Source organism: Lissotriton vulgaris, chromosome 3_1 (assembly GCF_964263255.1).
Source record: "Lissotriton vulgaris chromosome 3_1, aLisVul1.2, whole genome shotgun sequence".
NCBI classification, from domain to species: Eukaryota; Metazoa; Chordata; class Amphibia; order Caudata; family Salamandridae; genus Lissotriton; species Lissotriton vulgaris.
This window is the reverse complement of record NC_141689.1, coordinates 144952314-145096492: the sequence shown is the minus strand read 5'-3', so window position 1 is coordinate 145096492 and position 144179 is coordinate 144952314. Positions and strand designations below refer to the sequence as shown.

General features: G+C 45.9%; 1 protein-coding gene across 1 annotated transcript; it reads left to right on the top strand.

Moving 5' to 3' along the window:
- Positions 1-36049: 36049 nt before the first annotated feature.
- Positions 36050-106023, top strand: LOC147726112 (vomeronasal type-2 receptor 26-like). The gene is made up of 2 exons (XM_086963423.1): positions 36050-36113; positions 105134-106023. Exon 2 carries the CDS (start codon positions 105136-105138, stop codon positions 106021-106023), a length of 888 nt encoding a protein of 295 aa, XP_086819549.1. The 5' UTR covers positions 36050-36113; positions 105134-105135.
- The last annotated feature ends 38156 nt before the right edge of the window (positions 106024-144179 follow it).

Sequence of the window (144179 nt, the reverse complement as noted above, 5' to 3'; positions counted from 1 at the left end):
GTTCAGAGCGAATCTCTGTCCTCATTGAGTATTCCATTGTACCAAGGCTTAGAATCTCTTATAGAGGCTCTCTTTAATTGGAGAGGTGCGACCTCATTTATTAGCGAGGTCATGGCAGAGAGGTAATGATTGGTGAGATCATGTACTTCGGAAGACCCTGCAGGGGATCAAAGTAGGTTATGACTGGAGGATGGCAAAGTGTTAGTGATTAATTTTTTCAGGTCTCTTTTCCAAACTTTTGGTCTTGTGGATTGAACCGAATTCAGTTTCACAATTTCCTTGAAGAAGAAGGTAATAATGTGATGGTCTGACCAGTCATAAGGTTGGATCGACTCTAGCTGAATGGAATCTCTTTTAGTGATTATTAAATGCAGGATTGAACCTTTATCATGTGTGGGATGTCTCAGATTTGGGTTAGGTCTAGGTCATCTAGGACGTTTTTGAGACTGTTGACCACTGTATCATTGTGATCGTCCCAATGGAGATTGAAGTCTCCAAGGAATATTTGGGTATTTTGGCACCAAGTGTTCGTTGATACCATATCCATGAAGTGTTCGGAGAAGGCGAGGTTCTTGCCTGGTAGAGGATAGATGGTGTGTAAAGAGCATAATGGCTTGCCATTGCTGGTGATGTCTAGGCATAGGTATTCGTAAGAAGGAAATACTGGGGATATGGCTCTGTTTACTGAGATATTGCTACAGTGTATACAGGAGATACCTCCCCCAGTCTTATCAGTTCTGTCCAATCTCATGATGTCGTAGTTAGGTGGTACTAATATGTCAAGTCAATGATTGATGTGGAGGATTCCTTTAACCAGGTCTCAGTTAACATTATCAGATCCGGTTCTTGTGTGAGAGTGAGGTCAGCTATGTCAGCTGCGTGTCTAGAGGCCGATCTACAGTTTAGGAGTATGCATTTAAGTCGTAGCGTGATGAGGAATGAAGTAGGTTCCTGAGTGAGGGGGACTCTTCTAAGGTTGTTGTCGATGATGCCTCTAGTGTTGAGTTTAGTGGTCCAATTAGGGTTGGGGGGATAGTAGGGATCATCAATGAGGCGCGAGTGAGCGGCTTCATGGGGGCAGAATCATATGAGTGCAACAGAGAGAGTAAATTGCTCTCTGAGAGAGGATTGGTGCTTCTGATTGGTCGGGATGATTTATTACAGGAGGGGTCTGAATTCCAGCTGGAAGGATCAAGCTTCGAGTTGGTTCGGAGGCCAGCTAGATTTGGTCTGTCTTGTAGCTCTAGTTACCCACGGTTGTATAGATATCAATTCATTGAGTGCTGGGAGTTCTTCTTTGATTTGATTAAATGAGATCATGATCTCATCAAGTCAGGGGTTTTGTGTGGATATGAGTAGGGTATGGGGCTATGTTATGGGTGTAGATACCTGCAGTGTTGTCAGGTCGGGTTTGTGGTCTGAGGCAGGAGTGAATGGGGTTGGGTGGAGTGCTTCAGGTGTGGGTGGGTGTGTTGTAGTTGAGGATGGGTGGGCTGTGATGGTGGATGGCTGGAATGTGGGTGTAGGAAGTGTTGTAGATGTGAGTGGGTTGGCTGAGGCGGTGAATGGCTGGGAATTGGGTATAGGAAGTGTACTTGGGTACAAAGTGTTATCGAAGGGCAGTATGTCTTCTATGTGGTAATGGGGTGTCTTATTATGTCCAAAAATCTGAAGTGGGGGTGGTAGTCTAGAATAGGGGGAATGCTTGCTAGGAGTGTCAGTGTTCAACAAGGTTGAGGTAGCATGAGTGTTAGTAATGGGAGGGATGGTGTTAACCTAAGGGGCATCTGTGATTGTAATTTAGAGGTATTCATTATTTATTGGGGTTGCGTAGGTAACTGCAGCTGTATCAGGTAGGTGAATTATGTGTGTGTCGGGCGGCGTGGTAGTGGAATGTGTCTCCATTGTGAAAATTGGTCTGTGTGGTGGAGAAACAGGGTTGTCAGGAGGGTTTGGTGAAGTGATTTAAAGTGTGTTGGTGTAGGGGGTAGTCTGGGAGGGAGTAGAATATGGTTCAGATGCAGGTAATGGTCAGAATGGGGTGTGGTTGTCCGAAGGGGTAAGCAATGGAATATGTTGTGTATTGGTGGAGGGAGTAGCCTGTGTGGCCGTTTGGGGTTTAGACACTTGCTCTTTGATAATTGGGAAGGTATTATCCAGGAGGTTTAAACTACGATCAGTGGATTGCATGAAGCTGGTTCCGTTATTGTAGATGGAGAGGGTTGCAGTCGCATGGAAAAGCTGAGAGGGTGAGGTATAAATAACTAGGCCATGAGCAGTTTTCCTAGTGGAGGAGACCGTAAATAAGTTTAGGAAAGCGTTCCCCCATTGCGCTCTTTGTTTCGTGTGGAAAATTATATCATTAGTTGTGTGTCTGTTGTGTATTGAGAAGTAGGGATCAGTGATGGGTGTTTCAGCGTGAGGTTTTATAAAATTGTGTTTAAATCATTTGGCTGAGTTTCTTGAGAGTTTGGGGTGGTAAATGATGGTGTAGGTATATGTGCCTGTGAGCTCCATAATATGATCACTATAGTTGGTGAGGCGTTAAGGAGTACGAGATGTGTGTGGGGCTCGAATAGAGGTCTGCACTAAATGGTGTGGGGGTGGGCTTAAGGAGGTGGGTGGGTACGGGGGAGGTATCAACTGTAGTGGTGGCAAGGTTATAGTCTGTATGGGGAAGAGGGATTAGTTCAAGAATCCAATAGATTGTACTATTGGGGTCTCGTGCGGGGTAAGATGAGGGACAGGCTAGACAAAGGGCAGAGAGGTATAGTAGTGGATTATAAAGTAAGAGAAAGTAAGTGTTTGCTGAGTGATTGTGCTTTGGGAAGCATGCATGCTAGTGGGGTACTGGCATTCAGGTTTTCAGGTTTGTTGTGGTGTGTGGTGCATAGTGGGGGTGTTGGAGGTGATTTTGGTGCTTGTGTGGCATGTGTTTTTGGAGGGGGTGTTGAGGGCACTGTTAGTATTTGCGTGGCTGTGTGTGGCTGCTGGAGAACTGACTGTGGTTGCAGTTGAAAGCTCCTACCATGGTGTGAGGCAGGGCGAAAGGGGTGCATAATCATGTTCTTTACAGTGGAATTGAGTAGTTATATTTGTGACCTCAACTGGCATGTGCACATTATGCAAGGTATATGCTTATCATTGCCAGGCTGTTTACCTTCGTCGGTAGACATTGGGGATACCTTGTCTGGGTCTAATGGCTTAAGGAGTGCTACAGAAAACTGCAAAATATTGCTGGATGGTAATCAGACCAGGGTTCCTGGCACTGGGTGTGGGCTGGTGCTGACAGGCTTGCTAGTGGCGTGCCCATTGCACATCTGTTTTTCAGCAGCCATTAAGTAGGTCCTTTGACGGGGGAGGAGTGCAGGGTGCCATGATGTAATTTTCTGTGCTGATGGTGCATAGAAAATGAAGTCCTCTTGCTTGGCTTTTTCTATTAAGGATGACATTGGGGGGAAACCAGTAATGTCACTTTATGTCTAGATGGATGATGGCAGATTCGTGATGTCACTTCCTGTGCAGATGGATAGAAGGAAATCCAGTGATGTCCCTTCATGTGTTCATGGGTGCTAGCAACAAAACATAACCAGGTGATAAGAAAGGGTAAATGAAAAAAGTAGCTATCATACTATTTTGTGTGGTGTTGAATTTGGCTTCCTAAACATTCATAGGTACAGTCTGAGCAAACTGTGCATTCCCATTACATTTCGGACAGATACTGCAGCATAGAACATTACACAAGCTCATTACAGATATTACATCCAATGTGTTTCTGTTAGTGTGTATGACTGTGTGCAGCATGCCTGTACTTTTTTTAGTATGTTCCACTATGTTCGATGCCATTGGGTAGTTGACTATGCAAAAATGAACAGCCTTTTGATGGCCATGAATGTTAAAAAAACAAAAGAGGTCCTTTTCAGATTTTTCATTCAGCTCAGAATTTTGCACTATTACTATAAATAAAATATTTGTCAGTTACGCCTTTCAACCATTCTAACATTAGTGATTCTATTTTATGGGCTCTTGATTTTTGCAAATTGCTATGAATCGTTGTTTTCTCACATTTATTGTTATAATGTTCATATTGTTAATGCTATGTTTGATCAGACTTAAACTCCATCTCTTAGCTTGCCGGAAATGTATAAGACAATTTGCAATCTACAATATTTTACCATTTAGAAGAATCTTTCATGATATCTGGTTTCATCCAACTAGATTGGAATTTTGTACTATTTCAGGCCCAAAGCATGAAAAAGGAGGGCAATTCTCTGGCTGATCCAACTACAGGCAGTCTGGGCACCAAAGAGAGCTTTGCACCTGCCTGCTCCATCCTGTGGTGCAACTATTGCATGGCAAATACTCTGAATGCTTTTAAAAATGCTTAGTGAATGTTAGTGTATTATTTTAACTTTCCGTACATATAACATGAATGAATGTTAAATGTCTTACTTTGTGAAAGGTAGTGACCATGGAAATGTAACTTATGTTTTTGGGTGTCATTCCTCTTTTTATCAGCTGAACAGATTCTTACAGAAGATACATTTTAAGACACCCTCTGGAGATGATTTTGCATTTGATGATGCTAATGAAGTCCCAGCTGTATATGATATACTAAATTTAGTAATCGATGGGTATGGAACCAGCAAGCAATTCCATGTTGGTTCATTTGACCCCTCAGCGAACCCAAATCATCAACTTGTCATCAACCAAAGCGCGGCCCTCTGGCATTCCATGGAGGCCGCTAACCAGGTCAGTTTGTAAAGTGTCTTTCATAAACACGTGCACAACCTGTGCAACAGTTTCAGAAGATCTTCTTTCAAATAATTGAACTTTACTTCAACACATTTTGTTGCAACATATTGTAGTTAAAGAGATTTTATTAGTTTATGCTGCGTTTCATTAGGCTGTGTCCTTAGTACAGTCTTTCAGATGGTGGCTTCAAAGTTTACATGTTAACACGTCTGATGTTTCAAAGGTTATAGTATAACTTATTGGTGGAGAATTTGGTGGGCCCTGGGAAGATATGGTGGCTGCCCATGTAATCTGCCCAAACCTTTCACTTTTTGGTCATCTTTTTATTTTTACTGTGGGTGAGTTTCATTACTTGTCTCTCCCAAAGTAATCCCATGGTAATTGGACTGCTCATGTTTACTGCAAGGGCCCACCTTTTGAGATAAGACGTGTGTGCACTTGTGTGCGGGCTGCGCATGTGAGACTACCATTCTGTGTATCCCGGAAATGATGTATATGTAGCCTGACACAGAAGGGACTCAGCAGGGATAGATGGTGAACTAGGGTAGGCCTCATGGTATTTATAGCTAAGGTCAGTAAGGTTTTTTGGTCTATCTGCAGGGTCACTGTATTATAGATATAGGGGGAAATTTGCCTTAAATTGTTTTCCTTAGGCCTACAATGTCCAGTGAAGAATCAAATAGCGGCAATAGATGTACAGTAGGTTCAAATATGCTGGTCCCAAGAACCTACATGTAGAGACCTGCCCCATAAAGGGCTGTGCTTACTCCTTTTACTTTAATGGACACCATTTTGTTAATTGGTTGATTCCCTAGTTTGACGGAGAATTTAAAAATCCCTTGAGTAGCACTACTCATTTTAGCCCTAGTATTTAAAATACGTTGAGACCATAAGCCCTTTCCCGAAAATAAAATACCAAGGTAGCAAAAGGAATTCACTGTATGAATTGGAGTAGTGTTAATATTTTTTTTTGCAGGATCTGGGTTTAGGCCCACAGACCATAGTGAATGTTTTCGCTTCATTGATTACCACTTTCCTTTGAGTCATTAAATCTAAAAAAGTGTCCATCAGTCTCTCGAGGCCAACTGGGGTACGTGCTAATAGCACTGCATTGCCCACATATAAAAGTACAGGTTTAGGACAACCAGCCGACCGAGGGGCATCAGCCTGTATTGTTTATAAGTGGTTATCTATCCCATTAATAAAAAGGGAAAACAAAATTGGCGCAAGCACACACCCTTGCCGTATACCCCGCCTGACTACTTTGAATTTGGATGAGTATTCCTCCAGAGGGCCAAAGTGGACTTGACTGGTAAACTTCTCATACAGACGGGAGATAAACCCAATGATTGCCCGAGGTGATCCCATAGATATCAAAGTTGGTCAGAGTAAATTATGGTCGACCAGATCAAATGCACTACTTATGTCAGCAAAGCATAAGTAAAGAGTACCTGCCTTTGCTCTAGTATACTTGCCGATGAATAACTCTAAATGAATGCATTGCTCAATAGTCCCAAGTCATTTCCTGAATCCAAACTATACCGGGGTTAGGATCAAATGCTCTAGCACCCATTCCTCCTGTCTTAATAACAGAACCCTACTCATCACTTTCAAGGAGGTGTCAAGGAGCATAATATGGCGATCGTTTTTTAGGTCTGTTTTGTCCCCTTTTTTAAATATGGGTATGATGATGGATTCTCCCCATGTCTGGGGGATAGTGTCTGTTACGGCTGAATTAAACACTCTGGTTAAAATAGGTCCCCATAATTCGGGGGCAGATTTGAAGGCAACAACTGGAACACCATCCAGGCCTGGGACTTGACCCCGGGCGCTCACCTGAATAGCTTGAAGAACTTCTTCATTGGTGATATTCAGAGGATAATGCCTCCTCTCGCGCAACTCCCAATCAGACCCTTCCATACTATAAATTCCAGAGAAATGTGTCACCCATGTATCTGTGGGAACAAAAGAACAAAACTCTTGGATATCATCATTATTTAGGAAGGAAGGGTTTACTGTTTACCAGAAAAGATGATTCTGCCTGAAGTGTCTTTTTGCGGTCAGCAATAGATCTTTAGGGATTTCATAGTTGGTATATCTTGCGGGGATTCAGACAGGGCATGCTTTAGTAACTGTAGTGTTTTAGTGCAGGTAACATCAAGCCATCTCTTTTTGTGATTACCTTATGTTCCTGGGTACTTGGGTAAAAGCGATTTGATGGAAATTGTGATACAGCTGAAGTTTTCGGTCACTATATTTGGGGCGATTTCATCCTGGAGACAGTTGGTTATTTTCCTACAGTTAGACACCACTATTTTCCGCATGGTCATAAGTGGATCCACACCCGTCAACTTAATTCTTACACCGCTTTTCCTAGAGGGGTCAATGTTATTTACTAGATCAAATGCATCCCTCCTTTGGCTCCAGGAGAAAAACAATATTATAAGTAAGTTATGCTTGCTAAATGTAGAGCGAGCGCCACTAAGATTACCACACGTAAAAAATAGCAGAGGCAGACACTAACACATTGTCTATGAGAGAATACAAATTTCTCCTGGAGAAGGTTGGGACTACGTCCCCATTATTACCATTGCCCCCTCTAAGGAATTGGAGATCATATTTAAGGACCATCCGGTTTAATGCTTCCCCATAATTGTCATGGCAAAAATGATTGTTTCCCTCTCCATCATGGTAAATATGTCCACCTGCCTGGTTGGTGGATGCTTCGTATGCCTGTATATTAAAATCTCCTGTGCACAATAATACAGAATTTTCATTAATTCAAGCTTAAAAGGTTTCAAGGCCACAGTCTGGGGCTGTTGCCACATTCCTAGTGTAGAATCAAAAATTTTGTTATAGACGTTTACAACGATTAGATCTTACTCTACTTTTTCACTTAGCCACAACAATTGTGCATGGGGGCTCACTGATGCAACCTTTTCAACATTAGTAGAGATTTTATTAGAAATAAGTATCTGTAATCCCCCTTTGCTCGCCCAGCTTGTGATCCTATGGCTGCTAAAAAATGTGAGGAATATCCTTCTACATGTACAGGACTTATCCACCAGGTTTCTTGTAGACATACCATGTTGTAGTGTAGTTCCTATATTCCCAATAGGCTCTGCGCATTGGAACAATATATCCTATAGATTTGATGTAGGACTGAGGTTGACTAGGTCTCTATCGGATATACTAAACTTAATAGTGAGCGTGCTAGCTAACTCAAAGGTCACTGGAAACCTTCTCGAATACACAAGAAGGGATTAGTTTCTGACAACCACATAAACATGACAACTTTGTTTCCCAAGAATAAGAAATATATCTCTAGCGTCGCGGAAACAATAGATAAGAATTTCACTCAGTCAATCTTGCATGCTTCGTTTCTACAGAGTTGGAGAGAAATAGAGAGACAGGCATTTTCAATAAAAAGGTTTATTGAACAGTCTTTATCATGCAAGAGAAGTGAACTGCTACGATCGTTAGGCAGACTGTAAAGTATAATGCATACAGCATAAACAGTAATATGAAATAATACTGTAAGAGAATTGTGTGGTTTCTAAGCCATATAAAAATACATACATAAATACACAGACTAAAATACTCAACTGGTGCTTCTAAAATACGCCTACCCCAATGTACCTAACCTAAGTCTAGTACGCGGGAAGAAGTAAGTATTGTGCGGCATAGGTTTATTTTTCTTAGCCGAGATTCTACCAAAGGTTTCTCTAGGTTCTAATCAGCTCCATACCTTGGTTAGAATGAAAGAGGTCTGGTATCTCTGTCTCAGGACTCGATTTCCCAAAACCGATCAAGGGGAGCTTAGAAACACTGGAGCTGGATTCCAGGCTGGAGTAAGGGCAGCCTCTTGATCAGTGTGTCAGCTGGAGAGTCGGCTTCCTTCGGCATGTGCTATAGTGAGCTCCGTCGGGCAAGTGGATAGTCGAATTGCTCCAAACCACCCTAGTTTGCTATAGCAAGTAAAGGTATATTTATACCTTGAAGGTTTTTAGGAATGTCACAGTTTGACGTATAGTCGGGCATATGAACGTCATAATGAACCCCTTCGGAATAGTTGTTCATTGTAAAGTAGCTGAGTTCTTGGAGAAATCAATATTCAAGCAAGGGGAAGTCCCTGACTGCTTAAGAAAAATCGTTGTGACATTTGGTACGGGTGGAAGTAGCCATGCCTGTATTTGGGTTGCATAGTCTATGCCTAAATAAGGGTTTGATTTCTATGCCTATATTATGGCAATGTGAATTGTACCTATATAAGGACATGAATCAGAAAAATTCACTCGGAGCCTAAAACGCCACACAACACCCACTCCACTTTCTTATGTACAACATTACTAAGTTCTAAACACAATAAAACATATCTAAACATGATGTGTTAAAAACCCACCCAAAATACATAAAAATGCATGTGTATTGGTTGTACACGAAAAGAGCATTTGTGCTGTATGCTTTTAAAGCAATGTTTCATTCAAAGCATATAGCTTGACATTTGAAATGCTTATCCGAATGAATCATGAAAATATATTTATGAAAAGGCTCTTAAATACTGAAGAAAAGGTTGAGGCCATTTCATGGCAGAATAAATAAACTGGTTGAATGTGGACAAGGTCAAATATTGTCTCTTTGAAGTTTTTCAAAGAATTCTAGTTCTCTATGAATAGTTCTACTATGAGCAGATTACTTTGTGCCAAAAATTGAAAAAATACAAATTTGGAAAACAAAATTAATCATTGGAAAAAGAGTTCTAAAGTTAGAAACTTTGTTTTGAAAAATGATGGTCGAATTCAGAGTCTCTAAGAACACTGTGTGCCAACTCAAAAGTCAGTGTTATTGGAAGGAGAAAACATCAAATCTTCTAAGTCTGTAAAGAATTAATCTACCATTGTAGGTGAAAGTTGGATTACCTCGTTAAGAAAATCAATCGCACATAAATGTGAAGCATCGCCGTCAGCATAGGTTACATTAGCAATGTTCGAATCAGAAGGTAGATGTGAGTCTGTCGCTTCTTGTACCTCACCGTCAGCATTTTGCGTCTGTGAGGCCTCAATGAATGCCGTCATCAGGATTGGTAGCCGTTGGGGACAACACAGTGCATGAGCCGTTACTGGTCCAAGCAAAGTATCATCATCCGTTGGCAGGACTGATGGTTGTGTGAGACAGATGTCCACAACGCATTCTTCCACACATAGCAGGCATCGTAGAACAGGTAAGATGCAATCTTGCCATATTGGTCTAAATGACATAAAGCATGTGGTATTCAATTCTCTTAAACAAGTTAATCCCAAAATGTGGACAATGCGCTCACGACAACTCATCGCTAGAAGAGTGTTTTCCATGGTGAACTGGGTATTGCTTGTGGATTAACTTGCCATATCGGAGCAACAGGAGCACAAATAGTATCCCTGCTGCGAGTCCTAAAATGAGAGGCAATCCGCCAAACACTGAGTGCACGAAGTTTGGAAATATTCCTAGGACTGCTTCAAAGGGTGCTAACAGTCCTGAAAAAACTGTCTTAAATACATGTACAATACCACTTGTATCAGATATGTTTAAGATACGACATAACATTTCCGAGAAATGTACAGGGCAGTTTGTAGTTAAAAGGTTGTGTATCTCCGCAGAAGTCCTTGCGACTTGCAGATCATAAGTTTCTTTGGCAGAGGTCAATGGCACAATTTTTTGCAAAAGAATGGCTTTTATTCTGCTCAAAGTATCAATTCATATAGAAGAGATGTTCAGTGAAGGCCATAACGACGACTCTCGGTCTGTCTTGGTCTTTGGAAACAATACTTGCATACAGCAAGTGACTCTGGCTGACACAGTTACGAGATAGGGTAAACCTGGTAACATGCCACAGCTGCTGTGATCATTCAACATAATATAACTTCCATTAGAAAGTTGTCCAAAAAGTGGATCAATCACCGCAGCTGGAGAACCTTGCAGGTGGCAGGATAAGTTGTTGGAGGAACCATCACAGGCCCCATGTGAGTTAATACCCTGACAGAGGAGAGAACCGCTTAGTGCGTTTTCACCATTTTTACCACTAAGAAGCACTTCTTTCCCCCCACTTTAACATCTGTGTGTGTAAGGTAATTCCCAGGATGTTTTGAGGTATTCTTTACCCAACTTTTCATATACGCTTGGTGGTATACACATTAGGCAAAACTGAAAATGGAAAATTGTGACCGGCAGAGTGATTGTTCCGTGTATTGTTCATTCCATGGCTGGTCTTTCATCGACAGGTAATGGCAATCTTTCCAGTTTTTCAATGCTCAGCACCATATAGTTTTCTCCCCTCTGTGCCAGTGTGATCTGTTTATCAGTTAGATTAAATTCTGAAAACAGTGACGTGGTATTGATTAAACACCAAGGCACATAGCCTGAACGTAAGTTTTGTAGCGTCCAGCCTAATAGCATTATAGAACATAATTGCGACTGACTATGTTGCAACATGACCAGGTCCTGTTCTATGATGTCTATGTCTATGCTGTCCAAAGAATATATCCTGGATGACAGAGTCGTTCACCCATTGTTAACTACAGAGAGAGATTTCTCTAAATTAATACGATCAATTTCTCGTATTCATTCTGCAGTTTCTGCTTGCGTAATCTTCCATGCTTCATTATACATGGCATAGATACCAGTGTATATAAAATGTTTATGACATGGTGTTCTGGTCCTAGCAGGAAGTCTCTAAGATCAGGGCCATCTTTAAGCAAAGATAAGTGTTGTTTTACTTCCTTTAGTGTAGATCTGTGTGGCCACTCAAGGCACAGTTTCCCTACACTGTATGATGTTACTGTTCCTGGATGCGGTTTCTGAACATATCTTGGATCTGGCCTAGTGGATGTGAACCCATGTGTCTTTTTCAGGAATCTATCTTGACAGGTGTTTGTGTCTGAGGGCCAGATTAACCATGTTTTCCAATCTGTTCTGTTGTGAAGCAAAATAGTATGTACATCGACCACCCCCTCTGAAGTGTCATCACTATCAGGTGTAGGTTTAGGTATGGACGGTTTGTTTAATTTTTTTATCTTGGCTAACCAAGAACAGTGTCATTTAAAAACATTATTTGCTCTGAGATGATGCAGGCTCCAAATATGGCTTCTACCCCCTGCACCTGCCAATCTGTTGTGCCCCAGACAGTTTTTGCCTCAATTTTGTCCTTCCAAAAGTCAAAACCTAATGAAGACAGTTGAGCATAAAAGGCCGCAGAATAAATGTGCTTGGTATTTGTCAATATACTTTTCATGCTAGTCCTATTAACAATTTTAAAGTAAAATGATTCTGTATTTGAAATATTAAAACCTGAAAAGTACGGAAATGTGTCATGAAATGTTTTTGAGCTACCCTTTGGTGGCGTAGGACAATGTTCCCATTGGTTATAAGTTAATACATTTCTAGGATTTGCAGATTTATGCAATTAATGATAACCATAATGATATTAAAAAAATACATTCGTTCATAATCTGATGAACCTTCTAAATATTCATGATTTGTAAATTTTGCAGACATTTCTAAGTCTGACATCATATTATTAATAGTCTCGAAGTCCCAATCATCAGAAAAGGTACTAGATGAAACAAAGTCACTTAAGGAAATCTTGAATTGCTGTGGAATCTTTAACAGCTCTTACGGGTCAAAAATGTCATAATCAGTTCTGTCCCAAGCTATACCCCCAGGTATAGGAACGGCTTTGATGTTCACTGATGACAAGTCTCTTTGTTAACGATGAGATGATTTGTGTGGCTTGAGGAGTATGTTGATGTTCTTACTTGCTGTGTCCTTTTTAACATATCTTCCATTTATCAGCATTCCCAAAGTTCTCACAAGAGTCAACAAAAGTAGGAGAAAAAGTACACCCAACACAATTCAAAGTTCAATCCATGGTGAAACCAGAGAAGTCTTTTCCAGTTGATGAAAAAGGTCTGTTGCTTGTTCTTTGATAGTTCTTTTAGCTGGCCTATCACAGTTATTGAAATAGCAAGAGGCAGTTCTGTCAATTGTAGGGATTGCATCAGGATTTGTTGAAATCACTGGAACCACTTGATTACTTGTTACACTTGTATAGTCGGATGCTACTTCACTGTAGACAGGCGTTTCTTGACGAATTGGTTTTTGGGTTTCCATAGCTTTGTTGCTTAGTCCTTCTTTTCGTATTGTAGATTCTTCAAATGTGATGAGTCTCTCAGTTTGAACCTCTTGGCTAGTAGCCAGATTCGGGCGTCTGCTACATCTTTGGAGTCCACTAAGCCTACTACTTATAACTGGTCACATGATGTGGTATGACCAGGTCGATGGACACAAACCTGTTCTCCTTTTTACCAGCAAGGGGCAGCAGTAACACTGTTCTTGATCCATGGATGACTATGACAGCTACTGGTTGTCTGTAAGAAGGCCCAAATTCCTTCTTGTCTGCGATCTTTTCTCTGACTAGATCCCCAGTCTTTGGAATCCAGACAGGCCTTGTTGGGACGGTCGGTTTCTCTTCAGTGGTATTTGGCTTCAGGATTATGTCACTCTGATTATATCGTATTTTATTATTGTCCTGCAAAACAGCCAAACGATCTTTGATATCAAAGGGTTTTTGTTCCACCACTGAAGTGTGACAATCGAGGTCCTGCACAATCATTCTAGTTCCAAAAAGAATTTCATATGGAGTGATACCACCTAGAGAACTTCTTGGCAGATTGTTAAGACTACGTTGTACACTTATTAGATGTTTGACCCACCCGTCACCAGAGCCTAATACCCTAGCTTTTATAGATTGCTTTATGTCCGTGTTGTTTCTCTTCACTACCGAATTTCCCTCAGGATGGAATGGACTAGAGTATTGCAATGCAAAGCCCAGATTGGCCATGGCCTCCTTGTAAGTCTTTGAGCTAAACGCAGGACCCTGGTTGGAATGTAGCGTGCCGACTGCGTATGTGCTAGTGAAGACTCGCAAATATTTTATAACAGTTCGAGCATAAGCCGAGCGCTGAGGCCACATCCAAATAAACCTTGAACACAAATCCACTGCGACCATGATATATTTGTAGTTGCCATCCCACTGTAAGGGACCGCAGTGGTCCAGGTAAACGCAACCTAATGGTTCATCTGAAATTAACACGGCGTCTGGCCAGGACGTTTCAAAGTAGACACTTTCATCTTTTGGCAGATTTCACATTCCCAAAAATAATTTCTGGTTTGTTTCCTCATGCACGGCCACCAGTATCTCTGTTTTAATAATGACACTGTGGCGGAAACGCCTGCGTGTGCATAGGCAAGCCCTTTATGTGCTGCTAAAATTAGTCCTAATCTATGTTCCATGTTTGGAATCACTCTATCCTCCACTCCAGGGATTCGAGCAAAAGGAACAATATTTGCATCAGTTATGTATGAGTATTTGAGGGGAAAGCCTTTTGGTAATGTTTTACCACTGTCTTTGCTTGAAGCATTGACAGCGTGCATTATTTCGCTGTCTATGAATCACGTGAGCATTTTGTAGTTCTTGTCGCAACTAAAGTACTTGTTCCCAAAGCAATTTATGCTTGATTTTGCCACCTTTTGCATCTTTGAAACCGTTTTCAATCCAGTTCTGCCAGTATTCATTGTGTGATTGAACGCAGTAACAGGAATTGCACACTATGAGTGTGGGGAATTCGCGATCAGTATTTTCAAGCGCCATCTTAAATGCTTGTACTTCAGCTCTTTGAGCTGTACAATCTCCTAGAGATTGAGTTTTTCTGACCATTGGTCGGAATTTGCCATCTCGCCAGCGACCTTTAACGATCACGCACGCAGCACTGTAGCCGGTTTTCCCTCAATTGCGGGCTGTGCTGATCCGTCAGTATAAATTATACATTCATACTTTTCTAGAGGCAGAATTTCAGTAGGCAGAGGACATTCATGTTCGTATTGTAGAAATTCTTGTATTTTCAAATATGGGTCAAAAACGTATTCAACTTCTGTTGCAGCAAGAGAGTTAACCCATTGTATCCATCTCGGATATAAAGCATTAGCATTCGGAATACTTGCTTTTGTCACTGCCTCTAATGCAGGTACAGGTGTAATGACCATTATGCGTTTTCCCTGTGCTAGAGCTCTCTCTTTTGCTACTGCAGTTTGAACCGCTGTCAGAATTTTGTTCTTGTAGAAGTGAATTTCATTTCTGCTTGTATGTACAAGTGTGATTTGTAAGCTATTGGCACTTTTTCTCCTTCATTAAAGGTTAAGTACATGAATCCGCATCTTCCTGGAATGATTCGGATGACTAAGTTGCGTATGTTTACTCGTGTTTACAGATGTGTTGTTGCCAACATGTCTGTTTGGACTGAATGCAAAATTTCTGTATATTTGTGAGACCAATTAACAGTTTTGAAATCAGGTTTGATTAATTCGTAGAGAGGTTTAACCCTTTCAGCGTAATTTAGAATGTATGTTCTTCCGAAGTTCAGGAAACCTAGAATTGACCTAAAGTTTTTCAGCATCTTCGGAGGTTGGACCAGCGCACACTTTTCTAAAAAGTTGGCTAGCAGGCTTTTGCCTTCAATTGATAACTCGTATCCTAAAAACAGGACATTGAGGTGGGCAATTCTTGATTTCTTAAAATTGAATTCATACCCTTCAGAGGCGAAGCCAAGTATAATGGTATTCACTCTGTTCAAGTGCCTGTCCAATTCATCGTCTGTTAGATAGATGTCATCTACGTATGATAGAACTTCATCATCATAGGATTGTAGTAACTCTGTTACTCTGGCTGAAAATAACTCTGGGCTATTCTTGAATCCCTGGGAGAGACAACAGAAATGGCGCTTTGTCCCCATAATTGAGTACGCGGTCAAATACCTACTTTCTGGTAAAATGTTTTGACAGAAGAAACCGTTCGAAATATCCAATGTGGTTTTATATTTTTTATGCTCAATGTTATTCATTATTGCTGCACTGTGTGCACTTTGTACTGCAAAAGATTTGCAACAAGAGTTTAAGTGTCTGTAGTCCAATACTAGACAATATGTTTTGTCTGGTTTGGAGACAGGAAACAAAGGATTGTTCATAGGCGGGGTGCATGTTTCAATCGCCCCTTGGTATTCAAGTTGATCTAAGATCTACCTGACCTGTTTTTTAGCTTATTGCTTAACTGGATACTGCCTTTGTGCAGTTGGTTGAGTTTTCACTTGGATATTATGGTGAGGAGAATCCTCGTCCCATCCTACCTGATTTTTGTACAATGCAGGAGCCTGGGCAACTACCCAATTCCTGGCATAGGTGGACGCGCTTTAGGTAGTGGTGCTGCTGCATTATTTAACTCTACCCAGCGCTAGTTGCTTACACTTGTTACGCTTGCTGCTATTTTAATAATACCTATGCTTTGATGCATTTTGTTCACTTTTTGTTTTAAATGGGGAATGTATTCATTACTTACTGTATTGCTGCTCATTTGCCTACCCCCACCTCCGGCTTCTTCCCGAGTCCACCGCGGGTCTCTGTCCCGATTGAGTGGAGGGAAGCGGTTATTTCCGGTTGGTTGGCGGTCTAGTGCTCACGCTGGTTCCACCATAAATGACCCCACAAAGTGGAACACGCAGCGGGCGCGCTTGAGGTAGTGGTGCTGCTGTATTATTTAAATCTACCCAGCGCTAGTCGCTGACACTCATTACGTTAGCTGCTATTTTAATAATACTTATGCTTTAATGCATTTTGTTCACTTACTGTTTTAAACAGAGAATTTATTCATTACTCACTGTATTGCTGCTCATTTGCCTCGCCCCACCTCCGGCTTTCTTCCCCGGTCCACCACGAGTCTCTGTCCTGATTGAGTGGAGGGAAGCGGTCATTTCCGGTTGGTTGGCGGTCTAGTGCTCACACTGGTTCCACCATAAATGACCCCACAAAGGGGAGCGCACAGCAGATGTGCGCAGTGGGCGTGCCGGTGGCACGCCAGAGGCAAGCCCAACTGCGCCCGTCCGTGCCAGTGCGCCGCCACGAGCCAGGGATTCTGGTCAATTTTCTTTAAACCACAGCCCCTGTATTTTATTAAGTTATATTGACAAGAGCTTTTTAAATTTCACGTCAAGGAACTCCCTGTTTGCAAAACTGAGTCCTGGCCATGTGTAGAAGGCCCATTTTCCTGCCGTATATGTCAGTTTCAAACATCCATACCTTTCCCAGGTTGATCCATCAACCCTCTTGGGGACACCTCACAGAGGGGATGGATAAACCTGTTAAGTAAGGTTTGCTCTTTGCCTTAACACTCTATGGAGGTATGGGACCTTGTGTCCTCAGCTCAGCCGGAGTTAGGTTTCTTTATTGAAACCTGGCTGAAACCCCATTCGGTGCTGGCCATTACATTGGGTATCCCAGAAGGATAAACAATGATCAGATTGGATAGACCTATTAAAACTGGGGGTGGCATCGCTATTGTCCATAAATGGAATTAACATCTCTGTCTTAGACCAACGCCACTATGGAAGAACTAGTTTTTAGGATAGATGCCCCCTTACTACTAACTGGAAAGTCGCAGGACCTATAGCTAACTTCTCTCTACAAGTGGTTGAATTACTAGCCCCTTATATGAACACAGGTAAAAATGTTCCATTGCTAGGAGATTTTAATGTCCATAGTGATAGTAATACCAACCTAAATGCTCAGATACTTTTGGCTGATTTATCCTTACTTGGCCTAACTCAGCTTAACAAAGGGCCAACACATATAGCCGACCACACTCTGGATATTATATTCTCAAACTCTCCCAAGATCAAGTGTGAACCTCCGAAACAAATCAATTGGTCGGACCATTCAGTCATCAAATTTTATATGCAGGACCTTAGAGACCCTAAAAGCTCTAACTCGGCCACAGCTTATTTACGTAGACAATGGCAGAAAGTCTGTGTGGAGAATTTAAAAAATGTTTTTATAAAACCTCAATTTATAGAATCTGACAATATTGAGGAGGCATTACTCAAATACAATTCGGCAATTGTAAAAGCAATTGATCATATCGCGCCTGTGAAATCCTGTATGAGCTGCCCCAATCGCCAACAGACAGCTTGGTTCACGGAGGATCTGCAAATTCAAAAACAAATGTGTAGAAAGCTGGAAAGGGTCTGGCGTGCCTCACATAGTGAGGTGGACAGAAACCAGTATTTCTCCATCCTGACCAGCTATCACAAAAACATAAAAACGTCACGCAAACTGCATATAGCATTGCAGCTAACTCAGGCTGGGAACTCCTCAAAAACATTATATAAAATCCTCCAGTCTTTCATCAATTCAAAGGCATGTGAAAGCCTTTAGGCCCCTTCCCAACAGCTCTGCGATAATATTGCCTTGTAATTCTCGCAGAAGATTGAGCTCATATATGGCAAAATCATGGCAGCAGGTAACTTGCAGCAAAAATATTTGTCCCTAGATAGCATCAGACCGGGCAACCCTATGCTACTTAATAACTTCCCAGTTATTTCTGTGGCTGATGTTAAAACTCTGATCCATCAGATAAAGTCCAGATCAACCTCCGACCACATCCCTGCTGAAGTCATTCCATCTTTCCTAAACAGCTTGCACCTGTGGTTCAATCTCTCATCAACCTTTCCCTCACTGAGGGTAAAGTTCCACTTAAGTGGAAGATTGCTCAGGTCAGACCTATCCGTAAGAACTCTAAAATTCCATGGACAGATCTTTCGAACCTCCGCCCTATCTCTCTTCTTCCATTTCCGAGCAAGCTAATGGAGAAACATGTTACCAGTCATCTTTCCAACTTTGTCGAACAGACTGGGTGTTTAGACCGTTCCCAGTCTGGTTTCAGGCCTAGATTAGTGTCTTGCTCAGACGATTGGAGGAGGTGGGGCCTAGAGAATCAGCCTTAGCTTGGATGAAGAGTTTTTTGTCGGATCAGTCCCAGAGTGTTAACCTTGGCACGTATCATTTGGTCCCCATGGAGTTGACCACGGGAGTACCCCAGGTCTCTTGTTTGAGTCCAACATTATTCAACATCTATGTTGCTCCCCTGGCCAATCTCCTAAGGACATATGGAGTTATTCCCATATCATATGCCGATGATACGCAGCTCCTCTTTTCATTTAACAAACTCACAGCTGCAGTCCAGCTGGCCTTCTCAAATGGGATGAGGGCCATATCCCAATGGATGGAAAATGCAACATGGAAAAGACGGAGGTCATGCTCTTTAGAGAAGCCCCGCTGCTATGGACTCCAGACTGGTGGCCATCCAAATTGGGTTCCTATCCTGCTCCTAAGCTTATAGTTAAAAATCTGGGCATTCGTTTGGATCAGGTACTTAGCCTAAAGGAGCATGTTACTCATACCGCTGGCTCATGTTTTCATGCAATAGGCTTACTTCGCCATGTCTTCCCATTACTCCCTGATTCTACCATAGAAATCTTGTCCAGGCTCTGGTACTAAGTCGCCTGGACTATTGTAATGGTCTGCTGGTCTCGGCTAACGAAAGCTCACTCAGCAGACTACAGGTAGTTCAAAACACAGAAGCACGGCTGGTTCTGAATGCTCCCTCCAGGACTCCTTCCCATTCACTCCTTGTAAAGCTCCACTGGCTTCCCATTCGCCAACGGATCAAGTTTAAAACCTGTTGCATGATACACAAAGCACTGCAGAACTTGGGCCCTCCTATCTTTCGTAGAAATTTCTGCTCTATGCCCATTCAAGATCTCTCCATTCTAGTGGCAAACATCTCCTGGAAGTGCCTGGTATAACAAGAGCAAGACTAGGAGGGAAAGCTCTCTCCTATCTTGGCCCTTGGCTTTGGAATGAGCTCCCTCTCACCCTCAGGCAATGTTCTGAACATTTGATATTCAGAAAATTGCTCAAAACCTTCTTGTTTGGTATTTGTTAAACTGCTAAAAACCACTGCCTCGTCTCTCAGTCTGTTTAAGCGCAGAGATACCCCTCCGGGGGTCGTTTCTAGCGCTATATAAACAAATAAATAAATAGGTATATTTTAAATCAATTTGAGTGTGATTGGAGAAGGCTGGCATAATGATGGCTTCGCCATGTGGGCACTCACTGACAAATTCAGGTGGCCTGTCTTGTTCAGCTAAAAGAATGTCATAACCCTGAGAGAGCTTCTCCCAAAAGAGTGCTCTTATTTTTCTAGTCATGTCCCCCTCTTTCCGGAGTGTTACTTCATATAACTTATGTGGGACACTAACCCTGGTATCTGCACTTTCAACTTGGATGTACTCATTCAAGTCCACTGTCTCCAGTTGATCCTTCAAGTTCTTGCGAGCTATGGTGACTTCTGCTGCAACATCCAACATCGTTTGAGCCCATTTCCCGTTTTAGAGTTGTGTTATGTTATGTTATGTTAAAGTACATTTTTATAGCGCTCGGCTACTCTAAAAGAGTGTCCCGGCGCTTTCCACAGGCAACTTACAGTGTAAAATCAACATAACAAGTAAAAACAGAACCCAAAAGAGAAGGAAAAAGAAACCCACCTAAACAGAGTGATTAAAAAGCCACGTCTTCAAATTCTTCCTAAATTGAAGCAAGTTGGGGGTGCTACGAAGTGCCAATGGAAGCGAGTTCCACAGCTGGGAGGCCTTAAGGCTGAAAGAGCGCCCCCCAATGCGGGCCTTCCTCACGCGTGGAACCACAGCAGTGAAAAGGGATTCTGAACGCAGTGAGCGAGCCGGGCGATAGAAAGCTAGTCTTTTCTTCAGATATCCAGCGCCTGAGCCAAACAAAGCCTTGTGCATCAGCGTCATAGATTTGAAAACAATCCGCTTCCGGATTGGAAGCCAATGGAGCGTCTGCAGCAACACAGAAGCCCGAGCTTGTCCGCAAGATCCTCGGCATGTCTAATCTTTAGACCTGCTACTTTCTTTTTGGTGAATTGAGTTTTCTTATTTTTCTGAACGTGTTTGGACTTCACACGTTCTTCCTTGTTTTCTGACCGTCCTCTTCTTTCGGATTTGTGTGACGAAGTCTGAAAGGTATGAGAGGAACGTGTATCAGTATCTTGATATCTATCAGGTTTTCTCAAATTATCCCTATTCCTGAGGTTATACCTCCTTTTAAAGGGCTCCTTTGGAGAAGACCTACCTCTGGATTGAGAACGCTTCTCTTTAGGAGTTTGTTTAGTGTTCTCCCACTTCTTTTTAGGAAGAGTAAGAGTGTTTTTAATAAAGACCTTTTCAGGGCTTTCAGTCAGTTGGGGTTTTACTGGTTTACCACCCAAACTGTCTCTAGCTAGTTCTTCATAGGATTTTTTCATTATTCTGGCTAGTTCTTGTGGTCGCTCAGTTACATCAACTCACTTATTAACTTTTAGCAGATCGCCACGGATGCTGTGTCACCTTTAATATTAGCTAATATTATCGTTGAGACCTGTTTCAAATCTTTCAGTAATTCCATACCTACATTTAAAGCAGGCTCTGCCCCGTATTCATTTTGAATCTGTTTCAGGATGTCTGGTATGACCGCCATAGACGGTACACCCTGTGTTTTAGTGTAGATTGCAGCAAAGACTGTACCCCAAGTGTCGCAGTCCTCCAGGTGTGGTGCGATCCCCATTGGTAAACAGATTGTTAGAAGTCTGTGTTTCTCATGAGGGGTAGTGTCAGGAAATACTGCCTCGATTTGAGTATTTTTTTGAGCTATCCAGAATGGAATTTGTTCCCATTTTGCGGGTAATTTACCAATGACTTATTGTATAGTCTGTGGTGTAATTTTATTTGTGTTCCCCTGGTAAGTAATATGTTGTGGAATCCTTACCAGAAGTTGGACTGTAAAAGTCCGCATTACATATTGAACCAATTGTCTATGGATCTTGATTAGTTGTTTTAGTTGAACTAATAGTTCTGCCCCTGTCATTTCTTCAATGGCAGGATGTGGTGCATAGCTGGATAATACCGACCATGTTGCTCCTGGTCTACCTAGTGGACCGAGCCTGGTAACGTGATTTATATGTTGTAGGGCGCCTTTAAACCAGAACGCATGCTCTTGGTATGTGTTGGAAGTTGTAGAGTACTGAGGACACAGGACACAGCTGATAGAAGTACAACTCTTTATTGGTCATCCAACTCTCCTCACTGAAGAGCACCTCAACATTCCATAGTAAGCTTCACAGTGGGAGGACCCACACGGGTCAGGGAGAAGGGGTGCACGGAACGTACCAACTAGGTTCTAACATATCTCCCTTCCTCATATTGAGTTCCCACCATGCATGCCAAGGAGATACAAGTTCACAAAAACTGGTAGACTCCCCTGGGGAACAACAGTAAGTAACTGTAGAGAAAAAGGTTATGGCAGCACTTTAACAATATTGTCACAACTCCACCATTGACCATTTTCAAACTGAACAACATTTTTTAACACTTTGACAATCTTGCTGGGAGAATAGAACTTGCTGATGTCAGTTCCTAACTTAGTGTTCCTTCTGGCTTGCGCCATGTCCCCCACTTCCCACCTTTGCAACTTCACACCATGTTTCTTGTCATACCATTGTTTGTATTCAGATTGATGTTGTTTGACCTTCTCTCCTGCTTCCTCCCTGTCCACATTCCTGACCTCTCCCCCATTTAACCAACATGGGTTAAACTTGGTACTAGGCTCCCTCCCGCGTAAAGACACAAAAGGAGAGATCCCAGTTATTCTATTGGGCGAGGTGTGGTAGGCCCACAAACATTCCCTCAAACAATCTTCAACGTCATGTCCATTTATGGTGGCCAGCTGGATATTTTCTTTGATAACCCTATTTGCCCTCTCCACCATGCCATTGGCTTTAGGGCACTAGAGCGCTGTGGTCTCATGTCTGATGCCAGACATCTCCAGAAATTTCTGCATTTCCTCGGAAGTGAATTGTACCCCATTGTCTGTAACTAAAATGGAGGAGATGCCCTCTACACAAAACACCTCTTTTAGGAATTGAATCACTGCTTTGGTGTTGATATTATGCGCAAATTTTTGCTTCACCCAGTGGGAGGTATAATCTATCAGAACTAACATGAACCTCTTTTGCACCCCAAGATTTTGCATGGGTCCGATGATGTCTAATGCTAGTTTATTCCATGGCTTGGTTGGAACCTCCACTGGAGACAAAGGTGGCTTGTGTACTACTTTCGCCTTGTCGCTTCTGGCACATGCTCCACACTCTTTTACAGTTTCTTCCGTCATGTTGTCCATCTTAGGAAACCAAAAGTTCATTCTCAATCTTCCTTTCGTGGCACTGCGCCCAAGGTGACCTTCATGCGCCAGGTCTATCACTCTCTTCCGTAATCCCTTAGGCGGAATTACTCTGTTGTTGCGGTAAACCTTTCCATTGATGACACTCAATTCATTCCGTACCTCCCAGAATCCTTCCAGTTCTGCTTCAACATCTCTCTTGTTTTTAGGCCATCCTTTCTTTAACTGCTCCACTAGAACCTTAAGTTCGCTGTCTTCCTTCATATTTTCTTCCCACTCTTTCTCCGTGATGGCAGGAAAATCCATCATCATTATGGGGCTGTCCAATGCTTCCTTAGGTCCCTCCTCCTCCGGTAGTGGTGACCTCGACAGGAAATCAGCAATGATGTTTTCCTTGCCCGGTACATGCTCAATTTTGAAGTTATAATGTTCTAGTCCCAAGATCCACCTGCTAATGCGTGGGGTGTATAATATTGTATAATATTGTATAAAATGAAATAAAATGAAGATGAAGTCAAACTGGATAAGTAGAGTGGCTTTATTAAAACCTCATCCATGAACAGCCACAAGTAACTGACAAATATAGAATCCCTCAAGCAAGTACATTCTGAGAACTAAGAATGGAGAGGGGAATGACATGTCTTAAAGGGGAAGGAAAAGAATAATAAGAAAAGGAGAGAACATCACACATCCCCCTTCCTTTACAAAATGAAAAAAAAACATCACGCATCTCTCTTTCTTTATAAATAAGAGAATGAGACCAAGTTAAGCAGTATAAACAAAAGGAAAACAAGCTAAACATAATCTTTTAGGTAGTACGGAGCACTACGAATTCTTTGACTTCTTGTAGAGGGAGACGATAACCTGTCAAATGAAGAGTTAGAGGGAAGGGAAGAATTATTGCACAAACCAATATCATTATGAGTTGAGTCATCAGACAAATTAGGATTAACAACCACAACACGACTCTTATTCCAGATTCTTCCATCTTCAGTCTTAACTGCATTTCTGAAAATCTTGATAACAACTCTAACATTAGTATATTTGGACCACGGTTTACGTCCAACTGGGGTCTTTATTTTTACTAGATCACCGACTTTGACTTCTTGAAAATTTACACATTTCTTTTTGTCAAAGTAAGTCTTACGTGCGTTCTGCTTGAGCAGTTCTCTTGCCCTCCAATCACCTATGTCATTGTCCACCAGACCTTTATTTAAGCACATCCACCCAGGACACAACAAAGTATTAGGAATCCTCCCTTTGAACAGCTCAAATGGTGACCTCCCAGTAGAAGAATGAGGGACAAAACGATAGGTATTTATCCTGTCTTGGAGAGTAGTTTTCCAATTTAAACCTGAAGCACGAGCAAGTTAAATTGACTCCTTCAGCGTTTTATTGACCCTCTCTACGGCACCATTAGTCTCAGGGTGATATAGTGAACACTTTTTATGAGTAACACCACACTTTTTTAGAAAATCAACAAAAACTGTGGAACAGAACTGAGGACCATTGTCAGGCAGTAAACTATTTGGAAAACCTTCTTTACAAAACAGAGGTTCCAAGAACTTGATGATGGAATCAGAGGTAATTTCTCTGACAGCAGAAACCTCAATCCACCTTGAGTAGAGATCAAATAATACAATGAGGTAAGGAGTATCGGAAACACCAGATAAAGGACCCAGAATGTCAATGGCAACCTCATCCCAAGGATGACCAGGTAAGGCCCTCTTAACCATGGGCATTTGTTTTGTTTTGAGGATCTTATCGCTAGAACAACACTCAGGACATTCTCTGACCATTCTTTCAATTTCAAGATCCATACCTGGCCACCAAAATTGCATACGTAGAAACTCTTTGGTTTTCACAATCCCCAAATGACCACAATGGGCATGAGTCAACAACTTCCTTCTTAGAGAAGAGGGAGGAACAAGTTTAGTACCTTAAGTTAACAGACCATTATTTACAGAAAGTTCATCTGAAACCAAAGACCAAGGTTTAGATAGACGAGATTTACTCATTAACGAAAGAATTACATTAGATATTTCTTCATCTTTGCCCAACTCCATCCTCCATTCAGTTTCATCAATTGCACCATCAGTAATTTCACACACATTAGTACACTCATCAGGTTCACATAAATCATCCTGATCAGAATTCTCACTGTCAACCAATCTAGATAAACAATCAGCCGACCTGTTAGCTATCCCAGGAATATACTCAACCTCAAACTCAAATTCCTGCAGAGAAACAATCCATTTCCTGATTCTTGAGGAAATGGCATCAAGACCTTTCTTTGAAAAGACTTCTCTCAAAGGCTTATGATCAGATAACACACACACTTTCGTTCCCCAAATGAGATTCTTGAACTTTCTCAAAGCCCAGAAAATAGCAAGGGATTCCTTCTCTATGACAGAGTAATTAAACTCTGACCCTCTAAGGCAACGAGAGGAACAACAAATAAGATAATCTTTTCCATTTCTCTTCTGAACCAAAACGGCACCCAGGCCTTTATCACTAGCGTCTGTAAACATAACAGTGGGCAGTCCAGGAACAAACGCATGAAGAGAAGGAGCTTTATTCAACTCTTTCTTGATACACTCAAATTCAGCCTTACATTCACAAGACCAGTCAAACACAACATTTTTTGCAGTTAATTTTCTCAAATTATGGGTTTTGTCAGCGAAATTGGGAATGAATTTACCATAAAATTCCACCATGCCCAGGAATGAGAGAAGTTCATCTTTACAAGTTGGATCTTTAACTTTGTCAATAGATTCCACAAGTTCTTTCTTTGGAAAAACACCATCACCAGTAATACAATGACCTAAATAGTTAACTTCCTGAACCCTAAATTTGCATTTAGATCTTTTTAAGGTCATACCAGCACCATCCAATCGTTTTAATACGTCAGACACACAACCATCATGCTCAAGAACATTGCTTCCATAGATTAACAAATCATCCTGATAGCACTTAACACCTGACAAGCCTCTTAAGATCTTCGACATGATTCGTTGAAAGACGGAGGCAGCTGAGACGAGGCCAAAAGGCATTCTCTTAAATTTAAACGTACCCATAGGTGTAATAAAGGCAGTCAGGTCTTGAGAATAAGTATCTAGCTCTACCTGATGGTATGCGGAAGCTAAATCGAGAGTGGTAAAATACTTTGCACCTTCTAAAGTGCTGACTATCTCATCTATATTAGGAAGGGGAAACCTGTCAACAACTACTTCCTTGTTTAGAGCCCTTAGGTCAATGCAAAGACGAATTTCACCAGTAGGTTTCTTTGCAATAACCACTGGAGCAAGCCACTCTGTTGCCTCCACAGGTACAATAATATCATTTCTCACAAGTTTGTCAAGTTCTTCCTGAACTTTCGCTTATTCTACAAGGGGAATCCTCCTTACTTTAGCCACAACAGGAAGAGCATTGACTTTTAATTTAATATGATGTTTGTACCACTTGCAAACACCCTAATTCCTCTTTAAAAACATCTGGAAATTGTTTTGCCAATGACAAAGACAAACTTTCATCACTCTTGTTGTTACGTACAGGGTTAGATACTTCATGAATTTGGACTTGGGGAGAGGCATTTGGATCAAGTGTCACTCCTAAATAGCGTTGATGCAACCAACCTAATAGTGCATCACCTTTCTTTGACACGTAGACTTTACCAACAGTGATCCTTGAACCAAGTTCTATCTCAGCCATGGAATAACCCAGCATCACAATAGGTTTTTCACTATACCCCAAAGGAAAAATATCACATTTGAAAAGTTTTACTTTGCCCTTAAATAGCTCGTTATACAACTTTTCATCAATTATAGTTATTTTTGAGCAGGAATCAAATTTTAAATTTATCATACAGCCTTCTACACTAACTAAATGAGAAGGATGGTCGGATTTGTCATCATTAACCTCAAAACAAATTGATCTTACATGAGGTTGAGACCATCTTCTTCTTGAGTTATCACTATTATATGTTTTGCTCCTGCACAATTTTGCAAAATGACCCCTCTTATTACATAAATTACATGTAACCTTTAACGCAGGACACATAGGTGAATTAGCCAAATGATTAGTTTGACCACACCTAAAACAAGAAAATTTGTTACCGGAGGAAGAGAAAGAAGGATTAGACGACCTAACATGCTTCTCTTCATTAGTAACATTTTCTACTTTCTTTAATTGATAAACAGTCTCATCTACTTTTACTTCATCCTTAGACTCAGGAGTAGACGGCTTTTCTTTTTCTTTTTTAAGTTCACCAACACATCTCGTCATATGTTCAACTTGTTTTGCAATAGTTAAAACTTCTTCTAAAGGGGGCTCATCCTTCAGCCACAGTTCTTTTCTTATATCGTCATGTGCGCATCTTAAAACGAACTGATCACGTATCCTTTCATCAAGTGTCTGCCCAAAGTTGCATGACGAAGCAAGTTTTCTCTACTGTTTCTTCTTTTTTTTGTTCACGTAAGCCAAAATGGTACCTTTCCATGATGGTGCTAAGTCTAGGTAAAGAATGCCTGTCAAGTTGAAGAATGGCTATTTCGTATTCATTTAGGTTTCTTTGTTCTGCAGCTGATAAGTCTGGTAAATGTTCAAGAACATCTTGTCCTTCACCTCCAAGACAATGCAGAAGAAGTGAGTGTTTCCTTTCTGCACTCAAGTTAGTTCTGCAGACTCTAGCGTAATTTGCAAATATTTTTTTCCATTTTTTCCACTTTACATTAGGCTCTCCTGGACTTGTAAGGAAAAATGCAGGTTGTGTTACATTTTGCATTTTTAAGACGATAAGTACATTTTTTCTTAAGGTTTTTTTTTCTAATTGTGCCTTGTTTATTTAATAATTGTACATTTTCTTCTTTTGTGCCAATATAATAATGTGTTAGAAAGAAGAAATCAAATGCCAATTGTTCAAAGGTTCTAAATGTCAGTCTTTTTTTTTTTTAGAACAATAGAAGAAAAGAGGCAGCAAACTCGAATGTTCCACTTTTCAATGCTTGTTTGACAGGACAGAACGCGTTACAACAATGCACGTTCTATTAGAACACAGTGCAGGCTTCCTGATATGCAGAGAACAAAGGACGTTCTACTGAAACGCAGCACAGCGCTCCTGAAGCGCAGCGTTAATGAATTAAGACGTCAGACGTTCCACTGAAACGCAGCGCAGCTCTCCTGAAGCGCAGCGTTAATGAATTAAGACGTCAGGATCTGCTTTGACAGATCGTCAGCGCGTAGTGTGAGCGTCAGCTTCGACAGGTCATCAGCGCGTAGTGCATTGTTTCCGCTAGCTGGAACGCATACGTTTGAAGCGCATGACGACGTCAGCAAATTAGAAGCGGAGCGCGAGCATCAAACGAGTTCGTCTTTTACGCGCAAAGTCTCTAAATTTTAATTTTCCCAGTTCTTTATATTTATAAATAAGCACCTCCCGCTCTCCTCACCACTATGATACTTTTAAGGCTGCCGCTGGGAAGTCTTCGCTTCACTTGAAACACGGATGCACAGCCGCTGGAGGAGAAAGCAGGTCAGGAAGCTTGTTGTGTTGTTCTGTTGAGGTCGTTTCCGATCGTCGCCAGTATAATATTGTATAATATTGTATAAAATGAAATAAAATGAAGATGAAGTCAAACTGGATAAGTAGAGTGGGTTTATTAAAACCTCATCCATGAACAGCCACAAGTAACTGACAAATATAGAATCCCTCAAGCAAGTACATTCTGAGAACTAAGAATGGAGAGGGGAATGACATGTCTTAAAGGGGAAGGAAAAGAATAATAAGAAAAGGAGAGAACATCACAGGGTGCAGTTCTCTAAACCCTTCACAGAGAACAAATACATGAGGGGCTTATGATCCGTCTGTATTGTAAACCTTACACCCCATAGAAGTTGTAGAGTACTGAGGACACAGGACACAGCTGATAGAAGTACAACTCTTTAATGGTCATCCAACTCTCCTCACTGAAGAGCACCTCAACATTCCACAGTAAGCTTCACAGTGGGAGGACCCACACGGGTCAGGGAGAAGGGGTGCACGGAACGTACCAACTAGTTTCTAACAGTATGTTAGTGGAATTTCAACATCCACGAAAGGAATGTATTCTTTGTAGAAGTGAAACACATGTGTTACTGGATTTACTTCACGGAAGATAATCCATGAACAGAATTCCTCTGTCTGATGATATTCGTGTGCCTCTATCACAAAAACTACCCTACCACCTCTTACTGATAGGCCATTTTTTATACGTTTTATAGTAATGGCTTTCCTTAAGTTTTCTGGGATGGTTATAGCATCTTCATCGGCTTTGTAAAAGCCTGTTAAGTCAAAAGCTGGTCCGGTTTTAGGCCTGCAGCTCCACCTGCCCCGGAATTATCCTCGTGGGCCATTTTGTTGACTGAATGTTTGCAGTTCAAGTTTCAAGGAAACAAAGATAAAGGTAAACAATATTTTGGAACACTGTATCCTTCAACGTTGATCAAACCAAAAACGAATACATAGGATTTTCGTCCTACAAGTTATGGCGGATATTTTTTCCTTTTACCCACTCCAGACGTCTATTGGAGTATTTTACGGAAAAAAGGGGTCACTGAGAAAAGCACGACTCAGTTACTTTAGTATCTAGCGTTACATTAGTGCCTTACCAAATGTTAGGCACCATGTAGTGTAGTTCCTTTATTCCCAATAGGCTCTACGCATTGGAATAATATATACTATAGATTTGACATAGGACTGAGGTTGACTAGTTCTCTATCGGATATACCAAACTTAATAGTGAGTATGCCAGCTAGATCAGAGGTCACAAGAAACTTTCTTGAATACACAAGAAGGGATTAGTTTCTGATAACCGCATAAACATGACAACTTTGTTTCCCAAGAATAACAAATATATCTCTAGAGTCGCGGAAACAATACATAATAATTTCACTCAGTCAATCGTGCATACTTCGTTTCTATGGAGTTGCAGAGAAATCGAGAGACGGCGTTTTCAATAAAAAGGTTTATTGAACAGTCTTCTTTCTCATGCAAGAGAAGTGAACTGCTACAATCGTTAGGCAGACTGTAAAGTATAATGCGTACAGCTTAAACAGTAATTTGAAATAATACTGTAAGAGCATTGTATGGTTTCTAAGCCATATAAAAATACATACATAAATACACAGACTAAAATACTCAACTGGTGCTTCTAGAATACGCCTACCCCAATGTACCTAAGTCTATTATGCGGAAAGAAGTAAGTATTGCGTAGCATAGGTTTAGTTTTTTTTGCCAATAATCTACCAAAGGTTTCTCTAGGTTCTAATCAGCTCCATACCTTGATTAGAATGGAGGAGGTCTGATATCTCTGTCTCAGGACTCGATTTCCCAACACCCTGCAAGGGGAGCTTGGAAACACTGGAGCTGGATTCTCGGCAGGAGAAAGGCCAGCCTCTTGATCAGTGCATCAGCTGGAGAGTCTGCTTCCTTCGGCACTTGCTGTAGCGAGCTCCGTCGGGCAAGTAGATAGTTGAACTGCTCTGAATCACCGTAGTTTACTATAGCAAGTGAAGGTATATTTATACCTTGAAGGTGTTTAGGAATGCCACAGTTTGATGTAAAGTCGGGCATATGAACTTCATAATGATCTCCTTGGGAATAGTTGTGCATTGTAAAGTAGCTGAGTTCTTGGAGAAATCAATATTCAAGCAAGAGGAAGTCCCTGACTGCTTAAGCTGGTTCTACAAGAAATCGTTGTGATGTTTGGTATGGGTGGAAGTAGCCATGCCTGTATTTGGGTTGCATGGTCTATGCCTAAATAAGGGTTTGATTTCTATGCCTATATTAGGGCAATATGAATTGTACCTATATAAGGGCATGACTCGGGAAAATTCCCTCAAGCCTAAAACACCACACAACAATGTAATAGCTAGATATGGTACTAACCCAATCAATATTCACAGCCTTATTTAATAACCCATTCACATTTCAACTTGCAAACTTAGACCCTTCATCAAAGAGCTGAAATACAGGAGGATTGTTTGATGCACTGCAAATTACATTGCAAGAACTAGAAATATTTTTAGCAGTTGCTTTGGCAGCCTTAGTTTCAACCAGCCCACAAATAGCGGGTGCCTGCATGATATATGTACGATCTCTCAAAGGTAGATAGCTTGTTTGATTGAATCTTTTGTAAAATACCTTCTCTGATTATTTACTAGGTGAGAATAAATGTTTAGAGCTAAGCCAGTTTGTCCTTCAGGCATTCCGTAGTTTCCCTGGCACCTGACTTTAGTGGGGGATGTTAACCAATACTGCCACATATGGGCAGCTAGCAGTTGGCAAATAAATGGTAAAAAAAATCTTGTTGTATTGGTTAGGGGGATGTATATGTACTTGCTTTGCTATGGGGAGCTGAAAATGGAAACAACTCTATGGACAAACCAACATCGGCTCCATTTTGGGATAAACTAACATCTGTTATTAACAGCTTACTAAGCCCCCTCGAAGAAAGACTGGGTAGTGTGGAGGAGGAATTGAAAAAGATTGGATAAGAGGCCCTCATTATTAGACACTAGACTGAATAGTGGTATTGGCGGCATGCCCCCTCAGGAAGAGGCTATGACTCGTCCCAGCCAAGATGTGATGTTGGGTTAAAATGTACAGAGATTAATAGGGAATCTACTAGGGGGCCTGTCACCCTGTCATTAATTATCTAGAGCCCTGAAGAAGTCTCTCCGGAGACAAAACTTGTAGGCTAAATGGCATAATGAATTTTATGAATATTGGATTGTAACAATTGCATCCATTTTTCAATAAAGAAAATTCTAATTACAAAGAACAATCTGGACCTGACATTCTTCTTCAAATCGTTATGGGCAATTTGATCTCATCTGAATTAAGAAAGATATTTCAACTTGATGTGTGCTGATTCCATTCTCCCCTTTTTGGAGTATTAATAGCACTGAAGTCCAATGAGAGGATTTATGGTTCACAAGAAAAAGGATTAGTATGAGAGGAAATGTATCCCTTGTAAACATTGTTGCAATGTAAACTGACATCGTTATCAAAGAAAAACAATGATTAGTCTCTTAAGAGCATAAAGTTCAGCTGTAGTCACAAAGACAGTAGCAGACTCTTTGGAGACAGAATTCTCTTTTAATTGTACACCATGTAGCTGAATAACCCTTTTGGGTCTGTGAAATATTTTCTTTAGTTTCATGGCGTGGTTCACAGGAGTTGTTGGATGGATAGCCCTGATGATTATAGAACAGAATTGACTTTACTATGTAAGAATAACAAGTACGGTCAGGCAACAGGTCTCAAGAATCATTGGTATGCAACAAAGAAATTGTAACAGTAGTGCAAACAGGCAAGGTTAAACTACAGGGGTAATGATATGACCCAATATGCATTGGCTGTGAATTGTCTAAAATGGTGCTAAGATTTGGCCCAGATTTCTGGGGTTGCTAACTTGAGAAAAAGTAGTATTTACAGCACTACAGTGTGAAAAACCATTCTGCTTTTTTGATGGTAACAAAGTTTGTAGAAATTCATTTTCATCCTGCAGTTCTCCAAGTGACAACAGCTCAGTGCCAGGATCATAGATAGAACAACAATCTCGCTTGGAACAGTTGTTGTCAATAACAATTCTAAACGGAACATGGAAAAGTAGGATGCTACAACAGTCATCCAATAACATGGAATAATATTTAGCACATAAATGTCCATTTTATTTTAGGAGTCATCTTTAAAGCAAATGGTCTTTCTAAATGTCTGAAATGAACTGCACTACTTAATCCAAGGGGGTCAGATTTATTAAACACTCGGGTATCGCAGCAAGCCATTGTTTGCACTATGTGAAAGGGAAAGGGCAGACATGCGCTGTATTTAACATAATATGGCACATTACTTTCCTTTCCTTGCACTGGCACACTTTAGGCTGCCAAGCACCAATGCATGCACCCTCTCATCTTGGTGCAAGGGTACCTAAGTTGTAGGTAAGTTTTTGTGCAAGAAAGGGACAACCTCCTGCATGAAACCAATCCTCTGAAGCATTTTTCTCTTTCTCTGTGTGCTGCATAATGTAAACAATGAGAAAAAATAAAAATATGACTCCTTGCTATACCTCACATGGGAAGGTGTAGTATTTTGAAGTATTTCCAGTTCTACAGGAGTGGTAAATCTGCAATACTGGCAAAATCCATGGGTAGGTGCATGGGAACACCCACACTCAGCCCATGGAACATCTCCATGGGGCAGAGTAATGCAACATGATTTGCGATACGTTGCGTTACTCTAGATTTATCAATCCATGCAGCACAATCTAAGGTGGCCTTGCATGGCTTGATTAATCCTTCTTTATTGCTGCATCGCCCTTGCTCTCCCATGCATGGCGCAAGGATGATGCAACACTTTGATAAATATCCCCTAGAGTGTCCACCTTCATTAATAGGCTTCTTGATTTTTACTTCAATCATGGCCTTATTTATGGCAAAGTCACTCAGTGCAGCAGGCAAATCACCTTGTATTGCTTTTGTGCAGGAAGTGACACCTTCCTACACAAAAATAATCCCCTGAGGCTTCTTCCTCTTTTCATGTGTGCTGCAGAATGAAGTACACATTGAAAGAGGAGAAATAAACAATACTTCTTTGTTACACCTCACCACAAAACAACCATGGAAATGCCCCCCTGGTGCAAAATAATACAACACAGCAATTTGCACTGCATTGCATTACTCAAGATATATGAAGCCACTCAGGACACAAAAGGTGGCCTTGTGTGTCTTGATATGGTTCATTTTTAAGTTGCGTCACTCTTGCACCATGCTCTTCCACTGATACCCATGAGGGATTGGCACCAAAGACATGAAAAACCTGGGGGAGCAAGGCAGCTCCTGCAAAAACAGCACCCCGCACACATGGAGAAAGCAGGGATATCGCATTTGCTGGTTCCTGCACCATCAAACAGCAGTGCTGTCTGGCCAGGACGGGAATGGACTACCCATGCAGCCCCAGCACACAAAGCATCGGAGTGTCCCAGGTGGGACGCAGCACCCTCAAGAAAAGAAGCCAGTAATGAAAAAGAAGACTCTGGTCGGGTATCCCCAAGCAACAAAGAGTAACCATGGCTGAAGCTGCTCATTTAAAATGCAAAGCTGCTGAGAGAGAATGTCCCGTGATCCCAATGGGGCTTCATCGTCTAAAGTGTGCTTCCTTGCGGTGGCCCTAGGTTGACAGAGGCACCACCAATGCAGTAAAGGAGTAGTATGGGGAGCAGCAGGAGTCACGGTGGCCCCCCTCTAAGGGAATTCAAAAGATGACCATAAGTTTCTAGGGTGGTGGAATTTATGACCCCCCATGTTTTGATCACTTTTAAGGCTGGAACAGTTATTCTCTAGCCTGGCACTGAAAAGATCTCTAGAAATTGGGGTTCTTATTACATGTTTAGTGTTCTAACGTGGTTTAAGAAAGTCAAGGGCACATTTTATAATGATTTAGCCTCTTCCGTGCTCATGACGAGCTCAGCTCGTCATGAGGCACGGTGGCCGTGTGCTCATGACAAGCTGGGCTCGTTATGACCCGCGCGGGGCTCACAGGCGGGGATAATTTCCCCGCTGTGCTGAGCGTTCCACAGAAACGGGTGTGGTCATGACGTGCTCAGCTCATCATGAGCACAGTGCCACCGTGCCTCATGACGAGCTGAGCTCGTCATGAGCACGGAAGAGGCTAAATCATTATAACATGTGCCCTTGACTTTCTTAAACCACTTTAGAACACTAAACATGTAATAAGAACCCCAATTTCTAGAGATCTTTTCAGTCCCAGGCTAGAGAATAACTGTTCCAGCCTTAAAAGTGCTCAAAACATTGATAAAAATGAGGAGAAATAAAAGTATTTCTTCTTGTTGCGCCACTCCTATGCCTCCCCACGATTCCTCGTAAATCTGGGAATGCTTCAGATTCCGTGGGTGTTGCATGGGACACCCACATCAACACCCATAGAACGCTCCTTTCATTCAGTGTTCTGTGTGAAAGGGATCTTATTTACAACACAACGAGAAGCCATGAAAAGTGGCTTTGCGTGGCCTTATAAATATTCTGCAGCATATTGCACAAAGGAGGGTCAAAAAAGTGATGCTCTGGCGGGGCAAAAATGCAGCTGGGGCCTCATAAATGAGGCCCCCAGTTTGCTTATAAGGACTGATATGCACATCTCTCAAGAGTGGCATAGCGGGTATAAAACTATGAACTGGAAAGCAGCCCCCAGGGAAGGTTCAAGCATTTTTTCTATCCCCTTGTTACTCTGCGCTTGACAACATGTTTGACATCAATCTAGTTCACTGAAAGACAAACTGTTACACCTGAATCACTTTGTACTCTATTTCAATATGCCCTTTCATGATGAATGGCTCAAATCAAAACAAATATTAGAAACGCCTCTTTACATGTATGAGAAACCATGTTTTGTTTAATTCACTTTTCTTCCCTGTTCTCTAATTCATAATTATTTAATGTATGATTATAATAATTCTGTCAGCCCTACGTAGAATTTGTCTCTACATTACTGGAAGCCAAAGGTACTACATCCTTAAGGAAGGCCAAGATCACCTGAAGGAGAGCTCCAACCCACCTCTGTCTAACCATACATGTAGGCTTTGTATACCCTTGTAATGCAACACCCCTATTTGAACAGAAATATATTTGTCACAGCACACAACATTGATGTTGTAAATGGCTTTCTGAATTGATCTGATCGTCTTCTGCAACATATTTGAGATGCATGTTTCTCCAGCCCATTCACTCAATAGGTAGTCAGGCCACTGTGGGCTTGAATGTAAGTGTCTCCCCTGTGAGAATAAAAATGTCATTGTCAGGCTTAAACTGATCTGGGGCACTCATTTGAACAGCCCTAAAACGGAGCCCACAAGCTGGCCTCGGTTTCAGTCTCAACTGTGAATATTACCCCTTTTCACTGTGTGTCAATAGCAAAGGTCAAGGAGTACCTTGAGCAGATGAGTCTCTCTTAAGCAGTACCGGACTTTGATGGTCCTTTATTAGGTTTTTAAAGTTTATATTTCTTCCTCATCCTCTTACTTCACAGATCCCCCGCTCTGTCTGCAGTGAGAGCTGCCACCCAGGGTACCGGAAGGTTCCCATAGAAGGGAAGCCCAGCTGTTGCTTTGCCTGTGTGCCCTGTGCAGAGGAAGAGTTTTCAAACTCCACTGGTGAGTGATAACTTTGTGCCTGATGGAGAAGTAAGGCATTAACTGTAAAGAGTGCAAGGGCTGTTTAATTGGTCTTTCTGAGCCCTGATGCTAAATGCTGGACTTAGAAAAATAGGAAAAAAGTGGTAGATTTGAATACAGGTTTCTGGTGAAATTGTACAAATCATTGCATTTCTTTACTGCACATTGCCCCAGACAATGTCTTCTCACTGGCGTTTTTTGATGCCCATCCAAGCTACTGTGAGTTCAGCTTTTGTCCCAAGGATATAGGGCACGATTTGTAGGTCAAGAGGAAGTGTGCTCCATATGATGGGTGAGTTTTTGCACTGACAGTGAGTGGTGTCCATGAAATTCAAACTGAATTTGAGATTTTCTAAGAGGTGCTTGTTTATATTGAGGAATTTGCATATCGGAGACTTGAGGGAGAGCTTAATAAAGAGGTAGTGCAATGCGAGGTCATTGACGTGTTTGTATCGTGTAATACTTTATTCAATAAACATTTATCATAAAAGTAGATACAATTTCACCATAAAAAGATAAAATAAATACAGTAAAAAGCCGATATATACAATAATCAAGGGTCATAAAGTGCTGTGGCATTAAAAACTGATACAACCAGTCTCTTTAATCTACGATTTTCTACCTCGTTTTGCTCTGTAACAGCTTTGAGTGAATCTACCAGGCCTTCCCCAGGTACTTTGCAACCCCACAAATGATCATCAAAGATGTTGTGTCTGTTGTCAGGATGCGTAAGGCCATCCTATACTGACTAACTCCCAGTTCTCTACATACTGGTTGTAACCATCTTTTCCTACCCCCCCTGTAAGCCCTACAGGCGAACAAAAAGGGTGCTAAGAACTCATTAGGGCTTGTCACAACCTGGACAGGACGCTTGATGGGACAAATAATTTTTCCAGCTCTTAGTAAATTCATTAAAAAAAAAAGGGTTCTATCGCTGGGTATTTTGATAAAATCTAGGAAAGGTTCAAGCTTCCTGACAGGTTTGTGCTCGAAAAATTGGTCAGTTAAAGACCCCCACTTGGTGTCTTTTAGTTCCTCAGCCTGCACCCACTCCCAGTAAATTTTCTTAACTATATGTTTGCGTGGGGTGGGGGTACTGGGATAACCACGATTCACTCAACCCCAGGGTTATGACCAACTGTCTCAACTTGTTCAGCCATACGATCTTCTTTGAGCTGTTTAAATTGATGAGTTCGTCAAACACTGCTGCATAGTTTGCCAATTCTGGTGTCCTTCTCAAGCGTACCCAGTATAATAATGGGCGACGGCGAACTATGTCTTTTAGTGAGCGTTTGCCCATATCGTGGTAAAGAGGCTTTATGGGGTTGAAAGTGGAAGTCCAACTAGGTCTCTCAGGAACTTGTTCTTGGCTTTAACTAGCTCCGCCGTATTGTCGAAACCCCACAATTCCGACCCATAAACTGCGGAAGCCAGTGCCTTCCCTTCATAGACTGCTAAAGCCGGGGCTATTGGTCTACTAATAGAGGCCCGATGATCTCTTAAAATGGCTCCCGACACTCTTTTGTGGTTAAGAAGCATTTTAGCCACGTGGGAGTCCCATTTCATTCTACTGTTGACCCTAACTCCCAAGTAGTCAAATGCATCCACCACCTCTAGCAAAGACCCATTGAGGGTGACATTAATCCTCCTAGATAATTTTTGCTAGTGACAGTACCATAAGTTTTGTTTTGGTAGTATTGATGATTAGACCTCGTTCTTCACAGAACAGGCTGAACCTATCTAGCAATTTCTGTATAGACCAGAAGGGGTTTTGGACATCAGGAGGGTATCATCTGAGAAAAGAAGGGTCGGTGTTTTCTCACCCGCCAGGGTGGGGGCATTGGCTGGGTCCTCTCTCAAATGGTCTGCCACCCCATTTACAAAGAGAGAGAACAAGGTCGGAGCCATCACACAACCCTGGCGGACCCCCCTATTCACTGGAACCCTCCTTGTCAGTTGACCCTGGTTCCCCCATCTGATTCTAGCATAGTTACCCTCATTTTTTTTGTAACATCGTTTTAATTGCAGCACCAAAATAATTGCATAGACAATAACTTTATGGCATAGCATTTAACATAGCAAGAAGGCACATTATCAATTCTCTCCCCCATCATACCAGGCACGTCTCCAGAAAGAAGACTAAGCTGCCATCGTGCTGAGTCCATTCCTTGCTGCATAGTCCAATGTCCGTCAGCACATTCACAAGAAAAAGTGGACTGCTTTTGTAATTTTTGCCCCTCCCCCACCCCCGTCATCCACCCTCCCTCCACCTTCTGACAGTCCCGAACTCCACCCCCCCCGTGGCAGCGCTGTGTGAAAATCCTAGTCAGAGTAAGGTCTGGTGTGTGCAAGAAGGTCCCATACTTTCACTAAGGTGTGTTCCTAGGTGTGTTGGTGGGGTCTGCTGCCACCGAGTCCTCCTCCTCTCCTCCTCTCCTTCCTCCTCATCATTATCATCCCGGAGCGCCTGCACCATCATTTCCCACGCTGTTGCCCTCTCCATGGCTTTCTCATCATCCGTCCTCCTAGCCATCTGGTACCTCAAAGTACTTTCACATGCTGCCCACCGCAGACATTCACCATACCACCGTTTATACGTGGGCCACACTTTCGACTTCCAGTTCCTCGTTATTTCCCTCTTTGCAAGGATCAGCCCCAAATCTATTATTCGGCTGGTATTTTTATTTTTAGACGTGTGTGGAAACCAATGTAGGGCCCCCACTGCCTTGGTGTACTGTATTTCCCTATCTGTAGCATTATTCAGGGCCCTCCCGACTTCCTGCCAGTAATTCCCCAAGGTAGGGCAGTCCCACAGCATGTGACCCAGATCCGCCCCAACTGTGTTACACCTGGGACAGGCCGCCTGTTCCACCCCAAAGTATTGCCGTATTTTCCCAGGCGTGAGGTATGCCCGATGAATAATATAGAAGTGTATGAGCTGGAACCTGGCGTTCCTTGAGCTTTTCCGCGCCCTTCGTAGCAAGTGACCCCAAGTTACATCAGGGATCTCCTTTTGGAGGTCCAACTCCTATTTAGCTTTCAAAGCTGCGAATGGCTGCAAGGCCTCCCACAACATTCTGGAGTACCGGCAGGTTACCGCTTTAAAGGTCCCGGCTGCCATCATCGTATATTGGCATGCATGGATGTCACCGGTTCCTGCAGACCCTCTCCCCAGTGGTCTTGCATGGCGCCTGTTACCGCCGCATGTAACAAGTAATCACCTCGCGGGAGATCAAACCGCTCCTGCAACTCCTGAAATGGAAGCAACGCCCCATCCTCATACAAGTCGCCCAGCATTTGAACCCCAGCCTCATCTCAGCCTAGTAATCACGACCAGTCTCCTCCATGAGGGAGGGCTGTAACCATCCCCAGCGGAATTTCCGGAGCATACATAAGGCGGATCCCTGCCCGTTTGCGCGCCCGATTCCAGCAGAGTCGGAACGTCTGTTCCTCCGCTGTCAAATCTCTAACCAAGAGCTTTTGATGCAGGGTGATGTATGCCAGCACATGCCGCGGGGTGCCCTCATCTCTAGACTGCTTCGGGCCTCGATACACCCTCGCGACCTCCTGAGTGAAAGCCTGCAGCTGAGACGCCAGATAATAACCTTCGAAATCGGGCACCGCCATGCCTCCCTCATCCATGGGCCGCAAGAGGGTATCCAGCGCGATTCGTCGCCTGCCCGTGCCCCAGAGAAACGCTATGGTCAATGATCTCAGGCGTCGAAATACGGAGCCCGGAATCCATACCGGGAGAGTCCTAAAGTAATACAACAGCCTGGGCAGAGCCACCATCTTAAGTAGGGAGACCCGACCGGCCAGTGAGAGTGGAAGAGTGGACCAAAAATCCATACACCCTCTCAGGGCAGTAATACAATGGTTAAAATTGCAATCCAGCATATCCGTTGGGGTATGGTAGATGTAAACGCCAAGATAGTGCAGACAATGAGGTTCCCACCGGAGTTCCTGTGCCATGAGAGGGCACAGCTCTCCTTGTCTCAGAGGGTATAGACAAGATTTGGGCCAATTGACCCTCAAGCCCGACAGCCGCCCAAACAGCTCCAACAGACTTCTCGCCCCCAGTAACTCTGCTTCCGCATCAGCCAAGAACATCAGTAGGCCATCCGCATACAATGAGATGACATGCGGCCTGTATATCAGCCCCGTATAATGGCGGCCGGACCTGGCTTCCGCTGCAAATGGTTCCATTGCCAAAGCAAACAAGAGGGGAGAAAGGGAGCACCCCTGCCTAGTGCCCTGTCGTACCGGGTAGTGCTTCGAGATCAATTAGCCCACTCTGACTCTAGCCATGGCTTCCGTATACAGGACTTTGGTCCAGTTGATATACCCGTCCCCCAGCCCGAAACGCCTCATCACCTCGTACAGATAGTCCCACTCAAGACTATCAAAGGCCTTCTCGATATCTATAGAGAGCACGAATGGAGTAGTGGCGTCCGACCACTGGGCCCCCATCAACCTTGTAAGCCTGCAGATATTGTGGGTAGTGTTACGTGTCGGGATAAAACCGCATTGATCCTTATGAATCAGACCGGTCATGTGGGTCAATAATCTATTTGCCAGGATTTTGCTCAGAATCTTGTAATCCGTCGAGAGCATAGACAATGGACGGTAGGATGAAAGGGCAGCGCCCTCTCTGCCAGGTTTTAATAATGGGATCATAAGGGCCTCGCACATGGAGCTCGGGAGCCTACCTCGTGATTGCGCTTCATTATAAACCAATTGCAGTTGCGGAGCTAGATACTCCAAGTATTTGCTATAAAACTCTATCGGGAGACCGTCAAACCCCGGAGTCCTGTTTCTAGCCATCTGCTTCACTGCACTCCCTATCTCCCCGATCGTTATAGGCCGACCCAACTCCTCTTCTTCCGAGTCCTCCAATCGCGGTAGCTGCAACCCTTCTAGAAAGGTGCCCAGCTCATCCGCCCCGCCTGTCTGTCCGCTCTCATACAAACCCTCGCAGTACGTCCTGAACCTATCCAGAATGTGGCAAAGCCCCTCCCCCTCCGCCTGAATCGCCATGATCGGCGCGCCCCGCCTGATCGGGTTGGCAAGCCACGCCAGTATCGACCCCGCCTTATCCCCTTCTGCATGCGCCTTCGTCATATACGCCTGATGGTCGAAGCTACACAGCCGCTCCAACTCCACCGCTAGCGCTTCCCTGGCGCCACTAAGCCCTTCTTGAAGCTCGGGGTGATTCGGGCGTTCCCTCTCCTTCTCTCTCAGTTGCTTCTCCACCTTCTCAAGATCATCTAGCAAAGTTTTACGAGCCCCTGCAGTATTCCCAATACAGTGTCCCCTGACCACCACCTTAAACGCGTCCCACTCCACAGCCCTAGTGGAGGCGGAGCCACTGTTCTCCTCAAAGTAGCGCGCTATTCGCTCCCCCAAGGCCTCCCTAAAGAGCAAGTCATCTAAGGTATCAGGTTGCAGCCGCCATGTTGGTACACAGTTGATTTCCACCATCCAGTTCAGGGACAACAATAAAGGATTGTGGTCCGACATCGTACGAGCCAAATACTCCGCGCTACCCACTGTTGAGAGCATATGTGACGAGCACAGAAACGCATCTAATCTAACATGCAGGTCATGTAAATGTGAATGAAAGGAATAGTCCCTCGTGGTGGGGTGTAGTGTTCTCCAAGTGTCCCCCAGGTCCCAACTCTCCTGCCATTCCAGTCTGCGCTTCGCTACCCTGTGTACTGGGGATGCGTGCAGCGGGGGATGAGACCTATCCAATTCAACATCCACCACCGAGTTGAAATCCCCCCCCATGAGAACCGGCCCTGCCAAATAACTCGCCAGTTTGCCCGAGAGTGTCGTTAGAAAAGCGGGCAAATCCACATTTGGGGCGTACACGCTGCAAAGAGATACCACCCGGCCCCTGAGTTTCCCCTCCACCACCACAAACCTACCCTCTGGGTCCACCATCGTCTTGGTGACCTGGAAAGGGACCCCCGCCCGTATCCAAATCAATGTCCCCCTCGCAAAGGCCGAATATGTCGTGTTAAACAGCTGCCCCCTCCACCTTCTTTGCAGCGCAATTCCCTCCTGCTTGGTGAGATGCGTCTCTTGTAGGAAAGCTATATGCACACCCCTACGCTTCAGATACGCGTGAACCTTGTGCCTACGCACCATAGTATGGAGACCCCGCACATTCCAGGTCACACATTTCAGAGCCCCCGTACTAGCCATGTCCCTTTGCACACACAGACAGAACAATAAAAGCCATCGACCATGCGCTTTTGCCAACAACGTACAGCCCCTCCCTCCCACTCCAAACAAGTGAACACCCCCCCCAAGAACAACCCGAGCGTCCCCAACTACTCTCGGTTCCCACCCCCCCAGGACAGGCCCCCCCACAATTGGAAGCAAACCCATCCAAAATATCACACCCAACTATCCCTCAAAGGAAGGCACTATTATTCGCAGTCTCCACTGCGATGACCGTAAGGGCCAGTAGGGCGCGGACCGATGTCGAGAGGGTTCGTTAAAGCAAATCAGTCCCGCATATCCCGTCCCATGATCCCCTCATAATAGATTCACGAAACCCCATACAACAGTAAACTGCGCTCACGGGCACAGCGCCCCAGTGTCTGACCAGTAGGCCGCTCCTCCAGTCCAGCAGTTCATGCCTCGACTATCTCCCCAGATGTCTGCGGTGTCACTATAGGGCCTTTGGCTCCACCAAATTCCGAGAGCCCCGTCTCCGACCCCGTGCCCTGCTCATCAGAGTCCGTGCCCTTCCCAGACTGGCTTCTGGTCGCGCTAGATAGGTCCACCACCGCCTGTAGGGCCGCCTTCCTCTCTGTCTCTGTCTGTGACACGGATGGTTTCCCAGTTCTCCGGCGATTTTTACGAATCCGTTGCGACTTCCTGATCGGCTGTGCTTCTCTAGCCTCCTCCGCCCTGGCCTTAGCTCCGTCCGTTCCAGCTTTATAGGTGTCCCACCAGGCCCAAGCATCCGCCGAGGTCGTGAAAAAGAGCGACTTTTCATTCACCACCACTCTCAGCTTCGCTGGGAAGAGCAGGGAGTATTTTATGCCCTCTCCACGGAGCTCACGCTTGAGGGACAAGAAGTTGGCCCTGAGTTTCTGGGTCTCAAAAGTGTAGTCCGGGAACATGGTGACTCTGTTGTTGTCAACTTGAAAGGGTCCCGCTTCCCTCGCCCTTTGTAGTAGCCAGTCCCGGTCCCTTTAATGAAGCAACTTGAACACCACCGGGCGAGGCGGCAGGCCCGGGGCCGGAGGTCGAGCCGGAACCCTGTGGGCCTGTTCCAGGGAGAAAAAGGGAGATAGTCCTTCCGGTGCCACCTCAGTGCGTAGCCAGTTGTCGAGGTAGCCCACCATATCGTCGCCCTCAATTTTTTCCGGTAGGCCCACGAGGCGAACATTATTGCGCCTACTCTTGTTTTCCGCATCCTCGGCCCTCCTCTCCAACACCTTCAGCCTTTCTAGAGCATCCGCCATCTGCGCTTTCACAGCTGCGTGGTCTGGGGCCAATTCCTGAACAGTGACCTCCATAGACTTGACTCTGTCCTTAAGTTTATCATGGTCTGCTTTCAGGAGACCCAAGCCCGTCGCCACCTGGGCGATGTCCCGCTGCAGGGCATCTTTCGTGGTCGCGATGGCCTCCAATATACGGTCCTGCATACGCTGGAGAGCAGACTGGTCACGATCCGCTCCATCCGCCGCCTCCGTGTCGGTCGCTCCGTCCCCCTTCCCTTTTGGTTTCACCATCTCGACTGCGGCTGGTAGCGGCCTCTAGGGTCCCTTTGTCCCCCTCACTGTCTCCGCACTGCAGAGCTCCGCCACTGGAGAGCTCCCCGGGCAATAGGATCAAAGACCTAGGATGTCCTCAGGGCAGCGGACTCTGCTCCGATCGCACTAGACAGTGCAGTACTCCGGGGCCCACTGTTGCCGCTGAGCCTCAAGATGCCAGTGTGCACTCGGATACTCGGGACCGTCGTCACAAAGCCGCCGCCATTTTAGGACTCCATCGGCGAACGTAATTGTGGTTGCGATTCCCAACAGCTCGCAGCAGCATGAGGAAAGTTCACCCGCGCCCGCCGAGAAGGTCAAGAGGGGTCCTTCAGTCTAGCAAACACCGCCAGTAGTAGAACAGCAGGAGAATCCGGCCTCGCGCTCCCGCTGTCGCTTTGACCAGGCCTCTTAGATCGACGGCTTCACACCGGTCAAAGTCAAATTTCAGGGCAAGGAACAGCTCCAGGTCTTCCACTCTGAACGCCGTAACTTCCGCGATGACTTCAGATTATGAATTATCCCAGTTTTACTGGAATTCGCTCGGATAATCAGGATGATATTCGGGATTGGGCGCGGAGCTCCGGGCTCACGCTGCCTACCTCCTCGGCATCCAAGCCACGCCCCCCTAGCATAATTACCCTCATGTAGTCTTTTTATAAGCTCAAGGAGATATCGTGGAATGCCCATGTCCTGCAGCAACTGCCAAAGCTAGGCGCGAGGCACAAGATCGAAGGCGGTTTTCAAGTCTATAAAGGCTTTATACAAGCTACCTTTCGCGATGGACACAGATTTCCAGTATACTGCAAAGAAACTGAAAACCTGGTCCATCGTACCCACCTTCTGCCTGAATCCCGCTTGTAAATGCTTCAGGATATTTCCCTCCTCCAACCAAGACCTTATTCTAGAGATGATGGACCTGTCAACTACCTTCTGTGCCACGTCGATTAAACTAATCGGCCTGTAGTTGGCAAGATCCTCTCTAGAACCTTTGTTATATATTGTCACTACTTTTGCTCCCTTCCATGATTCAGGGACTGAGTGGCCCTGAACCAGCAAGTTCATCAGGAGAGCAATGAAGTTAGCCCACCGCGTGGGGTCATGTAGGAATAAATCACCCGTCAGGCCATCCGGACATGCGGCCTTTCCAGGGGCTATGTTCTTAATAGCCAATTGAACCTCTTGGGAAGTGAAGGGCTCTACTGGTTCAAGGTTCTCGCAGTCTAATTCTATTTCTACATAGGCACCTTCTGTTTGTTCAGAATCAACCTCACCGCAGTAAAAACTTGAAAAATGGGAGTGCCATTGCTGCTCAGTTATATAATTTGGGACAGGGTCCGCTCCCCTTCTATTAAGTTTATTTATCAGTTCCCAAAATAAGGTTGAATCTTTTAAATAAGCCGCCATTTTGAGCTCCTGCCAGTGTTCTTCTTACCAATCCTGCTTAGCTGTTTCTAAGGTTTTATTTTACTCCTTTCTGGCCGCCCTTACGGCTACCAGGTCTTTTTTACAGAGGGCTACGGAGATGGTCTCTCTAGGTTTTCTACATGCAGCCGTGTACCATATATTGCCACTTTTAACTACTTTGCTTTTGTGCACTCTACGATCCTTAAACATAAAAGAAGAACCCACATTTGCTATGACATTCCCATAAAATTCACTCAATTGGAATCCCTGCTCACTATCCTGGGAAATGTTGAGCAATGAGAGTTCCATACACTTTAATTCTACTAAATCTCCAATGCTAGTTAGGACATTCTCCTGGCAAGCCACTATATGCCATTTTAATCTGCGATTGTAGTTAGATGGAACAACTTCTTTTGTAATTAATATTGGTACATTAGATGTCCTCCTATTGCATTCCCATCTAATTTCCATGCAGAGGGGATTATGATCACTATCCTGCTTTTGTTTAACCTCCATGGCAACTACATTCCCCCATAATCGTGTATCAAGCAGAATTAGTCAATGCGCGAGGGACCACTCAGTCTATTAAAAGTCATGGCCCCATTTGGGTCAGAAGTCGTCCTACCATTCAATGCTCATAGGTTATATTTCAATGTTAAGGCATTGATCTGTATCGCCCTCGCTGACCATTTCCTGATTGGCCTCAGACTCAGTGCAGCAGCAGGAATAAACTGTCTTATATCTTCTTCATTACTTCCTCACTTAAGGGTTCGTACGTACAGTTCAAGTCTCTATCCCACAATGATATTAGATCGGGGGGAATACCTGCTGGGGCTGTTTCTAATAGTGTTAGTGTAGATGAAATTTTAGCCCCTGGGGTTCCTCTAGCATATATATTAAACAGCTCCACTCTATTGCTATTCAAAGGACCTTTAAAAGATAAGCGTACAATATCCTCTGAAGCTGAATTGTGAACAGTAATGTCCCAATTCAAGGCCACCTTAACCCATATGTGGAGCCACCCCCGATGGACGACCGTTTCCTGTATTTGTCGAGGGGATAAAATAGGTGGAATACCCCGCCTCACAGGGGGGTCGTGCTCCAGGTCTCCTGGAACATGCAAACCTCGTAGTTGTTGTTGAAGCAATTCCATTCTGGAATTGCCAGTTTCTTTTGGAGGCCTGCTATGTTCCAGGAGAGAAATCGAATCACCCCTCAATTTCCTTTCCCCACCTTATGTAAATCCAGAGTCTCCAGACTCGACATTTCCCTACCACAGGGACTGGAAGTTGTACTGGCTACGCAAGGCAAATTCCCAATGTCGCCCTTGTTAGATGTTACTACCAGGTGGGTCCTGCGATTATCCTAAGATAGTCAGTCTATTCTGTTTAGATCAGAATCATCCTTATCCCCAGCTATGGACCAAAGGGGCAAGCGTCTAATCTGAATATTTGATTGCATAGGAGGGCATGTCCGACACTCTAAAGCCACTAAGTTCTCCGCCAATGTTGCATTACATAGTTGGACTTCGATGCAATCTGTGTGGGAGCTAAACAGGGACAATCTCCTGACATTAATCATGTCCTCCCTGATGATAGATCTGCACCCCCTCACATGGCGGAGCCAGTGGATCACTTTATTGTGAATAGATTCACTAGTTTCATGGCCGGAGTTCCTATTGGGTTTTGGAACCCCTGTCATGTAAACTATTGCAGTGGGGTTTCTGGTGGCTAAGCCTTTTGGTAAATTACTCGGGGGGTCAACCCCAAGCTTTTCATTTTTACCCGCCAGAATGCCATTGGCAACTAATTTGCTTGTGTAGTAAACCTTATTTCCGGATGCTATTCCCTGTGATTTCATAATTTCAGCATAAGAACTAGGGGTATGCTGGCCAGTGGAAGAATCCCTGCCCAATCTTTGATCCGGGAGTCCTTTCTTCACAAACCCCCCTTCTGTCACTGAATTAGGGAGTAGGGGTTCCCTTGAATTTGGTGGAGTTACTACTTTGGCAGGTGTTAGAATTTGGGGAGCTTTAACCCTGTGGGCAACTCCTTTCTGAGCTAGCTCTTTCAGCATTTTTTTTAATGTAAGTCAGTTCCCTCTCCACATTTTCCGATTTCTTGAGGAGTGCCCTGTTGGAATGTGGACAGCTCGAACACCCCCCAAGATATTCATCACATGGCTCTGAATCCCTAGTGGCCCTAGTAGTAACTCGTGCTATAACATCAGTTGTGTTCCCTGATTCTCCTCCTAAAACAGCAAATCTATTGGAACAGTTGATATCTATCTCGCTTGCATTCTCCTGCAACACCCCCTGTTTTAAAGATTCAGAGATCTTGCTAGATGAGTTGGACCCATTTGGAGCCTTTGTGGAGTCTGCCATGGAGGGACCCTCTAGGGGATTATGGACTTCATAAATTGGAGCAATATATGGGTTTTTTGGCAAAAATAGCAGGAATTTCTTTACCTCTGTGTTGTTTTAAGACCTCAGAAAGTAGATCAGGGTTTTCCACCCACGGGTTACTAGAATTCCCTGCTAAAACCTCCTCACATTCATCAACAATAGTTTCAATTCTTGTCAAAATACAGGTAGTGGCTGCGTGTGAAGCCTTTTTTGCCTTTTTCCCCTTTTTTGGCTGTGACAATTGTGGTTCCCCCTCCATAGACTTTCTTTTGCCCATTATCAATAAGCCACGTTGGAGAAGACACTCCTGGTCAATTTTAAACACAGTGGGAAACTCTTAACACTCAGATCAGCAAGGAAAGACAGTTAAACACGCCTTTAGTTATTAGAAATACCCCCTCCTAACCCCACAATACCTCTTGTCCCTATTGTCCTTGTAATAGGGTCCTTAAAGTCCAGATGTTCGGGGGGTAGCCGTGCCCTGCCTCTTCCGGTCGCTGACGAGCACGGGACGGGCCCGCGGACGTCCCGCGCTTCGGCAGGGCCGGACCGGATTTTAATGCCTCCGGCGCCCTCCTAATGACGTTCAGCAGCGGGCCTTACGCAGCCCCCTGGGGGATGTAGTCACTGGGCTGCGGGCGCGGAAATGCAGGATCCGGGACAAAGAGCCGGGCAGGTAGGCGTGTTCCCAAAAGCTGTTCCCCTCACGGGGGTGCAAGGAGGCCACAGGTAGGCCGCAACACTGGTGGCAAGCGGTATATTTATGATTTATTTTGTGAAATTTATGATTGCACAAGCAGCAGACTTCTGTGCCTGTTGTATGCATTCTAGAAATGTTTAAGTAATCTAGCATAAAGAACACATCTATATTCCATTTTAGAATTAATAACAACACGCAGTAACTGGTCCAGGAGTTTGAAAAAAAGAAGTAGAGTTGTAGCCAATTCAGTGGGAGGGATCAGTTTCTTACCACTGTGTACAATTAGAGTATTTAAGAAATATCAGCATCCAAAACAAAGATTTAGAAATTTTGTTAGGTGCTTACATTAAGTGTAGAGCAACGATACTACAATATCAAGCAATGATAACAAAGATCTCCAGCTTACAGGCAGACCTTAATTTGTGCAGGTGTTTGCCGTAGCGCGGCACCTGCGCCTTTTTCTAAATACTGGGACATATTTATCCACCACATGGGGGCACTCTGTGTCTATTTTTCTTTAGCGTAATTCCTCATTGACAATTTAATACGTTTTTTAAAAACTAACAGATAGTTGCTGATGTCACTGGCATTTGGAAGTAGAGGCAGGAGCTGGGGATATAGCAGCTGCAGTGGACTCCCAAGAAATATTTTGGGCCATGGTATCTCATTTTTTACAAATTAAGCACTGCTTGCAGCCAAAAATGAGAAGTTCAGATGAAAATCATTGAGTTAAAGAAAATGAGGTCTTATCTATTCAAGTCAAGTCGAGCCAAGAAAATCTTTATTCAGCTTTAAAACAAAAAAAAAAAAAATACATTACAATAAAAACAAGCAATATCATTTTCTCAGACCTAAGAAAACCTTAGACATTTGTACAAGGTTAACAAATTTCCACCTAGATCTTTGATCTTCAGTTTCTAATTCTATTTGACAGATGACTAAAACTAACTATGAAGCAAATATTGTTTAATTAAAGTTGCTGCAATAAAGAAGAGTGGGTCTATATTGTCTACATCTGAGTGAACACAATGGAGGTAGAAAGAGCTGTTTCATAGATGGCATTTTAAACTAAAATTAATAAGCAAAAAAGTGTGATGTTGTTTGTGTAGGAGAGTAGGGTCTGCAATCCTATGATCACCCAGATTTTTTGCTTTTGTTTCACTGGTTTACGACTTTCTCTGGCTGTGGGCCTGCTAATCAGACCCACAGCCTGGCTGTTCTCTTTCTAAATTACGAGATGTACCCTAGGTGCATTTACCAATTGGTACTGGGCCACCTTGTCAGACCCCGTAACGCAGGGCATAGGGGTACCCAGGGCCGCCAGGGGCTGAAGCATGTATTATGCCACCCCTGGCTGGCCTCCTAAATTTGACACAACTGGCTGCACGACAGCTGGGGCGAAGCCGTGTAACCACCCTTCGCTTTAGGTATAGTAGCTCGATATCTAACCATACAATGGACACCCGAGTTCCTATCAGTCACTCCTATGGCAGGCCTTAACAATCCTGAAGGCAGAGTGCGTGGGCTCGTGTGAGCTAGGTTCAGGCCCGAGCCGAGCCCGGTTGCAGCTTGCGGAATCAAGACCCAATAGCTGTTCCATGATAACGTGTACCATATCGGTAACTCCGGTGTCGCGTTATCAAGGCATGTCGAGTAAGGTGTCATACGAATCGGGGTGCTGCCCTCTCACCAATTCTGGCGATGAGGTTAGCATCCCACCCTTCTAGAGGGACACGACATGTACGTAACTGTGAACCCCGGTTAAAGTTAACTGAAGCCTCAGCTCCACAAAATGGATGCTGCCACCACAGACACGAGTCTGACCTCCTGCTGCTGGGAGTCCTTCCAGCGAGGAGCACTTGGACAAAGGGTTTCCTGTCAAGGGCGGTGTTCGCACCGTCCCAGACAGGGTTTGTGTATTCTGGGTAGGTAGGGCTTTGGCGAGAAGGTGACTGCGGAGTGGCACCCCGGTGCTCACTACGCATCTGCCGGTTAGAACCAGTTCCAGGGGCGACAGCCCTGGCCTGGGGAAAGTCCGGCAGGGGAGAGGGGTGTAACTACCCCCCTTCCTGGTCCCACCCTTAGGGCAGGACCTAGTCATGTACCCACCCCTTTCTTTAGAATAAAGACCGGAGCGGGGACCCTTCCAAATTAGATCATCTTTGATTCAAGAACTACTTTCTACGAAAGGACATTCAAGACTCTTCTCAAGATTTCTCCCTTGTGACTAAGGAGTAGTCACCCTGCATCAGCGGGCACCAACTAAGAACTCTGCGGTTTGCTGTAAGTCCTTCCTCAAGGAATCCGACGGCCCAGCTCGACGAGAACCGGCTTCCCTGGCACCTCTGACCTCTACCCACATCATCAGCTCAGCTGTGATCCGTGGGTGCGACGAGACCTCGAGGGACCGGCCATCATCAGAACCTGCACGCTCTTAAAAACCAGCACGACCATCGAGGTAACTCTCTGGTGAGTGCTCTGGGGTCCGAGAAGCCCCGACCCTGAGCCGCTCCAGCACCGAAGTGCAGTCTCCCAGCATCTCCACGATCTGCGTGGGGCCCTTCTGCTCGCTGCTCAGCACGTTGTCTGGTCACTAGCCGCTGGCTTGTGTCCTTCTGTGACGACATCCGAGAATCATCACTGCTGGTCTGGTTGCTCCAGACTGGCCCTTGCTTCCATCTTTGCGAGAAGCACCCCGGACCCTCCTGGTCCACTCAAGACGCCATCTTAGGCCCACCACGTGGCCCTGAGAACTGCCAAGGCTTGTTGCCCCATCCTGGGCCCAGCGACGCCGACAGCATCATCCTTCGTGGGACAGCTCGCACCTCCGCCGTGGTCGCCGATAATGCCTCCTGGTCCATGAGACTGCAGAGCCTAGCGTCGCCCACTCACCTGGTCGAGGTGACGGCCAACCGGTGCCTTCCTGGTACCCTCTGACTACTGGCTAGTAGTACGAACTTGGTCCCCTCTGCTTTCAGGTTTCAACAATCTCCGATCCAGGCTTGGATCTCTACGAACTATTCAGCACTGGTCGCCGGCCAGCAACTCCTTTTCTTCCGGCTCCTGGCTCGTCAGCGAAGACCCCGACGCCTGTAAGACTTGTGCAGCCGCAGCCCTCGTGGCTAGGTAACTCGGCATTTCGGTGCCTGCATAGCCTCCTTACTCTAGGGTCCCGAGTCCCTCGCTTCCGACTTGCCTTATCGGGTCCGCCCGAGACCGTAATCTTTCCGTGTCCTCGGACACTTGTTTCTAAATTGTGCACTTGAAGTATTTGCTAAAGAGATTTGGTTTGTGCTTAGTACCCTGTCCTCATAAAGAGTACAGGGCTGTTGTGATTCTTAATAAATATACTGTTTATTTTCATAACACTTGTGTGGTGTCCTTTCACTGGGTGTTCAAGGGGTACATGTGTGGTAAACAGCTGGCTTAACACGCCCTCTCGAGTCTTTAGCCTTAGACTGCTCGTATCCACGCTACTAGGATAGCTGGTCTATAGGTTGACTTACAACCAAACACCATAAGGGTCGTTGGAACGATACATAGCGGTCGCTAGAATAGCGAACGTTGCATATCGGGCCAACTTCTCACATTGGTGAGCAGCGGTTGGGATTTGAGCTTGCTGTTGTTTTACCACACGTATCCTAAGAATATCTTGTTGAAAGATCGCACAAAGTACTGTTAGTACATATAACTAAAAGCTTAGAATACTCTGAGTTCTACTGAACCAGCTGTTGTAGCTCCTCAAGGCTTAGCACACCTTGGCTACAACTCTTAGCAAGGGTACAGTAGGTAAACACGTAGTGTAGGTAGGTGCATCACTTACACCACACTAGAACCAGTATGTCGGACAAAGGAGGAAACTCTGGGTCTCCCCTTGAGTCAGTTGACCCTCCACAGGTCATCCCTTCAGGATATACTGTGCTGAGCTTCAAGGAGTTAAGACGACTGTGTCACTCCAGGAAGATTCAGCAGGGGTCTAACCCCACAACGTCCTTTCTGATTGGTCTCTTGGAGACTTATGATGCCAGGAGAGCTGAGAAACTTCGTAGCTCTTCTAATCCAGAAGGAGACATGCCTCCCCTCGAGGGAACCCGAGACGATCCTGACCTCATTCACCTCGCAACTGAGAACGAGGATGTGGAGGAGGATGAGGATGAGGATCTCTCTGGGGATGAGGCAGATAAGGGACAGGTAGAAGTCGTCAGACTAAGCAGGTCCAACTTAAGCAAACATGATAGCGGTACTGGGGGACCCCTGGGGCCACTATCAGGTCAGCTTAACATTGGGAATGGACGAGCCCGATCTCTGTCAAGAGACTCTGGCGGATCCCTTCGAACCAATGGCTCTCACAACTCTTCTCAGAGAGGGATGACGTCCCCTCAGAGGAGAGTGTACGAAGCTAAGGAAAGGGCAGCTAATCTGAGGATCGAAAGGGAAGAACTTGCCCTGGCCAAAGAAAGGCTTGCCTTTGCTAGAGAGCAACAGTTAAGTGGGGTAGTCCCCACTGGTGGCAGCAATGTACCTAGTAATAGGGAAAAGAGTTTCGATACGAAACACCTTGGTAAGATAGTGCCCCCCTTTAAACAAGGGGACGACATCCACAAATGGATTACTGCTTTGGAGAGGGCCTGCACTGTGCAGGGTGTTCCCCAGAGTCAGTGGGCAGCTATCTTGTGGCTCTCCTTTGAAGGAAAAGGAAGAGACAAGCTCCTCACCACAAGGGTGGAGGATGCTAACAATTACCAAATCTTGAAAAATACACTCGTTGAAGGGTTCGGCCTAACCACTGAGCAGTACAGGGTGCTGTTCAGGGATACCCAGAAAACGCAGTCTCAAGATTGGTCTGATTTCGTCGATTGTGCCACTAAGGCTTTTGAGGGCTGGTTGCTGGGCAGTAAGGTTACTGATTATCAAGGATTGTATAATTTGATGATGAGAGAACAAATTTTAAACAATTGTCAGAACCAGTTGTTGCATCAGCATCTTGTCGACTCGGATCTGACCTCTCCCCAAGAATTGGGAAAGAAGGCAGACAGATGGGTTCGTACAAGAGTTAAGCAGAACCAGGGCCAGAATCAAGGTGGTCAGAAGAAAGCAGACCAGAAGGGTAAAGATTCTAAAGGGGAACAAAATGACCAGAAGTCTTCGACAGGTCCCCAACAACCCAAAGAGGGTGGGGGTCAGGCTCCCCAAAAGAAGAAAGAAGGCCAATCCAAAAGATGGTGCCAGTACTGTAAAAGTAAGTCTCACTGGTTTAGTGAGTGCACCAAGAAAGGAGGAGGGCAGACTCCTGCCACTGCAGCCCCTAAGGCACCTGTGCCCCCTAGTACAGTCAGCAGTGGTAGTGCGCCTCCCAAGGGTTTAGTAGGGTTAACCCTGGGTTCTGAGGGGCGTGACAACTTAGTTGGCACACTCACTCAGGCTGTCCTTGTCAGTACAGGGGACGCAGACGTATCCCCTGACGTAAGCCCCAATACTTTGGGCAAATACCGACAGACGCCTTTCATAAATGGAAAGATGGCTCAGGCCTATAGGGACACTTGTGCCAGCGTCACCATGGTGACGCCTAACTTTGTGGACCCTGGACAGATCATGCCAGGTACAGAATTCCTGGTGACCAATGCAAGCAATGTCACTACCAATCACAGTATGGCAATTGTAGCTTTCTCCTGGGGAGGGGTAACTGGCCACAAGAAGGTTGTAGTTAGTCCAGACCTCCCAGTGGATTGTTTGTTGGGCAATGATTTGGAGTCGTCACAATGGTCAGAAGTGGAGCACCGGACTCACATGGAAATGTTAGGTTTGCCAGCACATGTGTTCGCTGTGACTAGGTCACAGGTCAGGAAATGCCCCACTGAACAGGCGCTGGATCCTGGAACAACGGACCAGACACCTCCCAAGAAAAAGAGCAGTAGGGTTAAGGCTGCGCCTTCCCCCTTGCCCCAGGTCGAGGATCAAGTCTCAGAGGAGGCTGACCTACAGGAATTGAGGGAAACTGAGCCAAGGGAATTCGAACTTGATCAAGTTGAATTCTTGGGTTCAGGGGGACCCTCAAGGGAAGACCTGGGGAAGGACCAGTTAGACTGCCCTTCTCTTGAACCCCTCAGACAGCAGGCTGCTGCTGAGGCTGCTGGGAACGCCACAGGTACCCACAAGGTATACTGGGAAGATGGACTCCTGTACACTGAGTCAAGAGACCCCAAGCCTGGCATGACCAGGAGGCTGGTTGTACCCTTGTCTCAGCGTGGGTTCCTACTTACCTTGGCCCACGAGATTCCCTTAGCAGGTCACTTAGGCCAGACGAAAACGTGGGACAGGCTTGTCTCACACTTTCACTGGCCTCACATGAACGGGGATACCAAGGAGTTTTGCCGCTCCTGTGTCACTTGCCAAGCCAGTGGTAAGTCAGGTGGCACGACAAAGGCCCCCCTTATACCAATGCCTGTGGTGGGGGTGCCCTTTGAACGGGTGGGGATCGACATCGTCGGTCCCATGGAACCACCTACAGCATCAGGGCACAAGTTTATACTGGTGGTAGTGGATCATGCCACCAGGTATCCTGAAGCTATTCCCCTTAGGACCACTACAGCACCTGTTGTGGCAAGAGCCCTAGTTGGAGTGTTCTCCAGAGTGGGCTTCCCTAAGGAGGTCGTCTCCGACAGAGGTGCAAACTTCATGTCGAGCTACTTAACTGCTATGTGGAAGGAATGTGGTGTTAACTACAAGTTCACTACACCCTATCATCCACAATGCAATGGGCTTGTTGAGAGATTCAACAGGACCCTAAAAGGGATGATTCATGGACTACCGGAAAAGCTTCGGCGTAGATGGGACGTCCTGATCCCCTGCCTCTTGTTCGCCTACAGAGAAGTCCCACAGAAGGGGGTTGGCTACAGCCCTTTTGAACTTCTGTACGGGCATCCTGTAAGGGGACCCCTGTGTTTGGTGAAGGAAGGATGGGAGAGACCTCTCAAAAAGCCTGCAGCCAACATAGTGGACTATGTGCTTGGCCTCCGCTCGCGGATGGCTGAGTACATGGAAAAGGCATCTGAAAACCTTAAGGCCAGCCAAGAACTCCAAAAAGCTTGGCATGACCAAAAGGCTGTCTTGACTGTTTACCAGCCCGGACAGAAGGTGTGGGTGTTGGAGCCAGTGGCCCCAGCAGCACTCAAGGACAAATGGTCCGGGCCCTACACCATCCTGGAGAAAAAGGGAGAGGTCACCTACCTGGTCGACCTGGGAACTCCCCGGAGCCCCCACAGGGTGCTTCATGTCAACAGGCTAAAAGCATATGTCGACAGGAAGGACATGAGTTTGCTCATGGCCTTAGATGAGGGACAGGAAGAGGAGAGTGACCCTCTCCCCGACCTGCTCACTCAGAATCCTGACGATGGTTCGGTAGATGGTGTTGTCTTTTGTGGCAGCCTCTCCGAACATCAACAGAGCGACTGTAAACAGGTTCTTCAGTCGTTCAGGCATATGTTTTCTCTAACACCCAGTCAGACCGATTGGTGCACCCATGAGGTTGACACTGGTGACAGCTTGCCAGTCAAGAGTAAAATCTACCGGCAGCCTGATCACGTTAGAGACTGCATCAAAAGTGAAGTGCAGAAAATGTTGGAGTTGGGAGTCATTGAACCCTCGGATAGCCCTTGGGCTAGTCCCGTAGTTCTAGTGCCGAAACCTCACACCCAGGGTGGTAAGAGAGAGATGAGGTTTTGCGTAGACTACAGGGGTCTCAATGCAGTCACTAAGACTGACGCCCACCCAATACCAAGGGCAGACGAGCTTATCGATAGATTGGCTTCGGCCAACTACCTAAGTACGTTTGACCTGACAGCTGGGTATTGGCAAATCAGGTTAGCTGAGGACGCCAAGCCTAAAACCGCATTTTCAACCCCTGGTGGGCATTACCAGTTCGTGGTGATGCCCTTTGGTCTGAAAAATGCACCTGCCACCTTCCAACGGTTGGTGAATCAAGTCCTTACTGGGCTGGATGACTTCTGTGCGGCGTATCTTGACGATATCGCTGTCTTTAGCTCCACCTGGGAGGATCACCTGGTCCACCTGCGGAAGACGTTAGAGGCACTGCAAGCAGCAGGTCTCACTATCAAGGCCACCAAGTGCCAGATAGGGCAGACACAGGTTGTATACCTGGGCCACCTTGTAGGTGGAGGTCAGGTTCAGCCACTGGAGAGCAAGATACAGTCAATCAGGGACTGGGCTCCTCCAACCACCCAGACTCAGGTTCGAGCTTTCTTGGGCCTGACTGGTTACTATAGGAAGTTTGTCAGGAACTATGGTTCAATTGTGACACCATTAAACGAACTGACAAGTAAGAAAATGCCAAAAAAGGTTCAGTGGACAGCGAGCTGTCAAAAAGCATTCGATGACCTAAAGCAGGCCATGTGCACGGCGCCTATCCTCAAGAGTCCGGACTACTCCAAACCATTCATTGTCCAAACAGATGCTTCTGAGTTGGGTGTGGGAGCTGTTCTTTCTCAACTGAATTTTGATGGTCAAGACCAGCCCATTGCTTTTATAAGCAGAAGGCTGACCCCTAGAGAGAAGAATTGGTCAGCTATTGAGAGGGAGGCCTTTGCTGTGGTTTGGGCCCTGAAGAAGCTGAGGCCATACTTGTTTGGTACTCACTTCAAGATTCAGACCGACCATAAGCCCCTCTTGTGGCTAAATCAGATGAAGGGTGAAAACCCCAAACTGCTTAGGTGGTCCATTTCCCTACAGGGGATGGACTTTACAGTGGAACATAGACCTGGTACTGATCATGGCAATGCCGATGGGCTCTCCAGATATTTCCACTTAGAACAAGAAGACTCACCTGGTCAAGGTTAGCTTATTGTTCCGACGTTTGGGGGGGTGGTCATGTAGGAGAGTAGGGTCTGCAATCCTATGATCACCCAGATTTTTTGCTTTTGTTTCACTGGTTTACGACTTTCTCTGGCTGTGGGCCTGCTAATCAGACCCACAGCCTGGCTGTTCTCTTTCTAAATTACGAGATGTACCCTAGGTGCATTTACCAATTGGTACTGGGCCACCTTGTCAGACCCCGTAACGCAGGGCATAGGGGTACCCAGGGCCGCCAGGGGCTGAAGCATGTATTATGCCACCCCTGGCTGGCCTCCTAAATTTGACACAACTGGCTGCACGACAGCTGGGGCGAAGCCGTGTAACCACCCTTCGCTTTAGGTATAGTAGCTCGATATCTAACCATACAATGGACACCCGAGTTCCTATCAGTCACTCCTATGGCAGGCCTTAACAATCCTGAAGGCAGAGTGCGTGGGCTCGTGTGAGCTAGGTTCAGGCCCGAGCCGAGCCCGGTTGCAGCTTGCGGAATCAAGACCCAATAGCTGTTCCATGATAACGCGTACCATATCGGTAACTCCGGTGTCGCGTTATCAAGGCATGTCGAGTAAGGTGTCATACGAATCGGGGTGCTGCCCTCTCACCAATTCTGGCGATGAGGTTAGCATCCCACCCTTCTAGAGGGACACGACATGTACGTAACTGTGAACCCCGGTTAAAGTTAACTGAAGCCTCAGCTCCACAAAATGGATGCTGCCACCACAGTCACGAGTCTGACCTCCTGCTGCTGGGAGTCCTTCCAGCGAGGAGCACTTGGACAAAGGGTTTCCTGTCAAGGGCGGTGTTCGCACCGTCCCAGACAGGGTTTGTGTATTCTGGGTAGGTAGGGCTTTGGCGAGAAGGTGACTGCGGAGTGGCACCCCGGTGCTCACTACGCATCTGCCGGTTAGAACCAGTTCCAGGGGCGACAGCCCTGGCCTGGGGAAAGTCCGGCAGGGGAGAGGGGTGTAACTACCCCCCTTCCTGGTCCCACCCTTAGGGCAGGACCTAGTCATGTACCCACCCCTTTCTTTAGAATAAAGACCGGAGCGGGGACCCTTCCAAATTAGATCATCTTTGATTCAAGAACTACTTTCTACGAAAGGACATTCAAGACTCTTCTCAAGATTTCTCCCTTGTGACTAAGGAGTAGTCACCCTGCATCAGCGGGCACCAACTAAGAACTCTGCGGTTTGCTGTAAGTCCTTCCTCAAGGAATCCGACGGCCCAGCTCGACGAGAACCGGCTTCCCTGGCACCTCTGACCTCTACCCACATCATCAGCTCAGCTGTGATCCGTGGGTGCGACGAGACCTCGAGGGACCGGCCATCATCAGAACCTGCACGCTCTTAAAAACCAGCACGACCATCGAGGTAACTCTCTGGTGAGTGCTCTGGGGTCCGAGAAGCCCCGACCCTGAGCCGCTCCAGCACCGAAGTGCAGTCTCCCAGCATCTCCACGATCTGCGTGGGGCCCTTCTGCTCGCTGCTCAGCACGTTGTCTGGTCACTAGCCGCTGGCTTGTGTCCTTCTGTGACGACATCCGAGAATCATCACTGCTGGTCTGGTTGCTCCAGACTGGCCCTTGCTTCCATCTTTGCGAGAAGCACCCCGGACCCTCCTGGTCCACTCAAGACGCCATCTTAGGCCCACCACGTGGCCCTGAGAACTGCCAAGGCTTGTTGCCCCATCCTGGGCCCAGCGACGCCGACAGCATCATCCTTCGTGGGACAGCTCGCACCTCCGCCGTGGTCGCCGATAACGCCTCCTGGTCCGTGAGACTGCAGAGCCTAGCGTCGCCCACTCACCTGGTCGAGGTGACGGCCAACCGGTGCCTTCCTGGTACCCTCTGACTACTGGCTAGTAGTACGAACTTGGTCCCCTCTGCTTTCAGGTTTCAACAATCTCCGATCCAGGCTTGGATCTCTACGAACTATTCAGCACTGGTCGCCGGCCAGCAACTCCTTTTCTTCCGGCTCCTGGCTCGTCAGCGAAGACCCCGACGCCTGTAAGACTTGTGCAGCCGCAGCCCTCGTGGCTAGGTAACTCGGCATTTCGGTGCCTGCATAGCCTCCTTACTCTAGGGTCCCGAGTCCCTCGCTTCCGACTTGCCTTATCGGGACCGCCCGAGACCGTAATCTTTCCGTGTCCTCGGACACTTGTTTCTAAATTGTGCACTTGAAGTATTTGCTAAAGAGATTTGGTTTGTGCTTAGTACCCTGTCCTCATAAATAGTACAGGGCTGTTGTGATTCTTAATAAATATACTGTTTATTTTCATAACACTTGTGTGGTGTCCTTTCACTGGGTGTTCAAGGGGTACATGTGTGGTAAACAGCTGGCTTAACACGCCCTCTCGAGTCTTTAGCCTTAGACTGCTCGTATCCACGCTACTAGGATAGCTGGTCTATAGGTTGACTTACAACCAAACACCATAAGGGTCGTTGGAACGATACATAGCGGTCGCTAGAATAGCGAACGTTGCATATCGGGCCAACTTCTCACAGTTTGCACAAAGAGATTGTCACACTGACATATAAAAGTGGTAAAAGTGAGTGAACGGTGAACACTATTTATCCCAAACTGAGCTAAAAGGAATCTGTAGTGAATATGAACTTCAGAAACAAGATATAGAGCAATGTTACTAGTGGTAGACATCGCAGTGTAGGCATGCACACAGGATTTACTAAACTAATTTAAATATCGGCCCTTCTAAGAAATAAATGTTTCAAGGTGACTTTTGTTAGGGGATTCATTAATTCTGAGTTAGAAAAAAGGTCTGATTTCCCTAGCCAGTCAAACCATCCTCTTCTATTCTGCACCCAGGGAATTTGTTGTGCACACTCCAAAACTAAGCAGTCAGAAATTACCAGGCACTTACATTTTGTCTGTGGATTGAACCAAATATAGAGCCATAAGGTGAACATATCAAACACAATCCAGTTATCCGGCTAAGAAATTTCTAACTCAAAATGACAAAAGTGCAGGTACTTTTTGAAACAGCCAATAACATCCTTAAAAAGGCATCTCAACAGATGTCATGCCCTTTAAATCCATGTGGACCCTTAAGTACGCCCTATAAAGTGCTATGGAAACCAGATCACTTTCATGAACTGCAATGTTTTGTTTGGGGTATTAGAGTCCAACTTATTAGCAAACCAGAAGACTAGTTCCATCGACCTTTTGAACTGTCGGTCCTTAGACAGATCTCTTTTTGTCTCTCCATATTGTCTCTTCCCTTATCCTCCCTTTATCTCCTCCCCTGCCTCCTCCACTACCTCTCTCTCTCCTTTCTCCCCTCTCCCATTTGTGCTGCCTATTCTGTTTTTGGGATTTATTGTGTCATTGTTGAACTTTTTCTGTTACATTGTTGATTCTCATGTACAGCGCTCTGATACCTCCGGGTCTAGCCAGCGCTATATAAAACTCTTCAATTAAATTAAATTAAATTAAAGTAACTCCTAAATACTGATAAGTTCTCACTTATGTATGCATGTGCAAGCGAAAAAATAAGGGTGAGTTTTCATAGCCACATATCGTAACACAGGATTTTGCCAAGTTTGTTTAGAGGTCCAGGTCCTCCATAAAAGCACAGAGGAGCACACGAATCGCACGCAAGCGCAACTGAGTTATGTCCTACACACTTCAACTCGAAAATGTTGTCCAGATCATTGATGTAAAGAGTAAAAAGAAATGGGGCCAGCATACATCCTTGATGAACTCCCATATGAGAATAGCAGAGCAAATGGACAATAGAAACTTCCACACACAAAGATGTTATTTTGGATCAATGCTTACATTGATTTACCTGGTCGAAAGTACTAGACAGGTCCATGAATGCCAGCTGCACACTGCTGTGTTTGGTAAATGTAGAGGTTATTATAACGCATTGTTCAATAGTACCAAAACCTTGTCAAAACCCATATTGGTTGTTAAGTAGAGTAGTGTTCTGCTCTATTCGGCCTTCCAATTTGGCCAGTAAATCTAAAACTGGGACTTTCACTATAGAAACCAGTAGACATAGTAGTCTGTAACAAATGGGGCCTGCTTTATCTCTCTCTTATAAATTGGAACAATAAGTGAACTAGACCAAGATGGTGGAGTTCTGCTCCCTACAGCAGCCCTAAGGACATTAGTAACTAGAGTCAGGCGTAGATTGACATTATTTCAATGAATGTAGTAGAAGTCAAGTTTATTTGGAGGGGTCTTGTACTCTTAGGACCACAAGTCAGTGCAAGCAGGATGGGCAGGGGACGGAGCAGAGCAGCCCAGAAATGTAGTGCATGGTCATTTCCCACAGCAGACGATGTGCCCAGGAATAGCACTGGTGAAGACTGGGCCAAGAGTGGGTCCATCTGTGCCCATCCACAGCCATATAAGGCTCCCCAAATATTCAGCTACCAGTAATAGCAGAGGCTGCATCCAGGTGAGTATAGGGAAATGTAAGGGGCACCATCGCGAGGTTCACTTTCGATAATTCCCTTGCAAGGATAGGTGGTGTTATTAGCAAGGAGATTGAACTTGCCAAGAGATGACTCTCTAGTGATGGGGCTGACTTACGCGGGCAGGTGAGTGATTTTGCTCAATCCCACTGTTAAGTAGGAAATGAGACTGATAGCAAACACTGATAAGGTGTCTGACTCCTGGGGTGTTGGGATGCCCTCTCATCCTTCTGACGAGCTTGTCACTGCTATCGAACACATGCATGATGGCTTACCAATCTTATTGATGAAGAATCTTATCGCCATCTTGGCTCCATCAGGCCAAGAGGCCCTCTCTTTCAAGCTTTCAGTAACAGCAAGCTTGACCGCTGCCATATCATATCTAACAAGAGTCATACTACTCTCATCAGGCTTCTCTAGTGAATATGAACATACCTGGTCAATAGTCATTTGAAGGTGGTCCTGATTGTCTCAGGCTTGTTGCTGCTGGCGCCCTACAACCCTTTACTGAATTGGGAGCAAGAACCCGATCTGCACCAGTGATCTTTTAGAGTGGGTCAGTGTGGCCTTTTACCTAACTGGGGACAGAGGTTTGGAATTCATAACTGAAGGTGATAGATCTTGAAGATCTTAACCGGTGGGACACAATTTAAAAATAAATTAAAGAAGGTTTCAGGATCTTACCGTTCCAAAATTGCTTTTTACTCCACTAAGAACCACCTTGACATTGAATTCCATCATCCAGTGGAGTTTTAAACGGCTGATAGGCTCCGTACTAGAGAAACGTCTGAAAAACGACCCAAGTCCAATCATGATGTATCGCCTTAGACACTGCCAGGTCAGAAACATCCTTTGGATTGCTAGCAAACATGGTCTTTATCTCTATGAAAGAAACAGAGTGTCATTTCCTGCCGATTAATGTATGACGTTACAACACATACTTTTAGAACGCATTTTACAATGCAACATCAATTACAACGCATTCCATTACAACGCATGCCATTACAACAAATTTTTAAAAACTACCTTTACAACACATTCCATTACAACGCATACTACCTTTACAACGCATACCATTACAACGCATACCTTTACATTGCATCTATGGTAAGCATTGGATAGTGTAGGGGTAAAAATTACTATTCGAACTCCAGGGGGTGCAACAGTAGGGTAAGTGTTGAATAGTGTAGGAGTAAAAATACTATTCTAACTCCAGGGGCTGCAACAGTAGGGTAAGTGCTGGATAGTGTAGGGGTAAAAATTACTATTCTAACTCTAGGGGGTGCAACAATAGGGTAAGTGTTGGATAGTGTAAGGGTACTATGCGTTGTGATGGTATGCGTTGTAATGGTATGTGTTGTAAGGATTGCGTTGCAATGACATGCGTTGTAGTGGTATGCGTTGTAATGGTTGCGTTGTAATGGCATGCGTTGTAATGGATGTTGCGTTGTAAAAGTCTTGTTGTAATGGTAGTGCGTTGTAAAAGTTGTGTTGTAAATGTTTTTTCCCCTGCCGATTCCACCTACAAGACAAGCATGTTGAAAAAAAATAACTTGTCCTCCATCCCATTCTCAACAAAAAAAACCCATCAAATATGGACATCATGCTGGTGAATTAAGAAGACAAAACTAGGGAGTAACATGGCCCTCAAGAGATGGAGTACTATGTAGATAATATAGACAATGAACTTTACACATATGGCTATCTATACTGTCCATTCACAGAAAGAACGGTATGCTTCCACTATACAAAACTGTGACTGGTAATCAGTAGGAGGCCTCAATGTGGCACAAGGCACTAGAACCATACACTCTCCAAGAAGATGGAATGTGGATGATTCACCCCCACACAGAATAAAAATCCCTCTCTCTGTGAAAACCGTAACAGGCAAAGACCACCATGTGTGCCCCTCTTAAACAGTTTCACCTCCTCACTCCTCAAAATGTATCATGGCTCAATCATTCACTACTGAAGCAGGATATCATCAATGACATTAGAATTAATCTGTTCTCCCTCTCCAAAGAACAGGTGGAGTACCAGAAGGGTGACACCCTTTCTAAAACATAAGGTTATACCATCCTTTGTTGCCTTATTTTTGCCAACTCTGGTATACCCCTGATTTCAGATAAAGGTCTATACCACTGCCTCAAGTATGCGACCGTGCAATCTGATCATTTACTGGAAATGGACCCACAAATTACATTAAGAGACAATAAGTTCTAACTTTCCTCAAATAAAAAATAAGCAGATCTAGCATTGCTGCAAGAGACTCAGGTATTACGGTATGCAGCAGAAAAGCTAAAATAAGACTGAGTGGAACAGGTAATGGCCTCCTCTAGACCACACCAGGTGACAACCACCTGCATCAGCCATCACTCTCCTTAATGAAGGAGTGAGAGCACCACCATTCTTATTCACAAAACCTGACAATTAAAATCTGGAGAACGTGGGGTGATTCTGAAGGTAGATATGACTCTGATTTTCAGGATTGAATATACACATGATGCTAAGCTCTATTTCTTCTCCGGTCTCAGTAGACATGGGTTTTGGAACTCAACTGTGTATCCCATCTTAGATCTCTCTGCCCACACCTCAGAAACAACTATAGGGGATGCCTCTGCAATCTTATAGCAGATCATTCACTGAAGCAACCCTGGCGACTACTGATCCCTAATGGGGAGAATGTACTTTCTTATCATGCCCACACAGCACTGAAACAAGGATTGAGTACTACTTGACACACTTGAATGTTTATCCAATTGTACCATCCTGTGAATTAGGAGAGAACATGTCCCTGTGCTTGAAACCCTTGATGTTAAACTTGTTAATGCTAAATTCAAGATGTGCCGAATGGATACCCTGCTAATCAGAATGCCCAATGAGAAATGCAAGCTGGTAAATCACCTGAAAGTATATCTACCTTACAATGATAGTGAAGACACTATTGATCAGACATTGTGGGAAAGGCCTATCAGGGAGATGAGCTAATGAAGGAATCAGCTGCAACACAGAAAATCATGTCAGAGAAACAAAGAAATTAAAATTTTGCACCTCAAGAAAGCACATAGTGCCACTCCATTGACCTCCACCCTATCCACCCTAACAACAAAAAAGTACAATCTCATCCCAAGAACGAGAGAAAGCCATTTCTCACATAAAAACAAACATTACTTACCGGGTGAAAATACAGGAAGATTGTTTGCTATTCAATTTAATCAATGTGCTGCAAGATCTGCAGTAGCCATTCATATACACCAATCAATCATTACATTTGTAGAGTGCATGGTTATCCAGAAAGAGTTTCTAACTAAGCACTGATTGTGAAGCAAAGGACACCAAAAAACACAAAAGGACACATTTTGAGCAATCTATGCAAGTCCAAAATTAAGCGTAGGCCCGAATGTTTTATTTTTAAAGGGAGAGATTTCCATATAGTTGGACCAAGAACAGCAAAAGGCCTGCTGCCCTGCTTTGCACTTTCATAGTGAGGTGTGGTAGCTAGAAGCTAATTTCCAGAGCGAAGTGTACACTTGGGTGAATAAAAGTGCACCAACACACAAGAAAAGGGAGCAACAACAATACAAGGCCTTATGCAAAAGGCATGGAGTTTCAAAATGGACGTGGCTTGCGTGGATGCCCCAACGTGTTCCTACCCAGAATCCCCTGCAAGCCTTAAATTTAGCTGAAGAAAATCACATTTTCCCACCGCTACCTAAAAAATAAACAGAATCCCTGGTGCCTAGTGGGGTATTTGTCCCTCCCAGGTGCAAGCAGATAAGGGACTAATGCCCCCATCTGACTCCTGGGTGGGGCAGAAAGACTGTGGCAATGTTGCTTTGGGGGGTGGGGTCATTGGCATGCCCATTCTGGGAAGCCCCCACTCCTGCATATAAAAAAAACAAAGTGAGCCTAGTGAGGTTTTTGGCCTCGAGGGCATGCCAGAGGCTATTGCCCCCATCTGCCTCCTGGGTGGAAGAGAAATACTGGATTTTTATGGGAGTGGGGGCATTGGCATGGCTATTTTCGGCATCCCCCACCCCTTTATATATATAAAAAAAATCCCTGGTGCCTAGTGTGCTTTCTGCCCCCTGGGGGGAGCAGATATGGGGCTATTGCCCCATCTGCCTCCCAGGGGAGGCAGAAAGGCGGTGGCAAATTATTTGGGGGGTGAGGGCATTGGTATGCCCATTTTGGAGAGCCCCCACCCACAAGTATAAAAAAAGAATCCCTGGAACCAAGTTGGCTTTCTGCTCCCCAAAGGAACAGATCAGGGGCTATTGTCCCCATCTGCCTCATGGGGCAGAAAGACTGGAGTTGTTGTGGGCAGCCCCCACCCCTAGATACATAAAAAAAAATCCCTGATGCATATTTTGCTTTCTGCCCTCCCCATGGGGCAGATCGGGGCTATTGCCCCCATCTGGCTCCCAGTAGGGACAGGAAGACTGGAATTGCGGAGGGCAGCATTGGCATGCCCCATCTCGAGCGGACCCCACTCCTAAATATGCCCTTAAAACTGCCTTCTGCCTAGTGCACTTTCTGCCCACCCTGGGGCGATCCCCTTTCCAATGATACCTCTACTGTTTTTCTACATGCTCAGGGGCTGAGATAGCCCCACAAGTGCGTAGAAAGTTTTGGTTTCTCTGGAATGACGTAAGCACAACGTGCATGCTGGACTGCCTTTCATAGAAACCAGGGGAACAGCCTCGGGAGCTGGAGAAGCTCTTCCCCAGCTCCCGAGGCTGTTGGAGGGAAAAGAAAATCCCTCTGGTGCCCGCACCAGAGGGTTTTTCAGTGCCATGAGCTCTTTTGCGTTAGATGGTTCACATGCATCCGGCGCATGGAATGGCTTAACATACTATGTTTCATTTTTCTCCGGTCCTTTCCATGGCACTCTTTTTGCTGCCTAGCACCAACACAGCACCCTTGTGCTGTGGTGTTATGTTATGTTATGTTATTATAAGCTTGTAGAGCGCTGTATCACCCAGGGGTATCTAAGCGCTGATGCAAGGGGGCCTGTCTTGCAGACAAGATTGTTTTTGTGCAGGAAGGCATACCATCCTGCACATAAACAATCCTCAGGTTTTTTAAACAGAGAGACAGCTATAGCATGATTCCATATTGAAGGAACTCAACCTTCCCTTAGGGAAGATTTTCAGAGCACCAATAGATGAAGGTAAAGCACATTATTAATCTTACTAGTCTGCTCAGGAGGAAGAAGATTACAGGGAGAGCCAGATCTTATAGTGTCTAACAAGGATTCAATCATGGTTAGATTTAGTAGATTAAATTTAGACAGGCTGAAGTTATGAGAGTTACTTATAGCTGCTCTCTGCCCCAGGTCTCCAGAGGCAGCCAAAGATGAGTAAATGTTGGGCATCTTATCAGCAAAAACTGGCAATTTCCTCACAATTGGACTAAGACAGAAAGCCAAGTACGAAGTCTGGCACATGATCTGACAGACAATTTAATGATCCTAAATTGCTGCTAAAGTAAATGATGGGCATTAGAGATTTTACTAGAGTAGTAGTCTACCTGTGCTTTACGGCAGACCTTCGAGCACCCCTTACCAGATACTTTCACTTTAGTTGTAGGAAGAAGAATCTTGCCTCTTCCAATTAATTCTTGGCAGGCTATAAGAAAGACTTTTCCACTTGGGAAAGGCTTGCTCTGTTGGTCATCCACACTGACTTACAAGGAGACCTGAAAGACACTGACAAAGTCAAATAGTTTATAATTCTAAACTAGGAGGGTACATGTTCAGAGCTTTGAAGGAACATATATTTTGTCCTATTGGAAATGGAAAGAAAAAGGCTACATTTGCTTTCTCTGGATAAAGAAGGTTTCAAACTATCTGACAGTGGCAGGTGTGACATTTACCAAGAAGGATAGAGTAATACACTATGTAAAATTATGTAGAGAGGTTTGGTAGAATCAACATGGCCACTACACCCCATAAATAAATTCTCAGGTGTCATCCCAGTACACTAGTAGTAACAATTATGTACTCTACAAATGTTTGAAGCTAGATTGGATGGTTCATGATATATTTTCAGTATTCAAGAAGGTCTGCACCAAAAAGGGAAAATTAGTGAGACAGGATTGAGTACAACATGTGTTTTCAACTTGAACTAATTCCTTTGTTTGCATTTCTAATAATTTTTGATTCCTTATTTTTCCTGTTGTTTTGTTTAGCTACTTGGACAAATCAGACAATGTAGTTCTCTTAGGCGTTGACGATTGTGTTATGTGTAATAAAATGTGTTCTTGTTTTAAAACTGTGGGGACCAGGGGGGCAAATAGGAACATAGGGGCTCATTAGGATGTCGGAAATCGGGACCGCCCACCATTAGGGCGGGGTCCCGTCGGTGGTATTAGGATGTGTCCGCCACAGTGGCAGGCACATCCTGCATTTATAGCATTGTGGCGGGCGGTGCTCTCTGCACCGCCCGCCACAATGCTAATGCATAAATGCATTTGCATAAACAAAGCAGCAGGCACCGCGTGGTGCCTGCCGCTTTGTCAATGCAAATGAAGGGGGGTACCACAGATACCCCCTGTGTATAACTCCACCTCTCCTTCACTCTGGGGGCCCGCAGGGGGCCCCAGAGTGAAGACCGCATGCCTTAGGCATTAGTAAAACCGCATCCTAATATGGCAGGTGGTGTCTGACAGACACCGTCACCATAGAAACCCTTTTCCGCTCCAGTCGCCTTGCCAACGGGGCGGAAAAGCGCTGTCCGCCGAGGTCCCCCGCCATACTAAGATGACTGGGGGGGGGGGGGGAAACGAGTGTGGATGTCAGGCAGATTGCCCCCGCCAGGATGGCGGTGGCTACTCCCAGCCTGGCGGGGGCAATCTGCCCGACATCGTAATGGGCCCCTTAGTGCGGGTTGATACAAAAACAACCACTGATGGTAATTTGAAAAACACTATGTCATCTAATAGATCACGAGAAGGGGCCACCAACTCCGCTTGTCTATCAGAGACTGGGGGCAACACGGAGGTGTTAAACCTACCACGCAAGGCTTGCCCTTATGTTGTCGTTTTGGCAGGTGTCCGCCCCTAGATCTGACCAGACAGAATCATGGGAGCAGTTACGTTGTAAGTGTGTGGAATGGCTGTCTAAACACAAAAGATTTAGGCCATCACTGACTGAGAATATCCTCATGGCACGGATAGTGGATTGGTTGGGTATATCTCAAAAATCTATTAGGGGGGATTGTATAGTCATTAATTTCTGCAGGCCTTCTCTGGCAAAAGCTATATTATCACCACATGTGGATCGGACTGATCTTACTACCAGTATTTGGGCTTTGCCATTGGGCTACTTTTATAAACCCCCATTTGAGGTACCTCATCCTAATATGCCCTATTCCATCCCAACCCGTAACAGATTTGCGCCTTTATCAGATTTGGATTGTCAGGATAGACTGTCCCCCCCACCTTGGACTCAAGTATTAACTGAGGTAGCAGAATTAATATCCCCTGGAACCTGTCCCCAGCCACGCAAACCCGATATCCTGATCACAAGGATTGCTGACCCATCACTTAAAATATTAAGTTGGAATGTTGCGGGTTTAGCATCCAAATTAAATTTACCGGATTGGCAGGCATTAATTAATAGCCAAGATATTGTTATGCTTCAAGAGACTTGGGCAACTCTGGAGCTGTTTATGGAGGGTTTCAAATGTTTTAATGTCCTATCCCCCATCCCTGAACTAAGCAGGCCTGCTGGCAGCCTCTCAACATGGATTAATATTAGGGCAGGAGGTCGCGCTAGACCTCTGCGTACCAATAGCAATACGTTTCAGGCTGCTATTTACACACATGGGTTTCACTTTATTTGTTTAATTTGTATAATGATGATTTTAAATCCTTTCCTAATATGAACTTTATCGAATTGTTTGGGTTTATCTCTACTTTACAAATCACTAATTGCGATATGAAAGCGAAAAGTATATGCATAGGTGGTGACTTTAATGTTAAAATCCCACAGGGTATTTGCCCAGCCACTCAATTTACTAACACGGGTCTGTTGAGTCAGAGAGGTGACCAGCTAGTGAATCTCCTAAGTTCTAATAACTTTTTAAATGCTATGGAGATCGCAGCAGTGCCCTCTTGGGACGGTCATATTGAACCCACTTATAGAGGACGGGGCTCAGCCTCTACCATTGATTATATTGTTATAACTGCTTGCTTAGAAAAACATGTGACAAAGGTAGAGGTAATCGACCACACTCCAGGGGGATCATAACCCGATAAACATGACCTTAAGTTTTACAGATAGACCAACCTATGACCATGCCCACGGTGCTAGTGATTTAACAATGACTACTGATAATCTCCGACTGGTGTGGCGTGGCATAGATAACAGAGCAGTATTTGAAAGGATGGTAAGATCTTATCCTGTTCTGATTGACACCTGCTTGACATTTAGAGAGAGCAATCGGGAGGTTGTTGGTGCCTTTACACAGTTTTGCACTGGTATTAAATTCCTATTGTCTAATCCCAAGAAGAATACCAACTTAGACCCTGGGTGGTTCAATGCTGATTGTTCTTTAGCTAACAGAGCCCTGCGGAAGGCGCTTGCTGGCAAACCTAGGGATAGCTCTCTTTTTACATCGCTTAGGATAAGTTATAAGATAGCCATCAAAAGCAGAAAAGAGGAGATCATTAAAGACCAGTGGGATATTCTCGTTCGGGCAAATACCTTAAAAAATGGCAAGGATTTTTGGCAGGCAGTTAAAGGCATGAGATCCCTGGGAAACACAATGTCGCCCATTAGTTGTAATATATCTAGCGAGTCCTGGGAGAACAACTTTAGCAAGATCTAGGCTGCTCCGGACTCTAGTCTAGTTTGTGAGGCGCGTACCCCAACAATTGGGATATGGATTGAATTATTTGAAGTTGAGGAGGCAATTACTCAGAGCCTGGGACATAAAGCCCCCGGGCCTGATGGCCTCCCCATCAGTCTTATAAACAGTCACCCCGATTTTTGGGCACCATTACTTTTAAATGGTTTTAATAATTTAATAAATTCCCCCATACCACAAACCCGGTCCTCTAGTATTAAAGTACTAACTTTTAAGAAGGGGCGCCAGTCGAATCCGAGTTGCTACAGGCCGATCTCCCTGATTGATAATACCTTGAAAATCTTAGGGAGGGTATTATAAAACAGGACCAAATCATGGGCTGCTGAATGACAGGTTTTACATCAATATCAGCAGGGGTTTAGGAGCAAAGTGGACACTGTGGAACAGTGCATTAACCTCAACCTGATTATTGGCAAATATAATATAGCCAAGAAAACACCTTTATACCTCGCATTCATGGATCTTTCGTCGGCTTTTGACTTTGTTAATAGATCCCAGCTGTGGTCCATTCTCTTAGATTATGGATTGGAGGAGTCACTGGTCTCCTTTTTAGCATATTTGCATAGCGACCTACACGCCAGGGTTTGTATTAGGAGGGATGGTGAGGTCTCCAAAGCCATTGGAGTTGGTAGGGGAGTCAGGCAGGGTTGTTTCCTGGCCCCCCTCCTATTTATTTTATATATTAATGATTTAAGTAAGTCCTTGGTGACTTTAACCCAGGACGTCCCATCTATTAACGGACCAAAATCCCGGCATTGTTATATGCTGATGACACAGTATTGATGGGACGCACCCCAAAAGCCCTCCGCACTTTGGTTAATGGCTTTGTAGAGTTCATGGCCACCTTAGATTTATGTACTAATTTATATACTAATTTTTATCTTTTTTGATGACGTGTGGGTCTAAAAAGTATACTAATTCACGGATAGTTTTAAATTTTAATCAATTATTGAGCACTTGCACTTTCCCATAACTTGGCTTGGTATTCGCATCTAATGGCTTGTGGAATGACCATGTGGTCTATTGTAGGAAGAAGTTTACCAACTCTATTAACATCATACTTGGGTTTCCCAAGCCAAGGAGTGTTGAGGTGGTGCCCTCTACTGGTAATCCTGCACGGTGTAGCCACTTTTGTGAGCATATTTGATGTGATTACTTTTAAAACAATGGTCAGAGCGATTAGTAGCAAGGGATTCTTTTAAATGTTTAGAATAACCTCTAATTGCAGAAAAAGCAGGAGACCCTGGGAAATATTATTTCTATAGTGGGAACCAAGCCAGAAATCAGTGGAGTGCTGTACAAGGTCAAAGCCAACCTTACAGTAAATTATTAAGAGAAGAAGCAAAGGAGTTGTGGACGGTTAATGCATTGTGATTTAGTGTCCTTCAAAGAGTTGAGGATTTAAGTGTTTCCAAATTAGGAGCAACATTGTGGTGGTCCTGGCTGCAGCTGTGCCAAGAACCACTGGATTGTATGCTTGTATGCAAGACAAGCAGTGGTGCGGTTTGTTATGGAGTTTTAAATGATACAGATGGTTTTGAAGATGTTGTGGGCTGGCAAGGGAAGCCAATGGAGTTCCATCAAGGTAGGGGTGATGTGATCATATACATTCAGACACTGGATAAGGCATGCTGTGGCATTTACGATGCCCCAAAGAGGTGACAGAGTTGACTCTGAGAGGCAAATAAGTACTGTAAACCGCTACGCGTTTTGACACTAAGATTGTCTTGATCACACAAATAAGAAGAAGAAGAAGTTTATTTAGCATAGTTAATTAAAACCACTGCACTGTTAACGATAAAATGTTTTTTTAAAACAACCTTTGATAGACATTAAAAACCCTTATGCAAAAGATTATTTACAGTAAAGCTCAAGATGATATATGTTCTTAGAGGTAGCCCTTAGTGGCTTAGTGCTATAGCAGTTCGGTCATAGCCCAGTTCTTAGTCGGTGTGCAGTTCAAAATGTATTAGCATGCTGCAAGCATTGTTCCAGTGCGGTTAGGGGGTTGAGTCCGTAGAGTGGTCATTATTGGGACGTGTTCCCATCAGATAGATGGCATACATTAGCAGATCCTTGTTTGTCTTTTGCGTTTTTTAGCAATTTTTGTTCGGCTATCGTTAGGAAGTTTACTAGTCGGCTGTTTAGCTGGGTGCTTTCTGGGGTTGGGCAGGCTAACACAGCTTGCCTCCTAGTGCGAATGCCCTTCAGATTAAACGATTTTATTAGGAGTTTCCGCCATGCTTGGAGCATTTCTTTACATTGGCAGATTAGATGTAATATATCGCCTTGCTTTGCGTTGCACAGTCTGCATGTGTTTTGTGCTGGTGGCCTTTGCCATGGAGGAAGATGCTGAGCGCAAGACAGAATTACCATTCTGTGCCTCATAAAGCTCATTTTTGTTGCCTTAGGGTACCCCTGGTTAAAGTATGTTTGGGGTCATTCATGCATGAGCTCTGTTTGAAAAGGTTCCCTTATCTTCCACCAGTGAAATTAGTTTAATAGCCTTCCAGACCAGTTTTTTGAAGTTATTATAGCTGATTTGGGCATCCCACAGCCCCTTGAGTTTGGTGGATTCCAAGGCTAACTGGAGATAGTCTCTGGCTTGGGAGTGCTCCCTGTGCTGTAAATCATGCCACAACAGATGGTTAAGCGTGTGAGTGGGGGCGCTTCTAATCTTAAATAAGCAGAGGATACATACCCCATGCCTTGCAAGATCTTGACGTAGGAGCCCAAACTCCAGCCTTATTTGTGCTGGAGAAGTGTAGTTCGGAAGGTAGAACATTTTTCTGTAGGCTTTGACCTGTATATTGTCCAGTTCCTTTGCATCTCTGCCCCGCATTGCTTCGCTGCCATACACAATTAGTAATGGTGTCAAGATCGGCCCGTCAGTTTGTTAGTGAGGTTTTTCATTGTTAGAGCCAGTAACAGACCCTTTCTTCTCGCTTCCTCCTTCTGGGACTTAAACGACCCTTCATTATCAAATAAGACTTGTATTAGTCAGCTGACTCTATTTTTGTATCACGAGAAACCAGTTTCTCTGGTGTTTCTTTTTGTTGTTACATATTGACATCGTCCATGTCTTTTCTTTTGCAGGTTTATTCTTAAATTGTTTTCTGTGGCGTAGTTCCGCATTGCCGTCAATAGATGCTGTAGGCCGACATAAGTATGACTAAGCAGAACTACGTCGTCGGCGTACATAAAATTGGTCAGCATTTTCCCACCTATCCTCGGTGAGTGGGAGTTGCAGGTATCAAGTGCCTTAGGCAGATCGCCCATGTACAGGTTAAACAGGGTTGGTGCAAGCACACAACCCTGTTTCAGGCCTTTTGTTGTATTAATTTTCGTGGAAGCATGGGTACCACCTCCTAATTTCACCTGCACCCAGGTATTTGTGTGTAGGAGCTTCAGCATGTTTAGGGTGGGCTGTGGTATGCCCCGTTGTGCCAGTTTTCCCCACAGTCTGCCTCTCTCCACATTATCGAAAGCAGCACTTAAGTCAATGTAGCATATATGTAGAGGTAGCTTGCAGACTTTGGCTGCATCGAATATTAGGGAGATTGTGGGGATGTTGGTAGTTGTGCTGGTCGATTTGCGAAACCGGGTCTGATTCCATGGTATAATAGAACTCGTCTCGGCCCAGGTTGTAAGATCTTTGAGTATAGTGCCTGCAAAGTATTTTGCCTTGTTATCTATCAGTGCTATTAGGCGGTAGTTGTTGGGCTCTGCTTTGTCCCCTTTTTTGTGGATTAGTGCTATTATTGATCCTTTCCAGGATTCTGGTAATATATTCAACCGTCTGACATCCATAAATAGAGGGTGCAACATTTCCACCCAGTCTTCACTCTTTGCCTTAGATGGCACAGGTGGGATTCCATTTGGTCCCAGGGCCCCTTCTTTCCTCCCTTTTGCGAACTGTTTTTTGATAATTGTGGGCAGAGGATGACTGACGACACCCAGTGGTCTGTTTTCTTTGAGTGGAAATTCCTGCTCACTCTTCTCACTTGAGCTTTGTCTAGCTTGTCCTTATGGCGTTTGACTACTGGCCTGTTGTTGTCCGTGGCATTCGGTATAGTTGTTAAAATTATTTGAAAGGTATTTCACCCAGGTTGATTCCGGAACTTGTAAATGTAAATGTACTTATATAGCGCAACCTGTCACCCAAAGGGCATCCTGGCGCTTGCTTAGGGAGCCCGTCCTGGTATTCCCCTGTGAGAGGCCCCGGCAGGGTGTCCACAAGGTGAAAGCCAGGCATCCCGCCGCGAGGGGCCGTTGTGGAGATTAAGCAAGCTATTGGCCATGGTTGCAGAGTGAGACCCCGTGAGTCGAGTAGGCACCGGAGCGAGAATTGTCGAGGCCGTGGAATTTTGAGCCCAAGACCCGCCGAGGCGGGGAATCGAACCCTGGTCCACGGTCGATCCCAGCATCCGGATCTGCCGCCTCTAACCACTGAGCCACACTTCTCCACACTCCAACTTGTGACCTAATTCCCGTGTGATATGGGTGGATGATCCTATTGACTGTTTTCCAGAAGCGACTGCTGTTATTGCTTTTATATCGCTTAGCAATTTTGACCAGTGAACATTCGCTGATTCTCTGTTGATGTGTCATTTCAATCTTTTTTGTTTCGCCTTTTGCTCTTTCAAGGTTGCTCGCAAGGTGTCATTCCCAGGGGATCTCCTTAGGTTACGGAGAGCTGAGTTTATTGTTTTTTTGAGAATCTTAATCTGTGCTCGATGTTCTTTCGAGATGTTTTTCTTTTTCCATGTTTTATGCACATTCTGTTTGTTGCCAGTGATGTCTGTGTATTGTTTTAGTGTACCAGTGAATTTTTCCCATGTTGCAATTTTATTGTCTAGGCTGTCAGCTAGCTGGTTGAAAAGTTTGATTGCAGCTTCGACCTTAGTATTCGAATTGTGTGTTGTACATTTGATTCTCCTGAGATTTGAGGTGAAAATAGTCCCCAGAGTTACGTCAGGTCTGATCGTTCATGCTGCCTTGGCTGTTATGTAGAATTCTTGGGGCCGGTGATCGCTGTCTCCTTTATACCCCATTCTATATCCGCCAATATGTTGAAAGAGGCCGAGACTTGCAAACGCATAGTCCAAAATTGAGCTAGTTGTTGCAGAATAGTGCGACTCAACTGGTGGAATATTGTCCGGGAATCTTCCATTTAGTGCTCGGAGATTTAAGGAGTTGGCTATTACCAAAATCCAATTGCGCTTGAACAGCAGTCCTGAAGTTGCTTTCTGGAAGAAATTACTTGCATTTCATCATAAGAAGAAGCTGGCATCATGCCATCCTTGTTTTTTTTGTAATGTTTTCCATGAGGGGTTGAAGCTGTCTGGGTTCATGCTATTGAGCCAGATTTATATTGCATCTTGATTGTTGCTCTTGGCAAATAACAGGAACTCTGTCTTGGTTGTGGTGATCTCCAGGTAGGCAATGGTCATCTGGGCCTGGATGATGTGCAAAGAGTGTTTGAGACGTTGGATGTCTGAAGCTGAGAACACTTTCAAGTACAGTTGTGTATCATCAGTATACTGGTATTTCTTGATGCTTTTACCTGTGAGTGGAGCACCAAGCTGCTCCATTTACCATTTAAAGGCTGAAAATACAAGAAACAGTGTTAGAACTCTGGGGGATGTAAAACATGATAGGGATCTCTTGTGACCTTGAGGTACCTACGCGAACAAACTGGTGTCAATTGGAAAGGCAGGAGAAGAAGCTGTAAAATACATTTAATAAACTCAACCAGGAAGAAAGAACAAAGTGAGAACTGAATTGAAATATATGTAGGGCTATGTAAGCTTTTTATTTTCTGAAAGAATTTTTGTATAAGTACATTTATTGCATTTTGGAGAATTTTCCATTTTACTATGTCTATGGTCTTGCACATATTCTCTCTCCAAAGTGACAGTATTTCCTTGAGATTGCCAATATTTCCCACTTTGTTCTAGCTAGTTCTGAATATGGACGTGCCATTTTCATAAAAGGTAATTTTAAAACAATTATCTTTGCCACCTTGAAACTGGATTGATGTTGGCTATTTTCTTTCTTTTTATTCACCTAAGGGGTACAAAAGCGCATTTTGAGTTCAAAATAGTTTATTATATGTTATAATAAACAATAAAGAGCACCATACAGAGTACTCTTATAAGAGGTTATCTATAGAGAACATTTATTAAATATAAAAAAGGTACAATATAATAACAATATAATGATCATAAAATAAAAAAGGAAGGGGATGAAACAATCAATTATTATCGTAAAAACTGTTTTCTGTAGAGCTACTATAAGTTAAACAAGTGTAAATTATAATGTAGGGCAGTAAATAAAAGGAGGATATAGCTAAGAAGTTAAATAATGATCATTTGGTTTCCAATATGAATGATAAGGGTCACTATTATGAGTAATACCAGACAAAGATAAATTGGCACGTCTTCTAGTGAAAATAATCCATGACTACCAAGCATGATCAGATAATATTGACATATCTTCCCAAAATGTTGTAATAGACTTGAGAGCTGCTGACAATAAAACATTAAATAGGTTTACAATCTAAGTCGCACAACTCTTTAGAAAGAACAACATGTGTGCATATCAACCTAATAAATGAAAGAGATATTGAGTATTTTTTGTTTAATGTCCCAAACTTCTTTCCAAAAATTAGAAACAAATGTACATTCAAAAAGCATATGTTTTAACAAACCTGTATGCAAGTTATATTGCCAACAATTTGAACTCAGAAGATGCTTAGCCTGAAATAACTTTATGGGGGTCCATAAGCAATTACACAGAATATAAGAATTTGTTTGATAAAGTGATACATGTAACCAACCTGAAATATTATTCAACCATATTTCATATGAGAAACATATTGAAAGTTCCTTATTCCAAAACGTTTAAATTTAAATCATATTGATATTGTTGCCTTGAAATTTATTCAGTTTCTTGTACATTAATGAAACAGCATTAGAGGAAGAGGATACCACTTGAATATAAATTGTGAAATCTGAATTTATATTATATTTCAAGGAATGTTATTAGGAAAAGAGTCTAATATAGAATTACATAAACGCTCATAGTTAAGAAAATCTGAAGAGGTTGAGTGAAATATATCCTGTAGTACATCAAATGATACAAAAGTATTATTATAGTAAATATCTTTTAGATAAAAAATACCGGGGTTAATCAATGAATGCCAAAATGTTATAGTTCGAGAAATTTTTAGTCGTGGATTGTACCATAATGACATATCTACAGCATTTTAAATAGTTGACTGAAAAAGTGACTCTAAATCATTTAATATTACCATTGTGGATGTCAAAAAAATAGATGTATTAATTAACACTGAATTGATAGACATGGTTAGCAAAGTAGACAATGGAAAAGGATTTACCAAACCCTTTTGTATAAGAAGCCATGTAGGAGTATTATTAATGTGGTAATGACTAAGCCAAAGAGATCTTTGTTTTAACATAAACACTTTATGATGGCTAAACAAAAATGGGATACCAAATCCTTCATTACATTTACCATTTTTAGTATTTTATAACCAATATGAGGTGATTTATTACTCCAAAGAAACTTAGAAAGATGCTGATCAACAATTTTATAAAACGTCTTAGGAATTGACTAGGAATCATAGCGAGAAAATACAAAACTTTATGAGCTATAGTCATTTTTATTGAATCTATTTTTCCCCACCAGGAAAGGTGAAGTGAAGACCATTTGGATAATTTATCTTTAATGTAGTTTATAATAGATTCACAATTTAATGTAATTGTTTTTTTATAGACGTAGAGAACAAAATATCAAGTTATTTGATTTTATCTCTGTGCCAGATTATTTCTCGCATGGGTAATATATCAGGTGTACAATGAGGATTTAAAGGGAAAAATGTATTGGTATTTAACGTATAACCAGAAATCAGGGAATATGATGAGCTAATATCTAATAAAGGAGGAAGTGAGGATTCAGGATTGCTAATTAACAAAAGTACATCATCTGCATATGCTAATGTTTTAATGGTGACCTCTTTGATATTAATACCAGCAATATCATTACATTTTCTAATTGAGGTAAGTAAAGGTTTTATAACAAGAAGAAATAGCAGTGGAGACAATGGACAACCTTGTCTAGTACCTTTAAAAAAAAAAAGATTGATTTAAAATTTGACCATTAATAAGTAAGTGAGCAGAAGGGCTAGAGTGGAGAGCAGATATCATGTGAATTAACAAATCAGCAAAATTAAATGCCCTTAAAGTATGAAATAGAAATTGCCAATGAAGTTTGTCAAAAGCTTTTTCAGCATCCAATGCAGGTACTCCAGACGGTAAGGATAAAGTAGACCCCTGTTCAATAGCATGTAGCAAAACTCTTGTGTATTGACAGAATATCTATTTTTCATGAAAACAGATTGGTCAGGATGGATAAGGGAATCCAATACAGAGGTCACTCTGGTTGCAAGAATTTTAGCATACCGTTTACAATCTTGATTTATTAAGAAAATAGGGCGATAATTCGATACAAGTGTCGGGTTTTTGTTAGGTTTTGGTATAACTACAATCAAAGCTTCGGTAAAAGAACCAGCAGTTGAGCCTGAAGCACTAAAAAAAGTAAAAAGTTTAAACAAATCATGACTGAGTTGCAAATCTAATTCATTATAAAATTCTGCTGGAATTCCATCAGGACCTGGAGATTTATTTTGGTTATGCGATTTAATAGCCAATTGAATTTCTTCTTCAGTATTAGGCAAATCGAATTTATCTTTGGCCGGAAAACCCACCACGGGTAGCTGCGCGCCTTAAAAGTGAAATAAATAATAATTTGGCTAACTGTGGAACTTTAGCTAATCCACATTTATATAAAAAATTATCAATCAGAAAAGGATAATCGAATTGTGGTTTAATATATAGGGTTAAGTAATAATTTAGAAATTCACTAACAATATCTTTTTGTGACAATGGAATTTTCCCATTGGGATCTTGAATTGAATATATTTGAGTTTTATCTTTTTTAATACGTCAATAGTTAGACAAAAGCAGACTAAATATGTTAGCAGTAAAACAGAATTTGGCTTCAGAGTTAGAAAGTTGTATACAAGCTCTTTTAATTAAAATTTAGTTTAACTCATAACACAGCTTTTGAAATTTTATTTTAAATTGAGGGTCAATAGAAGTAATAAAAAGTCTTCGGAATTTTGCAATTTGCTAGTCTAATTCTTTAATTTTAGAATAGAAGGTTTTGTTTTCGTGCACCATTAGAAAAATTGAAGTACTTCTAATATAGGTTTTGAAGGCACCCCATCGATTCACCTTCTGGGTTAAGCTGGGTTAAGTACTCTTGAAGTGCAGTTAAAGTTTTTGGTTAATTATGCTTGTTCAGAACAATGCTAGTATTCATGCGCCATCTGGATTGAGCTTTAACATTTGAGTTAGGGGTAACGACTGGATTAATTAATTGTTGAGAAACTAATGAATAATCTAATCTTGAATAAGAGTTGTGAGGGTTTGAGAAAAAAGTGAATTTTTTCTAGTAAGGTAATGTAACTGCCAGAAATCCAGCAACTTAGCAGTTTAAAAAAAATTATTTTAGAGTAAATAAATGCTCTATGTGGTCGAGATTTAGTGTCAGATGATCTATCCAATAAAGGATCATATACAAGGTTGAAATCTCCTCCGCCTATAAGTGAGACATTACCCAAATTGAGAACTTCGGTAGTTAAAAAAAAGACAAAAAATTCGGGTCCTCAACTGTTGGCCCATACACATTAATTAAAAACATAACTGTATCTTGAATTTTAACTTTTGCTATAATACATCTACCTTCTATGTCCTAAGATTTACTTAATTGACAATGTAACCTTTTTGCGAAAAGGATAGCAACACCATTTTTTACCTATAGCAGGAGAAGATATGATAGAGTCAACCCACTTTTTTTTCATTAAAGCCAAAAGCCAAAACTGTATCTTCAATATGTGTCACTTGTATGAAACAAATATCTGCTTTATAAGTACCTAAATAATCTTAAGATTTTTCACATTTTACAGGAGGTCTTAAACCTTTAAATTCAATGAAACAATTTTAATATTATGAACGTTAGCCATAGTGAGGTAGGGAACATACAAAGAAGAAGAAGAGATAAAGTTTGAACCAAGAAAACGATAACATTAAACAATAGTAACAATTTTGAAACTCAAACACACTTTGCAAGCATGACGGAACCATTGGAGCCCTGTAAAGAATTAAACAATTAGATTTGCTGGAAAAAATAATGTACTAATATTCAGGTAGCAGTCTCATGTGTATCCATAGGAAGCTGAGAAATGTTCGTAGTTCTTCAGGGCGCAGAAAGGGTTTTGAAAAACTGTCTTTCCAGATTCACATTTGTCAAAAGATCAAAAAGTCCATATTTAAATCCAAGACTTTGTAACCGTGGATGAATGTGATTGAATTTTTTGCGAGTCTTAATATTTTCTTTAGCAAAGTCTTGATGAATAAAGTTTTTATTACCATTTACCATTAAGGAAGGAAAATATTTTGCCACTTTTCTTAGCAAGACTAAATGATGGTGACGTAAAAATTTAAGACTCTTTGTCTCAGCTTAGTATGATGTTGATTACGATGAGAAGGAATCCTGTGTGCTTTATCCATTTCAAATTTCTCAGGGAATTTTTTATGCTAAAGACCAGGTATTCGATTCTCCAAATATAACCTGCAATCATTACCTTCTACATCTTCTGGTAAATTAAAAATAGGCAGGTTATACTGTCTGTTACGATTTTCTAAATCAAGAAGAAGAGTACACATAGGAAATATTTTTGCCACAAGCAGTGAGAAAGTATCCATTTTGACTTTATTATCTTGAATTTTATTGGCATAGTCAGATATTTCCATTGACAACTAGTCATATCTTTTTGTAAGTGTTTAATCTCTGACGCAATAGTATCAGTGCTAGAGCGAATTGCATGAATCTCATTAAGTAGCAAAGTCAAAGAAGATTCACTAGATTCCACTACTTTAGACTTAACTGGAGGAGGAGAAATATGTTGTTTCCTTTTATTATGCTGAGCCTGCACATGTTTGCTCTTCATATTTCTTCAAATGAATTTCAGCAGCCAAATAGTAATATATATGCAGGAAAGAGTTAATAAGGAAGAAAAAAATCTTTCAATAAATGGAGGTGCAGCAGCTAAAACTGACTGTGGGAGTGACTAGGCCAAAGCCTTGCCTTGCCCTACTCCCCCCCCTGACTTGAATGCTGGGCTGTACCTGAGTGAAGAGATCTGGGCAGAACCAGGAGGGGAGAAATACAGCTTCCAATGTTCTGCAGAGCTGGAAAAACACCTCACCGGTTAGTAAATGCCTCCAAACATTGCTGCCAATATTTTTGGATTCTGGCAAATAAACATCCAGAAATCGATAAATAAGGGCTTGACGCGCTGAGGAGCTCACTGTGGGGTGGCCATCTTGATTTGCGTGCTCGCAGTTCTCGTAAAAGGGCATTTTGATGTTGAACTTCCACCTACTTAAAACTTTGTGAATTATAAATGGAAAGCGCAGTATTTCAACAGTTAAAGGGAGTTTGGAAGAGGAAAGGTTCACACATTTTCACAAATAACTGTATGTGTTGCCTCCTTGTATGATTATTGTAAATCTATGTTGAGGTAAGATGGCCACAAGGAGAAATACTAAAGACAGGGGCTTGGTGTGCTATTTAATGCATTGTGGTAGCTACTGTTCGGAATTTCACCAGGGAAATCTATTTGTTTAAACTGCAAGAATAGTGGGGAAGTGTGTCCTTAGGGACATAGTTTCACCTGGTAACCTTAAAAAATGTAGACAGCTGGTAGATATATGAAGGGAGATTTTAAGTTCTTAAAGGGGTGGAAGCAAGGAGTTCATAAGGCAGAGACTATGGCCTCTAAAAGGTGTTGAGGCTGTTGGGCTCCTAGAAAAGATTCTAAAACGTAATAATATACATAGTGGGGGGCAAAGAGAAATGGCGTTTGATGACAGAATAGGTGTGTAAGGTGATGAGTTCTTGTGTTGGTAATATTTGTTAGGTAGGCCTGATTACATTATAGCAGTCTTTCAATCAAGAAGAAAACATTTCCTGTGATTCCGTACATCTTGAGGTCCCAAGTGGTTGTGACTCAAGATAGTACATAGTAGACCAAGCACTTTTGCTAAATTTAGCAGGGGTATGCTTCTTACCTTAATTGCTGTTTTGATGTCTCAACATATATCTCTTTCCCAAATGAGCTTATAAACACTATATAGAGGGCAATTATATATACCAAGTGTATATTAAATATGATCTCCTGAATCTTACAACAGTAAGTTTTTTTGGGTGAGTCTAGGATATAAAAACCAGCATATGTTGATAGGATGGGACCTTGTAATGATAAATAGCACACCCTGCATGTTTTTCAACAATTTAAATCAATATGCCTAATTGTCTTTAAGTGCAAAAGGTAATGATCCATTTCAAACTGTGTAATATACACCAATACATATATATTGCCTGGCAGAGCATACAATTGTTACATGTAATAATATAAGAAATTGATATAGTGACAGAATGTATTGTCAATCAATCAGGGGTTTATAAAGCGAGCTACTCACCCTTGAGGGTCTCAAGGCGCTGGGTGTGGGGTGCAGCTCCGGATCAGTCGAAGAGCCAGGTCTTGAGGCTCTTCCTGAAGGTGTGCAGAGTGAGGGAGTGTCTGATGTTGACTGGGAGCTCGTTCCAGGTCTTTGCTGTGATGTAGGAGAAGGCTCTTCTGCCTACTCTGGTTCAGTGGATGCGTGGGGTCTCTGCCAGGGCGAGGTCAGCGGAGCAGGGGTTCCTTTTGGGTACATGGAAGGGGATTAATGCGTTGAGATATTTGGGCCTGATGTTGTGGAGGGATTTGTAGGCACGGGTGAGTAGCTTAAAGGTAACTCTCTTCTCGATTGGGAGCCAGTGGAGGTCTCCTAGGTGCTAGGTCATGTGCTTATGTTGTGGGGTTCCACGGACGAGTCTGGCTGCGGTGTTCTGTATGGTTTGGAATTTGTGTAGCAGGGTTTTGTTGATTCCGGAGTGGAGGGCGTTACCGTAGTTCAGTCTGCTGCTCATGAGTGCGTGGGTGACAGTCTTTCTGCTATCGGGGGATCTGCTTGAAGGTCTGGCGGAGGGTGCGGAGGGAGTTCGAGCAGGTGGAGGCGGGGGCGTTGATCTGGCGGGTCATGGTGAGGGAGGAGTCTAGGATGATGCCAAGGTTTTGAGCATGGTCTGATGGAGTGGGTGGGTTTCTGAGGGTGGAAGGCCACCATGTGTTGTCCTAGGCGGTGGAGGAGGGTTCAAGGACGAGGATCTCTGTCTTCTCCGAGTTGAGTTTGAGGCAGCTGATTACTTTGAAATCAATGACACAATATCAAAATCAATACTATCAATACTATCATGTTACACAAATATCTTGTCAAAAATATTGTTTACAAAATATAGTACCCCAGCCTTATAATGGCAAATACAAAAATATTTAACAAAATATTATATCACACTAACTTTGCACAGACTTACAAAAATATTGTTTTGTAATATATACCTAGCTTATAGTAGTAAGTCTTTAATATTAAAGATATGCCATTAATATAATGTTAATTACATAAATCTCACCAATATTTAGTGCTAAATGGAAATTCATACTCATATAAACACACATGCATATGTGTATGTAATACTTTGTGGCTACAGAGAACTCTCCCCAAAGAAGTGCACACTGACAGGCAGTCCATGAGAGTGGCCTGATCTTTGGAAAAACTGTGGCACTCTGAGGCAATGCTTTAGTTCCTGTTCTTGCAACCTATGGAATAAATTCTTTCGACAAGTGCACATGTGAATTGTGAGACAAAGATCCAGACTCAGACATTTTCATAACTATCATCAGATGTTTACTTCTATGGATGATGAACTTTAATCTAAAACAATGATTTGCGCTTTACGTGGGTTGCATTAGGCTGATGAGAAACTGGGTCAGTTACTTGATCTTTAAGGGTCTGATTCACAAAGGGAATGCTTTAAAAGGAGTAGTTTCTGTCCTGTAACTCCAGTTCTGTAGTAGGGGTATCTCTGTTATAGTCATAATCTAGTAATCTAGTGAATAGTCCCGCCCATGTGCGTGGACCCCGGCAATCAAAAATAATCTCTTAAATTGTCAAAATAATGCAGAAACTGCAAAGACACTTAAGAGAGAATTTAAAGACAAATAATGCAGCCTATATCCACAGGCTACACTGTCCAGTACTTCAACTAGAAATTCCACCAAAATTCACCACACACAGCACAGCCTGCTAGTTTCTACCATAGAGAAACCTGCCTCCCCAGTCAAAGACTCAGGAATGATAGAGAGGAAGGCAGGGACAGACAAGCCCCATAGGCTGCCATTATGTGGCTTAAATAGGATACTGTGCCTTTAAGAGAACTTTCCAGAACTTCTCCCAGTATCCCAGAATGCATAGCAGGTCCCTCTTACTTCAGTTCTTTTTGAAGGCGAAGCACGCCAGACCTGTCGCATTCTTGTATGATGAAAAAATCTCCACCGGGGAGGAGGGCGGGCGCTTATGACTATAACAGAGATACCCCTACTACAGAACTGGAGTTACAGGACAGAAACTACTCCTTCTGTAGTAGGGGATCTCTGTGTATAGTCATAATCTAGTGAATAGAATGGCAAGCCCATCCCCACACCAAAGCGGCGGTGGAGAATAAATACATAACGCCACTACTGTGCGAACAAATTCCGCAGCGAAGCCTGGCCAACCTGAGCGTCTGCCCTGGCGTCAGTGTCCAGGCAGTAATGCTTAGCAAAGGTATGAACCGACTTCCAAGTGGCTGCCTTGCAGATTTCAGCAATCGGCACGTTACGGAGCAGAGCCGTCGTGGCAGCTTTGCCCCTGGTGGAATGAGCCTTAGGCTTACCTCCTAAGGTCTTATTAGCCTTTTGGTAACATAATTGTATGCAGGACACAATCCACCTAGAGATGGACTGCTTAGAGGTCGCAAGACCCGTCCTGACCGACCCATAATTGATAAACAACTGGTCAGACCTACGAATATCCTTGGTTTTATCCAGATAAAATTTCAACACCCTCCTAACATCCAGGGAATGGAGAGACCTCTCCGCTGGGGATGAAGGGTTCTGAAAAAACGTAGGCAAAGTTATAGTCTGGTTGACATGAAAATCAGAAATAACCTTGGGAAGAAATTTAGGGTGAGTACGCATAACAACCTTAGCAGCATGAAATACAGTATAAGGTTCATTACAACACAACGCCTGAATTTCACTCACCCTGCGGGCCGATGTAATGGCCACAAGGAACGCCGCCTTCCAGGACAGGTGCTGCAACGAAGCCTTATGAATAGGTTCAAAAGGCTCCTTCATCAATCTGGACAGCACCACATTCAATTCCCATGAAGGCGAGGGAAGCCTGACAGGAGGGAATACTTTCTTCAAGCCTTCCAGAAAGTCTTTGATCACAGGGATCTGGAAAAAGGAAGTCTGTGAAGGGCATTTCCTGTAGGCAGTCAATGCAGCAAGATGAACCTTAATGGAATGGACATTAAGGCCAGACTGGGCCAAATGTAAAAGGTAAGGAAGGATGACATCTTCCTTGCATGTCGTAGGATCATGGTTCTTAGACTGGCACCAGATACAAAACCTCTTCCACTTGTAAGCATATGAAGTCCGAGTGGAAGGTCTCTTAGACTCCTTCAGTATGTCCATGCAATCATCGGGCAGATTCAGATGGCCATATTGCACTATCTCAGGAGCCATGCCACCAAACTCAAAGACGAGAGGTTGGGGTGTAACATCCGTCCCCCGAACTTCGTGAGAAGGTCCGGCCTGCACGGCAACCGAATGTGAGGAAGGAGAGACCGGTGAAGTAGGTCCGTGAACCACCACTGCCTGGGCCACTCCGGGGCGATGAGTATCATCCGAGCTCTGGACCGGGCCAGCTTGATGAGCACCGCCGGAATCAGGGGAATGGGAGGAAAGGCGTACAGAAAGTTGTTCGTCCAGTTGATCCATAACGCATTCCCCAGAGTCCCTTGTTGGAAGTATCTGGAGGCGAAGTCTCTGCACTTGCTGTTTTCGGCGGTGGCGAACAAATCTACGTCTGGAGTTCCCCACCTTGCGAAGACTTCTCCTAGTACTTCGTCGTTTATGACCCATTCGTGGTTTTCCTGCAGCTGTCTGCTCAGTGCATCTGCCTGAACATTCTGCACACCTGGTAGATGGGTGGCCGTTATCGTCAGTCCTCTGGCCAGGAGCCAGTGCCAGATCGTCTGCGCCTCCTGCGACAGGGTGCGCGATCTCGAGCCCCCCTGCTTGTTGAGGTAATACATCGTGGTGGTATTGTCCGTCTGTACAAGCAGAGAGTTGGTCTGGAAGGACGGAAGAAAGGCCTTCAGCGCCAAGTGAACAGCCCTGAGTTCCAGGAAATTGATGTGATACGAGGTCTCCATCGGTGACCACGTGCCCTGAATCTGCAGAGTCCCGGAGTGCGCTCCCCATCCCAGAAGAGACGCATCCGTCACGACAGTCTGCGTGGGAATGTCCTTGTGAAAGGGAACCCCTCTGAGGAGATTCTCCGCCGAACACCACCACTTCAGAGACTGAAGAGCATGCAGCGACAGTCGAATCTTGTCGTCCCAAGATCCTTTCCTCTGATCCCACTGGTCCTCCAAGCACTCCTACAACGGTCTCATGTGCAGCCATGCGTGTGGCGTCAGGAAGATACAAGAGGCCATCGATCCCAGTAGAGAAGACACCGTCCTCACTGTTGTAGATGGAGTCGTCATAAGAGCCTGAGCCTTCCGAAGGAGTGATAATCGTCGCTCTTCCGAAGGAGACACGCTTGCTGACAGCGTATTGATGGAGGCTCCCAAGTACTGTATGCATTGGACCGGAGTCGGGACAGACTTGGCCATGTTGATGTGCAGCCCCAGCTTGTTCAGGAGAACGCACGTCTTCTGGAAGTGCGCTCGCGCTTCCGAGAAGGAGGATGCCTTGATCAACCAATCGTCCAGGTAAGGGTAGACGAACACCTTGTTCTTCCTCAGGTGTGCTGCTACCACCGCCATGCACTTCGAGAATGTTCTCGGCGCAGACTTCAGTCCGAATGGGAGTACTGTGTATTGATAATGATTGGTGCCGACTTGGAACCGCAGGAACTTCCTGTGTTTGTGTGCAATGGGCACATGGAAGTAAGCATCCTATAGGTCTATAGTGCAAAGCCAGTCTCCCTGTTGCAACTGAGGATAAATCTGATGCAACGACAGCATGCGGAACTTTTCTCTGCGAATCCATTTGTTTGCCTGTCGCAAATCCAGAATGGGCCTGAACTCGTTCTTGTCCTTCTTGCGAACCAGAAAGAACCGGGAGTACAGACCTCTTCCTCTCTGAGACAGAGGTACATCTTCTATCGCCCTTTTCCTTAACAGGACATCCGCTTCCGCCTGAAGCTCGCGCAGCTGAAACTGCGAGCCGACCGGGGGAATAGCCGGAGGAGGGCTGGTGAACCGAAGACTGTATCCATTGCAAACAATATTCAGCACCCACTTGTCCTGAGTAATTTTTCTCCACTCTGCCAGAAAAAGTTGTATGCTTCCCCCTACTGGAGTGGGTAACGGATCCGGGGGAAGTAAGTTCCTAGGGCCTAGACCCCGCCTGGCCCTTGGGCGCTGGAGCCGACTGCTGGCCTCCCCTGCCCTTCTGCCGCTTCTGGAACGGCTTATGGAACGGCTGCTGCTGTTGTGAGTGCCCCGAAGCCTGTCCTCGTCCACGGCCTTGTCCGCCGAACCGCCGTTGGAAGGGGCGGTACTGCTTCTTGGTCTCTTTGGGCTTCTCCAGGCCCACAGCCGTCAGCGTTTCTGCCTCCGCCTTCATGCGGGCCATTTCATCATCCGCATGCTTCCCGAAGAGGGTCTCACCGGAGAACGGTAGATTGGCCACCCTCTGCTGTGCGTCCGGTTTCAGGGACGTAAGCCGGAGCCAAGCGTGGCGCCGCTGGTTGATCCCGTGGCAAAATCCGTGAGCCGCCAACAGGGAAGAGTCCGCAGCCGCGCTGATTATCTGGTTGGCCACCAGCATCCCCTCACTCAGGACTTCCATGAAGTCTTCACGCTGCTCCCGGGGCAAATGCTCCGCAAAGCGCTCAAGGGAGTCCCAGAGGGCGCGGTCGTAGCGTTCCAACAAAGCCGTGGCACTCGCCGCCTTCATGGAGGTAGCGGAAGTTCCACAGACTTTCCTCCCCGCCGAATCCATCCACCGAGATTCCTTGTCCGGGGGGACCGTGGAGGTTGGAGTGGTGGCATGCTGCTTGCGGGCCGCCGTGACGATGACGGAGTCAGGCGGGGGCTCAGCTCTCAAAAAGGCCGGATCCGAGTCGGGAGCCCGGTACTTCTTTAGTAATCTCGACGGAGCCGCCCTCGTCACCGCCGGGGTGAGAAACAGAGCCATAGCCGGTTCTTCCAGGCCCGGCACCAGGGGCAGGAGAGGACGAGACAGATGCTTCTGATGTAGAGTCTCGAAAATGACCGATGTCTTCGGCGTAGGCACTGTCAGGGATATGCCTAGCTTTGCCGCGCCCCTCAACAGGACGTCCTGAAAGGCAACCAGGTCATCTATCCGGGACACTCTGGTGTCCGGTGACCCCGATAGGGTAGGTGAATAATCCCTGGTCCCAGAGGACCTCGTGTGTGAGCGCGATTCGCGCCTCCTATGGCGGTGCCGCGATCGCGTGGATGATCTGTGCCGCGATCTCTCCTTCCGCCCAGAGCGAGAGCGTGACCTGCCAGCTCGTGGGCGCTCCTTTGGTTTACGTGGGGGGGTCTTCCGTGGTTCATCACGGGGTTTCTTCGGTTCCTCCCGGGGTTTTGGTTTCGGAGTCCCCTTAGGAGGAACAGGCAGGGACGGCAGGGAAGTGGACCTCGGCGGAGGAACCTTCGGCTGCGGTGTGGGCCCATGCGGAGGGATCGGAGGTGGAGAGGGATCTCCCGAAGGCAGCGGTGGTTTGGGTGGAGGGTCCTCCTTAGGCACGGGGGGAGGAGTAGGAGTCCTGGGCCGAGACGGAGTGTACACTTCCTCGTACACCGAGCCCGGTGATCCCTTAGGCGAGGGGTGCGGAGAGCCATCCCCATCAGCAGGCGACCTCTTCCTCTTGCGACCTCCACTGGACGCAGCGTGACTCCTGGGACTAGAGTCCCTTTTCCGCCGTTTTGGAGAGGGTGACCTACTCCTCGACGCTGACCGCTGTCTGTTGGAAGCAGAACGACGCTTCTCCGGCGTCGAATGACCTCTCATGGACACCGGCGTCGAACGCCGTCTCCTCGGCGTCGACCCTCTTCTCCTCGGCGTCGAACGCCGACTCCTCGACGTCGACCTCCTCTTTCGCGACCTCTCCCGTCGTCCTCTCGACGTCGGGCGGCCCGCCCTCGACGACGAGCGCCGCCGTCTTGATGATCCCGACGTCGAGGAGCCCCTCGACGTCGATCGGCGGTGTCGCCTTGACGGCGATCGACGGTGTCGCCTCGACGACGACCGACGGTGTCCCCTCGACGGCGAGCGTCGGCGCCGCTTCGAAGGCGAGCGTCGATACACGTCACTGTGCCTTCGTCGACGGTAGGAAGATCTCGACGTCGACGATGACGTCGACGGCGGCTTCCACGTCGGCTTCTCCTTCGCCGTCGAGCCATCCCGCGTCTCGACCCGGAGCCCCGGGGAGAAGGGGAGCACGCCGTCGTCATCCCTCTCGACGCCGTCGTCGATGCCATCGACGTCGACGGAGAATGGGACCGATTGCTGGACTTCCTGCCCCCGGGGGCCTCAGCAGAGGCAGAGGGAACCTTCCCAGGCTGCCTAGACCCACCTGCAGCCCGCAGACGCCTATCCTCCAGGCCAGCCAGCCTGATCTTCAATCTGTCCCTCAAGGTCCGAGCAGAAAGCTGCTGGCAGATTACACACTCCTCAGGGACATGATCTTCCGGAAGGCACACGATGCAGACCTCATGGGGATCACTCTTGGCCTTCTTCCTCTCACATGCTGGGCACTTCACAAAAAGGCCAGGCATTTTGGAGCCCCAAAACACCTAAAAACAGCACAAAAGGGAGAGGAGAGCACCAAGAAATAAACTGTAACACTTTTAAAATTCAAAAGTGCAAAAACAAATCCAATAAACCCTTGAGAAAGGGAGAGCTCAATGCCAGGGTCCTGTAAGCAGGAGCCGGAAAAAAGAACTGAAGTAAGAGGGACCTGCTATGCATTCTGGGATACTGGGAGAAGTTCTGGAAAGTTCTCTTAAAGGCACAGTATCCTATTTAAGCCACATAATGGCAGCCTATGGGGCTTGTCTGTCCCTGCCTTCCTCTCTATCATTCCTGAGTCTTTGACTGGGGGAGGCAGGTTTCTCTATGGTAGAAACTAGCAGGCTGTGCTGTGTGTGGTGAATTTTGGTGGAATTTCTAGTTGAAGTACTGGACAGTGTAGCCTGTGGATATAGGCTGCATTATTTGTCTTTAAATTCTCTCTTAAGTGTCTTTGCAGTTTCTGCATTATTTTGACAATTTAAGAGATTATTTTTGATTGCCGGGGTCCACGCACATGGGCGGGACTATTCACTAGATTACTAGATTATGACTATACACAGAGATCCCCTACTACAGAAGTCAGAAATCTACTCCTGCTTGCTAGTCGTTCCCATTTAAAATGTATCCCTTCAGCCCTTCAGAATAGACACCATTTAGAATATCTTTATGAGTAAATTAGAAATGTATGCCTAACTGTTAACCTTTTACCTTGATTTCTGCCCTCCATTTTTTTTTTAAATCTGAAGGGACTATTATTCTCGCCTTTGGGTGTTATTAGTTTTACATCCACTTCAAGGTGGAGAAACAACCTGCATAATGCAACCACCTATAACATATTTGAGAGCAACAGCCTTAGAAGGCATACTTTTCCTCCCGTGCTTATGAGTTTTTGTAAGCCAAAAATGCACTTGAAAGTCTTATTTCAGCTTTGAAAATGTGATCACTGTAGATTCATTGAATTAGCATGTGGATTTATGAATCAAACATAGCCTTTTGAGCACATAGGACAGCCATAACATTTCGTAATCAGGCTCCAAACTAACAAATATTTTCATAAAGTTTGTATCCAAACTTCAAATATTACTTGTGTTGGAAGGTATGCAGGTTTTACCCAATAGGTCTATTTTGTACATATGAACTACCAGTTACAAGTCATTCTGTTTATTTCATTCAAATCTAAAAAAATAACCTTTACTTATGCAGGTTTTCACCAAAACCTTTGCCTGTTAACCTCCTCTTTTTGCTGATTATTTTTGCCACTTAAACATGTCTCTGGCCTGCCACTGCAGAGCCTGTGTGGGCTGTGTTACTTCCACTTCAACTTGGCATTTAAAACCATTTGCCAAGCCTTAAACTCTCCTTTATTTACTCATACGTCACTCCCAAGTTAGGCTGTAGGTAGCCCATAGGACCAGGTACTGTGTAACTAAAAGTTAGGACATGTAGTTTTAGGCATTGTGAGTCCTGGTAGTGAAAAACATATACATTCCTTTTTCACTACTGTGATGACTGCTCCACTCATAGTTTAACATTGGGAATTCCTTAGTACACTTTTAAGTTGTGATTCCTGATTAGAAAGGAGTGGCTCTGTCATGGTTCATATTGTTGGAATAGTAATGATATGTCCTCTTTACTAGTAAAGTTGGATTTAATATTAATTTTTCAGAAAGGGTACTTTCAGAAAGTGGCCATACATTTTTCTGCTTTTATTGTTCTGTGTGCCTGCAGTTTGTCTCCAATACACATCTGGGATGGGTGACAGCATCACTTTGCGCATTCCCTATAGACTGTCACAATCAAATGAAGGTTAGGTGTGTCTGAGTGCCCATCTGCATTCTGATGGCTCATCCTTGGCAGGATGGTAGGGAGGAGCTGAAACGTACACCTCAATAGGCAGTGTCATGTTACCCACACAAAGGGCTGATTGCCTCCTTCAGATAGTCTGGAGCCAGGGCTGGGGAGAAATAACTTTTGTGCATTTCAAAGACCCTTCTTTGAAGTCACCTCCACTTCAATGGCACAACTGGATATAAGTACTGGATCTCCGACACCCTCAAATCAGACACTTCTGGACCTGTTGTTAGGCTCCTGCCCAACCCACACACTGCAGGAACGAGGCGTGTCCCAAGCACTTTCCCGACTCACCGGTCACTCACTAGATGGTCCAGATGAGTAAACCGATGACCCAGAAAAGGGGGTGGAATATAAACAAAGGCACCAAACCTTCCACCCCTGTAGAGCGTAGATCAAAAATAACACCCTCCTCCTCGCTTCCGCACCTGCATAGACAGGGAAACAAAAAGATACACCTCACAATATCTTTCAGTCCCCAATCCTACCTCTGTAACAAATGACCATATCCAGCAGTTCACCACACATGCACTTATCAGAAACAAATGCAGGGTTTGCTCCGAGGGGGTTTATCTTGCATAAAACAAGACTAGTTATTCGGGTGTTTGGTTTGGGCGTGAAGGATTTCACAGGGTAAAAAACATGCCAAAATAACGTGCATGAACAAAAAACCCCTGTGCCTCAAAAAGGAATGTGAGGGGCATAAGCTATGGTGTTGAGAAACGATAACAACTTGTCTCTCTGGAAATGACCGAAAGGCAATCCCAGCCGGGATACAGCTCAAACGTCAGATCCGCCCATAACGAGGCGGAACGGTTACCACAAGACGTGTATACAACGCGAACGCCTAGCGTCCGTTACTTTTTGGACTTACAACGTCTCGGGTACAAAAGAAAAAAGACACCAAAAGGTGTCTGACAAACAGGAGCCCCTGGATGTCGTTGGCGAATCTCTAACAAGAGACGGGGGAAACAGAAATAAGAAAAGTAAACTAACTAACTAACTACAAGGACACGGGAAGGGGAAACTAGGGAACAAGAGGGAGGGAACAAGTAGGTAACAGCAGCGGGACTCAGGGCAAGGGGAAGGAAAAAAAGGCAATACTCCAACGATTCTCACGAGCCCGTGAGAATCAGCAACAGCCAACAAGATTCACAGTAACCAAGATAGCGGGAACCCACAGGTTAGCAATAACAAGCAACGACACTATGGTAGGACTCCCTTTTATACAACTGGCGTGTCATGTGACGGCGAAGATATGGTCATCAAAAGAGGACTGGGGACCGAATCCTAACAGTACCCCCCCCCAATGACCCTCCCCACAGGCCTGGGCTTCCGGGGATGTTGTCTATGGAATAGCCTCACTAAATGGGGCGCATGCACCCCTCCAGCTGGTTCCCATGTCCTATCCTCCGGGGCATAAGCCTTCCAATCTACCAGGTAATACAACCTTCCCCTCCTACGCCTAGAGTCAAGAATGGCCTGTACTTCAAACTCCTCCTGACCATCCACCAACACCGGGGCGGGAGGGGGCAAGACCTGATCTGACGGAACAAAGGGCTTCAGCAATGAGGTGTGGAATACTGGATGGATCTTATATTCCGATGGCAATAACAGCTTCATCGCCACAGGGTTGACTACCCGCACAACCGGAAAAGGGCCTACATACCGGGGCTGTAGTTTGCGTGACCCCTGCAGTCGCAGGTTACGTGAAACCAACCATACTTGATCGCCCACCTTGTAACCAGGGGCCGACACCCTATGACGATCCGCCTGTACTTTCATAGCCGCCTTGGCTTCCTGTAGCCTACCCCTAGCCACTTCCCAGATGTCACTCAATCGTTTACACACTTCGTCAATGGCTGGCATGTGCCCAGTGGGTTGGATAGCTAGGACTCTAGGATGGTATCCCATAGAACAAAAGAATGGTGTCATTCCCAGGGCCGTATGCACACTATTGTTTTTTTTTTTTACATTTGTTTTTATTGCAGAATTAGAAACCACAGAATACAAATGTTCAACCAGTCTACTCGTAATGTCCCCCCCGATCAATCATTAAAACGTATACCATACACAGCCATTCAGCCCGCATCCCGGAGGCCGGGCGGCATAGTACCCTACATAGTAGGAAAGCATCACGGTGAGTGTCCCTTAGGGACAATGGTCGAAAGATCAATTTACGTATCTGCATTTTACCCCTCCACCCACAACAAATAACATCGTCAGCAATCCCACATATGCGATCAATGCTACCATCCGCTTCCGGACCCGCCCCGAGCACTGTAGGGCCCACCATACCTGGCCCGCGCCCCTTAACTACCTCTCGCTCAGCACCTACGCCCCACTGGCCCTTCTTAGCTCAAAGTCGCCATCGCGGTCAACCAACCTCCTGGCTTCCGTCCCACCCCGAACTCCCACTGAACAACCCCCCGGTGTCCCCTCCCCGGAAACTGCTAATGGTGTGTGTCCCGTCCTTAAGTGTAGTATGGATCCCGCTACAGTGTCAATGACAACTCTGAGTTAGTACGCCACGCAGTGTCCACAGGTCTCCTTCACTCAGTCCTCATCTTCCACTAAAGAGTCACGCAAGGCTTGCACCACCAATTCCCACGCACGCGCTGCATCCAAGGCCTTCTCATTACCAAGCTTGACAGCCTGTTTCATTCGGAGCACACTCTCACATTCAGACCACCGAAACAATTCATTCTTCCATCTCCTTACTGACGGCCCGCTCCTGGACTTCCAATGCCATGAGATTTCTCTTTGTGCCAGTATCAGACCCAAGTCAATAAATTTGCTCGTCACCTTAGTGTGTTTGGTGTGCGGGAACCAGAGCAACAAACACGCCGCCATATCGAAGTCCACCTCCCTGTCGGTCACATCGTTTAGGAGGTCCCCCACCTCTGCCCAGTAGGCCTCCAAATGCGGACAACCCCAAAACAAATGATCCATGTCCGCTCCCGGAGACGAACACCTCGGGCACCGTGCGTCCTGCACCTGGAAGTACCGCCATATTTTTTCCGGGGTCAGATGGCCCTATGTAGCACATAGAAATGCACTTGTTGGAAGCGCGCATTCCTCGTGCCTTTCCATGTGCGCCGTAAAATGTGGCTCCACACCGTGTCTGGAATGGGCCTGCCCACACTCTCCTCCCATTTAGCTTTGAGCCCCTGGAGCGGTTCCAGTCCCTCATGTAACATCCTGTTATGGAGGCAGGTCACAGCCTTGAAGGTGCCCGCTGCCATCACCACATACTGGCACGCCATAGTCGTGTCCGGTTCTATGAGCCCTCCCTTCCAGTGCTTCTGTATAGCTGCTACCACCGCCGCATGCAAGAGGAACCCCCCGTCAGACAGCCCGAACTGTTCCTGAAGCACTCCGAAGTGCACCAAAGTCCCATCGATATACAGGTCTCCTACCACCTGAAGTCCCACCTCCTCCCATTCCAGCAACGGGGACCAATCGCCCCCGTGTGGTAGGGCCGTCAGCATGCCGATCGGAATTTCCGGCGCATAAGGCCGCGTCGCCTTCGCTCTCCTAAGACTCCTCTGCCAGCACATCCTGAGCGTCCGTTCCTCCATAGTGAGGCCCCGCAGCTCAAGCCTCTGCTGCATGACGATATAAGACAGCACATGGCGTTGTATCCCCAGCTCTCGGTCCTCCTACGGTCCCCTAAACACCCTGGCCACATGTTGCGCGAGAACCTGTAGTTGCGCCGCCAAGTAATATAGTTCAAAATCAGGAACAGCCATCCCCCCCTCAATCTTGGGGCGTAGCAACGTACTCAGAGCCACTCTACGGCGGCCATGTCCCCACAGGAAACCAATAATCATCGTCCTCAGGTCCCTAAAGATCCTCTGAGGAATCCAAATAGGTAACGTCCGGAAGTAGTGCAGGAGGCGGGGGAGCGCCACCATTTTCAAGAGAGCAATCCTACCCAGTACCGTCAGCGGGAGGGTCGACCAAAAGGACATACTGCCCCTCAGCGCCCGAACGCACCGACCAATGTTGCCTTCTAATAGGTCCGTGGTCACGTGGTAGATACGGACTCCCAGATAAGTGAAGCAAGATGGCTCCCAAACTACCCCTAAGTCACGAGCAGGGCTGGGCGACTCCGCTCTCAGCGGGAACACACAGGTCTTCGCCCAGTTGACCTTAAGGCCCGACAGCTGGCCAAACTCCGATAACAGGTCCATCGCTGCTTCCAGGGCCCGCTCCGTGTCGTCTAGGTACAGCAGCAGGTCGTCCGCATATAGCGAGATGTGATGTAGCCGCCCGCCGCTATTTATTCCCGCGTATCTGTCACCCGACCTAGCGTGGACCGCTAAGGGTTCCATCGCCAGAGCGAACAAGAGGGGGGAAAGGGAGCACCCCTGTCTCGTGCCCCTACCCACCGGGTATGCCGCAGACACCAGACCACCCAAACGTACCCGCGCCGTCGCTGAGGAGTACAAGACCCTCGTCCACCGGCGGAACCCATCACCTATGCCAAACCTCTCCAGCACTCCATCCAGGAAGGTCCATTCCAAACTATCGAATGCCTTCTCTATGTCCACGGATAAGACCGCTTGGGCCCCGTCTCCATCCAAAATGGCATCCATTATCCCAACCAGGCGACGGATATTCAACACCGTGCTCCTCGTGGGGATAAACCCCGCCTGATCCCTGTGTACCAGGCCCGTCATGTGCGGGGCCAGTCTGTTGGCCAGAATCCGGCTCAGGATTTTGTAGTCCACCGTCAACATGGACAACGGGCGATAGGACCTCACATCTGTTGCATCCCTGCCGGGCTTTAGGAGCGGCACAATCAAAGCCTCCCGCATGGACCCAGGCAAACCCCCTGACTCATAAGCTTCCGTGTACACCACCAGCAGCCTGGGCGCTAAGCTGTCGACAAACTGCTGGTAGAATTCTATTGGTAACCCGTCCACCCCGGGTGTTTTATTCCGAGCCATATTTTTAATGGCCACCCGTATTTCAGTGAGCGTGATCGGGCCGCCCAACTCTTTCGCGTCCTCCTCATCCAGGACCGGAAGCTGCCTCGCCCCTAGGTATTCCGCAATTTCCTGAGCCTCCACTCCCAACTGACTCTGGTACAATTCCTTATAATACACACGAAAGCACTCCAACACCGCTGCCTGGGAATATACTGTCTCCCCCTGTGCGTTGTTAATGCTAAGGACCGGGCAGCCCCTAAGTTCAGGGTTAGCGAGTCTGGCCAAGAGCGTGCCCACCTTATCCCGTTCAGCATGCGCTCTGATGGCGTATTGCCTGTAGTCGTAACACCTCAACCGTTCCGTCTCGGTGGCGACCACCTCCTTCGCTTCCAACAACCGGGCCTGTAAGTCTGGCCTGGCCGGCCTGCGCCGCTCCAATTCTCTCAGATTCTCCTCCGCTTTCGCAAGTGCATTCAACACAGTCGTACGAGCATTCGAAAACCGACCCAGACACACCCCTCTCACCACCACTTTCATCGCATCCCATTCAGTGGACCTACTCGTGGCCGTACCCTCGTTCTTGCCAAAGTAATTATCGATGCCCTGTTGGACAGCGTCACTAAACACTGAGTCCTCCAGTGTGTCTGGCCGGAGCCGCCATGTTGGTATCGCCGAGCGCTCCCGCTGCCACTGGATATGTACCAATAGGGGATTATGATCCGAAATGGTTCTAGCCAAGTATTCTGTGTGTGAAATCAATGGGGCCAGGGACCCGCCACAGAGCATTGAATCTATCCTCACATGTAGTGCATGGAGAGCTGAGTAAAAAGAATAGTCCCTGGTGTCCCTGTGCTGTTCCCGCCATACATCCAGCAACCCCCACCTGTCCTGCCAGTCCTTCCTGTGCATGGCCAACTTACGTACCGGGGAATCAACAAGGGGGGGTGAGACCTATCCAGAACAACATCCGTAATCGAGTTAAAGTCCCCCCCTAGTACTACTGGGCCCGCTAGGAAAGAGGCCAAGGACCCGGAGAGGCCATCGAAGTATCGGGCCTGATCAGTGTTTGGCGCATACACACAACAGAGAACCACATCCCTACCATACAACCTCCCCTCCACCGCCACAAACCAGCCATCAGGGTCCACTACTTGGTTCAGCACCTGGAACGGTATCCCTGCTCTCACCCAAATCAATACCCCCCTGGCATATGCTGAGTAAGTGGTGCCGAACACCTGGCCCCGCCATCTTTTTTGCAACGCAGCACACTCTTTTTTAGTCAGATGGGTTTCTTGTAACATAGCAATCTGGACCCCCCTTCACACCAGATATGCGTGCACCTTGTGGCGTTTGACCATGGTTCATAGCCCCCGGACATTCCACGTTAGGCATTTTAAGTTAGGTAACGTCCCCATACCAGCAGCGATCAGTCCAAGTCAAACAACGACAGTTCACATCCCCCCCAAAGCAGTTGCCCCCCCCGAAACAAAGTATGCACACTATTGTTATAAGCAAATTCTGCTATGGGTAATGCCGTCACCCAGTCACACGACAGAGACGTAATCAAGCACCTCAGAATTGTTCCATTGTCTGGTTGGTGCGCTCTGTCTGCCCGTCTGACTGGGGATGATACGCAGATGACAAGCGTATATCCATCTTGAGCACCAGACAGAGCTCCGTCCAGAAATGGGACACAAATTGCGCCCCCCTATCTGAGATTACTGCTGTAGGTAACCCATGTAACCTTACGACCGAAGTCATAAACTCCAAGGCCATTTCCTTAGCTGTCGGAATCTTCTGAAGTGGTATAAAGTGTGCCATCTTGGTGAACAAGTCTACTACCACAAGGATGGCTGTGAAACCGGACACCAAAGGAAGGTCAGTGACGAAGTCCATACTGATAGTATGCCAAGGGGAAGGAGGTACCGTCAACGGCTGCAACAGACCAGAGGGCTTACTATGTGAGGGCTTATTGATGGCACAAACAGGACTGGCTGACACATACCGCTGAATATCCTGTGCCACAGTCTCCCACCAAAACCACCTCAAGCACAACTCCTTCGTTTTACCCATTCCGGGATGTGCGACTAAGGAGGAGGAGTGGCACCACTCCACCACTTTTAGTCTCAGCTCGGGTGGAACAAACAACCTATCACCCTGATATAACAACCCATCCCGGACCACCACCTGAGACAGCTGTAACCATGGGCCCAAATCCATCCTGCGCAACAGATCTTTCACCTTAGAAGCAAACTCTTCCACCGAAGCCACACCCACAATCCTCCTGCTATCAAGCATAGGTCTACTTTCCTTCCCTGATTTCACTTCCTCCGGATCAATATGAATCCGAGACAGTGCGTCAGATTTAATCTGCTGAGCAGCGGGTCTGTATGTTATGATAAAATCATATTCGTTGAAAAACAAGACCCATCGCATCTGTCTTGGCGTCAATGCCCGGGCTGATCTAAAAAACTCCAGGTTCTTGTGGTCCGTATAAATCGTGATCGTATGTCGGGCCCCCCACAGATAGTGACGCCATTCCTCAAAGGACAGTTTCACTGCCAACAACTCGCGTTCTGCCACCGTGTAATTGCGTTCGGCAGGTAACAATGTCTTCGAAAAATAGGCAATAGGATGCATATGGCCTGTGCCCTCCTCCTTCTGCGACAGTACCCCACCCACTGTAGCCGCGGAAGCATCCGTCTCCACAAAGAAAGGCAAGGCAGGATCAGGATGGGCCAACACAGGAGGTCTTCAACAACAACCGGAAAGCGCTCTGAACTTCCTGGGATGACACAAAAGGGACCCCCTTACGCAACAACCGTGTCATCGGCGCCACGATATCAGAAAAACGAGCGATAAATCGCCGGTAAAAATTGGCGAACCCCAGAAGTACCTGTATGTGCTTCACCGTGGTTGGTACCGGCCAGGTCACAATCCCCTGTATCTTTTTTGGGTCCATCCGTATTCCTTCTGCTGATATTAGGAATCCCAAAAATTCCACCTCCACAGCATCAAACTGGCACTTTTCAAGTTTGGCATAAAGCCGATGTTCCCTCAATTTCTGCAGCACTTGTTGCACATGTTTATGATGTTCTACTCTGGTCTCAGAAAAGATAAGGATGTCATCCAAGTACACAATTACAGTTCTATCCAGGTACTCACTCAGGACTTCATTGATGAAATACTGGAACACCGCCGGCGCATTGCACAAGCCAAACAGCATCACACAGTATTCAAACAACCCGTGTTTAGTTTTAAAAGCCGTCTTCCACTCATCCCCGGGCCGCACACGGATCAGATGGTAGGCTCCACGCAAGTCCAGTTTTGTAAACACCGTGGCCTTGCGGAGTTGATCCAGCAACACGGGGCTGAGAGGAAGAGGGTACCTGTTCTTCACTGTGGCCTTATTTAATGTCCGGTAGTCCAGACACACCCTCAATGTGCCTTCCTTCTTTGGTATAAAGAAGATCGCCGAAGACACGGGCGAAGAAGAAGGGCGGATGAACCCTAGTTCCAGCATCTCATCCAGATAGTCTCTGAGGTGTTTCTCCTCCGGTTCAGACAGTGCATAGACACGACTACAGGGCAAAGGAACCCCCTCCACTAGATCGATCCTAAAGTCAAAAGACCGGTGTGGTGGAAAACTCTGAGCTTGGCCCTTATCAAAGACATCGATGTAATCCGCATACTGCCTTGGAACCCCACTTTCTTCCATGGCTGCACAGAACAATGGAGGGACCTTCTCACTGGCCTCGCTATAACAATGCCTCAAACAATAATGCGAATCTAGAGTTACTAGACGCTGCACCCAATCAATCCTGGGATTGTGCTCCTGGAGCCAAGGCACCCCTAACACCAAACCGAAGGAAGGCGCATCAATCAAATCAAACACCACTCGCCCCGAGTGTCCGTTGTCACATAACAACCGCAGCGGCACAGTCTGTCTGGTGATGCACCCTGATGACAACTCGGTTCCGTCGATCACTCGTACGGGCTCCGGTTGCTTCTTATATTGGCAAGGTACACCCAACTTCTCGGCTAGGGAGATATCAATGAAATTGCCAGTGGCACCCGAATCTAATAGCACCGATACAGGTACCCGTCTTTGCGCGGCCAACAACAACTGAGCCGAAATGACAAAATGTCTGGGCGCCAAATCCACTGCCCCCAATACCTCATACTGACCCCTTAAATGCTCAGGAAGTTGAGACCTTCCCACCTGTACATATGCCACCTTTTTACCATACCCTCCGCCTGATGGTTTGACGGGACACTCCCTTGCAAAATGACCTCCCTGTCCACAATAGAGACATAAATTCTTATCTCTTCTTCTTTTCCTTTCCTCAGGTGTCAGAGGCCCCCTTACACCCCCTATTTCCATTGGTTCAGGTGCAGACTTCGGTTCCCCAAGGGGCTGTTTAACTTCAGTTTTCATAAAGTTTCCTCAGGACACCTGAAAACGTACACGATCCCCGCGTTGCTCTGACAGCCGATGGTTCAGTTTAACCACCAGGTCTATGAATGCGGCACACTCCTCCGGTGGATCCACTACCTGTGACACCACATCCTTCAGATCATCATTAAGACCCTGGTAAAACAATGAGGTCCGCTTTTCTGCTGGCCAATGAGTCTCTGAGATCAACCGATTGAAGGTCGCTATATATGTCAGGAGGTCCTGTCTGCCCTGTCGCAATATCAGCAATTCTGAGTCACTGGCTTGCATGAATGCATGTTTGGCAAATAACCCCCGTATCAACTCCTTGAAAGCGTCATAATCACGCAACACCTGATCTTTGCCTTCAACTAAGGGGATAGCCCACTGGGTAGCAGTACCAGCAAAATATGAAAGCGTAAAGGCTACTTTTGCCGCATCGTCAGGAAAGGCACCCGGCCTACACATAAAGTGTAACTGACACTGATTCATGAACATCCCAAATTTCCCACTGTCTCCATAGAATCGTTCAGGTTGAGCCAGGGGAACAGGAACAGGGGATGTCACAGTGATAGCAACAGGGGTACCGCCTCCAGGATTGCTCTGTCCCGCCCCTCCATACTGGAACGTAGCCGGCTGTATAATGGGTGTCGGACCTCTGGGTTGGACGGGCTCACGCGCCCTTACTGCCCCCAATTCTTGTCTCAACCTTACGTTCTCCTGTCTTAAATCTTGCACCTGGGCCTGTAAGGCAGCTAGGGCGCCCATTATGTCAAGCATGGTGGGGGCTTCAGCCCCTGCCATGGCTCCTCCATCCACATCCATCCAAGTTCGGGCAGTGTATTTAAACGTGGGCTTGTTATTCTGTTAGGCTCCTGCCCAACCCACACAGTGCAGGAACGAGGCGTTTCCCAAGCACTTCCCCGACTCACCGGTCACTCACTAGATGGTACAGATGAGTAAACCGATGACCCAGAAAAGGGGGTGGAATATAAACAAAGGCACCAAACCTTCCACCCCTGTAGAGCGTAGATCAAAAATAACACCCTCCTCCTCGCTTTCGCACCTGCATAGACAGGGAAACAACAAGATACACCTCACAATAACTTTCAGTCCCCAATCCTACCTCTGTAACAAATGACCATATCCAGCAGTTCACCACACATGCTCTTACCAGAAACAAATGCAGGGTTTGCTCCGAGGGGGTTTATCTTGCATAAAACAAGACTAGTTATTCGGGTGTTTGGTTTGGGCGTGAAGGGTTTCACAGGGTAAAAAAAATGCCAAAATAACGTGCATGAACAAAAAACCCCTGTGCCTCAAAAAGGAATGTGAGGGGGATAAGCTATGGTGTTGAGAAACGATAACAACTCGTCTCTCGGGAAATGACCGAAAGGCAATCCCAGCCGGGATACAGCTCAAACGTCAGATACGCCCATAACGAGGCGGAACGATTACCACAAGACGTGTATACAACGCGAACGCCTAGCGTCTGTTACTTTTTGGACTTACAACGTCTCGGGTACAAAAGAAAAAGACACCAAAAGGTATCTGACAAACAGGAGCCCCTGGATGTCGTTGGCGAACCTCTAACAAGAGACGGGGGAAACAGAAACAAGAAAAGTAAACTAACTAACTAACTACAAGGACACGGGAAGGGGAAACTAGGGAACAAGAGGGAGGGAACAAGTAGGTAACAGCAGCGGGACTCAGGGCAAGGGGAAGGAAAAAAAGGCAATACTCCAACGATTCTCACGAGCCCGTGAGAATCAGCAACAGCCAACAAGATTCACAGGAACCAAGATAGCGGGAACCCACAGGTTAGCAATAACAAGCAACGACACTATGGTAGGACTCCCTTTTATACAACTGGCGTGTCATGTGACGGCGAAGATATGGTCATCAAAATAGGACTGGGGACCGAATCCTAACACCTATTCCTTATCTCTGTCAGAATAACTGCCATGCTGCTACAAAGACTGATATTCAGAGTGACAGCTGATCAGGAAGTCCTGCTTTTCTGCTGGGCTGCCCTGCTGCCTGCTGCTCTCTGACCCTGCTGAGGGAGAGCTGGACTTGCTTTGCAACCAAAGTGATCTTTAAGGACTTGTTGGCTTGCCTTCTTCTGCTTGAGACTCAGGGCTGTCAAAGACACAACCCCTGGTTGTATGCCTGGTGCACGGGAAGTGGACCCAGATACTTGCACCAGAGAAATGGAGGCATTTCTTGTTTGCTTGGAGCAGATTTGGCGCATCAACCATGTTGCAGAAGTAGAATCAGTGCATCGCTCTTGGGGCCTGAGTAGCACCACCAGAACCGCTGCTTCGACTACTGCATCACCACCACCAACAAAGGATGATCAAAGCATCCCTTCTGCAATTGTTTGGAAAAACTGGTGCATTGGTTTGAAATCAACGCATCTTCGGAAACCAACACATTACCATCAACATGTGGAGAAAATCAAAGCATCTCCTCAACTGTGGGAGTGACATTGACGCATCGATCGCCGCCTCCCGTATCTCGTCTTTGCAACAAGAACTAAGGTACTTTTGCTCATTTGGCCTTGTGTGGGATCTGTAGCTGGCCTGCACTCCATTGCAGGTGTCCTGAACTCTTGACCTTGTTCTGGTCCAGCATGACCAGATAAACCCTTAAAGAGCTATTCACTTCTAAGCGCTAGAACTGAATTTAATCTTTAAAAGTTCATATCTTGACTTCTACTTATTGGTTTGGTCTTGTTTTATTTATAAAATCATTATCTATTTTTCTAAACCTATATGGAGTCTTTTTGTGGTGTTTTCATTGTGTTACTGTTTTTTGTCTTCCACAAATACTTTACACATTGCATCCTCAGATTAGCCTGACTGCTCTATGCCAAGATAAGAGAGGATGAGCACAGGTAATATTTAAGTTGTGTATCTGACTTACCCCACCTTGGATTTTGGTTCCTTCTTGTACAGGGTGCATACTCTAGAAACCAGAAACCCAATTTCTAACCGTCTACAATGCACTCAGAAACAGGGTTTAGGGCTTCTTAGAGATATTACCATCTGTTTTCCTTATACATTACCCTGCCTTTTAGTAACACATCAATTTAATGAGCGCACAGTGGCATTGTGATATGTGTTATTGACATTTCTATTACATATGACAACATTTTTTTTTCTTCTTTTAGACATGGAAAACTGCCTAAAATGTCCCGATGACCAGTGGCCCAATCACATGAAGACTGGGTGCATACAGAAGGACGTGGTTTATCTTTCCTACAGTGATAGTCTTGGTGTGAGTTTGGTCTCTATATCCATTGCTTGCTCCTTAATCACAGCTGGAGTGTTGGGTATCTTTCTTATACACCGGGACACACCAGTAGTGAAAGCTAATAACCGAAATATTAGCTACACCCTCCTTGTCTCCTTAATATTAGCCTTCCTCTGCTCCCTCTTGTTCATTGGACGCCCTACACCATTGACCTGTCTGATCCAACAGGCTGCATTTGGAATCATTTTTACTGTTGCTGTGTCATGCATATTAGTGAAAACCATGACTGTTGTCATTGCTTTTAAAGCTATCAGGCCTGGTAGCACGTTAAGCAGATGGTTGGGAAATCGGGTGTCTGCCTCTATGGTCCTCTTGTCAACAATGGGTGAAACAGTAATTTGTCTCACTTGGCTGCTCACCTCCCCACCTCACCCAGACATGGACACACACTTTGAAATGGGAAAGATGATCCTACAATGTGCTCAGGGCTCTGTTACTGCTTTCTATAGTGTCATTGGTTACATGGCCCTATTGGCTTTTATGAGCTTCATTGTGTCTTTCCTTGCCAGGAACCTACCTGATAGATTCAACGAGGCCAAGCTCATCACATTCAGCATGTTGGTGTTCTGCAGTGTCTGGGTCTCCTTCATTCCAGCCTACCTCAGCACTAAAGGAAGATACATGGTGTCCGTGGAGATCTTTGCTATCTTGGCTTCCAGTGCTGGACTGCTTGTCTGTATATTTTTTCCTAAATGTTACATCATTCTACTCAAGCCAGATGTAAACAAAAAAGAATATAAGAGTTAAGACAATTAATAGTCATACAAATATTATAGTTTGTCATATTAATATTGCAGCTATGTATCAGAATGGAGGCACATTCTGGTGATGCCATCTCCATAAAATCCTATGCATAACCATATAAGAAAATAAATGCAAATTATATATTACAATTCACATGATAAAAAAATGAAACATTTCACTGGAAGAATCATACATTTTATTGTTAGTTCACTAACACAATGTTTTGCTATTCTCCGAGCTCAAATCTTGATAAACTGGAGTTGCTTGGCAGGTCAAGATGGTGGTCGCACTCTAAAAGTGCTCCGAACCACTCCATCATCCGCGCCGACATCCACTAGCACCGGCAGCCATCCATCCTCCAGTTCTGCAGCCAATGCCCAGCTACAAGCCAGGACACACATCCAGGAAACAAATCTCATCAAAACCCCTGCATTTCTGTGCAAACTAGATCACCGTGGTGCCACTGCTCTTCAAAATGTTGGCACCCGCTCTCTGGACTGTGGTGCCCTAGCCTGCATCGCTGCTGTGGGACCGTGGCCCACACTCGACTTATCTGTGGCCTGGGGCTGATGAGGAGACCAGAGGCCAGCCCGGCGAACCCAAGAGACACTCGCACACTGCAGACCTGCGCCCACTCCCTAGTGGCCTGGCACGGGTTGTCCACTTATTTGACTCACGTAGGAGGCCTCCTCCCCTCGGTGGGACCCTGGGAGTCGTGGGCTATGCCCTCTGCCTGTAAATTCAAGTGTCTGTGGGAGAAGCCCAACAAAGTGCATGGCGGACCTGATGACTCATCGGCAGCCCAGCAGGAGGATCCAGTGAGGTCGGAGACCGGCCCCTTGCAGGCCGTAGATCAGAGGTGTGGTGCTCGGCTGCGAGGACCATAGATGACACCCCGGTTATCAGCCAAATCCCTGTGATGGAGGTGAGGCCTGGTGCCACGGGGGCCTGATCGTGGGCTGCACTGAGGCGAAACTTCAGTTTTGGCTGCCATTTCGGGCAGCGGAGGGCGAGATCATCTGTGGCTTCACGGCTCACCCTCCCACCAGCCCTGCCAGACCCAGAGCGTGACTGCTTACCAGCAGTGCCCCAACCCGAAGGGTGCGACTCCAACGGCCTGAGAGGTACCTTGCAGCTCCTCTAGAAATCGGTGAGTGTGGAGACAGCGGCGGGTGGAGACGGGGACCTGTCTGGTGTGGTGCTCCCTGAGTACTGTAGACTGCTTGCAGCGGTATTTTGGGGGGTGGATCCGGCTCCATCAATCAAGCAGCGTGGGGTCTTGGGAGAGGGACCTCTCCACCAATCCCCTTTTCCTACTCCCACTGTGCCTCCTCTGCCTTGGCAGCCTTCCAGTCAACGGGGCCAGCACTGCCAGACTCAAAATACCCCCCACAGCTCGAACGTCACCAGAGACCAGCATCTAGGCCCGCAGCCTTGATCTGATTCGTGGCCTGGTGGGTCGAGTGGAACGTAGCGAGCAGAGAAGAGGGAGCCCACCGCTAACTGGAACTCCTGCAACCAACTGATCCCGCATCGCTGGGGGGGTTTCTTGGCTGTCATGAGCGGGCAGCATGGAGGCTCAAGAGAGAGTGTCTGCCCCCCTTCCTTCCTGGCTGACTGAGGTCTGCTGTCCCCTGTTCACCCCACTGTTGCTCCCAGGTCTGACAGTGGGTTGCTTCCTGGTGGTGGGTTGACGGTGGGCCCAGTCTGTCATCACTGTAGGCTTGGGAGGACGGCTTCTTGGTTGGTGCTTATCCTGGAATGCGAGTCCTGATCCCATGGAGTGATTGTCGTGGGCCTCCGATAAGTGATAAGGCGCTAGCAATGACCATCTGGAGTCCTGCCCTGCAACGCTGATCGTGAAGGGGGCTGTGGCTTCCTGTTGGATGTGAGCATGCCGTACGCTGGATTTATGCTTCATCATCCTCCCCCCCCCCCATTAACTTGGTGTTTGCACATGTATGCATGCAGGACCTCCGGCACACTGTAGTGGGTGCAGTTCTGGCCTGCACCCTGGCACTTGGGCGAAGTGATATCCCCCCTGCACATTGTTGGCGCTGAACAATGGCACTTATCACGGGGGCTCCTGTGCACAGTTGAGCACGCAGCTGCAGCTTTTATTTTATTTTATTTATGGGTTTCTATAGCGCTGGAATCAACTCCAACCGGAGTATCTCTGCGCTGTGATACCAGATAGAGTCCAACACTATGCAGATGAGAGAATGGGTCTAGATTTTATCGGTGAATAGCAGAGTTTTGAGTTGCTTCCTGAACTTTAAATGATCTGTGCAGAGCCTAAGGGCCAAAGGCAGTTTGTTCCACAGTGTAGGCCCCGCAACAGATAGAGCTTTCCCTCCATGTCTAGTTTTTTTAGCACGGGGTACAGCCAACAGAAAATTCTCACTAGATCTCAACGATCTGGAGGGAGTATAGAAGGTAAATTTCTGCTCCAGATATGTAGGGCCATTTCCATTCAGGCATTTATGAATGATACAACATATCTTGAACTTGGCTCTTTGTCGAATGCTCAACCAGTGTAGTTTCTGCAGCAGAGGTTTTGATGCTGTTCTAGGGGGAGCATTTAGAACAAGGCGGGCTGCTGTATTCTGGACCACCTGAAGCCTGTCTAGAACTCCTTCATTGGCAGAAAGGAGCAACCCGTTACAATAGTCAATACGACTCAGTATAAGGGCTTGCACCAATGTTCTTCTGGAGGAGTCCGGTAGCAGTGGAAAAATTCTACGCATCATGCTTATGATGTGGAAGCATGCGCCAGCTACCATATTGCTGTGCTGTTTGAGAGAAAGATCGTGATCAAGGCGTATCCCCAGATTTTTGACAATCTGTTTGGGCTCCGGAACAACACCGAGATCCGAGGGCCACCAGTCAGGGGTCCACAGTAATTTGGCGTCTCCAAACAGCATTACTTCCGTCTTGCTGACATTGCACTGTAGGAAGTTGGTGGACATCCACTGTGCGACGGCTTTCATGCCAGCGGAGAAGGAGTTTCTTATTTCTGTGGTGAGATTACGAAAGGGGAAGAGGAGCTGCGTGTCATCCGCATATGACACGGGGATGAAACCAAATTTGCGCATCACTCTTGCCAGGGGTGCCACGTAGATGTTAAAGAGTGTTGGGCTCAGGCAGGAGCCCTGTGGCACCCCTTTCGTAATCCCTACCTCAGTTGATCTGTATTTGCCCATGGTGACAGTCTGGGTCCGATCCGTAAGAAAACTCCTTAGCCAGGCAAGGGCGTTGTTCTTAACCCCTACGTTCGACAACCGGTCAATAAGGATGTTATGTGACACGGTGTCGAACGCGGCTGAAAGGTCTAATAACACCAAAATTACTGAGTAGCCTTTGTCTTGGAACATATGCAGATCGTCAGAAACAGACAGGAGGGTGGACTCTGTACTGTGTTTCGGCCTAAACCCAGATTGAGAAAAGTCTAGGCCGCCAGCTTTCTCAATGTAGCTAGATAACTGACGATTAACATACTTCTCAGCGAGCTTTCCCAAATATGGCAGCAACGAAATAGGTCTAAGGTTAGACAAGTCAGTCCAAGGAGTTGTGATGTTTTTTCTGATTGGTCTAACCAAGGCTTGTTTCCACTGCTTGGGGACAGAACCTGTAGAAAGGGATAGGTTAACCAGTTTCTCAATGGTGGGAGATAAGATTCCAAGCAAGGTGGGCATGAGCCTTGCCGGGATAATGTCATCAGGACTTCCACTTTTAATCTGTGCCATGAGCAGGGATACCTCTTTATGAGTGATAGGGGAGAAGACATCTAAAGTATGAGGGCCACTATCAAGTTCTGAATCCTGAAAAATCGGGGCTGTGTTTGTAGTCAGGATATTATTTGCATTTACTATTTTAGCATAGATAAGATCGATTTTATTGCAGAAGAATTGCGATATATTATCGCAAAGTAATTGCGACGATGTGTCGGCACTCTCACATGCTGTGGGATTGGTGAAAGAGTGAAGGACCTGGTACAATACTCTGGGAGAGTTATCTGCAGCCGTAATAGTATTAGTAATATGGGTTTTACGCGCCATTCTGATAGCTTTGTGATATGTACTTAGGGCATCCCAATAATGTTTCCTATCTGTTACTAGATGGGTAGATCTCCAAATTTTTTCTAGTTTCCTGGCTGCTTTCTTGAAATTTCTGAGCTCTTCAGAGAACCAGATCTCTTGTTTTTTTGCTGGTCGGGGTCTAAATTGCTTTAAAGGAGCTATCTTATCAATGGCAATTTTAGTGTCTTTATTGAACATGTCAATAGCTTTATCGATATCATCGGGAATCTCATGGTAGGATTGAACAAACTTTTCAGCAAATGAGACCTCATTAACCTTATGCCATTGCCGTCGTATTTCAGGGATATTGGTGGTTTTGGGGGCAGTAGTTGCAGGATAGGGAGTATAAAACTCAAGGATAAAATGGTCCGTCCAACTGACCTGTGTGGGGGGCATGCATGTGACATTAGGGAAGTTGGTTATTACCAGGTCTAGGGTGTGTCCGGCCACATGAGTTGGGCCCACATTGTGTGGTTGAAAAGATACATGCTACGGGCCCCTGACCTCAGACCCCAACGGACTTTTGACTTGCAGCCAGGGGCGCCCAACCGGCCTCGGCCTGCTGGGACCAAATCAGATCTGCCCTGACCCTCCGCCGGTGCGTTGTCCATTGGCATGGGGAAAGACCAAGGTCCTAAATCTTCTGCCACCAATATGCAAACAGACATCGACCAATTCACCACAGTTGACCATGATCCCTCAGAGCAGGGTGAGGGCGGCCCCTCTCTTCAGGGCAAAGACTTGGCCGCTATCCTGCAGGCAATCAGCGCGTCCCAGGCCTCAGTGGAAGGGAAGATCAGTGAGGTCAGGGTAGACATATCCCTTATCTGACAGGATTTGCACAATGCCACAGCCTGCATCACAGAGGCTGAATCTCACCTTTCCATGTCGGAGGACGACACCCATCAATTAAAAGAACAAGTGTCACGCTTGCAGTTCCATACCAAGGAGCTCCACAGGCGTACAGAAGATGCCAAAAATTGCTCACACCGCAACAATCTCGCTGAGAAAGAACAGATGTCCACCTTCATTGAATCCTGGTTCTCTTCCTGGATGCCCAAGGACACGCTCTCCACCTGGTTCGCAGTGGAGCAAGCCCACCGGTCCCTTGCATCAAAGCCGCCACCCGGGGCCCGCAACATCCCATCATAGCCCGGATTTTCAACTTTAAATACTGGGATGTGATCCTGCATGAGGCGTGGTCCCTGGGATCCCTAAAGTTCCAAAACCACACCATTATGGTGTTTCACGATTATACTAAGGAGGTGCAAGACCAGCGACGTTCCTATATGGAAGTGAAGAAGAAATTGCGGACTCTTGGCCTTCAATACCGGCTCCTGTTCCTGGACCACCTTTGCATCATCTTCCAGGGCAGGATACAGTGCTTTGAATCACCCCAGGCGGCCTGGACTTGGCTGACAGAGGAGCGCCACCTTGGGTTCTGGCAGAACTCGTCACCCGCGCCCTCGGGTCCCCGGTCCACGTGGCCTTGATCCACCAAGGAATGCCAAGGCAAATACAGAGTCCCCCAGAGGGTGTCAGGAGGTCTGCGCTGCCTCTAATGTACAGTCTGCACGATGTTGCACAGTGGAACTGGGTACAGGCAAGCGGCCTTCCCTCAGCCAATGCTGGCAGAGGCACCCACCCGTGTCATGGAGAATTCTGCCCCTTGAATATCGCCTGCCACCTGCAGTGATCTGACTCTACAAGCTGTGTGGAACTGAACCGTGGCCTATCCTACCAGGCATTTCTGCAATGCCCTGCTGACCCTGGGCTCCTCACTGCCCGCCGCACCCTGTGAAAGGGGCCCCATCAAGTGGCATGTCCTCACTATTCCAGCATTAAAGGCGCCATGGTAGAGTTCTTGCTCCAATCTGTTTGTCTCTCTGCCGAGATACTGAACAACGGTCTCTAAGGAGGGGTCCTCCAAGCAATCCAACCCGAACCTTTTAGTTTGGTTTCTGATTTTGCCGAAGTTGGGACGACAAATGCTTCTGTTCCTGAAGTATAGGGTGGGGGGGGAGGGGGAAAGTAGGGGGGTTGGTACCATTGTCCCATTGTTGATGTTGGTTTGATGTGTTGCTTCACCTGCTTTCTTAATGCACACTATGATAATCCCATGTATCACCTGCAAACTAAAGTCACATTTACTGTCCCGCGCTTGCGCCAGACCCCATTTGCTCCCACTGCTAGCCCAGGTCTTGTGAACCTTCGCTCCCGCCTGCTGCCACTATGACTTGCGCAACTATTTCCAGAGCCTCGCCCCTCACACTGTCCTGGAACATTAATGGGCTCCCGGATAGGGTCAAACAAACAGCTTTCCTGCGCTATGCCCAAGGCCAGACTATTGACATACTCCTGCTTCAAGAGACTCACCTGGTGGGGAACCACTGCCCCTTTCTAGCAGGTACGGGTATGATAGAGTCTGGCATTCAGGGTTTCCCTGGGGCTCCCTAGGTGTGGCCATCCTTATAAGGCATAATCTTTCCTTTGTGCTCACACTGGCCACTTATGACTCCCAGGGTGGATATGTGGCTCTGCGTGGAACATTGAGTGAGAATCCTCTCAACCTCGTCTCCATCTATTCACCCACATCGATGCTCGCAGTGACTTAGGAACGCACCACCGACGTCCTCACCTCCTAACCTCTCGGTGCCCGAATAGTCGGGTGCGACTTCAATGCAGTTCTTTACCCCCACCTTGACACTACAGGCTCACCCTCCGCCAACAGAATTTCCCATGCCAAACAGTTAACAAACTGGGCTGACTCCCTGGGCCTGTGTGATGACTGGAGAATCTGGACCCCTCGAAACAGGCCGTTTACTCACACATCAGCTGCACACCACACCCAGGCACGTTTAGCTGCTATATTCGTCCCCTCTATTGACTGCCAAACAATTAAAGACATCAGTATCCTTCCCAGGGGTATCTCAGACCACTCACCAGTACTTCTCAGCATTGAAGAACCCCCTCTCTCGATGCGCCCGACCTGGTGGATGAACGTCTGGTTCCGCCAGGAGAAGGAGTTTAAAAAGGCAGTTGGGGTAGAACTCCAGCAATTCTTCCTTGCCAACACCGGCTCTGTTTCCTCTCCGGACACCCACTGGGAAGCGGGCAAAGCCACCATCCGATGCTTCGCCAAGGGCAAACTTAAACTTCAGCGGCAAGCCCAAACACACCAGATCACCCTGTGAGAGGCTCAAGCGCTGCTCCATGAGCAAAGTCCTCCTGACGGCCGCGCCGCTACCCAAGAGAGGCAGCTCACACACCTAAGGGGCAAAATCAAGCAGCTCTCCTTGGAAGCCGCTAAGCTCCTATGGAGATCATCTATAGCTAGGATGTACGGATGGGGCGATAAGAATGGAAAGATCCTCCACAGATTAGCTACATACTGAAGGGCCAACCCCATCATTCCGGAAATTGTGGGCCCAGATGGTCTGGCACATCGTTCTCCTCTGGCGATGGCCCGAGCCTTTGCCTCCTACTATCGCGAACTCTATTCAGCGCAGCGCCATGAAACTTCCCTTTCCGAATTGCTTGGCACAAGCCGTCTCAACCTCCCGCACCTTAGCACCACTGAGTTTGCTGACTTGGACCTCCCCATCACCCGCAAGGAGATTAATGAAGCCATAGCACATACCTCGCCGGGCAAGACCCCAGGCCCAGATGGGCTCCCACAGGAGTACTAATCTGCATACTGGGAGACCCTTATTCTGCACCTCGCTGATCTCTTTGATGAGACCATAGAGAAGGGCTTCTTTCTGTCTGAGACTAACCTTGCCACTATTGTTGTTTACATAAAACACAATCGCCGTCAGTCCTTCCCCAGCGAATGAGGCCATACCTCACCAAACTGGTCCACCCTGAGCAGTGTGGGTTTATGCCGATGTGGTGCACTAGACACTGCCTCTGTCGTCTCCTACTGGCCCTAGCAAACCGCCACTTGCTCACTCCTTATCTGGCACTTCTTCTCGTCGACTTCGAGAAGGCCTTCAATTCTGTGGATTGGGGGTACCTGGGCGATGTGCTGGTTCAGATGGGTTTCGGCCCACGCTTTTGCAACCTGGTGAAGGTTCTCTACTCTCGACCTCAAGCACAGGTCAATGGGGTACTATCAGAGGCGCTTCCCATTTGTAGAGGAACGCAGCAGAGATGCCCCCTCTCACCTCCCATCTTCACTTTGGTGATGGAGCCCCTAGCGAGCCTCATTCAGTCAGACGACCCCATTCGGGGATGGAAGTCACCCAACTCGGAGGAGGAAAACATTTCCCTCTAAGCAGAAAATTTCTTACTTTTCCTTGCGGAACCGGCCCTCTCCAGCCCTCATTGTATCCGGGTGCTGCACTCCTTTGTGCAGGCCTCCGGCCTACGACTTAACCTCAGTAAGTCGGTCCTGTTCCCCTTACACTTAGCGAGGGATTGCTATGACTCGCAAATCACAATACCCCTCAGTTGACAATCCTTCAAATGCTTAGGGATCTGGGTTGCACTGCTGCCTGATCTCGCCTGTACCCTCAACATAACTCCCCTGGTGAAAATAATGAAGGTAGACCTTTGCAAATGACCACTGAATCCCCTGAGCAGGGTGGTCCTGTTCAAAATGATGATTCTCCCCAGATTCCTCTACGACTTTCAAAGCACCCTCTGGTGTTTCCCAGGGCCTGGTTCATAGAGCTGGATAGCACAGCCACCAAATTTATCTGGGGTGTCATAGACCCTGCATTACCCACTGCTGGATCCCACCCTTCGGCAGGGGATGACCATCTTATATTTATATTATTTGGCAACCCGCCTACTCACAGTACATGATTGGTTTAATGGGGGTTGGTCTGATCCGGCCTACAGGCTCGAGCTGAGCGAACTGGGTCTATCCCAGATTCAAACTATGATGTATGGGGGGCCCATACCTTGCACTTTACCGGGAGTAACAAGTGCCATTCTTCTGGCCTGGCGGGTATCACTGCACCACACCCAATGGACACATAAACAAACCCAACACACGCCACTCTGGCATTAAATATGGCTCAGGGAAGTTGGTGGGCTAAAAGGATTTTGGTCTTGGGATCTTATAGGGATCTCCCAGCTTGGGGATGTGAGCCAACGGTCACATACGCTCCTTCCAGGACCTACAATCTAGGTATTCCTTATACCATCAACATTTTACAGATACCTGCAGCTGCGTCATGCTCACCACTCACACGTATCAGGCGGCACAGCAATTCCGGAATATAGCCCACCGGAGGCGCAAACTATGATGGGGAATCTGGGGAAGGGGGGCATTTCTAGTATTTATCGCACATTAACTAACAACACCCCAGCCACTCTGTACCGGCTCAAAAACCAATGGGAGGAATGGGCGGGTCCACTGGAAGAGGAAGATTGGAGGGATGCACTAATGGCACCTAAGGCAGTCACTGCATCGGCTAGACTTCCCTGATCCAACTGTACTACTTTCACACTGCCTATTTAACCCCTGCTCACCTTTTAACGCTGCCTATTTAACCCTTTCTCAACTTCACAGGGCAGACATATATCCCACTGCCTCCTGTACACACTGCGGCCAAGACAAGGCAGATTTCTTCCACATGGTCAGGGTGTGAGTCAGTTGGTGTGATTCTGGGGGTGTAAAGAGGAGGGACTCATGGAAGTCCTGGGTTGGGAAGTCCCCCATGACCCACTGCACACGCTCCTGGGGATCACAGTTGGGCTGAATGGGTCCAGAAATGAGAAACTGTTTTTTAACATGGCAATGATTGTAGCTATACGGGACATAGCAGCCAACTGGGAACATCCTACTTCGCCTAGCATCAAGAAATGGCGTGAGGGGGTAGACTGGTGTGCCACACAGGAAAAGCCCAAGTATGATGCGCAAGGATGTCCGAAGAAATACCATTAGGTGTGGGGCAAATGGTTGTGTCTCGTGGCTTAAATTTGTGTCGCTTCCTTAACTGGCTGTACCACCTGAGACTTTTGTGATCATGCATTATAAGGGTTTACCATCTAACCAAGAGGGGATTCTCACTCCTATTGGACTGTGCTATAATGCTGTTTTTTTTACCATGTCAAAAAATCAATAAAATGATTTATCAAAAAAAATCTTCATAAACTTTTCTTTACCTATTACTTAAATTAGTATTATGCAGTGTAAATGCTTTCTAACTCTACTGGGTCTTTTTGTGTCTGTTTGCTCTGTCATGCTACTTTTAACTCTCGTTCCACATTTTCATTTTATGCGTTCTTTCTCCTTTGTACAGCAGAGGAAGGAACAAGCCTCTCTCAGCATATGTCCTGCTACCTTCTCCCAGTCTACAACCTAAAGGTCAGGTTTAGTAGAGGTGATCTTTTCTCACCACTGATGACATTAGAATGCGTTTATGTATTTCTTGTCTGTTTCTGTTATTGCCAGACAGTGAGGCAGTATGATTGTAGGTTCTGCTCTGATGCAATTTAGTGTGAGCTGGTAGTGGCCTTCTTTTCCTGTGCCTGAAGCTCAGAGAGTTTCCAAGCTTCCCCTCTCCTGCTTTGCTTGTGAGGTATACCAGGATAAACCCCAAGGAAATAATGACCACTGTGGATTATGCCATGGGTCACACCATCCTCTCCCTTCAGTACACCTTGAGCCCGATACACAGATTGAACTTAAGACTCAATCCTAAATGTACTACTATTTTGATATTCACAGAATGCACTTACTACTTTTGGCATTCACAGAATGCACTTACTACTTTTGGTATTCACAGAAGTTAGGATTTTGTCTTAAGTTTGTCTTAACACAAACTTAAGACAACATCCTAACTTCTGTGAATACCAAAAGTAGTAAGTGCATTCTGTGAATACCAAAAGTAGTAAGTTCATTCTGTGCATACCAAAAGTAGTAAGTTCATTCTGTGCATACCAAAAGTAGTAAGTGCATTCTGTGCATACCAAAATAGCAGTAAGTCTAGGATTGAGTCTTAAGTTCATTCTGTGAATCGGGACCCCCCACTCTAAAGGCTTACCTACCTTAAGCTGCACATAGACCCAGGGGATTCCAGCACAGAGACTGCATGGAACAGTAAGACAACAAGGGGGTCCCAAGGATTTTCGATGGTGCAGAGGTTCAAGTGTCTTAATTTGTTGTCTGATAGCAGCCACTCGTGCTCGCTAAATGTGCTTTTGGGTTGGGGTTTTCCCCAATTTTATTACTGGCATTTAGCACAAAATCCATCCTTGTGCACAACATGGATGTGTGGATGCATTTTGCACTACGAAACAGCACTAAATGCTGCAGAACCTGAATAACGAGCACTTACTCGTGCTCTCTAATATGCTCTCACTCTAGCACTGTCCACAATGCTCCTAAATAGCAATCAAACTTAGAACCCCACCTACACCCACAAGATCACGCAAGAAATGACAGCATCATACTCGACAGCAATCTCACCATAAAAAGCCAGATAAACACGGTCTCATCTTCCTGCTTCCTCACTCTCCACATGCTTCGGAAAATCTTCAAGTGCCTCCCCACCAGCACCAGACGCACAGTCAGCCAGGCCCTCATCACCAGCCGCCTGGACTATGGCAACTCCCTCTAAGTGGGGATCATCACACTACTAAGTTCATAGACCACACAGCACTCAGCAACCATCCTCGAATCCCCCGAGCACCTGGATACCCTCACTGGTGATGAGCAGAGCTTTACAAATCCTAATTGATTGATTGATAGCAGGAGTAAATGCAAAATGATCAATGTAAAAGAGTAATGCAGAACTACCTAAATTAATCTGGCGTAACTAACATTTTGCCCAGGCACACCTTTTTCATGGACATGTAGATGAAATGTTTCCAATGTTGTGTTGTGTGTCTGCATTTGTATTGTTTTTGCCTACCTCTGATGAGGCTTTGATGCACTTTCTGAATAGTCAATAAGTGGCTACTCATTTTTTAATGCATGGTTGGAAAAGTAATGGTTGGAGGTGTACGCTAACAGCAGTATGTTTTGATGTTGGGCAGAGCTTTTAGCATGAAAGCAAGATTAAATTGGGTGTGAGAGAGAGCATCACTGATTGTGTATGTACACACTTACCCTTTTTACACTTTACCTAGCAATTCACGTTTTTAAGGATCAGCCAGACTCTTTTGAATTATAGGTGATTGTTGATTTGTATTCATTTTGCTAGAAGAGTGTTGTCTTGTTAGCCTAAACAAAGGAAAGAGCTCCTGTCCATGTGGGGTTTTATGAAAGGAGTAATAATAGAAGTTCTAAATCTGAGGTTCCTAATTTGACTGTAGTTTATATTGAGGCAAAATTATTTTTGTTCTACAGCTCACCCAGTGAATACTGCTGAGAGCCGTGGAGGAGATTTGTCTTGCAACTAGTATAAAGTACAGGGTGTGGATGACTAAAGTAATATGGCTTCCTCTGCTCCTTGGATATAACAGCCTTTCAGATCTCATTGTAGTCTGCATATGACATACTATGTTGCTCTAAAGTAGATGCACTAGAAATAGATCTTTTTGGCTGATCCATTTGGGATCATCACACGAAGAAAACATGGTGTTGTATTTTTATGGTGTTAAACAATGCCATGCCATCAATGATATAATTTAATATGTCATGAGTGATTTAATAGGGGAAGTCATAAGCAGTGCATGATGAGAGTACAAGCTACACTTAGCTCAACGAACAATAACTGGTGTATTACAATGGATTTTTGTTTTGAAGCATCAGTTTTCAATTAATTTCAACACATAATGTAATTTTAACATTTGATTTTTTCAGTGAATTTCTAGTTTTTTTTAACATAATCTGCGATCTTATTAACATATCTGACTCTAATGTCAGTTTAACTTTTGGATTTTTCAGTGACCTTTTCCTGAAGACATGTCTTCCAAAGGACAGAACCCTTTAATTTTAGTTTGAAAACGTATTACTGAACATACAACAGGGAATGAATTACTATTTCATCAAATGCATGTTTCTAGCTAGTGCTTCTGGTCTGTAAATGTGTCAAAAAATTATTCAGGGATGTCTTAAACAGTATGGGCCCAATTACGATAAGGTAAGGAATGGCTCTGACCCTTGTTCGGAGCCATATGGCCGGGATGCCCGCCACCCCCTCCCAACACCAATTCCCCAATGGGAGGAGACAGACACAGGTTTGAGCTTTTGGAAGGCGGGGGGGAGTTACCCCCCCCGGCCGTATTTATTAAAATATGAAACAAAATTTAAAACATTAAATTAAAACGTTTCATGAATTATGTACAATTTTACTTTCATTACATTTTGATGAAGACATGTTCTTTGGCTAACCTTAACAGATCTCTAATACAAAGGTTTCCTAGCCGAGTCTAGCATCCTGAAAATGCATACATTCTAAATTAAAATTGTACATCCTAGCATTAAGGGCCAACGGCAAGGTCTTAACCGGTGTCAGATCCCTACTACCAAACTCCTGCCCTCACGGTGTGAGTGGCGCATGCGCAGAGGACTTTACCCTCGTTGCCAACTGTAACTTCCCTTGTCGTGGGGGCCCCCTTTCACTCGACGCCATCTTAAAGGTCGTCCGAGTTCCCGTGTGAGGTATCTGTAGGAAGGACAGCGTGGACTCCCCCCCCTTCCCCACACTCTCTTCCGCCGGAGCGGATATCCGGCCCCCGGGAAATTCGTAGGAGGGGCATCTAGCCGTCTCCCCCCTGGGAGTGGCCTATGGCCGTCTCCCCCTAGGCGACCCATCCGTAATGGGTGCCGCCTCCCTGTGGGAGGGGCCAATGGCCGCCTCCCCCCGGGCGCTCCCATCCATTCTGGGTGGCGCCCCCCCTAGGGACTTTGAAATTACTGCTCACCGATCATGACCATACCGCCCGACCACAAAATAAATACGACAGTTGCTTTACCTACTAAGGAAAGAAAACATTCGCCTAATCTGGAACAGCTTGACAATCCATCAACTTTTTATTTCTACAAAGGGAAAAAAGTCCTAAAGCACAAGACAATTTCGTTATGCGATACACCCTTTTACTTTTCTACAAAGGAGAAAAAGGCCTATACACATTTATTCAATCCAAGGCATAGATGCTGAAAAACGTGACTGTCTCTTTAATACAATCGGATACCATCAACAACTACTTTATTCAAACAAGCATTGCAAGAAGGGGCTGGTGGGTGGGTCAAAATTGCTGCTTGTTCCGTCGAGGGCTCACGAGCAACGGGTGGTGCAGCCTCCAGAGCACTGGAACAAGAGGACGCTTCTTTGGATTCCCGCTCTATTTATCCATCTGTGGGAGGGCGGGGACCCTCCTCAGGTACGCCCACTGGGCACGGTCTTCTGGGTGCGTGTCTAGGACAACCCCTTCTGGGCGGGAAGGGCGTGCTCCGGATACGCTGCTGTGGGCATACCAGCCGAACCACGCCCCCCCACCCAAAATTGTTTCCTTGGGGGATTGGGGCACCCATCCATACGTTCGGGGGGACCGAGTGGTCTTTCCTTTCCATATGGCCGGGATGCCCGCCACCCCCTCCCAACACCAATTCCCCAATGGGAGCAGACAGACACAGGTTTGAGCTTTTGGAAGGCGGGGGGGAGTTACCCCCCCGGCCGTATTTATTAAAATATGAAACAAAATTTAAAACATTAAATTAAAACGTTTCATGAATCATGTACAATTTTACTTTCATTACATTTTGATGAAGACATGTTCTTTGGCTAACCTTAACAGATCTCTAATACAAAGAATTTCTAGCCGAGTCTAGCATCCTGAAAATGCATACAATCTAAATTAAAATTGTACATCCTAGCATTAAGGGCCAACGGCAAGGTCTTAACCGGTGCCAGATCCCTACTACCAAACTCCCGTCCTCACGGTGTGAGTGGCGCATGCGCAGAGGACTTTACCCTCGTTGCCAACTGTAACTTCCCTTGTCGTGGGGGCCCCCTTTCACTCGACGCCATCTTAAAGGTCGCCCGAGTTCCTATGTGAGGTATCTGTAGGAAGGACAGCATGGACTCCCCCCCTTTCCCACACTCTCTTCCGCCGGAGCGGATATCCGCCCCCCGGGAAATTCGTAGGAGGGGCATCTAGCCGTCTCCCCCCTGGGAGGGGCCTATGGCCGTCTCCCCCTAGGCGACCCATCCGTAGTGGGTGCCGCCTCCCTGTGGGAGGGGCCAATGGCCCGCTCCCCCGGGCGCTCCCATCCATTCTGGGTGGCGCCCCCCCTAGGGACCTTGAAATTACTGCTCACCGATCATGACCTTACCGCCACAGGCCGGATAGTTGACCGACTATCCGGCCCCCCCACACCTCCTAAAGGTCATGCTTCCTCAATCCCACTAGTCATGCTATGAAGTCTCCTATGAGTAAATCATTCCCCGCCCTGGACAGGTGAACCCCATCATTCAAATACAAGTGATCACCCCGAATACACCCATGGGAATGCTATGCAAATGCGCGGAGCGAAACAATTTCCCAATTTTATTGTTGACCCTCTTTACCGAGTGGTTCAACGCTGACACAGAGAAAACCCCCCGCCAAACTTTCCTGGGGATCATGTGGGACCAGGCGATTGTGCACCCCGGGAGCCTCTTAGCCAACCAGCTGACTGCCGACAAAATGTGTTCCACTAACACTCGTCTTCCCAGTCTTACCAAGTCATTGCTCCCTAAGTGTACTATGATTATAGATGGCGGTGACCCTTGCCGCCCTAAGAGACCCTCCAGAAACGATTGAAATTGGTCAAAACAGAGGCCTCCCTTCCCATGGAAGGTCACTCTGAACCCGTATTCCCCAGATGCGTGAGTCGCGTCACCTACCATGAATACGTCCCCGGCGCGCCTCACGTATGAGTGGCCCACGACCCATACCACTTGCTCTCCAGTTGGTGATCCTCGACCGCTGGTCCCCTGGTGATGGGTTGACTCCAAATTCCGCCCCGCGTCACAGGCTTGCGAAACTGTAATTCAAACAAAAGACAACAAGCGTGAGTGCATTTCATCAGTCTTTTACAACATGTGAAATCGCACATACCTCTTGAAGCAGTTTGAGGACCAGCGGCCTAGCTGTTTCACTTCATCCGCACCCAGACCCCGGGCCGTAGCCTCAGTAGCGGCCCCTATTCTGAATGAGTGGGTCCCAAAATCGCACGGGTCCATGCCCGCCGCAGCGATTGTAAGTGCTAGCACCCTCTGAAACTGAAATCTCATCAGGGGGGTGCCATCCCTGTGCCTAAGCAGGCTCCCTCCCCATGTTGCCGGTCTCTGTGCCAAGTATTCCTTTAAACACTTCATCGGACACGTGGGGCTCCCTCGAGCGCGCTGCACAACAACACTATCTCCCATAGCTTCCTGGTCTGTCTTGGACCAGGCTATCGAGATCAGCATCGAATCACCCCGTATTTGTACATGATCCCTGCATAGGCCTCCCTCCATATCCTTCTTGTTCCTCGCCACTAGTTTGCTTACCCGCATGGCCCCATGAAATGCCAAGGCGAAAGCTGCCCGGAACAGAACTGCTTCGAAAGGGGAGGAGCATGTCTCATCCAGCTTTGCTAAAAGCCGAGACAATCTCTCTAAACCAATCGGGCGCCTCGTGTCCTGTCTGCGACCCTCCAGGCGTTGCCAGCCGCGGAGCGCCTTCCTGACTAAAAAGGAACCCGTTGGGTCCCCTATGCCGTGGAGCTGTGCCATGAATGATATGGCCGCCCTATGTCTGTTGGCAGTTGCGGCTGATCGGCCTTCTCTATGCAGCGCTACTAAGAACCTCAGGAAGGACTCCTCCTGCCCCCAGCTATATCTCCCTGCCGGGCCAAAAAAGGCGCAGTAAGAACGAAATGCTCCCTCATAAGCCTTCCTCGTCCTGGGCGCTAAGCTGGCTGCCACGAGGTCTTGTAATCCGGGGCACCGCTCAGCCACAGTGCTTCTGGGAACGGTGCCGCTACTAGATCCGCTGTGGGTAGATAGCCCCTGAAAGCCTGCATGTGTGAACGAGAGAGTGCATCAGCTGCATTATTCAGTACACCCGGCACATGTTTTGCCCTGAACTGTACATTCAATCTCATGGAACGTAAAACAATTTCTTTCAACAGTCTCAAGATCCACTTGCAGCGGGCTGCCTGCTGATTAATGCACTCCACCACAGTCATATTGTCCGACCAAAACACTACTGAGCGGTCCCTAAAATGGTCTGGCCATGCCAACAGAGAAGTGTGGCTCAGGGGTTAGAGGCGGCAGACCCGGAAGCTGAGATCGGCCCTGGACCAGGGTTCAATTCCCCGCCTCGGCGGGTCTTGGGCTCAAAAATTCCACGGACTCGATAATTCTCTCGCTCCGGTGCCTTCTCGACTCACGGGTTCACACTCTGCGACTCTGGGCAATAGCTTGCTTAATCTCCACAACGGCCCCTCGCGGCGGGATGCCTGGCTTTCACCTTGTGGATACCCTGCCGGGGTTATCTCACAGGGGAATACCAGGATGGGTTCCCTAAGCAAGTGCCGGGAAACCCTTTGTGGGTAGCTGTGCGCTATATAAGCTCAAATACATTTACATTCAAATACATTTACATTTACATTCACTTTTTCTTTGCCCAGGCATTGTGTTAAGGAAGCCCTGAACTTGGCCACCTTCTCCATTGGCAAACAGAAGCATCCTTCCACTGAATCGAGCTCAATTCCCAGAAACTCCAGTGAAGTAGATGGCCCCACCGTCTTACCTGGTGCCAATGGGACTCCAAACTCCTGCATGAGAATGCAGAAGTCCTGCAGCGCTTGTGCACATTTCGCATTGCCGGCCGGCCCTAAGAACAGGAAGTCGTCTAAATAGTGCATCACTTGTCTATGCCCTGTGGCCTCGGTGAATGCCCATTCTAAAAAGCAGCTGAACATCTCAAAATAAGCACAGGAAATTGAGCAACCCATGGGCATGCATTTATCCATGTAATATTTCCCTTGAAACGTAAATCCTAGCAAGCGCTGGTCCCGCGGGTGTACCGGGAGCAGCCTGAATGCTGATTCGATGTCCGATTTCGCCATCAGAGAACCGGGGCCCAGGTGATTCAGTAGGTCAACGGCATCGTCGAACGATGCGTATCGAACTGAACAGACCTCCGGGTCAATGGCTTCATTCACCGAGGCCCCCCGTCGGGGCCGACAGGTTGTGAATGAGTCTATACTCCCCTGGGTATTTCTTCGGAACCACTCCTAGAGGTGAACACACGAAATCCGCCACCGGCGGGCATGGAAAAGGTCCTGCTACCCGCCCCAAGCTAACTTCTTTGGTAATTTTCTTGGCTGCCACTGCTGGGTTGTGTTGAACGGATTGCTGATTTTTACAAAAGGGGCTCCCCCGAAAATTCCCCGCCGGGATGTTGAAGCCATATAGGAAGCCATTCCTCAAAATCCCGGCGGATACATGATCAGGGTATTTGTTCAACCAGGGAGTCAAAGCCATTATGTCGATGGGAGAAGACGATTGCCTCCCAAGCATCACCTCACTCTTGCTTGGACCCCCCCTTTCCTCCTGAACCACCGCTCTTGGACCTACAGCTACTCTCCGGGTGTGAGGAGTTCCCACAGCCCGCACAAGCATGCCAGAACCTACATGTTCCCTGGGGCCTGTTACAGTTACCTCTGTTGAAACCTGAAACAAACCCCTCGCTTTCCCCCATTTCCGCCGGTCTTGGGCTGTGATTCCCCACCGGCGCTTGCTCGAAAGGGGTGCGCAGGCCTTTCCAGAACCGTCCCAGACCCGCTCCCGCCCGGCGAGGACGTACCTGCCGATCCAGGCAAGAGCTGCTTGTGCCACGATACCGTGTCGAGGCAATCCCATGTTAAAGTTACATCAAACTCTTTAGACTTTCGGAATTGCATGTCATATCCTTTCCACTCGTTCCCCCCGTACATGTTATAAAAATCCATGATCCTATTCTGGTAACAGGATAGATCGGGCAACACTTCAGGCTTTCGCTCCCCCATTACTGCCGTAAATATAGAGAAGGCCTTCACCCAGTTCGCTACGGTCTCGTCGACCCTAAATTCCACCATCTTGGCCCGCCATACGCTGGGGTGCCATAAATCTTTCTGGGTCTTTGCATATTCCATCTCACGATGGTCGGTCAATAATGAAAACATATTAACATACTTGTCCCCCCATATCATTTCCTTCGTGGCCGCTGGGATGTGCTGGGCCACCCTTTCGCGCCTTGAAGGCACTGAACTTTCCCCCACCATTGGCAATGGGTTCTTACCGGGTTCAACCGCCGTGTCTGCTGTCTTTTCCCGGCCAACCGTAGTTACTCCTGGCACCACCTGTGGGGAAATAGAAGGAACATTCGCCGTCCCCCCGGCTTCTCTCGACTGCCGTAACTGCTCCATTATTAATCTAGCTTCCTCGGCCGGATCCCCCGCAGCCACTGCCCCCCCTGCTTTCTTCTTAAGCCAGGGCAACACCGCCGCTAACTGAAGGGCCAGTTCTGGGGGCATCTGGTCATCGTTAACTGGGGTAATTACGACAGGGATTGGTAAACCCATATCCGGACTTGGTACCGGGCTGTCCGCTGGTGTGATGGGGGTAGCTGGGGGCACCTGCGGACCCGGGTCCTCCCCGGAAACGGCCCTCTTCTTAATACGCTTCCCCCGACCCTCAGGGCTGACTCCCGGCAAGGCTGGACCTATCACCTTAGGACGGCCCGAGGGGTTGTTCTGGGCCGCTAACTGCTTTTTAACATCGGCCAAACCTCGACCGATCGAATCTACTTTACCCAGTTTTCGGTCCATGACCGCCATTCGGTTTGACAAGGTGCGAAGTACCTTCTCCAGCTCGGAGCTCTTTCCCGCCTTTTTTCCGGCCATGGCTTCATTTACTCCGCTCTAGTCAATTGACGAGGTCCTAGATCCTTCACACTCCTGGCACTGAAAGAGAAACAACAAGATTACAAGTTCTCAGAATTGCCGCTTGTTCCGTCGAGGGCTCACGAGCAACGGGTGGTGCAGCCTCCAGAGCACTGGAACAAGAGGACGCTTCTTTGGATTCCCGCTCTATTTATCCGTCTGTGGGAGGGCGGGGACCCTCCTCAGGTACGCCCACTGGGCGCGGTCCTCTGGGCGGGTGTCTAGGACAACCCCTTCTGGGCACCCATCCATACGTTCGGGGGGACCGAGTGGTCTTCCCTTTCCATCCTTACCGCTTCGTAATATCCTGTTTGTAATTATTTCCGACTGACCCATTTTGATGGAGTTGGTCGGAAACTATAACAAACAGGAGTTCAGAATGGCTGATGATGGGCTTGGAGAGCCTGTACGCAATTCTGAAGGCCTTCAGCAGTTCATCGCCAGCTGTTTCTGGCTGAGGGATTATAAGGACAGTTTCCCACTACCTTTCTCTGCCGTCCTTTACGACACAGAAAGGCATTGGTAAGCTGTCTTTGGGGGTCCCCAGCAGGGCCCCCGTGGGTGCAAGGCCGCCAAATGGCAGCCTAGGGCGCACCTATGGTGACCTCTGTTGATCCCTGCACCCAGTGGCAGGCACATTAAGGTGCCAGCCACTGGGTGCAGGGATGAACTGCACCCCTGCTCTTTGCTATCGGAGCATGCATTCCGTTCGGAATGCATGCTCTCATAGCAAAGTATAGGATTGCGACCAAACAGGGTTCGGTCGCATCCTAATAACTGGACTGGAACCAACAACAGGAAGTCGTTCGGTTCCATTTCCAGAGCGATGTAGGAAGTACTCAAGTCCGTTCGACATCGCAATCGGACACTATGACTGCTTGCCTTCATAATTCTGCTACTTTATTTATTTCAATAACTTGCTCTTACGTTTCTTTATTTTAGTTTTAGGTTCTCGAACACATACAGGACAGGTTCAATTTTAGTTGTATGTTTGCACTTTGGTCAACTTTCAGTGCGTTGTTAAATATAGCATAACTTGTGAACTTGTCAATTCATCCTAACAATGACTTTGGTACACTATCAGGTGGCATGTCTAGTGCATCCTATTATTATCTACATTTAAAGATTTTAGAAGCAGATACTTAAAGTAAACATGAGCTAAAGAAGACACAAAAGCTTATGGGCTTTTTACAGAGTAGACATATTTTTATCATGCTGGGTCATGCTTGTTATGGCTCTGATTAAATGAAAAGTCCTGCAATAAAGGTTACGTCAGCGGTCAGCACTTTATATAACCCATGAAATGACCACTGAGGAAGAGATAAACATTTCTCAGGGAGGAAATCCAGACACACATCCAGATGGACACTGCACCAGATTAGACCTTACCTAAGGCTGATACTGTCTTGTGAGGTTCTGGCTTCTGTGACTATTGGTAGGATTGTGTTCTCACACTGAAACAACAATCCCCTTACCCCTGTGCTCAAAATAGCTTGAAAGCTGTTGAAAACAGACAACAAACAGTGATGTTCTACCACATATGAAACACAAGAAATACGCGTATTATTTATTCATCAGCTAGAACTAGCATAGCACCTAGAGATAGCACAGTGAGTCTCATCCGGCTGCTGTAAACTTCCCAGACACAAGTGGCAATGCTAAAGAGAAACTTAGCTGATGAGTACAAGCTTCCCAGTGTCAAGGGGTTCAGCTGTGAAGGGTCTTCCCCACCCATGAAAGCTTAACTGTGAGTACAAACTCCCTGAACGCAAGGGGCCTGGCTGCTGAATGGCTTGAGGCAACCACAACTGAGAAGTCTGCCAAAAGGCGCAAACTTCCTAAACTCAAGGTGCCCAGCTGCTTAAGAGGTCATCTTCACATAAAAACTTAAGGGGCCCTGGTGCAGAGGAGTTGGGGCCCCCCACCCCGGGCTAATCCCTTGATGGGTGCAAGCTTTATGGACTCAATTAACCTGCCTGCAGAGTGGCTCACCCACGCCCGGATGCTCACTGAGGGGAGCAATCTCCCTGAATACAAAAGGATTGGCTGCAGAGGAGCTCTCCCTTCCCAGACTCATGAGGCCCAGCATCTGAGGGGGTAGGGGCACCTGCCCCTGGAAACTCCACAATGTAAGGAAAAGCTTATAGCGTGCACGAATGATGAGGCGTCTTGGTGCTATAACATGAAACGAGTTAAAGAAGGATGCAGGCCTTATTTCTGCAAGGAGAATAGGCAGGTCTTCAGCCTTTTTCCGAACAGAGGTCTTGAAGGTTGGAGTCTGATGTCGTCTGGTAATTCATTCCATAGCTTACATGCTCAATCTTTCAGGCTTCTACCTCCCCATCTAGCCTTTTGCATTCTAGGTATCTGGACAAGACCTTTGTTAGCAGACTCCAGATTACCCTGTGGAATGTACTCACTGAATAATTTCTGTAGATCCGCTGCTCCACCACCCAACAGTGCTTTATGTACCAGGCACAGTGCTTTATATTCAATTTGCAGTTGCACTGGTAGCCATTGAAGTGTTCTAATGCTGCTACAAATGTGGTGGTACTTTGTAATGTTAATCAGCATTCTAGCTGCAGTGTTTTGCAGAGATTGTAGTTTAGACAATTGATACTTGTTTATGCTTAGGAAAAGGGTATTACATAGTCAATCCATGAATGGATCAAAGCAAATACAACCGATTTTCTGAGGTGCAGGAGAAAAAAAGGGAAAACTTTGCATAGGATTTTTAGTTGGAAGAAGTATGACGATATTAACTGATTAATCTGGCCTCCAAAGCTTATTTGGTCGTCCAGCAAGATTCCCAAATTCCTGACCTTTACTGCGGGTCCTGGGCATTGAACTGCCTCCGCCCGCCACCAGTCTTGGTTCCTGTTGGACCGGCCCTTTTGGCAGGTTCACCCCGAGACTTTTTGCTTGAAGCCTGTTTTTGTGACCTGGTGTTGGTGATTTTAGGCCTCTGCGCACTTTTTCACTGTGGTACAGTGTAAAGTGCGTGAGCTCTCTGTGTATGTGTGGTGAGTGACCTGCCCTTCCATAGAAATGCATGGGGAATATGTATGACCATGGTAGTTCCTGATGTATGGGGAGTGCAGGGTCGATTTTGGTATGTGCGAACTCGTGAGATTGAATGCTGCGCAATGATATATGCGGCATGATTGTGTCTAGTGTAGAAGTGCCACTTTTAGAAGTTCGCATATTTGTGTAATTTGTGTCTGGCGTGTGATTGGCTGGTGAGCCTGGCTCCAAGTCTCAGGGAGGGTCTGCCCCGGTGGTGAATGGAGTGTTTAGTATGCTGATGTGAGGGGAGGGGTGCACCTGGGCCTGAAGGGCTGGGCTTTCTCCACACAATGCTGGCTCCACCCCCTGTGGTGCGTCTGATGTCCCTAGCCTGGCCTGTGAAAGGAGTTCCCTATAACCAGTTGTAGCTGGTTCTCACTCTGCCTGCACCCTCGTAGACAAAGGATTTCTCTGTATAAAAAGGGGCTGTGTCCCCTTACAAAATGTTCTTGTTTCTGACTTGAATCCTGCCAGGGGTGTGCTGCTGTTTGGGCTCAGGGGAAGGCTTGCCTCCCTGAGCCCAGCCCAGCCCCTGGATACCTGATGGACTTTCCTTTTCTGGGAGCTGCTGTGCACCACCTTATGTCCTGGACTATTGAGGTCCTGGACTCCTGAAGACTTTGCTGTGTGCTGTGTCTTTGAATCTCCAAGAGCCCGAGGAGAGAGAAGAAGTATGGCAGGAGATGGCACGGGGCTTCCGTGAGACTGGGAGAGCCCCACACCGAAGGGAGATGCCGCTGAGACAGCAGCACTGACAAGTAGCCCCTGTGAAGGGTGGGGCTCCATCACGTGGCACAGGAGGCTAGAGGCGACACCCAACTGAGACCGGCGGCATATCAGAGCCGGTGAGTGGGGCATTCGTGGTGTTTGCAGCAGAGGGGGGGCGTCGGGGCACATTGCCCCCCCCCCCAGTGTGTGCACTCCGACGAGTGGGGCCTGGTAGTCCCCCGGGAGGGACTCCCACGTCCGGAGGCATGATTGTGATTGAGCCCTGAGAGGCTCAAGCGGCCCCATGTGTTGACGAGCCCCGAGAGGCTCGAGGGGGGCATATTTGATTTAGAGCCCTGAGAGGCTCCAAAAGGCGGCACTTCGTGTACGAGCCCAGAGAGGCTCGTGGGGCATATTTGTGGAGCCCTGAGAGGCTCAGACCGGCCCATTGGTGTTAGGAGCCCAGAGAGGCTAGTGGCCGCATTTCTTGCTTGGAGCCCAGAGAGGCTCAGGGGTGACCAGTTGTTCAAAGCCTGCATGGCTCCCACGTGGCCCCATCATTATTGATCCCCAGCTGCCCAGCAATTAGTGGGCAGCTGCACCGTTTAGGACCCTGACTATTGGGACACAGGATGTCTCCTAGCCCCAACAAGGCCAGTTGGCCTAGGGACTGCCACAGGTGGTGGCTTATGTACGTTTTTGCGCAATTGTGTGGTTTCATTGCACCTCTGACTGTTTTTTGGCATCATGTGTTTTTGCGCTATTGAGTTGTGGTCTGGCACCTCTGAATGTTTTTATGCATCATGTGTCTTCCTTGTTCTTACACCTCTGACTGTGTTGGTTTATGTATCATGTGTTTTTCCTTCTTTGCACCTCTGAATGTGTTTTTGATGCATCATGTGCCTTGTTCTTACTCCGCTGAATGTATGTTTTATGCATCATGTGTTTTCCTTCCCTACACCTCTGAATGTTGTGATGCATCATGCGTAATTTGTTCTTGCTGATACCCCTAATTGTATTATGATGCTTAGGTGGTTATTCTTTCAAGTACAGGTGGTTCTAGTGAGGTCCTGGGTCCCTGCGTGACAGTCTCCTAAGATGGTGTAATGGCAGAGTTTTTGGGCTCTATTTAGCAGTGATATAGACCTTAGTCTTGCTCACATCTAGTATAGATATTCTTAGCCTGTGTTGGCCCTTTTAAGCCCTTTTTTCCAGACCTAGAAGAGGATAGCTGCTTAATATGATGATAGATCCTTTATTCTTGACTTTAACCTGTCTATTGCCTATTGGCTTTGACATATTAGACACATTGGTATGGTTTATGTAGGTATTCTGACAGAGCTAAGGGGCATTTCATCCCTTTCAGGCCTACAGGCCTAGAGCTAGAGGGACTCCATCTTGATGAAGCTGAGAGGCTTTTCAGGGTAAAGGCAAAGTTTATAGTAAAGGCTGTTTTTCACTTGGAGAGAACCGGTCTGGGCCAGCCCTTATCGGTAGGCTGTATTATTCTCTGTGTGGAAGACACAACAAAAGGCCGGCCGGCTGGGTGTGTGTCCTTGACGCGTGGTGATGCAGAGACCTGGTGGGCGGCAGGCTGATGGCTGGAACTTTCCATGAGGAAACAGCATTCTATATCAGTGAAGTGCAGAGGCGGAGTCAGTCAGTCGAGTCGTGTGGAGGTGGCGGAACCAAGCAGTCGAGTGGAGTTGGCAGTGCAGAGAGGGTTCAAGCTAGAGAGAGAGCTGACTTGAATTGAAGGAGAACAGAGAGAAGACAAACAGACAGTCAGTGAGCTTGAACTGAAGGAAGCAGTCAGAAGCAGTTACTTATCAGGAGGAGGTGTGAATAGCTGGAGTCTGAAGTAATGCCTTTTAAAAGAGACGGAGGAGAGATCGTGGACTAACCTGTGGGAGCAGAGGGAGTTATTTGGACATTGGTGCAGAGACAGAGTGAACAAGCTAGTGGAATGAAAAGCATCAGAGCGGCAGGAACCATTAGATTGAAGCTGGAAGGTGGAGACAGTTCGTGGGGGAGAGGAGTCCAGTGCAAAGTGATCAGCGCAGAGGTGTACCCAAGAGTGCAGGAGAGAGAGAGAGTCTGAGATGAGCCAAGGCACAGACGAGGGAGGAACCCAGATGACAGCTAGAACAAGACTTCACACTAATCAGGTGAACTCCACCCTTAATCTTGTCCTTATTCCCTAAGCTATTGTATGTTTAATTCTTTTCTCTTTCAGCGGTGTGTGCTATCTATAGTCTTTGTCAGTTACAGATCTGTGTAAGTGTTTATATTGTTCTAATAAAACCAAACTGTAAAGTGCCTTGTATCCTTGTTCAATCTAGGTAAATGTATCTCCTAGGTGTTTACTATTTTGTTATGAACGGATGAGTAACCCCAATCAGGTAAGTGGTGATCACATAAATAGGGAGTGAGTGGACCTATGATGCCAAGAATAAGAGGTACATTATATTAATTGGCTAACTCCTAATATTGTAGTAGCAAGCCCTTAGTGAATAGGGAGAGAGACTTCCCAACATATAACTGAAGGTGTTCATAGGAATGTGGTCGTCGTTGATATGCGGCACTAGTGAGAACGCTGGGTTGGATACCAGCGTGTATACCCACAAGATTGTGGCTTGCATAAGTGAGAGCGTCAGGTGGGAGACTGGCGTGTAGGTTTGCCGGATTGCGAACCGTTTGGAAAAGAGAGCATTGGGTTCTGCAGGCCCATGTGTATACGCACCGGATTGTGTGTCATATCTGCCCTAGGGTAGACCGGTCTGGGTCGGGGTGGCCGCGAGACCAACTGATGTGAATATAAGTGTGGTGTAGGGTATGGATATCCCTAGTAATCAGTGAGTATTCTTAGTATCCCTATAGATTTAGTGGTGTTTTTAATAATATGAGCTTGTATATTGCGAGTTCCCCATCCTCAGGTAGGTACCCAGGTGCCTGGATGGATGGTCCTGAGGAGGGATGTGATTACGTTCTGGCTGGGTTGGAGGGGCCCCTAGGGGCTGATCCCATCTAATCAGAAAATCCAGCCATAACATCTGGCGTCTACGAACAGTTTACGAAGCCTGTGTGATCTGGCCATGTGCTTGGATAGTTTCCCATGTGTTTTGAGGGAGTGCCCTGAGCGCCGGTTCCATCTGGCGTAATGTTTCAGTTTATGTAGCCTGTGTGACCTATGGGCTTGAACAGTTGCAGCGTGAGGAGATTGCATTACATCATGGCATTTGGTTTATTCAGGGTGGAAGGAATGGTTTTCATCTTGGTGTTTGAACTGTCAGGGTTGAAGGATGGCATTACATGAGGGAGCCAGTTACATCTTTGTGATGGTCCAATTGTATAAATGTGTGTTAAAAATGCTTTTAAATTGTCCATTAAATTGCTTGCTGCATCTGCTTATGCTGTGCAATGTGAAATGTGTTCATTGTAATATGATTTGTGGAGTTCTTTGAATATAGCTCCTTGTAAATATGGCTTGTGAATAGCGCCATATTAATGTGGCTTGTGAGGTGCATGTTCTCATGTTGATCTGCTGTGTTCCTTGTGCATTGCGCCTTGGATATATTGTTTGTGAAAAGCTTGTCTTGTAAATATGGCTTGTGAATAGCGCCATGTTAATGTGGCTTGTGAGGTGCATGTTCTCATGTTGATCTGCTGTGTTCCTTGTGAATTGCGCCTTGGATATATTGTTTGTGAAGAGTTTGTCTTGTAAATATGGCTTGTGAATAGCGCCATGTGGTCATGGCTTGGACAGGGCATGTTATCATTACGTTAGGCAGGAGAGAGCTGGATCTCTCTCGGGTGCTTGGGGATAACGTTTTGAAAATGTGTGTACGTGTTATCTGTAAATGTGAAGAGATGTGCTCATGACTTTCCCATGTATCCATGGACATTGGGGAATGATTGTGCTTGAGCTGCCAAAGGGTTAATATCTTGAATTGAGATGGCAGTCTTTATTTTTAACATGCTGTTAACACGCATGGTTATCTGAACTGACTATAAAAGTCAGTGTATTATTTTAAGGATTGATGGTTTGATTTTGACTTTTACTGATTCCTAGGTCTGCCTACGTGCTTTGTCAGCTTCTTGACGGAAAGGTAACATCTTGTGCTTTGCGAAAGGTTCTGTTCATTTCACATTCTTTTTGAAATGCGTCTACGAATTTGTGTGGGTTTACCTTGGAACTGATGCGGTTGTAAATCAACCAGTCGGATTGAGATAAGGGTTTGCACGGAGAGAGCTGTGTTCTTTTAAATGCGCTTCTTAATATGCATCCACTGACGTGTGTAGAATTATTTTTGAATGCATGATTTAAAATCTGTGAAATGTTAAAAAGATGGCCCTGTTAGAGTGCACGCTACGGGGCTGTTTTCATTAATTATTTCTTTGAGGGTTTTCCATCTAGAAAGAAATGTGCTGGTTGCAATTATCACAGGTTGAGAATGATCAATCTTGCCCGACAGTGCATGGTAACATGTGCTTTTAATTAGTGAAAGGCAACCGTGTGCTTTTGAAGAAAAAAAATGTGTGTGTTCTTATTATTATTTTCCCAAATGCAAACTGAACTTTTTTTTAAAATGTGAAATGTGTCAGCAAAACCGGCATTGGTAAGTTAATATACTCAGTTAGAAAATAAATAGCTGTTTCATAATATATGAATGTGGCCCTTTTCTTAGGTTGGATTAAATAGCTTGCATGTTTCATTACACTGTAATGCGAAATTACATGATGCCCCTGGTTGAACAACACACAATGGTGAAATGTGTCTGCATTTTATGTTGTTTTAAAATTATTTCTCTTTCAACAGCTGACAATGGTCCATGTTAATTCGTTTTTTCAAATGCAGAATGCATAATTTTGTGTGCAGAATTAAAATTGCCCCTTTTTGTATGTTGATCTGCATGTTGCATAAATGCTGAATTAGTTAGATAAAAGTCTTTTTAGAAACTGGAGCTTTTAAGTAGCAGTACATTGTAACAGAATTGTTTTTTTTTAAAATGCTAGCTTTCGTTAGTTAGTACAATCAGGCCTGGGAACAAGCTTACAAGGAATTTGTTTGTCGACCTTGGCAGACCAGCTGGTTTGTGCAGACGAGTTTTTTTTTTCCTCTGCAGGCTTCCACTGCAGCCTGTCCTGTTTTTGATTGGCCATAATCCAATTTTGTTCCGCGGACGGCTTGTTTATGTAAGGGTGGGGTGAATTCGCTCTTCCTGGCTGTTGACGCAGGCAGCTTCATTGCCTGCTGATAAGGGATTCTTGTAGACTCTTGCCCTTGGAGTTAGTTAGATACAGTAGGCTTAGGCGGGCTTCTCTGATCTGGGAATTGGAGGCTTGCAGCGCCCTGCTCCTGCTGTGAGATCATCATTTGGCAGTGATTCAAATTACTTCATACTGTAGCCTGGCTCCTGCTCTGAAGGGAGGGGCTGTCTTAGTAAGGATTAGGGTATGTTAGGCCCTACTCAATGTCCTTAAAAATTAGATTTTGAATGTTTTTAATTAATTAGGATATTTTCTTTTCAATAATGAAAGGCACCCGGGGTGCTTTTTAAATGGAAAATGTTGTTTTGCAAGAATAATGATACTTGTTTTCTTGTCCCTAGGATTGCTGGGTTGTGGTGTGGGTGCGTGGGTCGGCCCCTCCCCCCCACTTCCTTTATTATTTTAGTTTCTTACTTTCATGTTTTTATGTTAGTTTATTATTTTTGGAAGATGGAACCAGACCAGACCAGACCGGAAGGGTGGTGAATGGCTGCATCGGAGGAAGTGTCCGGATACCGAAGATGCAGGGTGGTGACCTACACTGATTACCTAGAATTGACATTGGACTTATAATAGTTTTTTTTTTTTTTTAAATATATCAAGTCACTTTTTTTTTAATTTGTGACAGATTCGCAAAAGGATTTGGTTGCGTAATTCCTTGGCCTGCATTATTCCCATGTTTCCAATCACTACGAGCAGGCCCCACTTTTAAAAAAAAAAACACAAACATGTCACCTATTATAGTTTTCCTGTTTTCTTCAAAACAGTTTTTGCCAATGAAGGACTTTTTTTTAAATGGTGGTGCACACATGTGTTCCACAGTGTGAAGAAACTAAGTGATATATATATACACCAGCTATCTTGTAGAAATGGGGTTGTTTTTTACTGTTCTTACATTTTCACCTTGATTGATCAAAGGGTGGTTACCCTAGACTTTGAGTTGTCCTGGGAGGTGTGTCTTTTAGTATGATTATGTATTGATGTTTGCCCAGACCTTGAGAACAATTTGTCATGTTTATTTCTCAGATTTCACTAAAATGTTTCCTTAAATTGACAAATGTCAGTAGGCCTCATTTAGGCCCATTGTTATCTTCATCCCACAAACAAGCCCCTACACCACTAAATTTCATGAGCCATCATTAGCTTAAGTTAACCATAGTAGGTAGGCCTCATTTAGGCCCATTGTTCCTACACCAATAGATTTCATAGGTAGGCCTCGTTTAGGCTTAAGTTGTCCGAAGTAGGTAGGCCCCATTTAGGCCCCTTGCTGTTTTCATTCAACACATAAGTCCCTACATCACTAGATTTCATCAGTTATCACTAGAAGTTGAGGCACATTTAGTTTGAGGATGCTTTGGTTAGTTTCTATTGTTATCAGATCCAATCTCAGATATGTTTCAGCATTCGAATCAAGGGTGCTTTGATTTGTTTTCAGTTGGTTGTTTGGTTTGTATTCCCTACAATTGAGTTTCAGGTGGAATTTCCTTAAGTTGTCATTCTTTTTAGAGAGTTTTTTAGTTTTTGATTTGTTGATAGATTGTGTTGATGTTTGTTTATATGGATGTTGTTGTTTATTGATGTTCGCAAGATAAGGATCTAAGGGTGGAATGTAATGGCAGAGTTTTTGGGCTCTATTTAGCAGTGATATAGACCTTAGTCTTGCTCACATCTAGTATAGGTATTCTTAGCCTGTGTTGGCCCTTTTAAGCCCTTTTTTCCAGACCTAGAAGAGGATAGCTGCTTAATATGATGATAGATCCTTTATTCTTGACTTTAACCTGTCTATTGCCTATTAGCTTTGACATACTAGACACATTGGTATGGTTTATGTAGGTATTCTGACAGAGCTAAGGGGCATTTCATCCCTTTCAGGCCTACAGGCCTAGAGCTAGAGGGACTCCATCTTGATGAAGCTGAGAGGCTTTTCAGGGTAAAGGCAAAGTTTATAGTTAAGGCTGTTTTTCACTTGGAGAGAACCGGTCTGGGCCAGCCCTTATCGGTAGGCTGTATTATTCTCTGTGTGGAAGACACAACAAAAGGCCGGCCGGCTGGGTGTGTGTCCTTGATGCGAGGTGATGCAGAGACCTGGTGGGCGGCAGGCTGATGGCTGGAACTTTCCATGAGGAAACAGCATTCTATATCAGTGAAGTGCAGAGGCGGAGTCAGTCAGTCGAGTCGTGTGGAGGTGGCGGAACCAAGCAGTCGAGTGGAGTTGGCAGTGCAGAGAGGGTTCAAGCTAGAGAGAGAGCTGACTTGAATTGAAGGAGAACAGAGAGAAGACAAACAGACAGTCAGTGAGCTGGAACTGAAGGAAGCAGTCAGAAGCAGTTACTTATCAGGAGGAGGTGTGAATAGCTGGAGTCTGAAGTAATGCCTTTTAAAAGAGACGGAGGAGAGATCGTGGACTAACCTGTGGGAGCAGAGGGAGTTATTTGGACATTGGTGCAGAGACAGAGTGAACAAGCTAGTGGAATGAAAAGCATCAGAGCGGCAGGAACCATTAGATTGAAGCTGGAAGGTGGAGACAGTTCGTGGGGGAGAGGAGTCCAGTGCAAAGTGATCAGCGCAGAGGTGTACCCAAGAGTGCAGGAGAGAGAGAGAGTCTGAGATGAGCCAAGGCACAGACGAGGGAGGAACCCAGATGACAGCTAGAACAAGACTTCACACTAATCAGGTGAACTCCACCCTTAATCTTGTCCTTATTCCCTAAGCTATTGTATGTTTAATTCTTTTCTCTTTCAGCGGTGTGTGCTATCTATAGTCTTTGTCAGTTACAGATCTGTGTAAGTGTTTATATTGTTCTAATAAAACCAAACTGTAAAGTGCCTTGTATCCTTGTTCAATCTAGGTAAATGTATCTCCTAGGTGTTTACTATTTTGTTATGAATGGATGAGTAACCCCAATCAGGTAATTGGTGATCACATAAATAGGGAGTGAGTGGACCTATGATGCCAAGAATAAGAGGTACATTATATTAATTGGCTAACTCCTAATATTGTAGTAGCAAGCCCTTAGTGAATAGGGAGAGAGACTTCCCAACATATAACTGAAGGTGTTCATAGGAATGTGGTCGTCGTTGATATGCGGCGTTAGTGAGAACGCTGGGTTGGATACCAGCGTGTATACCCACAAGATTGTGGCTTGCATAAGTGAGAGCGTCAGGTGGGAGACTGGCGTGTAGGTTTGCCGGATTGCGAACCGTTTGGAAAAGAGAGCATTGGGTTCTGCAGGCCCATGTGTATACGCACCGGATTGTGTGTCATATCTGCCCTAGGGTAGACCGGTCTGGGTCGGGGTGGCCGCGAGACCAACTGATGTGAATATAAGTGTGGTGTAGGGTATGGATATCCCTAGTAATCAGTGAGTATTCTTAGTATCCCTATAGATTTAGTGGTGTTTTTAATAATATGAGCTTGTATATTGCGAGTTCCCCATCCTCAGGTAGGTACCCAGGTGCCTGGATGGATGGTCCTGAGGAGGGATGTGATTACGTTCTGGCTGGGTTGGAGGGGCCCCTAGGGGCTGATCCCATCTAATCAGAAAATCCAGCCATAACAGATGGTTGGGGTTACGTAGGTGGTACTTACCTGTTCCAGTAGTTACTGGTTGTGTGCTATATTTGCTAATTTGTGCTACAGTGATTTTATATCCTATATTCTATGTTCTAGAAGTGCTATTTCTACTAAGTGCTGATTCTGACAGGCGCCCACGTGGCCCTGTCCTGTGTAAATAATCCCTTGTGAATATTGCCCGTGCCAGTTGGCACAATGTATATTGTGTGATTACTATCTGATGTGTTTTTGACAATACAAAAGTTATTTTTATATAACCTTGTCTGGAGTTCCTTTTGTGGTGTGCCTAGGATGTTGTTGTGTGCGTGCGCAAATGCTTTACACATTGCCTCCGGGATAAGCCTGTCTGCTCGTGCCAAGCTACCAAGGGGGTGAGCAGGGGTTATCTTGGTGTGTGACTCCCTTGCCCTGACTAGAATGGTGGTTTCTGCCTAGCCCTGGCGTCAGCCTTAGCCAACCAGAAATAGCTAGTTCTAACAGTTCCAGAGCGGTGACCCAGTCCCAAACTCCATAACCCTCGGTTTACACATGTTTAATTTAAGGTAGTTCTGGTGCATCCATTCCATATTATGTTTCAGACAGCCATGAAATATCCCTGCCATGGTTTTGGCACTTGAAGAGATGGAGATGACAAGTTAAGTGTCATCAGCATATGATACCAATGAGAAACCATGCCCCCTAGTCAGCTCAGCCAGGGGTGTAACATAAATGTGGAATAAAGTTGGGAACAGTGCCGACTCCTGGGGGACTCCACAGGGGGGGGGGGGGAAATCTCTCTGACTTATAATTGGCCCAGCAAACCCTCTGCTCCATTGCCAAGAGGAATGAGAAGATAAAGCTTAAAGGCTTCTCTTTGATTCCTATCGCCTTCAGCCTTTGAATTAATACCTGATGGTTCACAGTATCAAATGCGGCCGAAAGGTCAAGTAGGATTAGCTTGGCTTTTCCTCCGCCATCGAACTGTCTACATATTTGCTCAGTGGCCATGATTAGGGCTCATTCGGTTGGAGTGCTCTTGTCTAAAGCCATGTTGGGAATGGTCTAGGATGTTATTAAGCTCAAGAGATCCCGTTAGATCTTGACTTGTAGATTTTTATAAGATTTTAGCTGCTAACGGTAGGCAGGAAATGAGCCGATAATTTTCAACCACATAAGAGTCCAGGGATGGTTTCTTTAAAATTGGCCTAATACATGCTTTCTTCCAGGAGGTGGGGAAGGTTCCTGCTCTGATGATGTTTTTCAGAACTGTAGCAAGTTGCTTTCTGATCTTATCTGAAACTAAATGTATTATAGCTGGAGGGCAAGGAAATGTCGGAGGCCCAGATCTTACTGTGAATAGCAGATCATTTACTTTGTCCACTGATAGAGGGGTGAAGCTACTCAATTGACTACCCTGAGTCAGCATGTTTATGTCAGCTGGCCCAGGTGACCTGGTATTAATGGAGTTTGGACGATTCCCTGCAAGTTCATCATATATCAATTGTACTAGTCTGGAAGAAGCTTACCACTGTATCACAAAGAACTTGGTCCGTGCACATTGATTAACTTGGTTTAATAATAAATATTAATAATAATAGGCAGGTTTATAAAGCTCCTGGTTACGCTCAACGGTGTGTCCCCGCGCTATGGTGGATGGTAGTAGCAGACACCTCGCCACTTGACACAGCCCCAGTCTACCGAACAAAAAGATGAGTTTTTAGTCTGCTCCTAAAACTAGACTCTGAAGGTTCTAGGCGCAGTTCCAGGGGGAGCTTATTCCAGCTTTTTGCAGCCAAGAACCTGAAGGACCTGCCCCCCATGCGAGCCTTTCTCACTCTGGTGATCTTCAGTAACCCAGAGCCAGTAGATCTCAATGCTCGGGGTGGCTCATAGCGGGTAACAAGGTCCTGTAATGGCACCGGTGCCTTACCGCCCATGATGCGGTTGCACATACACAGAGCTTTGAACTCAATTCTACTCCTCACCGGGAGCCAATGAAGAGTTCGGAGCGCTGCCTTTGAGGCCGATCTCCTAGGCAGTCTCAAGACCAGGCGGGCCGCGGTGTTCTGTAACACCTGTAGGCGGTCAAGGCTCCTTTCTGTGGCCCCCAGATAGAGGAGATTGCCATAGTCCAATCGTGCTGTTACCAGGGCATGCACCAGCGTCCTTCGGGCCTCCGTGGGTAGGAGCTCAAGAACCTTCCGCAGGCCCTTCAGGACACCAAAGCACACCCCCACCACTCTGTTAATCTGAGGCCTGAATGTCAGGTCAGTATCAAGCCAGATACCAAGATTTTTAGCTTCCTGACAAGGTATCGGTGCCGACATCAGACAGGGTGGCTACCATGCTAAATTCCACACAGACTTGCTGGTAAAGGAATACCTTTTGAGTTTTGTATAGCTTCCTTGTACTCCCCGAGAGCGAGTTTGTAAGGAAGTTTGTGCTGTTCACTATATGCTACCCTCCAGACCCTCTCTAAGTGGTTGCACCTAACTTTCATGGCTTTAAGGTCTGGGCTGTACGAGGGGGCAGAAGCACTCATTCTCTGTTGTTTATTTTCTCTTTCAGAGGCCAACTGATCCATGGCTGATCTGATCCAGCCATCCTTTTTATCAGCTGCCGCTTTATGATCTGGTGCTAGCGGGGTACACTTTTATCCAGCATCCCCGCTGGATCCTCTCTCCTGATTTAATGCCATGGCCTTGATTGAGCAGGGGGCAGGTTCTTCAGCTGGGACCTGTCACTCTCCAGGTGAGAGAGTTTGAAAATAAATGGCATTGTGATCTTACCACGTTAAGTTAGTATTTTCTCAACTGTAATTTTAGGGTTGTTGGCAAAGATGCCATCAAGAGTATGGTGGGCCTTGTGTGTAGATTCCAAAACTAGTTGTGTAAGACTGAACCTTTCTAAATTATCTAGTAATATGGATGTGTCTGCGTTCTTACCGCATCTAAATGAAAGGTGAAATCCCCCAATATTGTAATGTTAGGGAGTCCAAGCAGGATTCCATGAATGTCTGTAGACCTTCGAAGACCAACATTTTTGGCCAAGGCGGCGTTATAGGAGTAGACCAGGGAAGGATGAGGTATTAAGAAATGTAATATTAAAGGCCATAGCTTCCGCTCCTGGCAACTGGCTTGTCTCCAAAGTTGTCTTAAAGATAGATCAATAGATGATTGCTACACCCCCCCCCCCTTTTGCCCTGACCTTTCTACACTGGCCAGTGAGTATCCAGCTGGTATCTTTATAGGCCAGTCAGGCTCAGTGTCAGTAGGCCAGGTTTCTGTGAGGAAAACCAAATTTGGGTTTGATGTCTCTAGCAAATATTCGAATTCATACTTGTGCTTGATGACTGATCTAGTATTTAACAGTATAGGAGTTAAAAAGCTCGCCTCAGAGTCATGAATATTATTTTTGCTTTGTACGATCTTATGTGGAAAATGCAGAGATGAGGTAGCCCTGCCTATTTTGTTCTCTGGGTCTGGTGACTTCTTATCCCTCCTCAGTGAATAGGGCACTGAAACGGAAGCATGAGCAATTGTGCCCCGCAAAAGTGACAGGAAGTACACTGCTAGACAGGATTACCCGTATCCCCGTCCCACATAGCTGAGTTGCAGCGCTTACCCTTGCTGAATGCCTGTAGCTGTCTTGAAGAAAATATTTTGCTGAAAGAATTAGCATAGGTCCTGGCGCATAGTGCAGTCCGCGCGCACTGACAGGCGCAGATGGGCATGCCTTTGGCGGGCAGGTGGCACAACCACTGCGCATGGTCGTGTCAGCATGCTGGTTTTATCCCATTCATGCTTAACAACTAGCACGCCGACCTTGCAATGGGCAGACCCACTCTTACTTACGGTCACCGCTGGTCTCGGGGGAGATAACACCAAGCAGTCAGAGGACTGAAAAGTGAAGGTAAAGTGCCAAGTGCAGGATTAAGGGCCAGATGTAAGAAGGCAAATACCGGTCGGTAACGGCCGATTTCGGCCGTTACCGACCGGTATTTGGAGTTTGGGATGTAGGGGCATGTCAAGATACAGATTCCGTAATTTTACTGATTCGGTAAAATACCGATTCTGTAAAATTACCGAATCTGTATCTTGACATGTAGGTAGCACTGTAATCAGTTCTACAGGGGTTTAAGAATTTGTTATTTACCACCAACTAGAAGTTGGTGGTAAATAATGAAAACCCTTTTTTGCTTTTAAAACAGTGCCATGTTGCAGACATACATGCCCTAAGGGCATGTATGTCTGCAACATGTGCACCCATGCACAATTGAGGGGTGCAACAGGGTGTCAAAGTGACACCCTGCCACCCTTCTATGTTTCCCCCAATTATCGAATCGGTATTTACCGATTCGGTAATTGACATTCATTCCTATGGGCCTCCAGGCCCATAGCAGTGAATGGCAATTATCGAATCGGTAAATACCGATTCGGTAATTACCGAATCATACAGATTCGGTAATTAAATCGGTAAAATTACCTACATCTCGATTGCCAGTTCTTAAATACCGAATCAGTATGATTCGGTATTTAAGAATCGGTAATCTGAGATTACCTACATCAGGCCCAAAATGTTTTAAAAATTAAATAAATATGCTTTCCGAAGTTACACAGTGGCAGCGTATCAGTCACACACCTTAGTTAACCAACTTTTCCAAGCTGCGCGGTCGTGTCAGCCTAATGGTTTTATCCCCCTCGAGCTTAACAACTAGCATACCGACCTTGTAATGCACTGATGGGTACAAGGGGCCCGATGTAGGTAGGCTGTTACCGATCGATAACGGCCGAAAATACCGATTTTGGGCCCTTACCGATCGGTATACTGCCATCGAGATGTAGGGCAAAGAAAAAAGTCCAAATCGGAGCGAAAACCGATTCGGAATGAGTACCGAATGGAAAATAATCCGATACGTACATACCGAAAATCGGATATTTAACGAATCGGTAACACACCGAATCGGATGCAAATACCGATTCGGTCCATGTACCGAATCGGTAGTGACACCGAATCGGAAAATAACCGATTCGGTCCATGTACCGAATCGGTAGTGACACCGAATCGGAAAATAACCGATTCGGTCCATGTACCGAATCGGTAGTGACACCGAATCGGAAATTATCCGATTCGGTCCATGTACCGATTCGGTAGTGACACCGATTCGGACATAAGCCGACTCGGAGAACCTACCGATTCGGTAGAATCACCGATCGGGAAATTCCCCGATTCGGACAGATGGGGAGATGTAGGGAGGCACAGAAACACCGATTTCGGCTCAAAATCGGTAGTATCCACTCGGTATTTACCATGGATTACGATCAGGTGGTAACCAACTCCAACCCATAAAAACAGCCCCAAAATGCATTGCAACTTGCAGGATGGCAGCTTTTTATGTCATTGCGAGGCGGCTACAGCTACAGCGGAAGGACAGAGGGAATGGCAAAGAGATGAACAGGTCTACAGACAGAGGATAACCCTGTTCATGCTCACAGAGGCAGAGATCCTACAGAGATACAGGCTGGACTCTGACACCATTCTTGAGCTCATCAGGGACCTCAAACCATTGTTGGACCACCCCACCACAAGGGCACACGCCATCCCAGCACACGTCCAGGTGCTAT

Excerpts from the sequence above, each read along its gene's own strand:
- LOC147726112 (XM_086963423.1), top strand. The coding sequence starts at position 105,136 with ATGGAAAACTGCCTAAAATGTCCCGATGACCAGTGGCCCAATCACATG.